General features: G+C 47.8%; 7 protein-coding genes across 9 annotated transcripts in view; 4 read left to right on the top strand and 3 right to left on the bottom strand.

The window, feature by feature from the left end:
- The window catches only part of LOC149364610 (beta-hexosaminidase subunit beta-like), a 24,307-nt gene extending 20,558 nt beyond the window's left edge, over positions 1 to 3,749 (top strand). Inside the window, exons 11-13 of the mRNA XM_089570150.1 lie at positions 609 to 699; positions 1,475 to 1,579; positions 3,539 to 3,749. Of these exons, the coding sequence (XP_089426276.1) occupies positions 609 to 699; positions 1,475 to 1,579; positions 3,539 to 3,623 (281 nt within the window). The 3' untranslated portion in view covers positions 3,624 to 3,749. The remainder of the gene's footprint in view (positions 1 to 608; positions 700 to 1,474; positions 1,580 to 3,538) is intronic.
- A 3,666-nt stretch (positions 3,750 to 7,415) lies between these two features.
- LOC149364611 (beta-hexosaminidase subunit alpha-like) lies at positions 7,416 to 24,451 on the top strand. Its single transcript, XM_089568720.1, has 13 exons — positions 7,416 to 7,523; positions 9,029 to 9,338; positions 11,887 to 11,955; positions 12,063 to 12,112; positions 13,694 to 13,804; positions 15,383 to 15,481; positions 16,388 to 16,526; positions 17,476 to 17,665; positions 18,962 to 19,106; positions 20,382 to 20,559; positions 21,615 to 21,708; positions 22,630 to 22,734; positions 24,364 to 24,451. The coding sequence occupies exons 1-13, from the start codon at positions 7,416 to 7,418 to the stop codon at positions 24,449 to 24,451; spliced, it is 1,686 nt and encodes a 561-aa protein (XP_089424846.1).
- An 11,878-nt stretch (positions 24,452 to 36,329) lies between these two features.
- On the top strand, positions 36,330 to 54,829 carry LOC149364612 (beta-hexosaminidase subunit alpha-like). The gene is made up of 13 exons (XM_089574563.1): positions 36,330 to 36,729; positions 40,064 to 40,388; positions 42,345 to 42,413; positions 42,928 to 42,977; positions 43,617 to 43,727; positions 44,223 to 44,321; positions 44,720 to 44,858; positions 45,805 to 45,997; positions 48,303 to 48,459; positions 48,891 to 49,089; positions 49,523 to 49,613; positions 54,140 to 54,244; positions 54,662 to 54,829. The coding sequence occupies exons 1-13, from the start codon at positions 36,634 to 36,636 to the stop codon at positions 54,744 to 54,746; spliced, it is 1,719 nt and encodes a 572-aa protein (XP_089430689.1). The 5' UTR covers positions 36,330 to 36,633; the 3' UTR covers positions 54,747 to 54,829.
- A 7,920-nt stretch (positions 54,830 to 62,749) lies between these two features.
- LOC149364613 (molybdopterin synthase catalytic subunit-like) lies at positions 62,750 to 63,394 on the bottom strand. Its single transcript, XM_089574567.1, has one exon. It carries the CDS (start codon positions 63,392 to 63,394, stop codon positions 62,954 to 62,956), a length of 441 nt encoding a protein of 146 aa, XP_089430693.1. The 3' UTR covers positions 62,750 to 62,953.
- A 24-nt stretch (positions 63,395 to 63,418) lies between these two features.
- On the bottom strand, positions 63,419 to 63,890 carry Mocs2A (Molybdenum cofactor synthesis 2A). Its single transcript, XM_089574568.1, has one exon. The coding sequence runs from the start codon at positions 63,683 to 63,685 to the stop codon at positions 63,419 to 63,421; it is 267 nt and encodes an 88-aa protein (XP_089430694.1). The 5' UTR covers positions 63,686 to 63,890.
- A 957-nt stretch (positions 63,891 to 64,847) lies between these two features.
- Positions 64,848 to 98,117, top strand: LOC149364615 (guanine nucleotide-binding protein G(I)/G(S)/G(T) subunit beta-1). Its single transcript, XM_089574564.1, has 8 exons — positions 64,848 to 65,164; positions 66,760 to 66,839; positions 78,433 to 78,578; positions 79,940 to 80,233; positions 83,166 to 83,295; positions 85,942 to 86,013; positions 89,355 to 89,571; positions 92,583 to 98,117. Exons 2-8 carry the CDS (start codon positions 66,783 to 66,785, stop codon positions 92,687 to 92,689), a joined length of 1,023 nt encoding a protein of 340 aa, XP_089430690.1. The 5' UTR covers positions 64,848 to 65,164; positions 66,760 to 66,782; the 3' UTR covers positions 92,690 to 98,117.
- Positions 89,661 to 120,653, bottom strand: LOC149364616 (guanine nucleotide-binding protein subunit beta-2-like). 3 transcript variants are annotated; one of them, XR_016289206.1, is made up of 10 exons: positions 120,304 to 120,653; positions 117,438 to 117,491; positions 113,953 to 114,098; positions 109,446 to 109,509; positions 104,913 to 105,136; positions 103,933 to 104,062; positions 102,679 to 102,750; positions 101,296 to 101,512; positions 99,042 to 99,208; positions 89,661 to 90,913 (listed from the first exon to the last, which is right to left on the bottom strand). XR_016289206.1 is itself a non-coding variant. In XM_089574566.1 (10 exons), the coding sequence occupies exons 1-9, from the start codon at positions 120,304 to 120,306 to the stop codon at positions 99,102 to 99,104; spliced, it is 1,017 nt and encodes a 338-aa protein (XP_089430692.1). In that variant the 5' UTR covers positions 120,307 to 120,653; the 3' UTR covers positions 89,661 to 90,913; positions 99,053 to 99,101. The 3 variants fall into 3 exon arrangements, 2 of the variants coding, with proteins under 2 accessions (XP_089430692.1, XP_089430691.1); XM_089574566.1 differs by having other exon boundaries at positions 99,053 to 99,208; XM_089574565.1 differs by lacking the exon at positions 89,661 to 90,913 and having other exon boundaries at positions 96,214 to 99,208.
- Between the last annotated feature and the right edge of the window lie 1,243 nt (positions 120,654 to 121,896).

The raw sequence follows: 121,896 nt of genomic DNA on the forward strand, positions 1-121,896 counted from the left end.
CGTCGATATAGCGACGGGAACGTTGTGACGTCACATCCACCGGAAGTCGTCACAGAATAGTGAAAATTATCACAGAATGGGCGGAGAAACGCCGTATCTGTGTCAAATTAGATTGAAAAACATATAATTAAGTGTAATTAGTGCTTAAGATCACCGAAAGATATATAATATGAGTCGCAAACGGCTTTCGCCTTCCCGCACTTAAGAGATATCTAAGTGCCTCCAACGAATTTTTTTTCTTGTACCGATTTACTCAAGTTTCGTCTTGCAGTGTCCGGAAAAACCTTTGTAACGCGTGACGAGCACCCATTGAAACAAATATTGACCCAGAGTGTTTTCTTCTGGCCATTCTGGCCAGTGCGGAACTTACTGGCGATCACTGCTTGAATAGTTTGTATGCTGTTCCTAAATACTTAAGAGCAGGTACTATCTCAAGAATGCCAAGAGTAAAACTGCAGCTCCGACACTGGCTGAACGACTGTTTCAGCAACGAAAGCAGTGGAGTGGTAACTTTTGAAAAGCCCTGCTCTTGCGTACCGCTTGCATACTAAATCCTACACCTGAATGCAGAGCCAATTTAATGTTCGCAATTTTCCATGCGTTGGCAGGCACCGAGGCCGAGAAGGACCTGGTCGTCGGCGGAGAGGCCTGTATGTGGGGCGAATACGTTGACGGCACCAATCTCATTCCTCGTCTGTGGTAAGCAAGTTCAGAAGATTTGCAAACTCTATGGGCTCCAGTTTATGCTGCAGTTTCGAGATTTGGTCCCTGCGTCATATGCGGAGCTCGTAGCCAATCTGCAATCATGGACAAGCTAACCTGAAATGACAGAGCGACTACTGAAAGCCAAATATAACGTTGACTCTATAGAGCAACGCATCGAGGGGAGCGCAGGCGCGAGAGCGCTGCGTATGTCTCCTTCCGAGCATTGTGACCCTATATACACTGATAGACCTCATGAGGCGCATTTTTTAAAGTAAGGAACAGAATCAAAACTGAATAAAAAAAAACTGCGATAGTGGAAGGCGCGCAGGGACGGATAGGACATACACACAAAGGCGCAACAAAATGACGCCCCGCCCCTCGCCTTGCACCGGCTATGCTAATTAAGGCGCTCTTGTTTGCACTCTCGTGCGTGTGTTTACCTTGCTAATGGAACATGTATCATAGCTGCATGGCGCCACCGGTAGTTTGTGGTAGTCGCTCCACCATTTCAGGTTGACTTGTCTATGGCTGTCATCATCATCAGTCTGACTACGCCCACTGCAGGGCAAAGGCCTCTCCCATGTCTCTCCAATGAACCCTGTCCTTTGCCAGCTGCGGCCACCGTTTTGCAAACTTCTTAATCTGTACCTAAAGTTAAAAGTTAAGTCCGTTATCTTCTCTTCATATGAGGTCTTCACTTTTGTGTGTATCAAACTCATGAGTACTTGTTATCGTCATGAGGTACTTTACACCATCCAACGGTCTGCAGGCCCCGTGCTTCTGCCGTCGCCGAGCGCCTGTGGAGCAGCGCTGACGTCAACGACACGGACGATGCCGCTTTCAGGCTGGACCAGCAACGCTGCCGGATGCTGAGGTCGGTTGGTCTCCAAGACAGCGTCGTTTGACTTGTATCAAAAACATCCGCTGAAAGACATCAGAATGGGATAAGCTGAGTTATGAGGGCTTTGCTGCAGCGTCTACGAAATTGTTGAGGTGCAAACAGGGGGAAGTCGTCTGCTTGCATGAGGACGACCACACGATAGCGTTTATGTCGCACGATGGGGTACATAGCCAGATAATAACCTTTCCTTTATCAAGCGTATAGTTGCCTTCCGCGACCTCTTCGGGGATATTTCTGCCAAGTCTCATGACCTGCACAGCTCCGAGCGAAAACTCCTCATAGACGACATGCGAAGAAGTACCCACTTAAATCTTCACCGCATGTGGAGCGGTGCAGGCTCAGCCTACAAAAGTCAGGCAGTGTTCGGACGTGCCGACTGGGCTGGTATCTTCTTGGAAAAAGAAACCAATGGATTCAGCGCTTTGTTTTCACTTGTTTTCTGCTGTGCTTAACAGCGCGTTATACGCCGTTGTGCACCACAAAGAGCAGTGCTACCGGATTGCATTCCATTCTGAGCCCTTCATGATGCAGGCTTAGATTTGATTTTCACTTCGCTATGGCTTTTCCGTAGTATGATCACGCAAACTGTGCGAAATTATTGTACTTTTATGCAACATCGCCTAGGTCATAATTTAAGACATTGTGTTGCATCCTGAAGGGTAGCGAACGGTAAAAATTGCAGTCTTGCCGTATCTCTGAAGTAGATTGTGCACGGAAACACTGACTACGGGTGGAGCCGAGTTCTTGTTCAGATGCGCAGTGTTTCTTGCATTTCAAGACTGGGCGCAATGGAATTTTAGGAGAGTATATGCTTGGGCTTGTTGGTTCATAACTGCAAGGTGAAAAACGTAGCGCAAAGAGACGAGGACACAGAAAGACGGACAACACACGGCGCTAACTTCCAACAATGGTTTATTTCAGAAAGAAAGGTGGTTTTTTAACGACATCACGACCAACACGCCGTCAAACCATGTGCTAGCAAAGCGTATCAGCCAGATATGCGAGCTCTTTCGCCATCAATGATACAGAGGGGGTACTAACACAATCATCTTTCAAAAGTGATATCCATTCCGCTTCTATGATTTCTCGTGTCAACCGGTTATTGTGCACTTTTAAAACCATGCATTTTTCAAGAAGCGGTATGCAGTGACACGACCGGCAGTGGGCTGACAACCCTTTTCCACGCATATCATCTACGTCACGCCCATGCTCTCGAAGCCTATCATTCAGGCATCTGCCGGTTTGCCCTACATACTGCTTGCCACAGGAAAGAGGAATTTGATAAATGACATTTTCAATACAATTGACAAACTTTTTCCTATGTTTTTTCGTACAACCAACACCCTTACGAAAAAACATAGGGAAAAGTTTGTCAATTGTATTGAAAATGTCATTTATCAAATTCCTCTTTCCTGTGGCAAGCAATATGTAGGGCAAACCGGCAGATGCCTGAATGATAGGATTCGAGAGCATGGGCGTGACGTAGATGATATGCGTGGAAAAGGGTTGTCAGCCCACTGCCGGTCGTGTCACTGCATACCGCTTCTTGAAAAATGCATGGTTTTAAAAGTGCACAATAACCGGTTGACACGAGAAATCATAGAAGCGGAATGGATATCACTTTTGAAAGATGATTGTGTTAGTACCCCCTCTGTATCATTGATGGCGAAAGAGCTCGCATATCTGGCTGATACGCTTTGCTAGCACATGGTTTGACGGCGTGTTGGTCGTGATGTCGTTAAAAAACCACCTTTCTTTCTGAAATAAACCATTGTTGGAAGTTAGCGCCGTGTGTTGTCCGTCTTTCTGTGTCCTCGTCTCTTTGCGCTACGTTTTTCACCTTGCAGGAATTTTAGGCCCGCAGTCTTGGATATACAACGTCCCCTATTTTCCGCTTGAGTCACTGCTTTTGATCTATTTTTTTTTCTGCAGGCGTGGCATACCAACTCAGCCCATCTTGAACGGCTACTGCGGCGACTATGAATGGGACCTGGACACTCCATACCACATCGAATGAACAACAAAAACGGATATTACCAAGTGCCACCCAAGACACAATAAGACTCATTTACGACATATAATGCCAAAACTCATTCAATACTTTAAGACATCGTCACAAATAAACTACCGCGTCTCGAATGCACATCTTGGATATGATTGCACCAAGTGCTAAAAACGCTCGTTTCACTGCGGAGTTATGCGGAATGATAACGGTGCAGAAAATGAAGGCAGTCAGATGCAATCTTACTACGTTACCAGTTTCAGTAGAATCGTTCTTCGCCCATTTTTTTTATTCTCCTGCGCTAGTTAGCACTCCCGTAAAAGATCCAAAGCCTTCTAGTACAAAACCGCTTTGCTAAGCATTTTGACATGGCATATTTATATTTATTTTAGTAGCCCAATTTCTGGCGCGTCGGGGTGGACACCACGAGGAGGATATAGTAGGGGTGTGCGAATTTCGAAAATTTCGAACAGCTAGTCGAATATTTTCCTATTCGATTCGTGGCACGAAGTTCGAATATTATTTCAAAAACTGAGCCCACCACGACGCCGTTCAGCTTGCTGCCGCGATTGCGTTGCGTTGGAAGGAACGTTCAATTTCGCGACACGGTCCATTTCTGTGGCGGCGTTCATATTTCTCATACATGGCCTCCAAGAGTGGAGGCCATGGCCGAAAGGTTTAGCAAACTCTGCCTTGATGCCCGAACTCGGAGGCCATGTTTCATACATAGCTCTCGTCTCGCTCATCTACTCAGATGTGGCACTAGTTTATTTGCTGTCGTCATCAAGAGCACAAAGTTGTTCTGCGCATACGTATACAGAACGGTCATGGAGTGAGCTTTGTCACGTTGGTGGTGCAGTCCGGCAGCGAGGAAAGTATCGTAAGGTCTAAAAAAAAAACATCTTTATTGGGCTGACTTGCGCCCCCAAAGAACTAAACAACTCGGCGGCGGGATTAGCAACAAGCGTGCTTGGCGGTCGTCGAAGAACAGAATTACCACTGCTCTCGGCCGCGCTCAACTTAAAGCTGACGAAGAAGTTTCGAGATAAGACGCCAAGATAAGATAAGATGTAGTAGTAGCTGCACGAGGCTGCGATCGTAAACCCAGTGGTATGTTGTGTAACAAACAATGTGATAAAGCCGCTTGTCGGCCTGCTTTGAACATGAACAAATAAACAGACTTCGTGTCGTGTAACCTTTAGTGGGTATCAGTAAATGATAAGGTGATAAATCCGCTTGCCGGTCGGCATTGAGCATGAAAAAATGAACCGACTTCGTGTTATGCAACCTCCAGTCGATATCAGTAAATGACAAAGCCATGATAAAGCCGCGTGTCGGGTGGTTTTGAGCATAAACAAATAAACATTGCAAGGATTCGCGCCGATATACTGACTTCGTGTTGTGTAAATGTGTTGCGTCTTATGAAGCTTTAGATGTAAATTGCTGTGCCGTACCGCAGGGCTGCCGCTAGCACTTTGCTGTTTCTCACGATTAGTCGCTTAGTACGAATATTCGCTACTTGCGCGAATATCCGCTAAAATATTCGATTCGTATTCAATTCAGCTTCTGGCCACACTTAAGTAGTGTATCGGTTAGGTTTTGGAAAAGTTCTATTCGTACACCTCTACAGGAGAGCGCAATCCGGGGCACTCGAGGGCGAGATAGAGTTTCGTGTTTACAAAATCTGCTGCAATAACGCGGCCGCTCCAAGCACAAATACGGTTAATTGGAGTGAATGGGGGAAACCTTTGTTATGTAGCGGCGGCTGCTGCTGTTAGGATAATTTATTGCTTAAAGAAACCTAATGTAACGCTATAGAGGTATAATTGTACGTGCATTTTGGAAACTTCGCGCCCTCGTATTGGCTCTTAGCTTCGAGGAAGCTGCCATTCCAGTGCATCCAGCCGTTGCTGGCACCTAAATGTCGGCGGGCACATCCATGCGACAAAACCACAATATACGAAATATGCCTGTATGGTGGCGCCACCTTCGGACCCGACTGGCCATGCTTATAAAAATTATCCAGCACTCATCACGCAAACTTCCAAATTTCTGTCGTAAATGAGACACGCTTAGCAATGCCTGCCCTGCGTAGTGCTCTGGTATGCTGTGCGGCGTTCAATGTGTACGCTTAAGACAGTGCAACTTGCTTGATACTGCACTGACACATGTGCGCATAGAGCGTTCTAAAGAGAGAGATCCCTGCTGTTTAGCGCTAGTACTACGTCGTCTCTATCTAAACACCAACTAGCCGAGTTTTCTGCCTTAACTGTGCTTCGAAGCCAACATTTTTTCGTAGAGCAATTGTCTGCTCTGACGGTTGAAGATTTTGTGGACGTACTATGTTCTGCCGAAAACTGAATTGGAAGAAAGAGAATACCTCCCTCCGCCTTCTCCGCTGAGGCATAACAGGCTGAATCCAATCATAATAAAAAATGAAGTTACGTAAGCGAGCGCAAAAAATGGCGTGCCCTAATTCGAACCCGGTTGCTCAAAATGTGGCCAGAGAGCCACGATGGAACACATCTTTAGGGTCTACCCCGCAGGCCCACCACCCGAATAATTCCAGAATTTTGTAGGCCCACGAAAGTGGGAGACCTGGTGACCAGCTCTGATCCGGAAGCACAATTCCGGATCGCAGCAAAAGCCCAACAGGTCGCCTTCAGCACCGACTGAGGGCCATCTGGTAAAGTCGAAAGAACCAATCACTCCTAGTACCGATAACATATTTTTGCGACTGACTGATTGACTGACTGTGCACCTGTAGGTGAAAACCAACTCTCAGCATATGGCATCTTCTGTCAAGCCACGTGAATCTGTATCACAGGTTTGCAACACAGAAAAGGGCGGGACTGCCAGCTAAATGCAAAAAAAAAAAGTTATACATAAGTGTACATCGGTACTGATGTACAGTCTTTGCCAAAAGTAACCAGGCTGCATGGTTCGCTTCTCATTCGTATAGTAGAGCCCTCACGGCTTCCCTAAAGATCAAAAAGTTCTTTGAAAGTGAGGACAGTGGTTCTCCATTCAGAGATTCGGAGATTGAGGGCTGGCATAATAGCTTTAGTATACGACCGAGAAGCAAACCGAGCAGCCTGGTTACTTTTGGCAAAGGCTCATTAAGCCGAGGGGAGACCATACCCCAAGCTGATCCTGACGCTGGTTACGTGGCAGCGTCGAAGATGAAGAAGAGGAACGCAATCATGGCACAAAAGCAGTGAACGAAGAAGAGGTTACAGCGCAAGGCTGTATTCGACGAGCATTGGGCCAGTAGGCTACACATCCCACCTGCTTGCTGAGCGAGAGGAAGAACTCCCCTTGCGTGAGTATATGAAGCGACTGCTTCCGTTTGTGTCTACACCTGAGCATCGCGCGCTTGCTCTAGCTGAACAGCTGCGGGGCCACAGGGTGGTCGTTTCCGCTTAACACATGTGTCGACGTTCCCGCTCTCTCTCCTGCGATGAAACATTGGTGGCTGCTATAGCGGGCAAGCAGGGAACGTGTTTTTCGAGAGCGCTGGCTGTGCTTGCCTTACCTTGTGTTTCTGCGTGAAAAGCTGTTCACCACCTTCGAAATCAGCGAGATGCTTTTACCGCCTTCGCGAGTAGACAGACCTCCCGCGCAATTACCCCCGAAGGGCGGAGAGTAATCGGGTGCCGAATCTTCGACAAACGATGCCCTGCTGATGTGACGACTGCGGGGGTGTAGCTGATCTAGAACGATTTGTGAGGACGCAGCAGTCATGGTCCCAGGGTAGAGAATCGAATGTGCAAACGACGTGCGTCTCTTCCAGGGACTGGTCTCGACATGTGGCAACTGACTACGGGATGCATGGTGCAGTTGGGGCTCCTCCTGGCACAGACGCTGTCCGCTGGCGCTTACATCACCTACCTTGAAGTGCGCGTACCGCTTCCAGTAAGCACGAGTCAGTTTCTTTTTGTCGCGATGGTTATGTGCATTGTAAGGATTATGTTTCCAGTGAGCTATATATTCTGTTTAGAGTAATGTAAGACATTCATTTCCGTTAAGACTGCAGCCTATGGCAAGGTCGAGGCCTCCTGGAAATTAGAAGAGCAAAGCATGGGTAGAACCCAATGCCCTGTCATCCATGGATGGGGAGTCAAAGCACTTACGGAAAGGGGCGTTGAAGTAGTGTGCTTCTTTAGGGACTCACACAGAGGTGAAAAGTATTCGAGAAGGTAAAATTAGTTCACGGCTATGTCCGCAATTATGTAGATTATGTTCTGCTTGTCGCGGCTTGAACGCTCGTGATGTTACTTAAAACAGCGATACAGCCTGTAAAGCTTCGTCATTCAACGCGGGCCTGTGAGAAAGTTTACGCACTTGTCTACGCGGTGTCGAACCTACACTCTAAACAGGAATACGCCTATATGGCAGTATAAAGTGAGAAAGCTGTACTCTAGCTCACTCCCCTTTTGTAAAACTTCCGGTTTGTAAAAAGGACATATTCAATACGCCGATGGAACGAAGAGCGCACGACTCGTATTTTGACATTTTTGTGTACTAGTCCCCGTGACTACTTCTTGGTATGAGAATCACCATCACTGGTGGTCAGCCTAATGTGCCGAAGCTTGTACAACTGCGCCCTTAGCAGCTAAACGTACACAATAAATAATAAATTTCATAGAAGGAAGTTATTAATTGCGATAATTTTAAATGTTTCGTACAGCTCAGTATCGTACGAAAGCACAGGTATGTCCTCGTCAGGCAGGAGACAAAGTTCGACCGGTCAGCGTTAATCCGAATACATATTTCAAGCCTCAGTGGCTCTGTGAATTTACACTCAAAAGTTTGCAGCCGGAGGTCCAACAGTTCCGTGCTGCCTGCTAAGGGCTTCTGGACCTACATAAACATGCAACAAAGTTTTATGGCCTATATTTAAATAAATACACGACACGATAGAATGCGCATTTATGTCAAAATTAAAACAAAAATCTCATAGAAAAGCGCGAGAGCCTTTGGAGCTGTTTGGCCGCTGGGAGCAGAAATCCGGTTTCGACAAATCAGCCAATTGGGAGGCTGCCCAAAGAGCCCCTATAGTTTCACACTTGTTGCTAAGATGACTACGTGGGAGCCCAGTTTGTGCTCTCTGACTTCTAAAGGCACTTAAACTGTAAACCGTTTTTTAAGAGTTCCGTAGAATACAAATGTGCATTATGTACGCGGGGCCTTACGAGGATATTACTGCCTAATCATGGGATGAGGACATCATGAAGTGTGCAGAAAATGTTGCTGCTGGTGAGGTCCCTGAATTCCTTTTGGGCCGGGAGGAGTGGGGCAACTGCCCTGAAGCATTTTAAATTACCTCTTCTTTGGTACAACGTGCAACTCGAACCTAAAGGAGTCAGAAATGTGTTTCCGGGTAACTTGCAATGAAACTCTCACTGCGATGTTTGCAGGGGAAGCAGGCGCCCAGGGGCTCCGTGTGGCCCGAGCCGCAGGTGATGGTGTCCTCAAAGATACAGCGGCACCTTGTGCCAGGATCTTTCCGCATTACCACCAACGACCCTGAATCGCGGGAGTGCGACGTGCTGGCCAAGGGCGTCGCGCGCTACGCCAAGCTGCTCTTCTTCAACGCAATGTCTGCTGACGCCGACGGCGGCGAGTATGACGTCCCCCAGGGCAGGCAGCTGGACAGGCTCGAAGTGAACGTCTCGCTGGTGGCGGAGCAGTACTGCCGCTACCCGCGCTTTGGAGACGACGAGAGCTGTACGTTAACTGTGTGACATGTTAGAGGGATCAAGGGGCATTCAAATAATTTATAGAGGCCAAGGAGCCTCCATTGATGTTGAAGGAAACATCAACACCAATGAAGTCAATGAAGCAAACTTCACTGGTGTTCGTTGTCAACGGGCGCAGAACACCTTGAACCACATACGTTGGAGTTGCCGTTTTAACGTGATAGGGTTAAGGGTCCCGTGTCGCAGAAAATCTGGCGGAATCGTCGGCGTCGTTGGCCGCGCGCGAGAAATCAACGAATAAATGGTGCGGTTCAACTACTGCTGAACGTGGTTAGAGAGCGAAAGCCATGGCGTATCGGGCAACTATGCGCGGTGGCTTGGCGTCTGTAACTTTGAGTGCGTTCCGGACACTGGATAGACAGCGGGCCCACCCTGGCAGGTGGCATTTAATGGTTGATCGCGAGAGTTTTCGCTCCCAATGAACCCTGCGGCCCACTTCAGCAGTGCCGCGTGTCTGCCGTAACGTTGTCAGCGCTAACGCATGCAGCCCACATCTCTCTCTCTCTCATCACTCCACGTACCCGTAAGCGCGATTCAGACGTCCACTGACCCAGTGCGCACTACCTTTCCTTAAAATCATCGCAGTGTAAAACATTTTCAACGCCAATGAACGCAATGAACGCCGACGTCCTATGGCTCCAGTGGTGCGTTTCTGCCACAACGTTGCCAACGCCAACGCATACAGCGCACATCTGTTACTACCGCCACGTAGCTTAAAACGCGATTGAGGTGTCCACTGTACCAACCGGGCGGCCGGCCCCACGGACCCAGACCTTTGCCGAAATCACCAACCTCTACAGAGAGATGAGACGCCAGTTCCCGCCTCCACACCCCGACTTGAATCGAGCGCAAGCCACCTTGCTCCGCAGGTTGCAGACACATCTATCCTTAGCCATTCTAGACTTTCACTCATCACAGACGGGGAATACGACCCCGTCTGCCAAAATTGTTACCAAGGAGAAATCGCCATCCAGGCTCACATCCTCTGGGGTTGCGCGGGAAATCCGCCCCCTCGAACCTTACTGCCAGCTCCCTCCGAAGACGGATGGAACCAACTCCTCAGAAGGCCAGACAAGAGCATCCAACTGGCACTCATTTCCCGCCAATCTATGGCAATAAAGTTGTTTATCTCTCTCTCTCTCTCTCCACTGTTCCAAGAGGGCAGTATGCGCCTTTCCTTTGCTTTCCAAGCTTCCGCTTCATTGGCTTCGTAGGTTAAAGCGCGACTAAGGTGTCCACTCTCCCAGGGGGCCAGTTATGCGCCTTTCCTTTGCTTTCGAAGCTCAAGGTCATTTGAAGGTCAAATTTGCACGGTCTGCGATTGAAGCCCGACGTCCCGTAGTGAAGCTTTCGCTTCAAAAATCCCCAGAGCAACAACCTACGCGGGCCACGTGAGTCATGTAACCGTGTTACATCATGACAACCGGCCCACCGGACTGTGAGCAAAATGACTACAGTGACAGGTGGCAGTTAAATTGATGAGCGCTCGCGAGAGGTTGCTCGGGAAGAGTAACCTGGGTCTCACAAGGTTCAACAATGGCAGCATCAGCCATCGCAGGGCAGTGGCGCATATCGCTTAACCTCTGCACCACTGCGCCAGGAGTGGTATGAGGACTCCCAGGGCTCTATGAATTTAAAGCAGAGATGAACAGTTCCGCCAAACTATATGAGCATTAATCCATTAACGTTATCGTGTCATACCCTTAAGACGAAGCTAAGGTGTCCCCTCCAGTCTTTCCTCTTGAAAGTGAAAGTGCGTTTAACGGTATTACCATGGCAGATTGAAATGAAAACATACATTAAAAAATAAATTTTAAGCCACGATGAGCGCTGTGAGCTAAACGCGCACTTTTTTTTTCTTGTGTTCAATTCACACGCTGCGTTCTAGTGCTGAAAAGAGAGCGTCTCTTTTCCCGGGGATCAACTGATGAGCGCAAGATGAATGATGCTGAGATTCGAGAAAATTGATGATTATTAATGACTTATTACAGTTCAGAACAGACAAGGCGGACAAAATTTCCTGTGATTCATCCTGTTCATAACTTCTGTTTCTCTGCTGTAATAAGTACCACGAGCACAAGAGAAGACATATTTGAGCAGGCAGCCGCTTTACTATATTTACTTCTCAAGGTGTGACTGGACAATTATTTCTCTTTCTTTCTCTTTTTTACTTAGACGCACAGCTTCAATTTTCAGTGTGTTAGCACTAAGGCTCACTCACTGATTTCGCCGATCTTTGTCTGAATCGTACTTGGCATTGAAAACTGAGCATCGAACCGTAACCGAAATCGAAGTGAATACCGAAGTGTCCTAATTCGCATTTGGCCTGACCGCGCTAAATCTTCCATCTTTTTTATTTATTTTTTTAATTCTTAAAATGTTTTAGTGGCAATGTACGCAAATGAAATAAGTTTTGTTCAATCTGCCTTTGATCAAAATATTCATTAACCCAAGGAAATCCTTTTCCACTTAGTTCATGTCGCGTCCAGCAGTTTCACTGTTTTTCTTTTCCACAGATAACCTCACTGTGCCGGCAGACGGGAATGCTTTCCTGAATTCCACGACGGTCTGGGGAGCTTTGCGCGGTACGTGCATTGCAGACCTTCATTTGCGTAACTCTAGGTCAGCCGTGTTTCAGGCGCCATTTTTCCATGCAGTACTCGCTCTGAACTTTTCTCGTGTTTGGTTGCAGGCTTGGAAACGTTCAGTCAGCTGTTCTACCAACATCCAGAAAGCAAGCAGGTAAGACCGAATGCTCCGCTCTGATGTAGAGCGCACACTCTAAACACGAATGTGCCTATATGGGAGTAAAAAGGGAGTAAGCCGTATTCTAGCGCACTCCGTTTTTTGAAAGGAAGTGCGCTAGAGGACAGCTCACTCCTTTTGTAGCGTTAGCTACATTGGCCACAGTCTCGCCGTTTCGCGTGCTCCCTCCGTCGACCATACTGCGCATGCGTGAGGAGCGAGTGACGTCACTGCGCACAGCTGGTGCGCCTCGCCGCGCGCGCTCGCCGCTGCCTCTGCTGCCGCCGGCGCAGAGCCACGTGACGTCACTGCTCACGCTGCGTATATCCTGGCATAGCAGAGCTAAGCCACTGCCAGCTTTTTTGTTTCTTTCTGTTTCGAGCTTAGTTTAATTTAGTTTATGAGGTTTAACGTCCCAAAGCTACTCAGGCTATGAGAGACGCCGTAGTGAAGGGCTCCGGAAATTTCGACCACCGGGTGTTCTTTAACGTGCACTGACATCGCACAGTACACAGGCCTATAGAATTTCTCCTCCAAAGAAATTCAACCGCCGCGGCCGGGATCGAACCCGCGTCTTTCGGGTCAGCAGCCGAGCACCATAACCACTGAGCCACCGCGGCGGCCCTTTTTCTGTTTCGAGCGTAGAATTTCTCAATATTACGTAGAGGGTAAGCAGGCGGCGCTGTACTACGTCAACCGCCATGGCGAGGCGCAGGAATTCCGGGAAGATGAGGTTTCGTATTTGGCTTGGCTATTGTTCGGCATAAAGCGCTGATTCAGCCATTACAGTACGACTCTTCTCGAGGCGAACCTCGGAGAAATGCCGTGAAAAGTTCCCACACCAGCCTAACACTTGTGTTAAATTAATTTACATTCGAGTGAAAAACGCACTATTGAAGAAATTTCATCTGCGCGCAAAGGAGAACAACGCGGCGCAGCTGCCGATTCAAAAGCAGAATCCATATTTTCAGCCAACAGAAGCCAAGCCAAATAAGAAACCTTGACTTCCCACCATTCCCGTGGTGGGTGAAGCCCTCTTGCAAAAACTCGCACAGACGATGGTGCCAGCTTTCCCTCTAGGTAATACTGAGAAACTCTGTGGTGTAGAGTTAATCGAGATCTGAATAATACTGGGAATTTTTGTTGTTGCAGTGTGAACGCAACTAAAATCATTCGATTGTACTGTCATAAGTGAAATGTGATCTCCTACCCATCGTCATCATCATCTTTGTCGCCACTGTGAACATCAGCAGCTTAAGTACTAATTACATCTACTGCGGGACAACGGACTCCCGCTTATGGAGGAAGAAAAACGCTGGAGGAAGCAGCAGGAGATAGTTTTTAATACTTTCATCAAGAGTAAAAGAGGAAAAGTCATTTTATCTTTTTGACCAGCCTACTCCAAGCTTTGCTTGCCACTGCTCTGAACTGTTATGTTTATATCACTGGCCCAATGGTGCCCACGTTTTGATAAATTTAGGAAAAGTTGGTGTGCCACATCCGCAGGTTAGTGACTTCCAGCTACAGAACACTATCACATAAAACTGATGGTGTTGCTTTTTCTCTTTGCAATTGAAGTTCCTGGTGAATGTGACGTCAGTACGCGACCACCCGAGGTTCCTGTACAGAGGTCTCCTCATGGACTGCACCACGCGGTTTCTGCCGGTGAAGACGCTGAAAAGAAATCTGGTGCGTGTCCCCGAGCGCCTTTTTCTTGGCTGTCACTTCTTTATGGCCCTCTAACCTCTAACGGTAGTTAGTACATCCGGGATAGTACGCTACGGTACCTACGTATCGGTTTTAGCTGACGCGCTTTCACTGAGAGTTAAAATCGGAGAAGTAACATGATAAACTCAGGATATATCCATGATCGGTAAAACAGGGCAGCTAGATCTGTCATGGGGCCAATTAGAGCTGCTATGCGAGCACACTCAGAGGCGTTCGCTTCTGATGTCTCGCCCAGGGGCTTTTCGCCTAAGAACACAATCGATGGCCAGTCGCCCAGCTTATCTCCGGATCACTTCGCGATTGGCTTATACCTTGAGCATTGTCTTTTTGGTTGCCGGTAATACTCAGCTTTATCTTCTCGTTGGCTGAAGTTGTGTCTGAAGTACACGGGCGCCAGACAGTCCCTAATAGGTCTTGCTCACAACGACGCGCCAGCACCTGTGTGGATTAGGCGCTTTATCGTGACATTTTGCTGTGCAGCAATGTTCTCGGTCAGTTGCCTAGTGACCTTGTTAATAGCCCTCTCCCTGTTTAAATGACATGAAGCCAAAGGGGCGTGACGTAGTGGGCTAAATAGCCAATTTTCACTTCTGAACCGGTTTTTCATGTGTCGCGCGTTGTTGTTGTTGTTCACCTCGTAGAATGGCGCATATCCACACAGAGGATCGGCCAAGAAGAGGGGTGCATAGAGATTTTGTGATGAATTTTTTTTTCTTGGGAAAATAAATAAATTAAGTAATGCATAGAAATAAAAGAATGCTAGGGAAGAGAAAAGTCAACAGAAATCAGAAATACCAAAAAGGAAACGGGAAATGCATAAAGCACGCAGGAGATGGACTCTGTGAGATTTGTAGCAGAGGGAGTTTAAAAAAAAGTAATAATAGTAATACGAAAAAAAGATAATGATGAGTAAAAAAAATGTTGGCAAGGTAACCGATTAGATTCCAGTACAAAAATTTTGAATGGCGCGCTGCCTCGCCGCCTTTCTTCTGCCTATAAGAGCCGCCCCGGTAGTGTAACAGTTGCTGCAAAAAGTTGTCTGCAGCCTTATGTTTCGCCCACCAGACTAGCCCCACGAGGGCAGATGACGTAGGCCGAGGGAGGTCTAATACCTGGGGATGATGAAGCAAGACGCACAAATAATAATTCAGATATACAGTACGTAGCATTATGTGTTGCATCGACGATCTATGATTATCGTCAACGTAGCGCATGTTTTTTACCTGCGCTCACCAGTGTCGTGCATAACAGCAGTGATGTAATGCACTTTTTTTTTTTCATTAAATTCGGTCCTCTTCTAGCCAGCCGTCTTGTCGTGTGGCCGGCCCCGGTGATAGCGGCGGCCTGGCTGCTCTTCAGCGAATTTTAAAGCCTGGGAAGACTCGGAGTTGTATATATAGAACTAAAATAGGACAATTAAATTATTCTATTCTGAACAAGTTAATCATTTTGCTTCTTCTTCTAAGCATATGTCTTCAAAGAATTAGTTCATTTCTTGTCTTTGTTTCGGGTTGTTCGTTGTCATTTCTCACGTGACAGGACGCCATGGCTTACAACAAGTTCAACGTCTTCCACTGGCTCCTCGGCGACGCCGCTGCATGGCGCCTCAAGATGGCGGCATTCCCCAATCTTACAACGGTGAGGCGGTGTTTGAAACACTGAGGTCTGGTTTTTGGCACGTGTTCAAGAGCATCGTCAGCCCCTCGAACCTAGCATGAACCTTTCGATCTAGCACTTGCCACCTAAACAAAGTTACATATGGTACGTTACCTATTCCTGTATAAAGAGTTACTCTAAGGAAACAGTGTTTATTGTCTACGCTTGGTGCTTAGTACAGCGAATGGCTTAGACTTCGTGGAAACTCAAGGGTCCTATTTTGTAAATATTCAATTTCCAACTTATTATCCCGTTCTTTATTTTAGAAGATGCCGTGTTTGACTTTAGGTTTGATAGCCAGAAATCAAATTCGTTCTTTAGTTCATTTCAGTGGCAGCACACTGGTAGTAAATGGGCCAAAGAATGAAGTTTGCAAAGAATCCTTGTTTTCGAAACTCGGTAATAAATAGGCATAAGAGTGGAGCTTGTAAAGAATCTTGGCTATGGAAACTCAATAGTAAATAGGCATAAGAACGCAGCTGGCAAAGATTCTTTGCTATCGAAACTCGGCCTCAGTTTTATTGTCGGCGATACGTGACCAGAGAATAAATTTTATCTTGGCAACGGTAGTCCACTGAACGTCATCTTTTCGGGCAAAGCCGGCATAATGTGGCTAGCAATGAGTCTTGCTCGACGCTCGAGCGTAGCGCGTAAGTTTAAAATTGGGCTCTCTTGGCCGTCTCTCAGACTACCATGTGGCCACAACATGGCGAAAACGTTTAACAGTCTGTAGTCAGCGCTGCAATCACTGAAGACGTCCGTGTGTTTTCCACGCTTAATGCTAGCTTTCACTCAGTTATTGAAAAAGCAGCGCAGCAGGATGCATACGCTAGAGCGCGCCTGATTGCAACTCTAGCCGCGCAGGATAAATATGACACGACGTCGCAGGTTGCGCGGCTTCCGAGGCACATGTACCGGCCCCGGGACGTGCAAGACATCATCGAACACGCCAGGCTACGCGGGATACGCGTCATCCCGGAGATCGGCATCGCAAGGCCTCCAAAACTGCTACTGGACACCCTGCCAGGTACTGCCCGCTTTGCCCTGATCCGAGAAGAAAAGAAAATGTTTCTCCTTTATTTCGTGCTTCGTGAATACTTCACTTTGACTCACGTCTGAACTATGGTATGTAAGTAAAACAGCGCTAGACACGGGACGAAGGAAGAACAACACAGGACAAGGCGCTACTAGCAACTCGATTTTTATTCCGCCAGAAGGGAAATATATATCCGGGAAGTAAGAACACAAAAACGTAAAGATAAACAGTACAGACACTCAGATACATAAAGTGCAGTCATTGCAGGTGCATGCACAAGTCACAAAGTTAGACAGCGAATTTCTTTGTCAAGTAGCTTAATGGATACCTTGCTGACGCAGTTCTGTCCTCTCTGTTGAATGATTAGTGTCTCGAAGACTTCCCTTGCTTGGCTTGCGTCAGCAAGCCATCCATTAAGCTACTTGACAAAGAAATTCGCTATCTAACTTTGTGATTTGTGCATGCACCTGCAATGACTGCACTTTATGTATCTGAGTGTCTGTACTGTTTATCTTTACGTTTTTGTGTTCTTACTTCCCGGATATATATTTCCCTTCTGGCGGAATAAAAATCGAGTTGCTAGTAGCGCCTTGTCCTGTGTTGTTCTTCCTTCGTCCCGTGTCTAGCGCTGTTTTACTTACATATGATGTACCAACTTGCTTAAGCCTCCGCCTGAACTATGGTGTTGACCCTAGGTGGGCTGATCGAAAAGCTCGGACTCAGTGGTTGGCATGGGACGAAGAACAAGACCAGTTTATTATTAACAGAGAGGGGGGGGGGGGGGGGGAGGTGCTTTAAAGAATACGTGCCCCGCTTTAAATGAGCGAGACGACGCTTGCGAGTCTGCTATGATTACTCCATACTGTGTTTTTGTACTGGATGCTTAGGATGGCTAGGGCAATAAGCCTCCTGATGTGACTGTGGTTTGACGTTTTTGCAGTTTTGATGACTGTGTGTGAGAGCATCGCCGAGCAGCACCCCGAAGCACAAACCGACTGTCGCAATAATTCCGTGTGGAACGTGGCAGACCTGACGCACGGACTTACGCGCGATGTCTACACCACCATCTTTAAGGAGATCGCCGAGCTCTTCAAGGACGAGTACCTGCACCTTGGAACCACGCTAGCCGAGTACGGGAAGAGCATGTTTTTCAGTTTCATATTTTCCCTCCGTTACGGCTTTCACGCGAAAGGATCAGCCCTGCAAGCAATTCCGTGGTGCATCGGGGTTGCCTGGTTGGATCACTGCAGCTTTGCCGAAGACATGCCAGGGGATAGCATGTGTCAAAGCATTGCGGCTGAAGGGTCCCTATGAAGTATTTTCTAAAGTTTTCAGTGGACAATATCGCATTATTTTTTGGACCTGTATGTATTGCAGTCGAATGATCGTTTTTACACATAATGAGGAAAACAATGATAAAACAGCAATTGCCAGAAACCGCAGCGAAACTGGGTTTTGTCTGAAGTATGACATCACGATTAATCAAAAATGACGTCACAGATAATGTCACAAACCTCTTGTATGCGGGTTAAATGGCTAAACTGGCGACTTATGTGACAGAGTCGATCATTTTTTTTTGTCTAAAATGAGAGAAAGCAGCAGGAAAATTTTTTTCCTCGGTAAACGCAAAGCGATTGACGTTTGCGCTGCTAGTAACGTCACGCACCCAGATTTGCCTGCTGTAACTGCCCAGACTGAGACTACTAAACCGTAAACTTTTAAATTCGTTCGCACATAAACAAAACGACACCCGGCAGCGAAATTTGGCGCAAAAATCAGATGACTCTGGAGGACTTAGTGTTAGCTTCAGTGGAATCGTTGACATAAAAAAAAAGAAAAAAAAACGGAGTTCCCCTTTAACGAGTATTTCATGTATCTCGATGAATGGGGGTGCGCAGGGTATCAAATTGCATCCTTCAGCTCTGTAATTAATGCTGGTGAGCTGAGGTAGCTGATGATCTGGTGCTGACTAATGAATCAGCCATCATTGCAACTAAGCAGTGAGTAAACAGGTGTAAGTACGGGAGACTGAGACTAGTACTATGTTTCAACTTTCGGATAAGTTGAAAAAAGAACGTAGCACAAAACGCACTCCACATGAGGATACCGAACCCTGTGATCTACTAAATTTGCTGGTTCTGTCTCTATTAGCGATTTCTTCCATATTCTACCTTTATTCAACTTGCTAAATACAGTGAGAGGTATTCATTTCACTCTTCATATAAACACTGCAGCCGCACTAAGCCTTCCGTGGTTGCCCTACTCAGCTGGTCGATATATTCCTCAGTAGAAGAAAGCACGCACAATGAAGCCAAATGACGATCTCTCGTGGCTGTATAAGGTCTCTGGCCGAGCTGCTCATTTTTCAGCGTACTTGATCTCGAAGAGAACAGCTCACCTGCCTTTTTGCCCTCTGCTCTTGCCAGAAAAATTCCACCGACAAAGGTGAAAGCCACTCGGAAAGAGATCATTGCCAAGCTGCAGTTGTACATGAATGAAGTCATCAACTTCACTCGAGACCAAGGTTTCAAACCAATGGTATGGTACGACATTATGGACGCCGGCATAAAGGTATGACTTCATAAACCAAGTCTATATGGATTTCTATATTCATCTAAATCGTGGGTATCTTGTAATGCCGTAGTTATATTGTCACGTTGTAGTGACGGCAATCTAGCTCTCAGGAAGACAGCAACAAAACTTGCAAACGAAGCTTTTTATTTGGGCTGACTTGCGGCTGCAAAAGAACTGAATCACTCGGCGGCGGCGTAAGCAACAAACGTGCTTGTCAGTCGTCGAATTACGAATACCCGCTGCTCGCGTCATCGTTCAATTTAAAGCCGGCAAGGAAACTTCGAGATAACAGGTCGAGATCATCTGCAGTAATCTAGAAAAACGTAGATGCAGCTTTTCATGGCTGTGATCAGTCGAGATTAGTCCGGTCACTTCTCGCGTCACAAACAAAAATGATGACACCCCTTTCCCGCGGAATTGCGCGAACGAACGGACACTACAATGATACGTGGCAATATAAAGTTAACTTTTCATCCTCATCTTCCAAGCTACTCTGTAGCGCATTTCCTCTTTGAGGCAGGGTACGCTGTCCAAGCCTTGGGGAGATTTTAACCAATGTTTCAACTTCCTCTGTTTGCTAACCACAGAGCCTCTGGTGCCGCATTTAAAAGCCTCCTGCCATTGCTAACTGCATCTGGTTAGCAATGAGTTAAGAGCCCTCCCCTGTGGCCTTTAAGGTAATAAAAATGAAATGAAGTTGTTACATGTTTTGAGGGAGAAATATGGCTCCATTGCCAAGAGTAAGAAGTCTGTGTATTTAGTTATAGAAATCTACCCCGGGAAATTAGGCAGAATACAGTGCCCCTAAAATGGAGTCCTCTAGAGGACAGCTTACCCTCTTTTTAGTCCCATATAGGCTAATTCATGTTTGACTAATCCGTGATGGATGAAGACACCTTTTGTAGAGCGCTGACACAACACAGGTTGAAGCGACTACGGCGAAGGACAATGAACGTAGCACAAGACGTGGCGCTGCTGTGTGTCGCCTCGTAGTGACGTCCCGTGTTGTGTCTGCGTGACAAACGCGCATTTGTGGCATGATAGAAAGGAAACAATTTTTATACATAAATAATAATAATAATAATAATAATAATAATAATTGGTCACAAGTAAACAAAACTAAGATTTATTCGTTAAGCTGATAAGCACCGGCGTCCTGTTCCTTAGCTATTTTGCACCAGCACCGTTGTGTTCGTGGTCATGTCACCAGAGGGCGCTGTCGCCAATTGCGCTTGCGCAGTAGTGGCTCACGTGTCTGCCGCACATGCGCAGGTGCCGCACGACGCCGTCGTCCAGGTGGGGCGCCACAGTTCGTCGACGCGCTCGGTGACCCAGAACCTATCCAAGGCTGGACACCAGATTGTCTTCTCGTCCAACTGGAACCTGAGCGCCTTCAGATACGGCCCTGACTGGAAGGGCTTCTACGACCACGACCCCGTGAGCCTCTACGGTGAGCCTCGTCTCATTGATTTCTCCCCACGCTGTCTTCGTACTCCTTCGTCCACACGCGCACACAGTATGAAAAGCGCTTTTTCTACCACGATGACTTTCTCCTTGCATTGCCAGACATAGCTCCAACAGTCTGCCGCCCTCATATTTTTCGTGTCGCCCTTGTTTTAGACTCCGTAAGCTCCTCAGATCATGAATAGCAGTTTACAAATGTCCCTCAAGAGGAAAGTATAGAACAGCTGTATCTTACCGGTACTCACCTACGAGTCAGAAACGGGAGGACAAATAAATTCAGGACAACGCAGCGAGTTTGCAAAAGAAAACCGAAAAGTATAACGTTAAGAGAAATGAAGAAAGCAGAGTGGGTCAGTGAACAAGCGCGGGCTACAGACATCCTAGTTGAGATCAAGAAGAAGAAATGGGAATGGGCAAGGCATATAATGCGAAGGCAAGATAACCGATGGTCGTTAAGGGTAACGCAGTGGATTCCAAGAGAAGGCAAGCTAGCAGGGGCGGCAGAAAGTCAATTGGATGGATGTGCTTCTGAAGCTTGCAAGGATAAGGTGGCCATAGTCGGAACAGGACAAAGTTAATTGAGGGAATATGGGATAGGTCTGTGTCCTGCAGGGGACGGCTGATTATGATGGTAATGACGCTCCTCACTCGAGTGTATTAAAAAAGTACGTCGGGTAGGCATTCGGAGCTGAGGGACGTCGTATATAGCGGATGGCTTCGGTATAATTTCTACCTCCGAATTCCTTTAACATGCGCTGACATCATCGGTCGCGCTTTTTCTCTTGCATTTTGTTTTCTGTTTTGAGCATCTCTGCAAAAAAAGAAAATGAAAGATCAGCAGAGGCTTGCCTTTGTAAAAGAGCTGCACTATATGCAACCGTGTCGGAAAATGAACTTCATGCACCATGACGCCACGTGATTTTTCTCACAACATTCCTCAAAAAACACGACTGTACAGAGTATCTAGCTCGGAGGCTCGTCGTCTACTTTAGCATCTTGGACATCATTCAGCTAATCGTTACCTTTCGCCTATGTCTCTAGCAGCGAGCGCTGAGGCAAGAGACATGGTGATCGGCGGAGAGGCGACACTATGGAGCCACATAGTCGACGCTACCAACCTTATACCGAGAGTGTGGTAAGCATTCCCTTGCCCTCCCTCCCTCTCCCCCCACTTTTTTTTTTCGTTTCTGACTCATATTCTAATCAGAGTAGTGCATATCAAACGCTTCTGCTCTCAGCGCTCTCACGTTAGGCACAACCAAACGCAAATTCATCGTGCACCAAAAATTAGAGTTTTGGAGGAGGTGCAGTACGTGCAGTTGAATCTAGTTATAAGGAAGTCGAACGGGCCTCCTGATTTCTTCGTTTTAGCCGTTAGTTTGTTACAACGGTACGCAACCTTGGTTGCAAGTGTGCCACGCCGACGGGCTTCCCTGCCACTGTGTATACCGCGTACGCAATTTTCGGGGTACGGTGTCAGTTTTCCGCACAGAAAACTTAGTGCAGGTTAAGTTTTCCGCATATTTAGTGCGTTTCTTAACAAAGCAGGTTATGCGCTGTGATTGCAGTTTGCCACATTGAATTGGTGCGGAAGCGTTGGACACTGATACAAATCGACATACTCGGCGTAAAATGGCCGGTGTGGTTCATACGTTACATCCATCTGTAGGAAAAGTTTACTTCGTAAAATCGAGATATCAAATACATGGCTTTATACGGAAGCTTCCAAGGGAAACGGATTTGCTTTCGTTGTATCCATTGTTTTGTTGTAAACCATTTCGTTATAGCAAAGCTTGACTTATAGCAAGGTTTGAAACGAAGTATTTCACTCAGAGTGACACGAGTCACAAGGACCACTAACGTGACCCTTGGGTCACTTTGATGACTAACGAGTAACAATACCGATGGCTGACCATGACGTACCCCATTCTGATCACGTGGTGCTGACGTCTTCGTGCGAACGGGACGACAGCTGACGCTCTCAGATAAAAGCGTCAGTGCACATGGCATCGTTCCTTCAAAAAGATGTATAGAGCATTCATTACGCGTTGCGCAGGCCGAGGGCGTCGGCCATGGCAGAGCGCCTGTGGAGCAGCGAGTCGGTGACGAACACGGACGACGCAGCTTTTCGACTGGACGAGCAGCGATGCCGGATGCTCAAGTAGGAGACCGGGAATCGCTTATGCGCATTCTACTGGAATTGCGGATGACGGTGACATTTAGGCATATGTATAGCGAAGACCCAGTGGCTGATCCGAGGTGCTCTCAAAACCATAGAGCACTGCCTCACTAGCCCCTGTGTTGCCGCAACAGTTATGACGTAATGGAAGGTTATCAATTTCAGCCTAGCCTACTGGGATAAAGAGCGTTAACGCAGTTCGTTTCTACAGCAAGTCCTTTGCTGTAGAAACTTTGGTTCTTGTATCCCTCACCACCACTCTTATTGACGGGAAAGCGATAGTGACAACAGAAAAAATTTGTTGGTCATTTGTGGCCGATTTGAAAGGGATGAGTCTTAATATTTATTTCGACTGTACCAGCTCTTGCTGCTAAAAAAACGCGAAAAGATGAAGCACGAACTCTCGTCTGCCTTACTGCGGGAGCACATGATCCGGCGCAAAAACGTGACCGTGTTCTCTATCGTGCATTTGTTGTGGGAATCCTTCACGTCGAATCATGAACCAGGCCGTTAGAATGCACATGTGTGTGCCTCAGTGAGCGATACATTGATATATAGTGCTAAAATAAATATGCACATAGCTCCAGAGGTTCACATAAATTATTAGGGTTTCATTGTAGTTCGCAAATAGGAGCACTGCTGCCGACAGCTGCAATAGGCGGGGGACCTCTGAGAACAATAGAGTCTTGACTCGGTATGCAACCAATTTCGAGTAGCTAGCTATTCGCCCCATTCAGGTCGTGTTGTTATCAGCGCCCGCTAGTTTAACTAGAAACGCGTCCTTGAACTTTGTGCCCGGTTTACAAGAATTCAGGAGGGTATTGTTGCAGGCCAGGTGTTTATAATCACGAGAATTGATCGGAAATATAGCTTTCCGGAAGGAAGGGATTTTCGAAAACTAGCGACGTTGAATGAGTCCGCGTTATTCTGTGAAGAGGTGAATTGTTGGAGTCATTGCTCCCTTATCTCTGCCTCAATAATATCAGTGTCGCGATAAATGGGATTACACAGGACCAGGTATAGAAGGTTCTCGAGAGCTCCCACTGCATGGTGGTGGTGATGATGATAAACTTTTTATTATATAGAGAGCTTATTAAATAAACAGCACAGCCTCCCACTGGTCAGTTTCTGGGTTTGAGATTTTCGGGGTGGCCTGCATGCTTTGGCAAGACCACGCAGTGTGATAGTGTCGGGTGCTCCTCGTATAATCCATTATCACTAAGCTCGACTACGATCACAGTCCGACGAACAGGTGAACAGGATTTTGATAATGCATGTTACGCCTGCGGAAAGCTGCGCCGGTAACACGTTCGGTAAATCCCCCCCCCCTCCCCCTCCCCCTCCCATCCCCCCCATCCCCCCCCCCCCACACACACACACATCAAAAAGAGAACGAAAATTAACTCTGCGCACACCTTTCAAAGCAAAGCATACTAACCACAGAGTTTAACGCCAGTTACTTGACGGCGGTTTGCCCTAAAATGTCGAGCTTGGTATGCTCAGAAGACTGATAAAACTTCGAATGAAGCACAGTATGCCGAATTCTTAAGTTGAGGCGCCTGTCTGGCCTTATTTGGGCGCTCATAATTTTAGCCTCTTTTTCCTTTGCAGCCGAGGAATCCGGGCGCAACCCATACTGAACGGCTACTGCGGCGACCAAGACCTCGACTACACTGACAATTATCCTGCTGTTGATTGACTTTTTTGTTTTTATTGTTTGTTTGAAAGTGAAGAAAAACATCATTTGTTCCTTATCAGTGTCGCCCAACTGCACCTTCTAACTCACTCAGCCCAGAGGGTAACACGCAGCGTGCAAGCGTGCGGTGAGTTTTTTGGAAGCCAGTGTCCCGATCACCGGCTAACTGAATCCATCCACGCACGCCCTGCATTCTGCACATGGCATGTATATGAACTTCTCTTACCTCTTTCAACACTTTCGTCCTTTCCCACACTGCGCACGTGCCCACCCAGAGTGAGAGAGTTACCGCATCTTACCTTTCTTCGTAGCCTATCCTAACTGGCGTAAGCATTCGTGCCAGTGAAACTCACACGCTAGACAACTCGCTTCTTGGAGGAACGCTTTATTTATTTATTTTATTTATTCAACATACCCCTAAAGGCCCTCCTTCGAAGGTATTACATGAGGGGGGAGTGGGGGGGGGGGGGTGTAAAAAAAAATACATGTACAAGGAACATCATTAACAAACAAAAAGAACAATAAATAAGGCTTGGTATAACAAAAAAAAATAATTAAGCACAACAGAGTAAATAAAGAAGCAGCCGATAGAAAACAATATAACACAAATTGTAGGTTCAGAGAAGACAATAAGGCATAAATGAAATGAAAAACACTATACTGTACGTATAAGGCACGAAAATAACAAATGAAAAAGTACAGAAAGTGAAAAAAAGTTTCAAATGCCAACATCGCTGCGTATGAGATAAATGTGGAGGCATTAGATTCAATGGCTATGTGCGCTCGTAAATTGTTCCACTCTTTGATAGTGCATGGCATGGATGAATGACTTCGCAAATGCAGATGAACGACACCATGGAAGCAATATCGCCCAGTTTCTTTCAGCTTATAGGACATGCTTATGAAACTCTGGAGGCGTCTCTGTACGAGTGGGGTTATTATTTACATCACTTCAGGTTGGCTGATGAACAAAATGAATACTTTTCCCTCCTATCACGTCATATTCGTTGAAGAGAAAGTCGGGAGTCTTCATCCGGGCTCGAAGAATTTCTTTACGATAATCTCTCCACTTTGAGATCCACATCACTTGTTGACACGTCGCCCTAGGACAGCCACGCATACCTGACAGACGGCATGTGAGAATAGATCCCTCTTTTCTTTTCCTAAGCCTGTGCGTGTTTGCTATCGGGCAGAGGAATCGCCCACAGCAGTTTATGGTGTGTTTGGTTTGGTTTGGTTTGGTTTGGTGTATGGGGTTTAACTTCCCAAAGCAGCTCAGGCTATGAGAGACGCCGGCACTGACATCGCACAGTACACGGAACTCTAGAATTTCGCCTCCATAAAGATTCAACCGCCACGGCCGGGATCGAACCCGCGCCTTTCGGGTCAGCAGCCGAGCACCATAACCACTGAGCCACCGGGTCCTGCGGTTACTGAAGACGACGAAACCGTCGGCGATGTGGTTCCTCACTTTATATCAACAAATAAAGAAACAAAGCACGTAAATGTAGCAAAAGCGCCTGCTGATTCGTAGTACACGAGTACAATACTTTGAGACTGGTTACTTTAAACGAGCTGCTGAACGCGGTTCCTGGGCTCCTGAAGGCACCCTTGACTAAACTTATTCGATCTAATGAAACCATTCATTCATTCATTCATTCATTCATTCATTCATTCATTCATTCATTCATTCATTCATTCATTCATTCATTCATTCATTCATTCATTCATTCATTCATTCATTCATTCATTCGATCGATTCGTTCAATTGATGTCAATCAATAAATCAATCAAAAGTCGTGCTGTCTCCAGTGTTATACGAAGCGAATGTGACTCCAAGCCGGCAGGGTTATTCGCGGCTCCACTTCGAAGCACACACACATACGATAAAGTGACAGCTCGAATGGGGTACTTGCAGACCAATAGCAAATAGAATGCTATCGTATTCGTGATGATTGCTTCCAAGTGGTCGGTGATTGAAGCTAGTTCGTCCACCATGAGAACGCGTTCTGGACGCTCCCAGTGTCGGCGAGAGCATTACCGGTCGCGTCACTGTCGCTTCTCAGCTCGTGCGTCGTTACGTAATGCAACATGGGCGTCACCACCTGTTCTGCCTTGGTGCTTTCATCCTCGATGCCAGCGTCTGTCGCCGAAATTGTGGCAATAAAAAAAAAGAGGAAGAGACGTGGAAATAGGGTGCGTGACACTCATTTCCTTGCTCCAGAGCATTTTCCCAGAGTTAGGCAGGTCTCCGTTATACGTCCGTCATGCACCACAAGGCAGCGTGCAGTACAGGAAACGTCGAGCCGCAGAATTCCATTTGACCTGTCCACGGGGCTCTGACAAATCGGCCGTGCGTCTCGCATATATCAGTCAAGTGTGAGCTGTCGTCCTTGAGCGGCAAGCCTGAAGGAAGAGACGCCGCAGTTTGCGAAACAGACGAAGTCCCATATATCAAGCGACAGGGCGCGGCCATAAGCCGCCGCACTTATTGCAACGCGTGGGCCGCTGAGCTGCCCCTTATGGGAACCGCACAGAGAAAGCCACGTTCGCAGCGTGTCGATCAAAACGATCGATCAAAAGCCATGCATAACCTCTGCGAACGAACTGGAATTTTGTGTGAGCGGTGGGGACCGACAGTGCAGGTGGATACCCAAGGTTACCTTCCCAAGCCACGTCTGCGGTGTGCAGTCGTTCGAAAACTTAACCTGAACGAACGAACGACACCAAACTCAATTACAGCGGTGTTATGCAACAGGCGTAGGTTACAGACAGCAGACAGGTGGTTCGGGGAACCCCAGGCTGTAACTAGGCACGCAGACTTAAAAGAGTACAGATACCATATTTTTTGTTCGTGTTTTCTTTTTGGTGACGCGTAAGCATTGATCACCACGTAGTATTCACCTACGAACGCTGAACAATTTATAATTGAATTTATTCTCTCATGCTTCTTCAGTTTCGGTTTAAGCAGCCGAGCGATGGCTGTGACGTCAAAGGTCAGTTTAGGTCCCGTGGAAAAGAACTGCGATATAATCGCTGCTTCGCGGTTTAATTCATTACAACGCTAACGCCAGCCTGCCTGCCTGAAGAGAAGGAATCGCAACGAATGAAGAAGCAGCGATTATAATGGTATTTTCATGCCTCACATGACCCTTGAAGTCACAGTTGTAATTCGGTAGTTAAAACAGAAACTGAAACAACATGAGAGAATAAATTGAATTATAAGTTATGGTCGTAGGGGAATACGGCATTATTATTCATCTATAGCAATGTCTTGCGCATCAATATAAGACGAAAACACGCAATAAAAATATGATGTCTATTTTCCGTTAACGACGTGTAACTAGTGCGCTCTACTGTCATTGGAAGACTCAGGCACTGTAGCAAGAAAAAGTGAGAGGTGGTTAAAGCATGTTCCGTTTAAGTATGAAAGTTACTGCACAAAGACGTTTTTCACGTTCGTCCATACAAACGTTCTTCATGCGCATACTTGCCGTGAAGACTTTTACCAGCGCTTCTGTGGCGTAGTATGTGGCATCACGTATCGGTCCAGGTACACTTGAATAAGAATTAGTTTATTTCAGTCCATATATTGTGTGTTCCAAAATACGCCTCAGAAAGGAGGATTCGTAAGCTTGGGGACCTGCTTAGGACCTCATTGGGATGCTTTTGATAAAAATCTCGCTGATGCAAGTGAATCTGATATTTCTCGATTGCGTGTTACTAGTGCGAAAGGACGCCATAGGATTTATTTGCGACTAACTACTCGTTTAAAAAGCGCTTGAACATCGCTCGAGTTAAGTGTGCTTGGGGCCTGTGTATGAACTTCGTCGTCTTTCTTAGCCTGAACGAGTTGCGAACAAATGTGTGCGATTTTATGCCAAAGGTTAAGAGTCACGCAGGTGTCAACTTGATAAACTCGTAATGCATTTCGTGGGATCACAGCAGAAAAAAAGACAATACGTAAAACGTGAGGGAGCAGCCACAAGCATAAGCTGCGGCTTTAAACAGTTATCACATCAGTCACAGATGAACTGTCGGTTGACAATACAATGTAGCATTATGTGCGTAGCATGCATGTTCACGCCAAGAGATCCTAAGAGGAAGGGAGGTGCGAAGATAGCTTGCGCCTTTCCTCATGCAAGGGGTTTCTTTCCGTTAAAGGGCATGCTTTATAAACAGATTCAAAGAGGACTCCCTTGAGCTGCTGTTGGGCCCCGCCAGTTAACATTGAAAGACATTCAATAATTTATTCCTCAACAGCACACTTTTTTCTTTGCAGCTACGCCTGCGTGCGACGAACCAAAGAAGCTACGTGAAATCCCGGAACCGGGAGGTGCTTTCGCTATGCGTTGCTTACTCCTGTCACACCCAAAATCTCTGAAAGGCGGTGGGCATAAAGAAAAAAAAAACTTTTTGACGAGCGAGCACTAAGAGCTTCCACTCAGCCGAAAAGCCGTTTTCTTTCTGTGTGTGTGTACGGTCCTTGGTGTGGCCATAATGAGCCGATATGGTACACATTTGGCGACCTGCCCATCGGATTAAGCAAACTGCTCGCCGTGGCTGGTGGCAGTTAATTTAATGGTTGGTCTTGAGGTTGCAAGGGAAGAGCAAACCTTTGTCGCACACAAGCATCACCGATTGCAGCACCTGCCATTGCAGGGCAGTGGACCCCTAAACTTTTGCGGTCTAATGTTAAGTACTCGGGTAACACCGAAACGATACAACAATGTAACTTCTTTGTTTTGAATGCAATATTCTTAATGTCGTTTTTCCTTAATGTTTCTGAAATACTACAAATAAACGTTACAATAACCTTGCCATAGCAATAATTGAAAATTTTAACTATATAACTGGAACTTTCTCTAAAATGGTAAAGAAACCACGCAAGAGCATGCATGCCTGACAGTTGTGAAGGTACCCAGCTTTATTAACTCGTTGCAAGGACAAACAAAGAGGGAGACACTTGAGGTCTACAATACGCCACAACTGATACGTGCAACTCACTTACTTCCGAACGGATACCATGCACACAAGATTATATAGCCACTATTGCAGGGTGTCCAATGAGTGATAGTGGTGAATATGGGCAATAAGCAATGTTTTCTAATAAAATAACGATGTTGTGCATGCACTCTATGGCAGGCACAATTTAAGATATTTATTGTAAAGTACGGCTAGTTGAAGAACGTCTTTACTGTAAGCACATTGTGGATAGTTCCGGGACACAATGCTTTAAATATATTCGAAACATTATTCTATAATCGCGGTATAAACATTACAATGACATTTAGCGCACATTATTATGACAATATTTCGTTTGAACGTTACATTAACGTTAGTAACGCAACTTATAACATTATTTGATCATTTTTAAATTTACAGTAGCGTAATGTTTTAATTAATGTTTTTTGCTACAATTATTTGTTAAAATGTATCGCGATCACTAATATGATTGTACCCTCCCCCCCCCCCCCCCCTCCTATGTAATACCCTCTTCTGGAGGGCCTTTAGAAGTAACTTGAATAAATAAATAAAAATTTAGAACACAGTATTAACACGATGCTTATAGTGGATGTTGATCTGGCATTTATGATACAACATATAGAGTTGTTTCTTCATTTCAAACATTAAAATATCGTTTTGGTGTAGCATGTAACGTTACTGCGACTTACTTAACAATTTTATAACATTATTTTAATCTTCATTGCTACATGGGTAAGCTTGCGTCGAGCATTTGAAACAGTCTCAGCAGTCATTTCAAATACTCTACGTCGTCACCAGCATAGTAGAGGCTTTTTTGGCTCGGATTTGTTCTCAGAGGGGCCAGCCCCATGCGGTGTTTTCGCTGTCGTCTTGAAGAGCTTCGCTTAGCGTTTAAGGCAGTTTCAGGCCTTTCCTTTCTATGTATCTTATCAGAGTGCTCGCCCTACTACATTACAGGGTTCACTGCTGGCCGTGCTGGAATTTATATTACAGCGACGGATGGCTGGAGTTCCCGTCTCTCTCTCGCGCGATGATGCTCCAACGACGCGTGGCTCTGGATATGCGTCAGCAATCGCTATCTCATTGTAAGCTAACGAAGTGCTAAGGACTGCGGTCGCTATCACTTTTTTGCACCGGAGGCAGAAGAAAACTGAGAAAGTTTCCTTTGCCAACCCCGCTGCCATCCTTCTGCTCGCATTTCGGTCGACACCCTTCGGTCTCATCTTATTGCAGTGAAAAGGTTCCGCAAAAAACTTCCCCGTATGAACGCAAGCGTATTATGATTTGCTGCCTAGTGCCAAACATGTTTCCTGGCCGTCTTGAAGCTGACGTGAAATACTTTTTTTTTCTCTGAATAAGTGAAAAGTTCGTGATTTCGTGGCTATATGCTCGTGTTTATGTGCTTATCACACCGGTGACATAAGAAAGGACTGCGTGAATAATTACTGCATCTAACTTGTCACGATACTTTACATGAAAACACTTCTCCTCTCTAATGCAAAATTGTTTGCGGGGATTAGAAATGCACAGTAAAACGTCTTGTTTACTCAGTAACACGCGTTTTTTAAATTTTTAAATTGAATTTTCTCGGCGATAAATTGGTCTTTTGGTACCGGACAAACATTGACATAGCCGGAAAGAGACACAGAATTGATTTTTGTTGAGAAAAAAGTTGGATAGAGCTCTACTCAATGTCCTTCTACATGATACGCGGACAATGGCACCAGCGCCAAAACAAAAGAGCGCTTTGCGATGAGGATGGGCCTTCACACATTACCTGCAGTCCCTAGGGCGTATGGAAGCGTCCAGCATCGCCCACCGGCATGTCGTTACAGTCATAACATGTGAAATCAGAGACTGAAGAAGCTGCTGGCATTGTTCACTTTACTCACGCTGCCCGCCACTGATGGAATTAAAAACTGGCGCAGGCGAAGAAATATTCGCAATGTTTGCTGCAATGTTGTCGCAGACGCGCCAGGATAAGTTCCTTAGTTTTGTCTAGACAGCAGAGTGAAGACCTTGCTACTCATCTCTGGTTGTTACCTCCACTCGTGAAGGCTGTAGATAAGGCTTCATCGGTGGTGAGGTGATAACGTGATTGCAGCAGCGTCTGCGAGGCTGGCAGAGCAATGTTTTTTCTTTGCCATTGTGAAATGTACGTTCTGTAGAAGATTGAAAGAAGTCCCGGTTCTGGAGGCTGGTGCCTCGCATATCTGTAGAATGATGTCGATGGCTTAAAAAAATAGCTTCATGTCCCCTCATCATCATCACAAATACGATTTCATAATTGTTATCCTCTTTCTCGCTCCTCAATATCATCCATTATGACTCTTCTGTTGTCCTGGTGACCGCATAGCTACCGATGGTTACGCTTAACTCGCACGATGTACTGCAAATAAGTGTACTGTCCCAATAGACACTGATGGTTTGAGTACCCAGACACCCTCAGAGCGTGTGGTTGTAGTTGTTCTGGTCTCACAGGAGACGACAAGCTCAGTTGGAACATAAAAACCAACTGGCAATCGGGGTGGTCGTTGGATGCCCAGCTTTCGCCCAGTCGTAAGCCACAGAATGGATAGCAGTCAAAAGTTCACCGAGCAACAAACTTTGTACAGTAGACAGATGATACAAAGGAATTACAAACCATTCATAATGACACTTGCAAAGTGTTCAGCAAACCAGTGCAGCAGATAAAGAACAATTCTTGAAAGAGGCTGCAATACAAAGAGCTTACAACAGTGCACTAATACACACGAAAGGTAAAAAAAAGAAACAAAATTTGTTCACCGGGCACTGCGACAGCCCATAGGATCACGGAAGTGGTCGTACTGAAGGATAGCGCGCGCTCGTTCGTTGATTTGCTGGCTGAGCGCGAGTGGTGTTGGTCTCGGGAGTAATGCACTACCTCTTTCTTGAAAGCAACGGAACAACGGCGCTCATCTGTTAGTTTAGCTCAAGCCCGCTCTCACTCTCCCCCCTAGGCGCGCCTCGCCATTCGCCAGATCCTTCTCCTAAATTTCTCTATGCTTCCGATGGTACAACGGCTCTCCGTGAAACTCTGCGCACTCGACGATCGCGGCAGCACTGCACGGCTGCTTGTCCGCATCGGCATCGGCGGCTGCACGGCGGCCTACAAGCTGGCCAACGCTCCGGTTGCAACATCTGGACCCGCTTGTCACAGCCAGTCCGCCACCCCACCCACTCACGCTCCGACGCTTGGCTCTTGTGGACGCCTGCCTGCTGCTCCTATTCAAGATCAGATGCTTATGGCGTCCGCCAAGGGTGACTAGCCTTTACTGCCTTCACTCTTTGTGAAGAACCTAACGAGACGTTGGAGTACCTTCTCTTGGAGTGCCCGGAAGTTTCCGCCTATACCACCGCGCTGGTTTGGTTTGGTTTGGTTAGGATTTATGGGGTTTAACGTCCCAAAGCGGCTCAGGATATGAGTGACAGTGTAGTGGAGGGCTCCGGATGATTTCGGTTTGGGGTTTTATTGCGAAAGCAATACTACGCCAGGTGTCGCCTCTTCGCGGTACCGCAGCCTACCCTTCACGGTTGGTGGTCGGTCATGTGACTACTGACGTCATACCAGAGCGAGAGATGGGGCACCAAGTCGGCTCTTCAGCGCGCCGCAGCTAGAACTTCGCGGCCGGTCGACCACCTGACGGCGGCAAGCGATTGACGTCATACAATTTGCAAGAGCTTGTAGGCCTTGCTGCGGTGATGGATGTGTGTTGCAGTTTGTGGCATGACGTCATCCACAGACATCCAGGCGCTATCGGGTGTAGAGAAAAGTAGCGCCTGCTCGCCGGTTCTTCGGTATAGCTATGGAAGACTTCGGACGCGAGTCAAGATTCTTGTGTTGTGTTACCGTTTAACCTGATGGAGGCTATGGATATCGAAGATGCTACAAGTTACACCATAGGCTTAACCAAAGGTAAGCCCCAGCAATTTTTTTAACTGACACTGACACGGCAATGTACACGGACCTCAAGCATTTCGCCGCCATCGAAATATGACTGCCGCGGCCGGGAACCAGCGTCTTTCGGGTCACAGGCGAGCACCATAACCACTGAGCCACTGCGGCGGCTTTACTTCAGCAATGCTGCTGTTCTGCCTTATACTTAACGCCGAAGGTGTAGTCTTGAAATATTAATGCACTGCTCTAGACTTTAACAAAATGAGACACAGCTAATTTGGGCCATTTCCTAAAGGGAGATGCTTTACCTGTGAGAGCAGGTCACAATCAAATGCGCCAGGTAACTTTCTTCAAATATTTGCCTCCGATTTACCTGATCAACCTAAATGCGACTTAGGTGCCCTAACACGTTTGCCCTTGTTTAGCTTTGTTGATCGTTAAAAGTTTAACATGAACCAATTAGCCCGAACCAGAACTATAACCGACTTACACAATTCTGCAAGTTGTCATTCTGCATAACTATCATCGTACTGCTGTAGCACATCATAAATGAAACACATGTTAAACCCACCTTCATTGGCTTCTCGTCGGAAATTTTCTCGCACTTGCTTATTCCTTAAAATCTTTCATATTTATCGCAAGATTCGTAGCGCGCTCATCCCTTCGCCTTGATACATCTCATCACGACTCGACCACGTACATAATTTTGGAATCGCACCATTCAGGACAAAACATACAGACTCCTCCATTCCCCGAACATCTAAAGACTGCCAGCATTCAAGACATTCGTCATTCGTCATTCGACGTACAATGTCGCATTAGGCGACATTGTACATGGAGATCACTGACTTGTCTACTTCGCGTTTTTTGGGCCTTAGTGCGGCACGCTACTGATGCAGCGCGACTCAGTGGAGCCCTGGACTAGGGGCCCAACCTTGCTGAAGAGAAGCCTCAGGTCGCCGGCGCCACGAAAGACGACGGAGGCTTCGAATCCGCGAATCTCTTAAAAGATCTAAATAAAAGTTTTCTACTACTACTACTGAAGCGAGAAGCTTCACTAGTCTCGTCAACACCGCGCTTCGCGTGAGCCGGAGGCCAGATTTGCCACTTCTGCGCATGCGCGAAACCGAGCGACGTCACGCGCAGCGCATGTGGCCGCCGACTCCGTAATAAAAAAAATAAAAATAAGCACAGAAACGAGAATAAAAAAGAAATGAAATAAATAAATTATCACAAAGAAAAAGATAAATAAAAACAAACAGTGCGCCAGGAAACACTCATATCTCGGTGGACACCCGAACCGCGCCGTAAGAGAAGGAAAATGAAAAGAAAATTGGTTTTAAGGAAAGGAAACGACGCCTGTCTCTCTCATATATCGGCGGATAGCCGAACCGCGCCGTACGGGCCTTAAGGAAAATGAAATGAAATGAAAATTGGTTTTAAGGAAAGGAAATACCTCTCTCATATCTTGGTGTACACCCGAAACGAATGGACACCCCACTACATATCTCTAAAGCAACCTTTAAAGCCAGCACCGTATTCACTACACGCGCGTCTCCTCCTCCACCTCCTTGCAGGCAGTGTGTGGACGGCCGAACGCCTCCACCGTTATAGTGGTGCTCCCAGTCATCCCAGAGCATTGTGCGCGAACTGCGTCAGCCATGACGTCAAACTAAGCGTAACTGAACCTTTCCGCTTGTATATTCAGGCTTAACCACAGCTAAGCCACTGCCATTTTTTTTATTGCATTTGTTGCAGTAATCCACTCCCCTCTGTAATGCCCCAGGTTTTAACTGAGCCGTTGCCTAGTTTAGTCAGTCCTTTTGTGGTCTTTTACCAGGGCGATCAACTTGAACTTGCGCGAGGGGCCATTGAAAACCTCGGAGAGAGAGAGAAAAAAAAGAGGACAGGCAGCAAGGCTGTGTTAAGAAATTCCTCAGCAGATTCCTGTAATTCCGAGACCATTGGAAGCCGTGTTGCATTGTGGCTCAGAACCATATGTTTGTGAAGCTTATTTAAGGCCAGCCGTACAGCATTCGATAGATTTGGAGACCGTGACGTAATAGAAACCGTTTCGGGTGGGCAAGCTGTCTGTCGGATAGACTGTCCATGCTGGCCATAATGTATTCATTCTTCCTGTTAATTCTCTCTTTCCGCAAAACCCAGCCCTGTTCGTTGTGCCATTAAATGATTCCTGACAAACGTATAGAGCCCCACATTCAATTTTTTTTTGCAATGAGCTGAGTCAATTTGGTGTTTCGCTACAATACCACACTGATGCAGTGCTTTTGCCGATCCAAAGAAGGATAGGAAGAATTGAATTGATAACCTTATGATGCTTCCGCGGTGACAAGAGAGAGAGAGAGAAAAAACTTTATTTACACAGGAATTCGGGGCACGCCCCAGGGTCCCCGCACGACCCCACTGCACTCAAGTGTTTATGTTCCGAAGGTCCATAACACTGGCAGCACGAGCCGCCTATTCTCTGTACACGCTAGACGACCTGGGCTCATTCAAAGGAAGACAACAGTTTACCCCACCTTACGGCTGTTCCGCGAAGCCGGCTCGGAAAATTGACCGTACTCTACGTTCATCAGAGTTCTTCCAAGGAACCTCCAACATTATAACGGCAGACAGGCTTCAACCCTCGTTTGCAGGGTACAGCAAATACATTCGTGTTTTTTTTTTTATTCGTTTTTCCGTCCTTTTGTCCCAGTCGTATTTTCCTCACAGGCCTCATCATCGTAGCTCCCCAAACGGCAGCCCACTAATCGCGTCGTCCTTGTCCGCTAATAGCTCTTTCTCGATGACGCCTTCCCCGCCCTGTGCGAGTTCTACGCGTTGTGTTGCCCAATCAACCACAGGCATAGTTTTGTGCTGGTCCTTATCTGGCGCTGTGCCGCGATACCCCCCGGGCTTGGAAGTCGCTTTCTAGAAACGAACGTTTTTCGCCGTCGGAGATTAGCTGGCCACCGTTACCGCTTTTGCGACGTCGAGTCGGTCGGCGGTCGGCGCGGCACTAGAGGCGGGGCTGGCCGTCAGACTGGTTTACAGTCGTCGCCTCGGAGTTGCAGCAACCGGGCTACCGAACGCAAAGACAGATCACTTTGTTTGGCGCGCAGTTGCGCGACAGGAACGCGAGCACTCGGTCGAAAGGAGTGCTCGCAAGACGAGGAGCAGCGGAGCTGCAAGCATAGTCTGTCATAGCCGCGTATACTTGCATGTTGGTTTGCTGACATCAATCCGTGTTGCACTTCAAACGGAAGAAGCAACTCCAGTCATGCCTTCTCCACTGCTCAAGCTTCTGTTGCTCCTGGCTTCAGTGCTGGTGGCTTGTGCTTTCATAACCTACGTGGAGGTGCGCCTGCCGTTAAAGGTGAGTTCCGGACAAAGGACCCGCCACTGTTCGGAATATGTTATAAAGTCGGCTTTTGTTAGCCGCGCATGTGCCGCTGCGGCGGCAAATGTACTGCAAGGGCGCCTTACGGGAGTGAACTGAGGTAGCTGATAAAAGAACGCGGAAAGCTAAAACGTCCTCCTCAGCCATGTTATGTCTTCAGTATACAGACTTGAGAAATCAGCTTCGCTTTCTCGTCTGCCCTGATAAGCAGTATCTCTGAGAGCCGGTCATAATATATTTTTGTGCTTACGGAAGATTTTTTGTGCTGTCTCTTCTTCGGTCATTGTTCGCGATCCGAAGCTTTGAGTTCTTTGCGGATTTGTACGGCCACCTTGCCGGCGACGTCTGTTATGCATGGGGAAGCCCGCTTGCTGTGTTCCTCTCCCGCAACAAGAAGACTTGACCGCCTAATTTCTCGACTCATTCCTTTTTGTACACTAAACTGCATATATATTTTTTTTCTCAGAATCAATAGGAAAAAGGAAACTCGTTTTGAGAAAATGACAGGGTGCAGGAACTCTCATTTCTCGGTAAGCACCTCAACCGCGCCTTTAGAGAAGGATGAGAAGGGAGTGAAAATTAAAAACAGAGAAAGAGGGGTCGCACAATGAAGGGGTGTGAATTAATTTCTACCACTTGGGAATCTTCAACACGCGCTGACATCGCACTGCACATGGGCGCCTTTCTGAGTTTCTCCAAAAAGACGCCTATGCGCTCTGCGGCATCAGTGCACGTTAAATGTTGCTAGGTTAGGCGATAGTCAATAAAGTGAAAGGCAGAGGAGAAAGAAATTGTGAAGGAAGGAAAACCGCGGTACCTGCTTTTATTGCTGGGCACTCGAACCGCTGTATAAGGAATCACGGTGGGAGCGTACAGGGGTGAAGTGAAAGAAGTGAAAGCTCATGCCACATGTGCGTAGTGAAAGAAGTGAAAGTACTTACGTGTGTGCAGGTCTTGTAAAGCATTTCGTAAAGCATTTCGTTTGAGTAACCTAAACCAATCACGTCCCAACAGTTTCTGATTATGTGACCGTTGTTCATTAGGATGATTAGCAGATGTGAAACAGAGCGCAAATTTTTTCGGTCTCATCTTTCCAAAGCTGCCCATTTGAATTCAGAATTTATCTGCATTAGAAAATACACCTTTCAACTAAAGTGGCTGTTTGGGCTTGTTGGTCAGTGAACACGGTTAAAGAATGCAGAAATTTATTTTGGCTCTTCCTGGTCATTTAGTCATGCAGTTTTTAGGTACCGGGGTGATGTTGCGTCGCCTCGATGTGCTGTTTCTTCGATGTTGTGTGCAATGATGTGTATCAGTGTCAGATAAATTTCCCACGCCTGCTGTTGTATCTGGTCACGTGGGTCTAGGATGGCATTATAAAAGCTGCCCGTTTCTTTGAATAAATGTGTTGGTAGTCAGCGCCAGTCCTGTCCACTTCTTCGTTTGTCCGTGTCTTTTCGCGCTGCATTCTTTAACCATGAACACTTTTAAATAACGCTAATTACGTAAAATATAAAGAAATGAAAAATTTAATATTTAAACATATATGAATACATAAATACATAAATCACAAAACAAACTCGAAGTTTTGCCACCTCACTCAAAAAAAGTTCTGGATTCCCTGATAAGCATCATCTCTGAGATGTCCAGTTTAACAGCCTTTCTTAAGAAGGAAACTGAGAATATACGAGGGGGTACCCAAAAGAAACCTGACTTATTTTTGTTTGAACTTATTTGTTCACATTTTAAGCACAGTACTTTAATATCCTTCAAAGTACTCTCCACTTACAATAATACGTTTGTCGAATCTTTCATTCCATTTTTCAAAACATTGTTTAAATTGATCTTTTGTGATGCTTGACAGTCCCTCCGTCGTTTTTTTCTTCACCTCAGCAACATCAGCGAAATGCTTTCCATTCACCTGTCTTTTCATTCTACGAAACAAAGAAAGTAGCACGTGGCAAGGTCGGGTGAGTATGAGGGTTGAGGAACAGAGGTCATGCCATTTTTGGTCCGAATTTGTCGTAGAGACAGGGCTGTGTGAGTAGGGGCATTGCCATGGTGGAAAAACCAGTCACCCGTCTGCCACAAATCAGGCCGCTTCCACCGAACATTGTTGCCCAATCTTTTCAAAACATCCAAGCAGAAAGCCTGGTTAACTGTCTGACCCTGCGGAACAAATTCTGAATGGACGACTCCTCTCACGTCGAAAAAACAAACCAGCATTGTTTCGAGGTTTCGTTTCACCTGACGAGCTTTCTTGAGGCGAGGTGAATTTGAAGTTTTCCATTGGCATGACTGTTGCTTTGTTCAGGATTTCATTCAGGAACACTTAAGTTGTCCCCATAGCATCGTCCTTGAACGTCTTTCTCAATATTTCAAGAGTTTCCGTTCCACTTTTTCCGAGAAAAAATCAGAATTTCACCGGCGCACGCTGTTCACGAACATCAGCCATTGCAAAAACGACGCTCACACAAAACAGTCGTCACTCTAAAACTCTGCCTAAACTAGTCTGACCTCCTTCAGCAACGGCACTCGGCTTACTGACTCTGAAATGTTCGTTCTATGCGCTCCTAGCGGCAAAACGCGGTACCACAAAAGCTTTGTCGATTCAAAAAATTATTCCGGTTTCTTTTGGGTACCCCCTCGTACTTGTGACGTTGCATCTACAGCTTAGGCCGCCATGGTGGCTGAGTGGTTATGGCGCTCGGGTGCTGACGCGAAAGAGGCTAGTTCGATTCGGCCGCGGCGGCCGAATTTCGATGGAGGCGAAATTCTAGAGGCCCGTGTACTGTGCGATGTCAGTGCACGTTAGAGAACCCCAGGTGGTCGACATTTCCGGAGCCCTTCACTAAAGCCTGTAGAATTTCGCCTCCATCGAAACTTGACCGCCGCGACCGGGATCGAACACTCTGCCACGTGGCGCTGAAGTTTCAATATCACCGCGGAAATTTCGAATGTTTGGTGCATCCCATTGATTTTCTATGGTCATCAGAAATAGTTCGCCTGAGCGCCGGCTGCATTTTATTGGTCAGATTGGATGTGGTTGGACTGCACCTTTCAGAGTAAAGACTGACAGGTGATAAAAATGGGATTGGAAGAAGTTCTATTAGTCAAGGGTCACCTAGCAAAGGCCGAGGTTTTTTTTTTCATATTTGTGTGTGTCCTGCTCATAAATTACAGTCCAGCTAAATATGGGAGGTACCTTAACGGATTATGCTAACCTTCACTGCTGTGGTCGCACTCGTGAGTTCTGAGATGCACAGCACAGCTCTGTTTCAGAGTTTTGACGCATACAGTATGTACATAGGGCAATCGTGCTCCTCCGGGGTCTCCGTGGCCCCAGCCCCGGAGCTGGCAGTCCTGGCCGCTGCAGAGGAGCCTAGACCCGGAGACGTTCGCCCTCAGCTCTGCCGCCGCAGAGTCGTGCGACGTGGTGGCCAAGGCGCTGTCCCGGTACCGCAAGCTCGCCTTCCTCGGGGACTCGACCCGGAGGGGAGGAGGAGGAGGAGAAGGCGAGAGGGGCTTCTCGGCCGTCGTCGACCACGGGCTCCTTCCCGCGCTCAGGGTGGAGGTGGCCCAGTACCAGGGAGAGGAGCACTGCGGTTATCCGCAGCACAAGGAGGACGAGAGCTGTGAGTCAGAAGAGGGGAGTGTAGAGGTGGAGAAAAATTGACAGTACGGTTACCAGTGTGTAACACGAGAATCAGGGACAGATGTCGAGGTATTTATATTTCACGATATGTTGAGGTCGAGGATATGACAGTGATTGCATACCTGTATAGCTCTAGAACACTCTGTTTTAGTTATACGCACGTGCTCGTTTTTCGACTAGCTGCAATTTACGAGTCCGCCGCTCTAGGCGCGTGGCGCCACCTATCACCCTCTCCCTTGGGAGGCGCGTTTCGCCGCAGCTGCCGCAGATGGACTGAGATACATTTCTTTGCTCTCGCCATACTTTCCTCCTCCTCCCACGGTAACCACCCTCCGGTTACGTATTTCCTAGCTTTCTTCATGCTATCCTCCTTCCACTATAACCATGCAAAGTTAAGGGCTGCATAATAATAATAACAATGCTCGTTTTCCGTATCCCGAAGTACACATCCCCTTCTGTCATGGCGTACACAAATGTGTAAGCAACTTGTTTTGTGTCGGCTTCGGTTACGGCGGGGGATGTAAGGTGCTGCGAATGACTGAAGCTTATATTTTGAGCCCTTAGCGATGAGCCTCGTACAGCCATGATAATCCAGACATCAGAAATTAACGTACAAAACCATTATCAAGTTAGACACGTTCGTGCTTCCCGCAAGCGCCAATCTGGCTCCGGCACAGGTACACATCCGTTCGCTTGGTTTGCGCGCCTCACTATCGACAAATGTCAGCCGAAAAAGCTACATTGCTCACATAAAGAAGTTTTAGAGAAATAAGTAAAAAGAAGTAGAGCTGGCATGCTGAAAACAGCGTGATGACGTAGAGATATCAGGACCTGACTGAAATCGCGTAATTAATCACCTGGGAAGGCTTGATATTTTTGTGTGTGTGTTTGCTATCTAGTCGTATTTCTTACAAAAATGTGAAATTTCGAGTCCTTCGAGAGGGTCACAATTCATACAAATTCATAATACTTACCTGCCCAAGCCAACAGAGAGCTTGTGGGGCAGTTCCAGCAGAGAGGGGCACTCAGACTGACATCAGTTTATATCATAAAACCAGAGCAAAAAGATAAATTAAACACAGGAAGAGAGGAATAAAATAAGGAGGAAAAAATGAAAACTGTCAAGAAAATGATTCTAGGATAAGAGACCGTACATGTTTCTGACTTCCCGAAGAAAAAGCGCTTAGTTCAATCTTTACGAACCCATAGTATAATGAAAACTAAATACTGTAAGTCTGTAAAGCCTGTAAAGCCTGTAAAGACTCTAAAGACTGTAAGCATATTTGTGAAATAAAGTGAACCTTACTACTACTAAAACGCGAATGCGTTCTCCGTATCTCGTCCGCACACGAGATAAAATGAAACGCTCATGCGGACATAACGCGCGAACAGCGGCATACGGAAGACGGAATTCTTTAGTTCACAGCCGGCAATGCACTAAAAAAGTGCGGTTTTCTGGTTAGCTACATGACTATTACTGTTTGCATACAAAGAGCGCAGAAAGCTCGCCATCTGGTAAAAATGACTAGCTATTTGCGAATTACAGTATCGCAACGCAGAAGGCGAGGTGCCACCTTTATCAGGCTGCGAGGTCATTCGAGCGAGGTCCGCGAGGGACGCACAGAGGTTTACGGAGCTTCTCCGAAGTGTATACCCCTGAAGAAAGCCGGGCGCCTGGCCGGGGGGCGCTTGTGCCAATTTTTACCAATGCGTGTCCGGCGGTGGGTTTCGAACCAACCACCTTCCGCAGCCGAGACGGGGGCCGAAAAAGATTTATACACCAGTAACACTTGGTGTCCTTCTTTGGGCCGAATTTGATGGCTCAACAGGCGGGCACATGTGTGATGTATAGTTTGCGGAAATTAAAACATTTATTGTTATAGTTATTCTTGAAAAATGCCTCATAATTTGCGTTGCTCTTTCTTTTTCCTCCAAGATTCCCTCAATGTACCTGAAGAAGGCGACGCTGTGCTTAGCTCTCAAACTGTTTGGGGTGCTCTTCGAGGTGAGTTGCTGCATGTGCTTTTTGATATCGTCGTTGAAGCGCTACTGTAGCATTAGTTAATGTGAAAATTAAGTCTTGTTTCTACACTATGAGTGTTTATGTCGAGGAGTCACTTTTCACAGACGGCTAGGCATTGTCGTCTTGGCGAATACATTATCGGAACAGTTTCTTCGGTTGGGTAGAGGTAGCAAGCTTTTGACGGCATGATAGTTTACTAGATATTTCACAGTCTCAGCCAAACGCCTGTGGTTTGTCATGCGGCCAGAAAAAAAAATTAATTAATCAATCAATTTATTTATTTATAAAGGCAGGGCCCGACGACACTGGAAGGGAAAGGGGAAAAGAAATGGGATTACGCGACGCCCTGTTCTTGAGCATCTCGAGATCTTTTTCTTAAGCAAGGAAAGGTACCAATGCACGTTTATAACGCAGTCTTGACGAGCACAACGCGACGTGCTGAAATCTCACAAATGTGGGTCGCATGGTTGGCATTTACGAACGCTATCTGTTGCAGGTCTGGAAACTTTCAGCCAGCTTGTTCACCAGGACCCCGTTAGTAAAGCGGTAAGCGAACAGATAGATACAAGCACTAGCAAGACGCATCATTTTTTTTTTATGGCTGTTTATGTCAAAATACCCTAACAGCTTGCAGACTCTGATAGCACAGCGCACAGTAGCAGCATGATGTCTACGAAATGCAGTATTGAGCATCGCCCCTAAAAGGCTAGGGAATGGCATCAAATTTATTGAGAATCGCATTCAGAGACAACGTTAATAGTTATGAGAAGCAATGCAACTAAGACCATTACGAAGTACGGGGCATTCTAAGACTTAAAAAGTTGTGTCCATGCTTTTTCGCAATCATTCATGTCTGCAATCCTTACACGTGAGATTGTTCTTAAGCGTTGCACAATTTAGTAAACTTTCTTTTTTAATGAAATAGCAATATTCTGTGCGTGGAAACAAATAGGTGTCAATTGTTGTTGCCAAGTTCGTCATTGCAAGCATTATCTTCTTTCTTACTCTCCACTTGATTGATATTTGGCTATCTTACTGCTTGACTTCTAGTCTAGAAGTAAATATTAAAAAAATAAACTTTGCCACATCAGTTGCTCTTTAAAGCAAACCATGAGATCTGTGTAATATTTGTTTTGATTGTGCGTTCTGTTACTGCTCCTTTTTTTTCTTTTTTCCTCCTTCCAGTTTGTAGTCAACGTCACCGTCGTGAATGACTTCCCCAGGTTCTCATACAGGGGCCTGCTGCTCGACTCTTCAAGGCATTTTCAGCCACTCAAGATTCTCAAGCAAAACCTGGTGCGTCCTACAGATGAAACACAGTTAAGAATCACCACCACGGTGTTCCCGAACTCATAACGCACTAATTTCGTGAGAGTTTCAGTGTAACAAAACTATCGCCTGCCCAGTCACTTTGACCGCATGCTGCCATTTGTAAGAGCATCGGAGTAACAGACCATACGAGTCGCAAATCATATAGGAGGATGTGTATTTCATGCGACGAATGGAAATTCTTTACAGCAGAACAGAGCCTTCGCATCTTTTCGCGCTGCCATGAAATTTATTAACAAGAATCAAGCTGTCTAACTTAATTTTTTTTTTTGCTCGCCTGAATCAATTTGCGTGAACAGTTAAGAAAGAAATGCGCTAGTAAAGATCAGAAAATCAAGGTTTGGTTTAGCGCATTCATTAGCAGCTATGTTCTTTCGTTTCTCTCGTCTCGGCGATGTAGGTCAAGCCAGCTAAATATTTAATCTCAGTGCTTTAGCTCTGTTTTTTGTCGTTCGTTGCCAGGACGCCATGGCGTACAACAAATTCAACGTCTTCCACTGGCACCTCGTTGACGACCAGTCTTGGCCACTCGAAATGGCGACGTATCCCAACCTGACGCAGGTACGTAATTCTTATCGCAGCTGTATTCACCCCCCCCCCCCCCCCCCCCCTTCAGTCATTCTCATGACCACAGTCAGGAAAATTGTGACTGTTTATAGAACTATTATGCACTATTATAACACACACTATAATAACACTGTTGCGCTGGTAAAGTGCGCTTAGAGCAAATCAAGAGAAGAACGACTAGGTGATAAGCAGTACTCAATGTGGTGTGAAAGCAACAGAATGCAGTGCATAGTTTCGGATTTCCGCAAGAAGACACATGACACTGCACTGTGTTGTTAAGAGATTAGGAAGGTGTAATACTCTGTACAGTGATGTTTACAAGCGACCTTTGGAAACAAAGATTAGCATATCAGTGAAATATGTACTTTCCCTCTGGTCCTTACTCCTAACAGAGCGCCTACTCCCCGAGACACGTGTACAGCCTGAAGGACGTGCAGGACATCATCGAGTACGCCCGGCTACGCGGAATCCGTGTCATCCCGGAGATCGACACGCCGGGACATACGCAGGCCCTGGGAAAGATCTTTCCCGGTGAGTTCTTTAGTCAAATACGCCATGTCACGTCCATACACGACCTGTATCTCACGTGCGGTGATACATGATTTGACGCGTCGGTGTATCCGCTGGGAGGACCCTTCAGGCCAGCAGACTGCGTACATCATAAGCAATAATGACAAGAGAAGAACATTCACTGTAGAACTTACACCATGATAGCTGGACTTTATATCAAAGTGGTCATCATATAGCGGCTTCCTACTGGCACTCACGCATGGCACCATTTATGGTAGAATAGTAAGCGACACACGAGGACGAGATATAAAGGATCAATGGGGATTTATAGGAAATCTCGAAGCACGGTTGTTTTATTTAGAACTGTAAAACCCCCTGATGAATAATCAGACATTAATGAGGGATTGAGCTTCCCGAATAAAACAACACCGGCCAAAAGCAGATATGCTTATTATGACATCGAGTAATGTCAGTGAACGAGTTAAGCCGTCCCTAAAGCAGACAACGAAGTAGCTGTCACGTAGCAGCGACATTGTCAACCACGTGTTTAGGGGCACAATAACAACGTCATGATCTCTGCTCACGGCTGAAGATGATAACATACCCCGAGCGCGAGCGGTCATGTCTCGTAATCTATTTGTCACGTTCATGTGCCGGTTCGCGGCATAGGTAATCCGAACGTCTCTTCGTGAGCACTAACACGTGAAGGAATGGTTCCAAACACGTCTCTTAGCTTTCTTTGCCAGCATCACCGCAAAATATCCATGATATTTGGCTCTCAAGGTGAACCACTTTGAACGAATTATTACTTTACTTCCGATCCAATCTCAACCCTTTCTGATCAAACCCCTGAGCCATCCTTTTAATTTAGGGTTGTTCTCCTTTATTTGCTTTTGATGCCAGAAACTTTGTACATTCTTCTGTAGCAAATTTCTATCCAAAGTGCAAACTCCTGACCCTCTTCTAGAGATTCTCACAGCGTGTTACTCCAACGGCACACGTGGAAAACCTGACTATCCAAATCATGCGGCATTCGAGATGCTGAACCCGACACAAAACTACACCTATGACGTCATGCGGAGCATCTTTCGAGAAGTCATCGAGACCTTCAGGGACAAGTACATCCACCTGGGCATGGACGAGGTCTACTACTCCTGCTGGTCGGTAGCACAGAGAACTCTCATGCATTTCACTGCACGCCGCATGGAAAGACTAACCAGCACATTGTGTCTGTATTTTTGTTTTTAAACATACGTTTAACGCTTTGTCATTCGCTGCCGTACATGTACGGCGGCGACGGTGCGTTTGAAATTTCTCGCCCTACTGAAAATAGAGCGTTACGGGCAGGTTTCGCCATTTCCTGAGACTTCCAAAAACCATTTGGTTCGTGCTTCAATCTAGTTGAAGAAAAAAAAAATAATTTTTGCCTTTCAGTATTTCGCATGGTTCACGACTCGGCGCTCGCGTAGTTTCGTTTTCTCCGCGCGTGTCGTCTGCTCTTGTGAAGGCGTACAAAACTCGTTTTTTTTATCTTGATTGGTGCTTCGCTTGGTTTATTGCCGCTATTCATGCGGTTTTATCGCTAACTGCTTTGTTTACTGAGTTTACTTCGCAGTGTTCACTTATACGCTGTCGTCTCTTTATCGCCACGCTAGCCGTCTACTCTTCTGGCGATGAGAGTGACGGTTCTTCTGACTCGGACTTACTAAGTGCAGAGGATGAATCAAAGGGCGACAGCTCGTCCCACACGCAACGAAATGTGACTTCGGCGGTCAGTGATAACACTGAGATACCGTCCGTCCAAATTTTCTTAATTTTCTTCCGGAATTGGGTCAGCTTGTTCATTCTGAAACATCGATAAAGGAAACTGATCACGGAGGTACGTTTTCTGAGAAAAATTTCGACCTTCAAACGATTTAAATGCACACAGCAAAATGCAGTATTCCGGTTTTTGCGTTCAAATTAGCACTCGAGAACAGTTAGCAGTCTGATTTTCAGAACGCGCCAAGATCTTAATCTTCAGGCCTTTTGTACTGGGTGTTTACTACTTCCGGTTTGGTTTGGTTTATGGGGTTTAACGTCCCAAAGCGACTGAGGCTATGAGAGACGCCGTAGTGAAGGGCTCCGGAAATTTCGACCACCTGGGATTCTTTAACGTGCACTGACATCGCACAGTACACGGGCCTCTAGAATTTCTCCTCCAAAGAAATTCCAGCCGCCGCGGCCGGGATCGAACCCGCGTCTTTCGGGTCAGCAGCCGAGCACCATAACCGCTGAGCCACCGCGGCGGCTTTTACTACTTCCATTACACCAAAGACGGACGCGTGGCATGGCGTCACAGGCAAATAATGGCATGTCTTGCTTTGACTGCACAATCTAAAAGAAAAAAAAAAATATCTCACTTATTGCGTCCTGCCCTCTGGGCAACAGTTCCTGCGTTCTTGTGCTTGTCACGGTGACTAATTTTGGGTGTCTTGCGCTGATATCTTTGCTTATCTTGAAAATTCACTCTACTGTCGACTGTACTTTTAAGCTTTTCTAGAAACCAATAGAGTGACGCGAAAAAGTACTATTATAAATTGATCGTTGCTCTTTGCTAAATTCTGAGCTGTTTTTCATGATGGATTACAGTGTTTTTGCTAATCTGTGGAAGAAAATGGCAGTTCTTCTGGGAATTCCTTAAAGGCGGGCTGGCGCAGTTTGTGAATAGTATGTCGCGAGGTCATTAAGTTGTTGTTGATTAATGACTAATACTCTAAATACTTTAAGGTCACGCCTTTGTTTCTCGCAACTTTGCAATGGTGATGCACATCTTGTCGAAAGCAAAGCGTCACCTGCGACCGTAACGAGATCTGGCGTCGGGCTGTAATGTATACTGTTTGCAATGGCATTAACTGTTGGAGTTCAGAACCTCCATTTTTTTAGAAAAGGTGTTCTCCATGTGCAGTTTTCAAGCACCGGAATCGCCACACAGCTTTACTCATGATCTCAATGCGCTCACCACTCTTGAGGAGGGTTGTAGCCAAATACTTGTCAGCATATACCAAGATATTACCGTGCGCCTTGTCATTAGATAAAGGCTAGATGAGAGAGAAATGGACAGGTGATCATAAGATGTGATGCAACAAATATGCGTTAGCATTGCTGGTTGTACATTTCGCCTTTACATTGGCCACCTTCCCATTGCGTCTTTCAATTTGATTTCGCCGTCACTTTTTCGATCCGGTGCTACGTGGGCTTCAGGAGGGTGGATGGAGGGGCGTAGGCGGGAGATGTAGGCGGGAGTGGACTATACACTGATAACTGAGTAAAGAAAGAAACTTCCTGCTTGCAACTGTTCTTTTTTTTTTTTTTAGTGAGCACCAGAGGTCACGAACAGTACCGTAAGCGTCATTGAAGGTTCGGAGGTTTTACGCTGACACAGTGAGGAAGCTGCGATGAAGCTCGCTCGCTTCCTTGACGCAGGGAATCGAGTCCCGAGATTGTCGAGTTCATGCGGCAGCAGAACTTCACTACCGTGAACCAAGTGGAGCAGTACTACGTCAAGCGGACGCTAGCCAACGTACAGGAGCTGGGCGCCAAGTACATGATCTGGCAGGACCCCATCGACAATGACGTCGACGTAAGCCGTTGTAACTTTTCTTCATATTGCACTCCTTAAAACGCCTTGCATGTACCTGTGCAAGAGACCCCATGACTGCTAATTAAATTAGAGCTTACGTCTGGAAGGCAAAAAATTTTGCGGGTGACGTATCAGCTGTGAAAAACAGGTATTGCAACCGGACATAGAGAAATGCGGTTTCTATGTGCAACATGTGCAGAGTACACTATGGAATGTGCAGTTCAAAAAAAAAAAAAAACGTTCGATAGTGATGCTTCAGCGTACTGGCCGTACCGGTTGCCGCATAGAAATAGTGCTCACGTCTACCTCCTCTCTGTTAAGCTGGGCCACTGCTCCTGTCCAGTGGCATCAAGCAGTTCTGAAGTAGGGGCCGTGCTTTCATTGGAACTCCATCTGTGACGTGCCTTGGGGTCACTGTCCGGTTCGTGCAGGCTGCGAATGACACCCTGGTGTTCGTCTGGAAAGGCGGTCCGAGACACGCTAAGACGAGGCCTTCGTGGATGGACGACGTCAAGAGGATCGCCCGCAAGGGATACCAGATGGTGCTTGCGGCGTGCTGGTACCTCAACCACATCGGCTACGGCCAGGACTGGAAGAGGCTTTACGAGTGCGATCCTCGTGGATTTGATGGTAGATGCGCGGTTATAATCTTTCGTTCCTTTCCAGAGCCTCTCTATCATCGTATAGCTGTCTGAAAACTGCAGTCGCACACGACACACCTCACTTTGCTGAAAGTTTCTGGAGGCTGATGAGGAAGTCCGATACTGTTCCAGCGAAAGAAAACACTGTCTGGCAGTGTCTGTTGTGCTCTCACCGTTCAGCTGTACAGTTACAAAAATTGTGACATTTGATGTGTGCCATTTTCTGGGAAGCTATCGATATTAAAAGTAACAGGTGCCCGACTACCCCAGTTGGCATTAACATCACGTATGGGACATTGAATAAGCCTTGAGTATACCCACTTAGAAACGTTTGCTAATTATACGTCATTTGCGTGTACTTCGGCGTCAAATGTCGCCCTGCAAAGCTACACTAATCCCCCACGTTTTCGTTGCGTCCACAGGCACCGAAGCAGAGAAGGAACTGGTCGTCGGTGGAGAAGCTTGCATGTGGGGCGAATACGTTGACGGCACCAACCTTATTCCACGGTTGTGGTAAGCACGTTAAAAAGACTCGCCAGCTCGCAGTTAAAACTGCAATTGGGCAATCTAATTTCTGTACCTTATGAATTAACTCTGTGGGCAACTTATTTGAAGTTAGAAGTGAATTAATTTAGCGTAATTTTAGTTTCAACAATAGAGTTTGCTTTCTAAGCGCTGTGGGGTTAAAATGGGGGAGATAAATGCATATTCCCCGTTTAAGCGCGGCTGACTCAGTTCAAAACCGCGCGGACCCCACCCCGTGGTCGCGTACGCTACTGAGCGCACGCCGACCACGGCGGGCCGTGCTCTACGGGAACAAAGGAACGACACACTGGCTGACACAAACAAGGCATTTATTGCTATAACAACAATAACGCCAGCTAGCAACAAAATACACTGAGGAATCTAGGATGTCCGACTCACCAGCACGGCTACGAGCGAACGTCCGCCCACGGTAGGGCAAAGGGAACTCCGAGGTCGAGCGGGACGGGCTCGGCGGGAGTAAGTTCCGACCGAGGGGCGCCCGTCGACGAAGAGCGAAGCTGCGAGCGAAACGTCTGCTCGCTCCCCGATCCCAGAGAGAAGAGAGCTAGCCTTCCCCTGCGCGTGAGCGACCAAACACGCCATCCGTGACGCTGCTGTCGCTGCGTCGCGAGCGCCCTCCCCTGTTAGCTAGAGTAACCAAACTAAAGGGAGTGCTTTTCGGGGGCAGCTAACAACAGTGGGGTGCAGTGCGGGAAAGTGAACGCAGGGGACGAAGGCGTCCCCACATCCCCCCAACCTTAAATAGACCCACGCGCCTGCAAGTTACATGCTATGGAGGAGTCTCCTGGTCTTCATGCACTTGAGGCAGGTCGTGCAGCGGAGGTCACGCCGACAGGGTGCACGCAGTCTTCCGCGGTATTCCGAAGGCGGCGTGAAGGTCTCCGCTGGGACGACTCGCATGGCCCGCGGGCTATGTGCCCGCAGGCCCGCGAAGAGGAGGGCCGGTTGACCACTGCAGGCCAAGATTCCGCAGTAGTCGCCAGGGCAGCAGCAGCCGGAGGTGGCTGCTGTCTGGTCTCGCCACGGCTGCCCCGGATGGATGCGGCGAACAGGATACAGGCCGCTCCGTCGCAGCAGCGAGACGATGTGCACAGGACAGCAAGCCGCAGTGGCTCCGCTGGATCTGAAAGATTGCCAAAACACACTCCGCATGCCTTTAACGTAGGTCACGGGAGGGGAAACGGCGTACACAAAGGCCTGGTGGCTCAATGCTCAACTCGCTAGCAAAACGTGTCGGGCGGCTGTGCAACGCAAAGTTCGAGTGAACAAAGCCCTTTCTTGAGTTGAACGAGAATGCTCGGTTCATGCGAGGTTAAAAAAAAACAGGCGGCCAGCAAAGTGCGCCCCCTCTCAACACCACGGTCCGGTGGTCGTGTCACTTTTGACATGGCGCAGGCAGCTATGAATAGCCTTAGGCCTCACTACCATAGTGGCGGTCGATGACCCCCAACAAAAGAAAGACCCGAAACGGGTTTCGTGCGCGCCGCCGCGAGGAGACATCAGCGTTGTGGGGTGGTCCTCCCCGCTCACTGCACAAAGCAGCTTCTGAGCGATCGGCGCCCACCGTATCGGACGGTGTCGGAACGCCCGGTGCCGAGCTGCAATACCAGCGAGCTCGTTACGGCACCCGTGGCCCCAGGCCACCCGGCTCCCAGAGCCGCGACTCCCAGAGTCGAAAAAGAGACAGCGAGAAAATATATACAGAAAACTCGGACCACCCACGCGGCTTCCGTACTCACTCACTTCGGGCTCGGCAACTCCGCGGGCGCTAGGCCTCGCGCTCCCTCGATGCGGACCAAGTGGTTCTTGAAGAAACTCCAGGAAGAAAACTTCACAAAAAAAACATGCTGAGCATGTCGAAAAGTTCAAACATGCTGCAGCGCAATACACCTCGCACTCAAGAAAGCATGCCGCAGGTCCTAGCGATCAAAATTCACTCTAGGCCTAGCACTTGTCAAGTCCGGACAAAGAGCGTTCCTCGAACCGAACAGACTGTCGTCCAATGTTCCAAGAGCAGGCCCCACGTTGGGCTGCCAGATGTGGGGTTAAAATGGGGGAGATAAATGCGTATTCCCCGTTTAAGCGCGGCTGACTCAGTTCAAAACCGCGCGGACCCCACCCCGTGGTCGCGTACGCTACTGAGCGCACGCCGACCACGGCGGGCCGTGCTCTACGGGAACAAAGGAACGACACACTGGCTGACACAAACAAGGCATTTATTGCTATAACAACAATAACGCCAGCTAGCAACAAAATACACTGAGGAATCTAGGATGTCCGACTCACCAGCACGGCTACGAGCGAACGTCCGCCCACGGTAGGGCAAAGGGAACTCCGAGGTCGAGCGGGACGGGCTCGGCGGGAGTAAGTTCCGACCGAGGGGCGCCCGTCGACGAAGAGCGAAGCTGCGAGCGAAACGTCTGCTCGCTCCCCGATCCCAGAGAGAAGAGAGCTAGCCTTCCCCTGCGCGCGAGCGACCAAACACGCCATCCGTGACGCTGCTGTCGCTGCGACGCGAGCGCCCTCCCCTGTTAGCTAGAGTAACCAAACTAAAGGGAGTGCTTTTCGGGGGCAGCTAACAACAGTGGGGTGCAGTGCGGGAAAGTGAACGCAGGGGACGAAGGCGTCCCCACAGCGCATGAAACACGTGGATCGCCTGTTATTATGCGTTATAAGCCAACATACATTGAAACCAAAGGAAGCAAAATGTTGCTGTTTTTTTCTTGTTAGTGTTGGTTACAGAGGGATATTGGTTACGAAGTCTTTCTATATAAGAAACGATTCATAGAAAGTAGAAGAAAGACAACTACGTGCCTCCAGGGGCATCCGAACCCACGACCTCCTCATTCAGCGTGCTGTGCTCTACCGACTGAGCTACGTCGGCTGCACGTGGTGTCTCTACTTCTACTTTACGCAAAATTTTCAGTTGTATGAAACGGTTTCGCAATTAATTTTCTTCTTTAATGATCATCGCCAAGGCGAAAAAAAAAAACCCAGCAACATCCACCTGTGTTATTATTGGGTTCATTAACCGCTGTCTTCTTTCGAAAGCATATCCTATAACTAGGGCATCTACCCGTGTCTGTTCAATAGCATAGCGATGGTCTTGGCGCCACCGGCAGTCTTGGTGCCACAGGCAACAAAAGGGGATACTCGCATAGCAACTGGTTTCCCTCATTCGACCGTCTCTGCTTGGCGCTTGCTATATAACATAAAGTGCCTCGTCCTCCGCTATGGTTGTAGTGGCGCTGCTGAACATTCCTAAAGTTTGACTACAAGTAACACAAACACCTTTGCAAGTAGAAGGCCTGACAGCCACCGCCATACACTGTAAACACAAATACGCCTATATGGGAGTAAAAATGGAGTAAGCTGACCTCTATCGCACACCCTTATATTGTGACGAAGACGAAGCTGGCAGTGGCGCGGGACGGAGCGCTCGCGCTAGGCCAGCGGCCGTTAAATCATCTCTCGTTCATGGTTCACCACGCCTCATTCTTCGGCTGGCCGCCACGTTACATTTGGTGTGAGATGCTGGGGTCCCTTCATCGCCATCCTGGTCCCAGAGCTGCGGTGTCCTTTGCCTTCCGTGGACGTCGGCCGTGAGTGCGTGGACCGCGCCGCCCGGCCGTGCCCCAGCCCGCCAGACCTGAGCCGACCTCGCCGCTCACCCCAGCCCCGTCCCCCGCCCGGACCACAAGACACGACGACACAAGACCTCACCGACCCGAGACCGCACCGACCCGAGACCCGACCGACCCAAGACCCAAGAGCCACACGTGAAGACACCGCCCCCCTGCCCCTGCCGTCCGGTGCGTCCACGGACCTCGGCCGACAGCTCCTGGCACCCTCCGGCCCGGATGCTTCGTGGACCGGGACTCATTCTCTCATCTTTCTCATCGTGGCGGCCAGCACTGCACCATCTTCTACATATTGTTCGATCCTCCACTCAAGACCATCGCCATTTCGCCGTCTGTTCGTCACCGATCGGGACGATCGCTCGGAGGCCCCGGGTAGTGTGACGAAGACGAAGCTGGCAGTGGCGCGGGACGGAGCGCTCGCGCTAGGCCAGCGGTCATTAAATCATCTCTCGTTCATGGTTCACCACGCCTCATTCTTCGGCTGGCCGCCACGTTACAATATAAAAGGGCGCGCTAGAGGACAGCTTACCCCCTTTTTAATCCTTTCCGTTTAGAGTGTAGTTCAATTGATAAAGTACTGCACATGTCATGCAGAGGTCGTGGTTACTTATCCCGCCGATGACGTGTGTTGGTCTTCAGCCTTTTTTGCGAAATTATAATCTGTCTGAAATGATTACGCAATGATTTTCTGCGGTTGTCAACAGCACCAAGCAAAATATAAAGGAATAACGTTCTCGTATGCTCTCCTTAGTTTCGATGACGGGTGGTTTCGTTCGAGTGTAACGAGCCCCTTATCTCCACATATGCTCGTCTGCCGTTATCGTTATGAGGCACTTAAACCGTCCGCCGCAGGCCTCGCGCTTCTGCCGTCGCCGAGCGCCTGTGGAGCAGCGCTGAAGTCAAGAACACGGATGACGCCGCTTTCAGGCTGGACCAGCAACGCTGCCGGATGCTCAGGTCGGTCAAGTTTACACCGCCTTGACCTATTTCTTTGACCTTTGACCTTTGCGCCCTAGAAAATCTGGACCCTTAACATTGCCGTCGCATGCCGACTCAAGGCTTTTGGTGGAGTAGTCCAATTCCACAAAATCTTCATTGATCAGTACTATGCTGTTCCAGCTGCAGCCACGCTGCTGCATGCGTATTTCCCGATAGTATAATTTTACCGGGTTGAAAAAAGGGTATAATGAAGTTCGCCACATCCTCGAAGGTTGCTTACAAGTTCATTGCCCTTGTGTTTACATTGCCTGAGTCGAAGACAACCTGCTGAGGGTTTGATTTCACGGTAAAAGCGGGCTTTTTGAATAAAGGAAGAAGGAACTGTTCCCTCTTAGTAAGACATCATTCTTCCTATCTTTTTTTTTATATATGCAGGCGTGGAATACCTGCGCAACCCGTACTGAATGGCTACTGTGGAGACTACGAATGGGACCTGGACACTCCGTACCACGTTGACTAAAACAATGTCCTCACTGGCTCGAGGACTAGTGCGGGTTCACTCAAACACTGCTGCCTTCAATTAAATCAACACGTCCATCACTACTTGTTGTACTAGCCGCCTGAAGTGCTTCGTCGGGGTACTTGAATAGCACAAACTATACTATGTCTTTCTGTACCTAAAGGACTACTTCCCGGTGTGCCCACGTTGAACGAATGCGCACTTTTAACCGTTAGAAGAAACCGGCAAGATCGCTTTGGTGCCGCCATTCGAACCCCATGGCACTTGATGATGATGATGATGATGAATTTTTACGGCACAAGGGCACCTTTGGCCAAAAAGCGCCATAGCACAAGGTTGTTTCTTCTACTCAAGGTGGAGTGAAAGACCCATTTCCCAAGCTTTTCACCCTAAAGAAGCCGAGCACCAAGCAGGGGAGTGCTTGTACCCATTGTATCGCCGATGTGTACCCGGCGGCACTGGGGATCGAACCCCGCACCTCCCACACGTGACCCACCTGGCACTCGAATAGAAGTGAAGTGCATCATGCAGAAAGACCATCTCAGTGGCTCAGAAATGGGGCACTCGAGTCAGTCAAGGAAGTTCGAGTCAGTCGACAAGGAAGCGATTAGCTAATCCTTCGATGCCACACCTGACACCTTTGTCAATCGTTTTTCCTTGCGAAGGCTTTCCATAGGCTCTGGGACATTTGCACTTGTCGTAAAAGCGATGGCTTCCGGGTTTTTGAACCCAGTTTTCGAACCCAGTTAGCGACACTCGTATTTGAGGCGGATGCTCTTTTTTTGGCCACCGCGAAACGCATCGCAAGGCACCGCCATCCCAATCACCGAGGCTCCTGATCTTATGAAGATCACCGAGGCTTTTGAGCAATAAAACTACTCGCCGGCATCATCCATGGGCAATACTTACGGGAAACCACGTTGTCATCAAGCAGACGGACATATGCTAAGAATGCTGCGTAAATTACTTGGTTTGATGAAGGTTTAAGATGCGAATGTTATTTATTTGCATATTTAAAGCATCCCACACTTTAGGCTTTTCTGGAGAACTAAGAAAGTTTTTCATCTTTTAAAGCCGTTCTAAAGCACCTTCTTCCGAAGCTGACGTTTCAGTCTTTGAGGCTATTCCTTTCCTCTCCGCATTGCTACAGTGCACTCCGCAAATTACAGGCACATTAATGGTGTGGTACGTATTCCCGATGATGCCGTTGCTATAGGATGACCATGCAATGTCATGCAGTGTCATTTTTAAGCTTTTATTTCACAATGCTCTCACAACGCGTGCTCTCTTGTCGCGTATGAAGCATGCCCCTGGGCGCATTCTGTTTTCGTGATTCATTCCCTTGCAGGCTACGAGATCCCACTGAAAGAAAAAAAAAAACACGTGAGAAGTGAAAAGCACATGAAACACGTGATGACATTCATCATCATCATCTGCCAGGTCGCAGACCGCTCCCATTAAACGATCCTTCTCAAGCTGAGGCAACCTTATCCTAGCAAATTTCTTAACTCCATCTCCGCTCCTAACTCTCGGCTGCCCTCGGCCCAGTTTTAATTCGTTTGGAATCTACTTTGTCACCCGAGACCATCGGTTACCCCAGACCATCGGTTACCCGAGACCATTGGTTACCGCATTACAAGTACCCCCATAGTTGATTTGCTCCTCTTCCGCTAGGATATCATTGACCTCGAGTTTATCCTCTGATTGCTTCTTTGAAATTTGCTCAGGATTCTTCAAGCACAAATCGTTATCTCTTTTCCGCCACCCCATATTCAGTGTACTGCGCATGTGAATGATACACCCTGTATATCCTTCCTTCCATGCCCACCACTGACCGATCGCTGCCTACATGGAGGATGGCTGCCTACGACGCCCATCGCCCCCCTCCCCCTCTTCCTCTCTGTGTCAACAGAGCGACCCCTGGAGAAAGGCTCTGACACACTATAGGCGTGTAGGTCGGCAGACGGAGCCGCGTGACATCTTATCGCAGCACGTTTGAGCAGATACACTACGCTGCTGTCTGCTGGCCCACTTAGCGGCAGATTTCCAACAAAGGATGTCTGAAGATGTACCGTGGTACGACAACACCACAAGCCTCGAAAGATAGCGCGTCTTTTCACATTGTGTGTATGCAGCCGGCGTACACAGATACGCCGCATATGTTACAGCAGCAGCTCTTCTCCACGCCGCACGCATACGTACCGCGTTTGAGTGCGTCTAATCGTGAATACACAGACGCCTATAAACTTCGAACACGGCGCAAGCAGCCGTATCCGGTTCGTCCGACGATCGGCTACACGAAGTTCACTTGTGCCTTGAGCCCGATTTGCAAAAGTAGCCACAGTACTGAAGAAAGAAAAGTGTGCTTATTTCTTGCGGGGAGGGAAGGGGGAGAGGGAGAGAGGTTTGGTCGACCTTTAGGGCGTTGACTTATGCCTTTCTGAATACGGTGCCCACTTTTCTATAGGATTTCGCTGACGATAGTAGCAAAAAAAAAAAATGTTTCCTTCAGGGGAGGCAAATTAGCTCTTCGTCGGAGAACTCATTTAAGAGGTGCTATCGCCATAGTGTTCTGCCGGCAGGTGATGCCGAGCAAGAAATTTGCGAAAGTGCTGGCACCGCGGGCTGTGAGAGTAGTGCACAGTGCTGTCCCGAATCAACGGCAAATAGTTGCCCACTTTGATCGAGACCGCTGTAACGTATCAGCCAATCGTTTCCGCCTCGCTGCTGTTGCAAAGCGCCAAATGCCCCTGTGTGTAGGCCGCGCTGCATCTTCCCGACTGGTTATTCGACCTCGACGTAAAGCCTCCTCGGGCGGAATCGTTAAGCAGTTGCGTGATCTACTTAGAGGCGTTTCCTCCGCGCGCTGGTGGGCTTCGGCACTGGAAGAAATCAGTCAGGTTCTTTGCTTGCGCATTTTCTTTGACTATTCACTCTCGTTTCTCCTCTCCTTGCCCGTGGGCGTTTATTACCTAATGTTTTGCTGCATCCTCTCTACCAATCCAGTACTCCTCGTGAGCGCGCACCATTTCAGTCAAGTTACAAACTCTGCTCCATTTGACCACGCTCATGTACTTTAAAGCTAAACGAAGCCTAAAAAAGTCAAAGGAACCACTTACGCAGTGCTCCACCGCGTCAATCCGGGGCTGCCTGTGCCACCATTGGACGCAGCCAGCATTTGAGACAGCAGCGCGCCTGTTAGGAAGCGCTGAAACAGCGCTCCAGAATCCATTGGTCGTTCCTATGCTTTTCTCTTTGTTGCTATGACGACACCTTTCCACCTCACACGCGTGAGCGCAAGCGACTTTTCTAGCGGTTGTGTTGCAACACAATGCACATGTGTGCAGGACGCCCATGTGTGACTGAGACTAGAACCCCGCCTCGGCGTAACGACCTCTTTATGGGGTCGTTACGCAGCATCTCCTGCAGCATCTGCTTATCGTCTTCTGGGAGGAACATTAACTCCTTTTAAGTAAATGATTTTTCTCTCCCCCCTTTGCTAGTTTTGAGGGAAGTAAAGGCGCATAACTGCCTCAATTTGTAGGCAAACACCACCGCAACCTCACAGCGCGATTGAGGTGTCCACTGAACAAGTACGTCGATTATGCGCCTTTCATTTCCTCAACACCAACGGGGGCCTTAGAGTACGACCCGCCGCGGTGGCTCAGTGTGGTTAGGGCGCTTGGCTACTCAGCCTTCATAGTCTGAAATTTTCGTCATATTACTCATCCAAGTCCAAATGATGAAGCTACGTTTTGTTGTTGCTGGTCATAACCACGAAATCATCAGGCGGCGGGTAGAAAAGCGGGCTTCTGCTGTAAAAACAGACGACAGTGCACATTGCGTTGCCCTGTGGGCCCTTCACTTGCGTTTCGGTGGTGAACCAATGAAGTCATCGCAAGCTCCTTGTCATATGCTTGCAATCGAAACCGAAAAAGTAAGGCAGAAAATAGGTTTCAGTGGGGGGTGCTTCTGGAAGGTGGGGCCTCCACCCCCTTATGGAGTATACATATAGATGCCGGCATTTTCGTACTGTGACACAGGTATTGCGTTCGCAGTAAAAAACTAAATTTCACTGTCGTATGCACTCGCACTCACGTCCACTGACCCACACACCCTTCTGCTCCCTCGCACTTACGTCCATTCACACTCACGTCCAATCACACCCGCATAATTAAATAGATAATGAAATAATAATTATACAAGTACAACAGACCACTCGTATCACTGCATATAACAGCATCTGTATGAACATATTACTTACAATGTATAAAGTTGCACCCTTTTCTGTGAAAAATGCTCTTTCGTTATGTGTTTTATTTTCTGTTATCTGTGTTTTTTTCCCACACTCATCTAATTACTTGCAAATAACAGTGTTTTTAATGTATACCATTCCATTTGTATTCGATTTGTACCTTACTATGTGCCCATCCTGTAAGAATCCCAATGGGATTGACAGTATTTGAAATAAATAAATAAAATAAATAAATCTACTAACTTACACCCGCAACCAATCCCTCACACTCACATTCAGTTCCACTCACCCACACTCAGTGCTAGTTTGAGTGCGGCGAAATGAGAGCACTCATGAGTGAGTGCGCCGATATATGCTCAGCCAACACCAAACCTTCAACGAACTTGCTGTCCTAACAGAGAAAAGCATCTATTTAATTCCACCGTAACATTAGCTCTAAAGGCTGAAAACTGATGTCAGCGGTGGTTCGTTTTTCTTTTTTTTTTCTCTTCGAATGGGTGCCGAGGGTCCGGGGCAGACGGCAATGATATCCCAGGACAGTGAATTTCGCGTTCCTAAATTACCCTTTCACCTTTGGGAATCACCAAAGATGACTGATTTAGATTTGGTAGCCTGCACAGGGAAGTCTGAGTGAAGCATTCGGCCTTTATAGTCTGCAATTTTCGTAATATTACTCATCTAAATCCAAATGATGAAGCTACGTTTTATTGTTGCTGGTCACAGCCATGAAATCGTCAGGCGGCGGTTAGAGACGCATACGTACGAAATGCATTCAGTAAGTTCTGCCTCCTTGTATATAAAGTTTTATTAGCAGATGGAGGTGAATTAGAAACTGCATGTCCCCTTTCCCAGGGACACAATTTTTCAACGTATAGTTACCGCCATCGTCAGGGCAGTGCCATTCCTGGTGCATTACCCCTTGCACGCTGCCAAAGAATAATAAAGGCGGCCGTTTTGCGTCACTCTTTTTACAGTCCGTGCTATGCAGTCTAGAACGGAACAGCAATGGCTCGCAGCTGCTTCACAGGAAGCAACGCAGCTGGCATGGCGCGTGCCTGTCTGGGGCGCTGGCATGGCGCGCGCCCGTCTGGTGTGCATCTCGCGTCGGGGTATACACAAGGCTTTCACGAATCGACAGAGCACGCAGTTAAACACTCCTCTTCGTAATTACACCCTCTATCACACTCTCTATTGCGCAATGATCATAATTTCTTTAAAATTGTCGCATTTATTTATTTATTTGCACCGCTACTGGGCTTGAAAGTGGGCGCGGGAAATTTCGCCCCTCTTCGAAGCATGGTAGTCCATTGAATAGCCGCTTTGCTGACGTAGATGAGGTCGCACGCGTAATATGGTCCCACCCTCTTCAGAATTTGCATCCACTGCTTTTTCGCGGTCATCCTCAGGAGAGGGTCGCAAATAAGCTGTTCAATTGTACTGTTTTCTGGAGGCATGTTGGCGCGCATGGATTGCATGTAGCCTATGTTGGCCTTGAGTTAAAAATAGGGCTTCAAATCCGGCCACAGAGCCACCTTCGTTAGATGTCAGCTGAGACTTATTGTCAGTACGGCGACGTGACAATATACATGGTGTTTCACCTAATCTTTTTCATAATTTTTAAAAATAGGCTTTTTGAGTAAGAACAGCGCTTTTCTCGGCATAGCATTGTCAGCGCTGAAGTGCATCAGAAAACAGCTAAGGCGTGCTGACTAGCAGGCTTGCAACTGAAATTGAATAGTTAACTTTTTAACTATTATTTATTTATTCAGGATACCGTCAAGGGCCCTCAGAGGGTATTACATGACGGGTAAAACACAAATACGTAATACAAAAAACAACCAGCAATGAGCTTAGTTTAGTTTAGTTTACAGCAATGAGTTTAGTCTAGTCTAATGTAGTTTAGTTTAGTTTAGTTTAACGTCCCAAAGCGACTCAGGCTACGAGGGGCGCCGTAGTGGAGGGCTCCGGAAATTTTGGCCACCTGGGGTTATTTAACGTGCACTGACATCGCACAGTACACGGGCGTCTAGAATTTCGCCTCCATCGAAATTCAGCCGCCGCGGCCGGGATCGAACCCGCGTCTTTGGGACAGCAGCCGAGCGCCATAACCACTGAGCCACCGCGGCGGGGCCAACCAGCAATGAGGATATTATTAGGCTCCTTAATTACTGAGAGGCGTGTATAGCCCACCGTAAGTAATATCCACATTAGTCTTTAGAATTTCATAAACGCGGTTACCCTCGGCGCTGTGGCCCAACAAATTCTGCCTACATCACGCCCGAGTGCATGCGCTTTCGAGAAGCTTGCAGGCAAAGCAAACTGTCCAGTGCACGTAACTCGTCGAAAGAGCCAAAATTTGTTGGGCCACCGCACCGAGGGCAACCGCGTTTTCGAAATTCTGAAAACTGATATGGATATTTATTACAGTGGGCTACACGTCCCTCGATAATTAGGGAGCCTAATGTTCACAGGCAAAAAGTTAATTTCTTTGGAGGAGAAATTCTAGAGGCCCGTGTACTGTGCGATGTCAGTGCAGGTTTAAGAACCCCAGGTGGTCTAAATTTCCGGAGCCCTCCACTACAGCGTCTCTCATAGCCTTAGTCGCTTTGGGACGTTAAACCCCATAAACCAACCAACCTAACCTTTCAATATTAGTTAACCAGCCTGCTATAGTTAGCACCTATTCTGATGTACTTCACCGCTGTCAATGCTATGTCCAAAAAAGCGGTCTTCTAACTCAAAAAGCTTATTTTCAAAAATTTTGTAAAGCCTTAGGTAAAGCCTTAAAAATTTTAGTTCAAAGTTCGCGCTTCGTCTGTCGTCCTCGAAGTGTGTCTCGTTTGTTCAAGTACAGCGCGGTTTCCACACGATGAACCACCGACTAGCCCCTATAAATGCTCTCTTACCCTGAGCGCGACAGCACCGCATCTAGGCGGCAGAGATACTAGGGGGTTATACCAGAGAGTACAACGTTCCTTGACTTTTGTGAATAATGCGCATTGGCGCCAGCTGGTTTGAACAGCTCATTCACTCTGCAAACGAGGAGAGTTGTTTAGCAGTGCAGTGACGTATATGCCGTACTCATGCGGGGATCGCTTGTGTCTATCCACACAGAAGCAATCGATCTTATGTAGCCGACGGAGCAATGGGTCATGAAACAGCGGAGCAGAAAAAAGAAATGGAATGCACATGCAGATACGTGGTAATAGCCAGCTCCCAACGCCGACAGCATGCGCCCATGGCGATTATTTTTACCGTTTTCTTTTAGCAACAGTTCGGAATGCCGTCTTGCAGACGTCAATACACACCAAGAGCAGGCAGAAAAGCACGCCGCAGTTCCCTTACTAGGCGAGTTTTGCAATCGTTGGGATTCAGCATTAATTTAAAATCATGCCTCGAAAAGTGCAAATGTAAGAACATGCAGACACACGAGCCGGCATTTAGTTATCAGAGCACCGCGTTCTACTTACATTTTTATAAAGACCTCGCGAACGGCGGCAAACGAAGCTTTCCTTCTACATACCATTCTACATCCCGGCCGCGGCGAACCTATTTAGATGGAGGCGTTTCGGTACTAATGACGCTTCGGGACTTTAGACCCACCCCCAATTCATCTCGCCGCGATCGATCCCTCATGTAGGCGCGATGATATATCCAACCATTGCGAGTGATCCAACGCTCGTGATTCCGGACGACGATTTTCACGCAGCCGGCCAGCTGGAATCCTAAAATAGAGACTATACATACAAACATTTCATAATTTATTGCCAACACATCTGTAAAACGAAACATTACTTTCAGCCGGCAGGCCATGCATGCAGTTCCTGCGAAAATGACTGGATGCTAGAAAAACGTAAAAATTGCACAGGAAAAACGGCACTTCGCGGTTCAACAACTATACAGAAGGGAACAAGTTGCCTGTCATTCGTGGGGCCACCGCACGCACAGTTCATTACCGGCGTTCAATCCAAAAGCACTCCTTGTTCTCCTTCCACTCTTGGCCACCGTCCTCGTAGTACTCCTTCTTCCAGACGGGCACTCGACGCTTGACCTCGTCGATGGAGTACTTGACGGCCTCCTGGGCTTCCTGCCGGTGCTCGGACGAGATGGCGATAAGCACGCTCGCCTCTCCGACGGGGACGTCGCCCAGACGGTGGATCAGTGCTATGTTCTTGACGCGCCACTGGCGCCGAACCGCACCGCAGATGTGGAGCATCTCGCGTTTCGCCATCGGAGCGTAAGCTTCGTAGCTCAGCTTGCTCACTCGCTTGCCTTCGAAATGGTTGCGCGTCGTGCCGAGGAACATGGAAACCGCGCCGCAGTCCGGGGATCCGACCTTGGCCAGCACCGTCTCGACGTCCAGTCTGGCCGCTGTCAGTTCTACGTAATCCATGGCGATGATCTGGGAGACCTCAGATCAACCGCCGCTGATCGGAGGAATGAAGGCGACTTCGTCTCCTAGCTGCAGCGTCACTTCGACCCCCGACTCGAGGTACGACTCGTTCACAGCGATCACAGCGCTGTGCTGCAGCACTGAGAGCTTCGGGTACACGTTGAAAATCACCTGCTTCAGCTCTTCGACGTCTCGGAGCACGACGGGGGCGACGAGAGACGCTTCGGAGGCGCCGACCAACTCGCGGGCCTTGGCGAACAGAAGCAAGCGCACAGGCACCTCTGGGCGCATGATACAGTGAGCGGCAGCTGTCGAATATGGCTGCGGTCGGCTCTCTGCCTAGCCCTTAGGGCATTATCGAATGCATGCGAATCAAATGACGACTTCCGTCGCGACGCCGCGCAGCAAGGCCGAACGTCCAAAACATCGCGGGATAACTCGCCACATGTGGCCGAAAGCCAAAAGCCGGCTGCTATTTACGATCAAGACCGCAATGCGTCGCGACCATGGAGGATGGTCGCGACTGATGCGACTACAGTGGCTTCTAGCGGCGAAATATCAAGCTGTCAACAATTCGTGTGCCCGATTTGCCGCAGATGGCGCTAATTGCCCCGAAAGTGGTACGAAATGGATGCTTCAGTCGCATTGTGTGCTTGCATCGCGGGCCGCAGTTTCAATGCTGGAGTGGTGGCGACACATAACTGAGTGTATTCGCCAGAAACACCAACGTGGCCTGCCATATGAGCCACTTCAAGATATAATCAATTTCCTGTTCAAGCTACAGCGGGAAGAAACAAAACAGAACTCACGAAGAACAATGCAATAATAATGCACACAGCTGCAAAGGACCTACAGTTCAGGAAAAGAGGAAATGGTTTTGCAAATGAACCGAAGGGTTCTAAGCGACCGCATAACATCCTCACTCTAGCAAAGCAAAAGTTATAATTCAGTTCATTTTTTAAAATAGTTGGCTCCACCTCATTGTTTTGTTGCAATGCAGGAAAAGTAGCGCGTGTTGTGCTGCTGTAATGTGCAACCTCTGCAACCACACGTTTACCTGCGTTTAATTGCAATCAAAACTTGCAGCTTTAGGATCATGCTTATATTCAATAAATATATGATATACCTTTCTTTGCTCGGCAACATCCCAGTTTGGCATGAATTAAATGAGTACAGCTTGCAAAACACCTTGCGCAAAGTCATTTCGACGCTATAGTTGCTTTCGAATAGCTGCTTTGGCACTGGGTCTACGTTTACGCTTGCGTTAGCAGCTCATGATTTACCAGCGAACGAAAAAAAAAAAACAGGGGTTCAACAAAACAAACAAAGGCGAAATGCCGTCACCCGCCCCTGGACCAAACCTTTCCCGGAACAAGTAATATCCGTGCGTCATTTCCGGTAGTGCGTGGTCCTCCGCGCAGCCGCTGTGGGATTGTGCTTGGCGCATGCGTCGAGCAGTCCGCTATTAAATTCAGTACGGGGTCTTTGCCGGTTTGTGCACGGGAGCCGCACCCTGCTCAAAGCGGTCGGGAAAAAAATTTACGAACACGCTCGAGGGTTCTCGTGCACTCGCCGGGTACCGAAGTGCGGTGGATGCTGAAGTGTGGTTTGTGAGGTTTGTTGGACATACGTAGTGGACATTCTTCCATGCTGCTCAACGAACTGCTGTGACGGCACGCTGGGACACCATTCGCCCCACGGCAAGCCTGGGACACCCGGCGAATTGTTTCAGCGTTAGGCCTATTATTAGAGGGAAGTTACTCTCGGAAGGTATGGTTCCTCCATGTTTCGCCTGATTCCGTTCCAGTCGTTCGCCGATGCCGCACGGACGGAGCTTTGCGCACGCTTGCTCGGGTGTTCGGAACTGCTTTCGGGTCGCCGATTCGGCGGAAACGGTGACAATTATTCTTGAGTTAGGGCTAGCGCTGCTCCTCCCAGCGCTGTAAAATGGCGGATATTATGTTCCGATCAGCTCAAATTTCGCTCGTTGCTGGCGAAGTTGCGAAAAGTTACTGCCGCACGAACTGTGCTAGTGGCCGCGCTTGACCGTGGAAACGTCATTTGGCCGAAGCATCGTTACTGTGTCATCGTAGCTCGCGGAAGTGCCTGCAAACCTTCACGATGTGCCCGAAGTGGTGTGACATACTTGGCTTGTTTGCAAAAACAACGTGGCGGCCCTTCTTGCTACGGGTTACGCCCGCTCGCGCTCTCCGATGCTCTGCATATCTGTGCACTTGCAAAGCGGTATTAATAGCCGGTGCTAACATCAGCTTGGTCTGTGAGTTGCACTCCCGATTCGGTGACGACGATAACCCTAAACTTGATCGGCGCCCTGCGGTGGTTTATATCTCACTCGCGCGTTTTTTGCGTCCTATCCGGTGGAGGGCGGAGCGGCTATTTAGTCTTCGCTGTCGCGATTTTCGTGTGCTTTTTCTGAGCTTAGTTGATCTCCCTGCTCGTGTAAGCTCGGCTAACGTGTGTTTTAAGCCTAACGATCGTGCTTGTGACAAGTTGCTTGTGAGTTGGCCTGCAAACGGTATGTGCAGCGAAGAACATTTCAACTCGTCGGCCTGGGCGTACGCGCACAACATGCGTCGAGGTGCATTGCAGCCGGAGTGTTTGTGTTGGTTCCGTTATGACCGACCCGCCCTCCCTGTTCCGGCTCGTTGCAACCACGAAGGCGTTGCGTGTGTCGCGAGGAAACTTGTTTCCAGCGTGCATTGCAGTCGGCGTGTGGGTGCGGACGTACTGCGTGGCGTTTTGGCAGGCCGCGCTGCTTCGTTGCAAAATGACGCGCCACGTCTTGCAAAAACTTGTTTTAACAAAAGTGTGAACCAATGTGACATATGCGTGTGTGCATAAATAATTCACTCTGCATGATAAATGCCGTGGAAATGAAACAGGCTTGTGTATATATGGGGTACTCATTCACCCATGCATTATGTTGCAACAAAGGTGCAATCTGTTGTATGGAGTTAGGACAAACCTTTCTTGGGCACAATTCATTGATCTGTACATCATTTCACATAGTGAATTATGCACCTTTGTTAATCCAGTAGTGCTTTGATTAGTTCTCACTGTATGTCTGTGCCTTTCGTAGATCCATCAATTCGTGTTGTTCAGCGTATCAGTGTGAGTGGTGAATGGAATCATCCTGTGCACTACTTTGACAACCCAGGAGCGATCGTCTAGTTTCCTCTTGTGGCTGTACCGTAGTGCAAGATAATGCTAGCCAACGGTTCGCCGTGCATGCTTTGTCTTCTTGGTGTGCACAGAAAATCGTGGCCTACATTGCATCTCTTAAAACTCATACTAAACCATTGTTCTGAGCATGTTTGCCAACTCAGTGAATTTGCGTTTTGCAGGTCGAGGAGCCTAAGCTAACAAAATGAATGAAGTGGAGAGTCTACGTCAAGAAGCAGAGACATTAAAGAACACAATACGAGTAAGTTTCATGAAACAACTTTCTCTGGTCCGCATGTATAGGTGGCCAAATTTGATGTGAAGTTCATGCATGTGGTTACCAGTCACATTTACAAGAAGCTTGTCTTGCAGAGGAAGCCTCTTTCTTCGACACTTCACTCCTGAGAAATAGTGGCATAGCGTGCAAGTTCAATCGTAGCAGCAAATCTAGAGTCAGGCAGTATGCCGAAGTCCCGCTGCCATCTCATTTAAGGGCACAAAGTAGCTATTTCATGCTACAGCTGCTCTCTATGACAAGGTCGGCTGTCAATTTTTTCCTTTATTTTCCTTTATGTGTGCATAGTAAAAGAATGCTGGCACAGTGCTGAGGCACTCATTCACATGATTTGTAATGTGCTACACAGGATGAAAAGACCGGTAAAAAGTACTTCGTTTAACAAAGTTTACAGAAGCAGCTGCATTGGGGTTGTGGTTTATGTGAGCATATCTGCAGCTGCTGTGCCATATTTTCTCTAATTTAGGTTTATGTGTCAGTGGCAGTTATTGTTTAACAGTTATTTGTTTGCCATGGTACTGTTACTGCTGAACTTAAATCCTTTGGTAAACATGCTTTCTTAGCACAAGAAAAAGAAGTGCATGCTTATTGGTAGCTCTAGTAGCTGCGTCAAAGTGCTTTTGATGTGAGGATGTCTACTTCTTAATCTATGCTTGGTCCACACTCGCAGCAAGAGCATAAACTATGTTGAAAAAACTTCGTGATGCCACTACTCATTGCCATGTCTGCTATGACGGGCAGATGTTTGACATGTCGCCGCCTGACGTGAAAAATCCAGCGATATTGTACTGTAGGGCATTTTTGTGGACCTGAGTCTGTGGACACGTGCAAGAATGTCACTGTGGGATCATTAGCTTTCTGCACCAAAAATGCACTGTAGTTTTGGCGTGTAGCTGTCACTGTGTTGCTCTGCTACTGAGCATGAGGTTATCAGTTTCATCCCGTCCACAGTATCTGCATTTTTATATGTTGCAAAAAGAAAAAAAGCTTGTGTACTAAGACTTCGGTACTCGTTAAAAAACCAACTTAAAAAGTTGTTAAAATTTAACCAGCCTCATTTTGGCATCACTCATGCCCATTGCATGAGCTTCGGCATGTTAATAGTAGATTATAGATTTATATCACCTACTTCTAGATTAAGCCGCCGCGGTGGCTCAGTGGTTTTGGCGCTCGGCTGCTGACCCGTAAGACGCGGGTTCGACCTCGGCTGCGGCAACCGAATTTCGATGCAGGCGAAGTTCTAGAGGCCCGTGTGCTGTGCGATGTCAGTGCACATTAAAGAACCCTAGGTGGTCGAAATTTCTGGAGCCCTTCACTACGGCATCCCTCAAGGCCTGAGTTGCTTCGGGACGTTAAACTTCAATAAACCAACCATTATAAAGCACGCTTCGGCATTTGAAGTTTGCACTCATGTTTTGTACTGATGATATATTGGTTTCTTGGATTCGTACGCATGTGCACCAGTGAGATGTGCTAAAATGTGTGTGAACTAATTCTTAATTTTCACTTCGTAACATTTGAGAAGAGTTCTGTCACCAAAGCATGCTCGGTAATATTATCGCCAGGGCTGTATACCTCATCCATCATGTAAACTTGGGTAGGTGATCTGGCCGGTGTGTTTTCAGAACTCTGACAGCCCCCGCTGCAGACGTGCACACATTTTCAGTAAACAGCGTTTAAAATAAAAAATGTAACAATATATATACCCCCCCCCCCCCCCCCCCCATTTATTTAACAACATGCCGTGGTTATCTTTTTAAATGCACTCAGTTTAGCAGCAGGGATTTGTCAGAACTGGCCACAATGCCTTATGGGAAACTGAGAACACCAGGGACAGCACTCGATCATGTGCATGGATGTGAGCCATTTAGGAACAGCGTAAGTGCAAGTGATGGGGTCGGATAATGTGGTAAGCAGGGTGCAATTTACTGCTGCAGTTAAATTTTCTTAGTACCGGTCAGTCTTGCATATTAAACTACATATTAAGTTCGTTTAAAAACAAAACATGCCTCCTCATTCCCATGTTTTTATTGCTGCAAATATGTGTGGAATTGGGAGTAGATAAAATTTAGTAATTGTGGCTGTCCGAACCCAAAGACAAGGTGCGCTGGAAAGCAACATTTGCTGCCCGCATTCCCGAGAAGTTCATGGTCGCGTATCATTTTGTCATTAGTGGACTGGGTGGGTCAAGGTTTTAAAGCGTAAGTGGAAGAATGTTTGTATTTTTGTACTTGCACCAAAGAGTTCTTGAATTTCGTTAATTGCTCTGCTGAGTTAATTCTGTGGCCTTTTCTCTCTGCTTGAAGGTGTGCAACTAACCAGAAATTCGCATATACCGATTGAATACCACATTCATTCCACTTGCAAGGACGCTGCTGCTGTTACTAACAGAGCTGTATTAGAGCTAGAAAAGGCAAGAGTGAATTACAGGTGCCGCTGCCGCTGGCATTTTCTCAAGCAAACTGTAATGGTGTCAGGGGCCTTTTGTTTCTGAATCTCTGAGAATAGACCACTTCATCATATACTTCCAGCCAGTGATCACGGAGTCTGTTGATGCTGTCAGCATCTTCAGTAATGCATTGTTTTCGTGAGCTTGAATTGAATGCCTGAAAAAAATCTTCTGTTTTCACCTCCGGATTTCTAGGGAATGGCTACGTTTTTAGAACAAAAATTAGGCTGAGTTTCCCTCAGTGTTCCTTTAATTTGGCAGATATAATATGCTGGGTCAGTTTATTCAAACTGCGGAATAAATTACGTGACACATATGGGGCTAGGTACATAACTGCTGAGTCCGCCGGAGTGGCTAGGTGGTTATGGTGCTCGGCTGCTGACGCTAAACGTGGGCTGGATCCCGGCTGCGGCGGTCACATTTCTATGGATGTGAAATGCTAGCGGCTTGTGTACTGTGCAATGTTAAACTCCAGGTGGTCGAAATTTCCGGAGCTCTTAACTGCAGCATCCCTCATAGCCTAAGTCGCTTTGGGACGTTAAGCCCCCATAAATCATAAACCAAACATTACACCTGTTTTTGTTTGCTTTGTAGAGGCAGCAGTGGCCAATGACCCCTTTAACCTTACTGTAATGTTTGCTTGTCAACAGGGTTGTAAACTGATTGCAACAGGGGCATCAGATCAAGGTACACAAAAATAAAAGCTCAATTAGGGGTTCTAGATTATCAGGCTTTTGTTCAGGCCGTAGGTACCGTTAATAGAGGCTTGCACACTGCACTTTTGTTCAGTCATGCCAAAGGGGTCGTGGCAATTCCTGCCTTCGTGAAACACTAATATGGTGCTTAATAAGCCGCAATTGTTCTTGATTTTCTGCCTTTAGGAATTTTTACTTTCATGCGCCCATTGCACTCTATTGCAACAGTAATGGTTGCAGTTCTGAGCTTTCTAGGTACATGGTAGGCTTTGTAAACACCCGTAATTGTCTGCTTTCCTGCTACCTAAGTGGGGCCAGCCTGAAACTGTAATACCATGAACATGAATTTCACGTACACACTGCTCATCCTAATTCTGCTCCGTTGGTACTAAAAAAAAAATGAACAAAAAATTGAATTCTGGCCTGTAGATTTCGAATTCAGTGCTTTTGAGCATTCCTCTGGGACAGTCCATTAGGTGGGCTCATTGAATACATCTGACTCAGTTCAGATTGCTTAACTTTCTTGCTATTTTTCTTCTTAAATTCTTGTTATCTCCCAAAATTTCTTACCGAATCAATAGAGAGAAAAGAATGTTGTAACACTCCGACCTAAGTCTCCCGAGAGAAGACTTTTTTTAAGCTGATTTGGTACCTACTTAGGGTCGACTGGATGGGGGCAAAGGACGTGGTTTTGAACCTTTGGCCCACTACCTCAGTTCCAGAAAAAAAATTTCAGTCTTCTCCAACACAGGAACAGTGTCTGTAAGTTTGACCGAGAGCAGAGCGCAATCGTGGAGCATTCTGAGGACTTGGATCATGGCATTGACTTTGAGAATGCCGGGGTCGTTGACACCAAACCCAATCCATTCAAGCAACAGCTTATAGAACTCTTGCAGGAGCACCTTCAGAAACATAAACCAGTCTCAAGGTTGCCTCCCATCAGTATGTGTACACCCCCACCCCACCCCTGCTGTCCCACTAATACAGATTGTTTGCATCATGTGTCTCACATTATGGTGGCCCCCGGAACTGGGGCTGCAAATCAAGAAGGTTTAGAAAGCGTGTCTCTTGCCCCCGTCCAGTCAAACCGGAAGAAAATTCTCAGTCGACCCCAAAAGTTGGTTATCTCGCGAGACTATGATCGGAGTGTCATTCTTTTCTAATTTGCCTCTCGACCAGGCAGATCTGTGCGGAAATGTTCACATTCCAATCTTACTGAATTATTGCACCAAATTCTCACTGCACCAAATTCTCACTCTCAAACTTTGTTGTATGATTGTAATTTGTCGTTTTTAATTTTGTATGAAAAATTTGTGAACAGCCAGTTTAGTGCTGGTAGGTTTAGTGGTGCATTGAGAAGTATTATCTCTTTAATAGCCTAGATGTGGAAAGCTATCTGCCAGCTGTTGTATTTAATGCTGACTAGTGCTGTCCAAGATTGCCTTTGGTTATTCAACGTCCCCATTGGGTAGTTTTGCCAGGTGGTCTCATTCGCTCTCTCTTAAGGCATTGAGTCTTTGGCTGGGGGCTCGCATAATGTTTGAAAAAACATGCGTTACATGTGGGTTCATAGTTTACACTTGCACTGATAAGATTGCTGTGCCAGTTACGCCAATGCTGCTACATTACGACAAATTGCTAGTAATCTGCGCCAAAACTCCGTATTCTCTTACGAACAAAATTCACGGGCGGCATGTGTTATCCTGCCTCTGCGTTAGGCAGGACTAGCAGAAAACACAATTTTTCCGAGGATCCTTCATTCTTTAGTATATATATGCGGGCGGGCACCATGCTGGCCGAGCACATTGTCACCCTGCATAATGAAAGCAGAGAAGCGAAACAGGCCTGCAGCATGCAGGGATTTACTGTGGTCATCCCATGGCATGAAGGCAAGCCGAAAATGCGCTTGACAGAAGCATTCACAAACGGCGCCGGTGTTGACCTCAGCATCTTGTTCAGCTGAAGTGGAGGCACACTACCGCAAACTTCTCAGTGGACGTCGATTTTGGAATTCTCTTTGTTGCCCTATAAAAAAAGAGTCAGATTGTCGTGGATAATTTTTTCACTCACGTCGAACTGTCCCTGCTGCATGGTTCCAGTTCTCCAGCTCATATTCAATGGCACACAACTTCAATCTTGCATCGTAGCTTCACCTCACGGCAGGCAGCATTGTTGAGCAAGAATGCACAACCCGTGGGCATATGGATGCGATGCTGAAATTGAAACTTTAGAGAATATGACAGGACTGGATGCGGCGAGATTATGGTATTCTAGTCATAGGACAACATTTTAAAAGTGTAGTTTTAGCATAGCGTGATCTGTGTTCCACTACCATGAACCGCGTCCGCGGTGAGCTTTCTGCGCATTGTGCAGATGGCCCTGAGGAGCACACTTACCACTGCGCAGGCATAGTTGGGTTCTCGTGGTAGTGGATGGCGCTGTGCTAAGTCTGCAATAACTCTATATATTTTCTCCTTTACTCATTGATTTTTTTTTAAACGTAGTTACTAGGAACGGCAAAAGATTGCAGGTGGCACGTCATTTTTCACCATATAGGAGTCGCACCAACAGAAAAATTTAAAGAAAGAAACGCAGCTTATACTCCTGAAAATGCAATATATATCTAAGCCAAATGCTCACTTTTGGCTGCTCCAAAAGCTGCTGCAAAGTTACTCCGGCCATTCACTTCACTGCACTTACGGACTAGTGTTGTGGCGCACCAAGCTTCATTGTTGCAGTGATTTGCAGTGCTGCTATGGAGGGGCACTTGGGCTGTCAGAAACGGCAGAGTGGAGGGCTTTGAATTAATTTCAAATGCATGGGGCTCTCTCTGACTTGTACTGAGGTCACACATCACATGGATGTTATGTGCGGTGGTTGCCTTAGCCTTGACTCACTTGTGCAACCTCTTGCTCACAGCAACTACAGTTTGTGGTTTGGAGTAGATTTCATCCGTTGGTTAGTGGACCACCATGTGGCTCTGGTCGTCTTGTGGCTTCCAGGATTTCAGAAGAGGGCTTAGTAGGGCTGGCTGGTGCATGTTGACAAAAAATCGATTGAGCGGCGCTGACAGACAGGACGGAAGAGAAGAGCTTGGGTCTACCCATCTTCTTCTCTTCCATCCTGTCTGTTAGGGCTGTTCAATCAGTTTCCAAGGTTCCATCAAAATAAGCGCAGTGCACATTATTGTCAACTAACTCTTAAGTGCACATTCATAACAAGAAGGGAAATTGTGCTGCGAGACATCATTTGAAACATGCCATGGCCTGCCATCTGTCTGTCGAGGTCATCTAATTGAGGTCATTAGTTCTGCAGGGTACGCTAATTGGACTGGGGCATGGGATTGGATTAGCTGATTATTGACTCTCTCTGTCACATATGTAGAGAAATTAGTTAATCATTTGTGCCTGTTGTACATCTGCTATGTTTGCACCACTGTTTTGTTAAATGCTGCTGTGCCTCTTTTTTGCATGCCAACTTTTTATACTGAAAGTACCGTGAACCAGTCTTAATAAGCATTTTGTAGTATGCACAATGTACTCGGTCACAAATTGTTGCTTGACATCTTCACCGTGGCTGCTCACAGCTGTCCAGTCATTAATTTGCTCAACAACAGCTGTTTACGGGCCCTATTGGTGAACCTGAGTGGCATATGCTTCTATGTGAAAGTTACTTGCAGTGGCTTTGTTTTGGCAGTGCCTCCTTTGTGCTATACTCTGCATCTCTAGTGAAGCCTATCTGGGCCCCAGCTCCCTCTACCCCTCCCCTCTTGCTCATTTACATAGGTACGTGGCATTGCTATGGGTTTCTGTGCTTAGGAAGATTGAAAGTCATTCAGGGTGCATTTAGACTTCTGGGGCTGGAACATGGGGCTGTTAATTCAGGTAATTATTAATTAGGACCCTTTTGGCACTATACGTATATCGGGCCTACTTGCTAGACCTCATTAATCATCCTTTTGCAAACACTGGCTGGGCAGGAAAAGTAGTTTCCAAATTTTGATGAGAATGCACCAGCGTGACTCGTTTTCATTGTTGCATGGGTTCACCAGATAAAATTCGGGGAACTGTAATGTGGACCACGTGAACTGGCCGTATTTTCAGTGCCAAATTGTAACTCAAAGCTTCGTTTTTTTTTTCCCTTACATTACTCTTGTAGGACTCCATCATATGTTGCAAGTAGTTGTCATTGCCCCTTTTAATATTAGCTGCGTTGTCGTCTGTGTGGTTTCCTTTCATACATTCGTTCAGTTTCGTTGCTCCAGTTTCCGAGGCTATGACATGTTGAGTATGGCTGAGCTCTGCATTCAGGATAGGCTTTCTCCAAGCTTTAGTTAGGTGCTGCAGTCATGCATATGAGATGTGTACAAGTTTGTCTATAGGGCACTGGTGTGGAAGCATGCAAGGTAGCGTGGGTTTTCTTGGAATCATGGTGCCGCATCACATCCACTGCTCTTGATGCCAGGTGTATTTGCAGATGCATACAAGTAGTATCCATCTCCTTGCATCCACGAGTCTCTGTAGTGCCATAGCTTCGAATTTCATTTCGTGCGCTGTGTTCAGTTGCTATAACCTCACCTATCTTGCAAAAGGTTTGGCAAGTTTCGGAGGGGCGAACGTTGCTCCTAAAATGGGTGCCTGGCGTGCAGCTGCCTGCACCGTGTTGGGCAGAAGTGGCAGCTGCGGGAAGTAACCGGCGCGTCCGTGCCTTTTCTCTGGTTGCCGCCCGGCTTCTCCTGCGACCGGCCTCAGTTCGTTTCCCCTGCACGGCTCGCTGCTTTTCGAGCATTTCTGGTGCTCTCGATTTGCCCCGTTCCCCCCCCCCCCCCCCCCCCCTCGAGCGACCCGCGTGACGTGAGCGGCGGCCCTTCCCTCCTCCTCTTCCCCCACCCGGCCGAAAGCCGTCGGCGCTCGGCCGGCTTTTCTGCCCGGCGCGGGCCGCGGCTCAAGTTGATCGATTTTCGAAAACGGCGGTGCTGGCGCGAAAGTAGGGGGGGGGGGGGTATTGTGCGCCTCCTCGCCTAATGACGTCACTGGGAGCGGCGTTCGTTCTGCTCGTCGCCGCTGCCCCGGGAGTGACGTGCCCGCTGGCGTGTGTGGTGCGGGGGTCCGCCGTCTTTCTCCTTTGATCTTTTCTGTGCGCGGCGCGTGCGGGCTCGCGATCTACTACCTCCGTGCGCAAGCCCGACCCCCCCTAGACTTCCCAACCACGTGCCTAGCAGCGCTGGGCGTTGTTTTGCGTTGCTTTGTTTTTCGTCGGCTGGCGGGTCTGTTTGCGTTAACATCGGCGCCAGCCGGAAGCGAATCCTGCGGCTGTTGTAGCGGGACGATATGATCGCAGGGACCTCGGGCCACGAGCTTTTACCGCGGAAAAAAAGAAGGAATTGCGCTTGCCACGCGCGTGTGGCATTTCCACTGCATCCCGCGTGCAGCTTTCACCTCATTCATGGCCGATCTCTCCGCTGGCGACGAACGGGAGACCACAAAGCGGGTGGCTCGCACGGGAAATAAACGCCTCCGATCTTGCTCTCCAGCGGCGCCGCATGCGCTGGCAGCGACCAGCGTGCAACCTCATCTCTTTGTTTGTTTTTCCTTGGGTGCTTTCTCTCTTCCCCCTCTGGATTGGCAGCGGAGAGCTAGCTGTCCGTATCCGAGGCGGGATCTCTGTCGCACGCAGCTGCGGCATTATTTTCCGGACGGGCTTTGCGGCGCGCAAAGCTGTTTCGCTTTTCCGCTGCGTTGTGTGGCTACGTGCCCGGCGCAACGTCCGCTGCCGGGTTTCTGCGCGACGTGCTGTCGGAACTGGCCACCGCCCATGCGACGTCCCGCGTCGTCACGGGACAGTGGGACGGGCAAGCAAGGTGGAGGTAGCGCTCCCTGCGACGTCCCGAACGGCTGCACGCCTGTGCGCTTGAGATTACTTCCCTACGACTGCTCCGAGGTGGCGCCCCGCGCAAATGCACTCGCGGCTCGCTAATGTTGGTGATGGGGCTTGGACGGACGACGTTCTGCACTGCTGCGAAGCCAGTGTCCGAAACGTCTCTCCCGCGCCGTTGGTTGGAGCCGTTGCGTGCTGTAGGGCTAGCGGATTCAAAACGGATGCACCCATCAGGGCTCGGCGGTTGTGTCTTTGCACGGCGGCATTATTTGCGTTCTCAGAATGAAGAGGCGCGGAAAAACGCGATGTGTAGCTTCTTGAAACCATTCAAAGCTGCTGGCATAAGACGACCGCTACGCTGGGGCTCTTGGTGATCAAGCGTTTCCGAGAGCCTCGACACCTTCGTGGCCAGACGCTAACCTCGCGCTGTCATTCCTGGCCACGGGGCACTCTGGCGGACGTGCCTCAGTGCACGCGGCTTAGTGCACCTGCTAGCCGCATGGAGTGGACAAACTCGGCGAGCGGACCGTGGCTCCGCGAGCGGTGTAGGAGGAGGAGGGGAGGGAGCGCTGTGCGGAGCGGGAGGGGTGGCGCTCGTCGCCGCTTTCTCTTCCCCCACTCTCCGTCCCCTCTAGCCGGCGCCTCCTCGCCCGCGAGCCCTGGATTTCGGGCTTGACGTCACTCTGACGTCATTCGCCCAGCGCGGGCCTTGAAGGTCACGGGTGTCACTCGTGTGCCGTTGATCACTGTGTAGGGGAGTGGGGGGAAGGGTTCACGCTGTTAGCACTGCCCCTCGTGCCTCCAATCACTCCGGTAAACTGGGAATCATGCCGGCTCGGGCGCCAACCCCTGCGCGAGTGTGGCTTCCGGGTCGGGTCGGAATGCAGTCCCGAGTCCCCCTGTGCGGCTGTTTGGCTCGTTTCCCTTGCCATTGCCGGGAGCAACAACCCCTTGCAGGGGCAGCGGGTAGGGTTGGACTCCAAGTGTTTCAGTTAATAAATTTCACCTTTGTGACAAACAGACTTCAGCTTGCTCAGAGAGCAAGTAAGCCAGGTAAAAGTGCAGTTTTGCGCTTAATGCATTCTGGGGCTTTGCTACATTCTGGAACTGCTGGGACTTGAACGCTAGTGTGAAAGAACCCTCTGCTGATCTCTTGCCTTCTTGGGCTGAAATGCACCTTTTGTTAGGTTGTCCTTGCAGAATTGCATGTCTCCCTTCAGTTTTGTTTGCTTACACCATTTTCTTATTTCTCCCCATTTGTGGCCACACATCCCGGTAAACCGAGCTACACAGAAACTCCACTTTTGAAAGTGGGAATATGAATGCTGTGACCAGCTCACTGATGGAACGCTCACATTTTTCGTGGCTAACAAAGTTGCATAAAAACTTCGTCTGTATTCAAGAGAGCAGATTTGTGCAAAGACATTCACAGTAGGAATTTTGCAAGAGCTTGAGTGTGTTTTGAAGTTCTATTGGATTGACATAACATATTGATTCGTTTTCTATTCCACTTTGTTTTTGTTTGGCCGTCGCGGTGGCTCAGTGGTTATGGTGCTTAGCTGCTGACCCAAACGTCGTGGGTTCGATCCCGGCCGCGGTGGTTGAATTTCTATGGAGGCGAAATTCTGGAGGCCCGTGTACTGTGCGATGTTAGTGCACGTTAAAGAACCCCAGGTGGTCGAAATTACCAGAGCCCTCCACTACGGCGTCCCTCATAGCCTGAGTCGCTTTGGGACGTTAAACCCCATAAACCAACCTAAACCAAACTTTGTTTTTGTTTGTACTCTTCTGTTTTCTTTTTTTTTCTTTTTGCTCTTCTGAATGGCATAAGCAGTGCCTTGCTCTGCTATCTCTGGGCTTGAGCGAATCGTAAAAAGCAAATATAAAAAAAACTTAGGGTCTTATTAACTATATTCGTAAAGAAGAAAATGCAATTGCATTTGGGAGTTGGGCCACCCTTGAAAATGAGTGAATAGCTGGGATTAGTGGGTATATTAAAGTGGATTCCTGGGGATTAGTGGTTGGATTAAGGTGGATTAGGGGGGTGTTTGTTGGATTTATTCTTGAACTGCGGAATGAATTCCCAAAATGCCTGTTGTAGTCACTAAATTTTTTTAAATGATCATAATTTGTGTAGTTCTGATTCTGAAAATATATTACTTTCTTTCTGTCTGGTCAGAATTGACACAAAAAATGAAATAAAAAAAAAGCAAGCTTCTTTGGGGGGGCGGCTTGCCCTCAGTGCATGCCAAGGTAATGAGTTGCAATGTATTGAAATGTTCTGTGAAAGGGTGCGTCACTTCTAATCGCAACTGCGTTAAATCTAACATCATTAATTTGTTTGCTCTGTGCAATTTAGGGGAAAACACAGCACTGCTGCATTTTGAAACCAAAGGCTATGCGTATGGCAGCCAAACTTTGAACCTGCTTTCTGGGTTATGCACTGCACCGTGCTGTTCTGTTACCATAGCGCGTAATGTTGGGGCAACCATGAGTGAAGTGCTGACGAATGTGGCGCCATGTTTCTTTCCTGCTGCAGGATGCACGGAAAGCGGCATGTGATACCACACTGGTGCAAGCAACAGCCAACATGGAACCGGTGGGCCGAATCCAGATGCGGACGCGGCGCACGCTACGGGGACACCTGGCCAAGATATACGCGATGCACTGGGGTTCAGATTCCCGGTAAGGGCACTTTATATCCATCCCTTCTTGCATCAGAACAACGTAATTCTGTGACATCATACCTGGTCATGTACAGGTGCTGTCAAAAGTAAATGGAAGGCAATATTAACGAAAAAATTTAATCATTGCCCACTCAATTCATTCATGCATCCTTGAACACATATGTGCCGACTAATTGTGATTGTTCGACTTGCACTGTGCACAAACATGGACCATTATGCTTTAGATTTAAAGAAATTGAATTTTTTTTTACAAAGTTGCCTTCCATTTACTTTTGACGGCGACTGTATAGTTAACAGGTGTGTAAGATTTAATTGTGCTGAAAAGAAAAGACCAGTTGCTGTGTTTGTGGTGCAGTGCTTGTAGCTGCAGCTGTGTGGCTATAGCTCTGCCCAAGTTTTGTCTGTAAAGCACATCACTCAAGCCCTCTAAGCAAGCCACAGCACATTCTGTACAGTCTCAAGCAGTTTAAAAGTGATCGCTCTAAGCTTGACCTAACTGGAGCTCTCCATGCCAGATCGCTTTCCCAAGGATGTGGCAGGAACAGTGCATTGGTATAGCTCACCCGTCAGTTGTCCCATTGTGCGCCATCAAATTTACTGGGAAATGAACAGCCATTGTCCCAGGAAGTCGAGTTTCATAAACGCACAGCCAGACACCATTATTTTACTTCGGACAGTTCATTAACTAGCTGTTCCCATTTTGGGAGGTAAGTATAAAATCTTGTTGCACCCTCACTGTAATGGCCAGAGAGCTGCTGACTTGTTGGCTCATGTGAGACCTACTGCACTAAAAGAAATTTGCTCAGAGTTGTGTAAGATTTCACAAACTCTGTCTAAGAAATCTGATACTCGAATATACACTGATAGCGGAACCAAAATTTTTTTCGTCCTGGCAGTTGTCCTGACCATTTCACTCAATTGCAAAAGAGAAATGCGGCACAAACGCAATTTATTACATTGTTGGACATCTGTATATCATCACTCGTGCATTGCCTCATGCTGGGTTTTACAATGTCTCCCAAACCATCTTTATTTTGCCCATTCTTTATGTTCATCTTTCAGCCCTTTTTGGGTAGCAGGAGGAGCATTCCATCAGTGGCTAGTTTTCTCTTCTCATATTCTCCACGTGTCACTCCATTGTCGGTAGTTTCAGCTTGAATCTTGTTTTCTAGTGAAAACTGATTGTACTTTATCATTGCTTTGCAGCACATATTCAGAATGCGAAACACTTTTTTCTGGCATTTTGTGGAAGTTCTGTGGTGCATTATCTGGTAAGGCTGTCGCTGTATTGGTAACGGTGTTGGCCGCTGTCCGTGCAGTTCTCTTGTGGCTCATTGCTGTCGGTTCTCTTTCCTGCAGCTACCTGGTGTCAGCATCTCAGGACGGCAAGCTGATAGTGTGGGATGCATACACCACCAACAAGGTGCATGCGATCCCGCTCAGGTCAAGCTGGGTGATGACGTGCGCCTATGCCCCGTCGGGGAGCTACGTGGCCTGTGGTGGCCTCGACAACATCTGCTCCATCTACAGCTTAAAGACACGCGAGGGCAATGTGCGCGTCAGCCGAGAGTTGCCGGGTCACACCGGCTACCTGTCCTGCTGCCGCTTCGTGGACGACTCACAAATTGTCACTAGCTCTGGGGACATGACCTGGTAGGTAGTGCTTCTAGTTTGCCCCCTCCTGAAGGGGGGTTCCCTTCGGCCTGTTCCATTGTCGGAAAATTGTGCACATGCTCTTGAAGGGGGTGTGCCCAGAATTAGGCGTAACCAGCACGCTTGCTTCTGTTAGTAGGTACCACAGTAGAACCCCCCGCTGTTACATTTTTCACGGGACTGCAGGGGGAAAAAAACGTGCCCACCGGGGAACGTAGTAGCTGGGGAGAGCATGTGAAAAAAACGTACTGCACTGTGTGTCGTTGTTGTGTGATTTTGATTTATAAAAAAAAAAACTTCTTGGGAGCGCAGCATGCTTCTCTGGAATTTGCAAAGCTCTTTGGCTGTCGCAATCGTTTGTACGCACAGAATGTCCTTAGCGCCCTGTGATGGCTATCTGTCTGCCTGAGTAGCAGGGCAGTGGGTGGGTGTGCATAGCAAGCGAAGTTAGGGCACACGTGCGTCTTCTGTGCTATTTTTGTGGCAGCTGCTTGAATCCTACACAAACGTTTATTGGAAACTAGGAATTGCAGTTTTAAGCTACAGGCGACAAGGAAGAGACAAATGGCAAACTCTCCCCGAAGTCAACCCGCACAACTACATCTCATAAAGTAGTTCCCACGCGGCGTAGTTTCATCTTTAATGCGTTCAGTCGTTCGCACTCGTGCTGAGGTCGCGGTGGAATTGCGCCAACAGCCACAGCGAGGTTCTCGCCGCCCATTGGTGTGCTTGGCATTGGCGTAGGTGTGACGTGCCAGAAGCCACCGAACATGATGGCGGCGAGGCGTTGTGGAGCGAAGCAACATTTGCAACCTACAGCAGAATTTCGATGATACGATCATAGTTGATACGAATTTTGAGATGACATGAATTCGCACAGCTCCCTGGCTGGAGTGCTCGTGTACAATGTGCAGATATTCGGGGTTTTCCGAACACTCTTCCACGCCACTAGGAATAATACGAACGCACCCTCAGGCATGTTCACTTGTGAATTCAGCATCAAGCAAGAGCGAAATTCACAGCTGCCAAAATCGCACAGTAGTCGCACATGATCTAACGACGCCACTGGAGTGACCACCACAGGGCCATCCATACCTTGGAGACATCAGGTTTCACTAATGAGTGTTGCACTCATTGCTCTGAAGGTTTGTCAACCGCAGTAGTTGGTCCTTGTCACTGACATGTGCAGCCTTCATATGCAGTGGGGTTTTCACTCATTGTAAGCCAATGCCATGATCCTCTGTGGACTGGTTAGTTTGTGATCGATAGAGTACAGTTTGTAGTTTATGAATGTGACTTGAGCATAAGTCGCATCCATTTCCTAATGTAGCTTTGTGTTTTCACCACTGGTGCTTCCATAGAGGTGGTACAAACTGGTCTGTGGGCTCCACAAGTCTCTCTTCATAGTCTTGTGGGGTGTGTGTTCCCTAGTGAGGGCCAGACATAACTGCAGGCACATAGTGCCCCAGTGCTCCCTGTATTGACACTGGTGGTCTCCTCGCTTGCTACACGGAATTGCAGTAGACTCCCGTTGAGACGAATTCTCGGGTAAGGTGAACAGTTCAGACCATTTGGTTGGTTTCCCTTAGGATTTGACTTAGGATTTGATGTAAAAAAACATCCACGTGCTTTGGTTAAGACTGACTTTCGCAGCGACCGCAAACCATGGCGACCTTGCTCATTGTCACCTGTGGTGTGTCCGCATGGCTCTGCTGAGGAAAAAAAAACTAAAAACACTTCCACTGAAAAAAGCACACCACTACAAGATAGCTTCCACGCACCTTTTCGGCAAAAGTGCATGCTTGCTGGAGCGCCCTTTCTTGGGGGTGTGGAAAAAGGCAGGGCACCTTGGCGTCTTGACAGTGCACATTAGCATACCTATTCCCGAGTGCAGTTGCCAGCATCAGTGAGCCATCCTAGATCTGCTCTGCCTTTCCTGCAAATCATTTCATGCTTGCGTCTAGTCATAATGACGAGATAGGATACGGCTAGCTTTCTTTTTGTTTTTGAGTTGTTCTGCGTTCTGCTTATCGTAAACATACCCAAGAAGTTCATGCAATGAGTGAGCTCCTTGTTAAATCAAAACTGCAGGGATTATTTACTTAGCGTTATAGCAGCAGAGCATGGCTCTGTACGATAGCAACATGGGCAAAGCCAAGAACTTTTGCTGCGTATGTTTTGTTGGATAGAGTTTTCGCTAATTGTATTGTCAGCTGTGCTACAAGCCCAGTAACCTAGTTGTAAAAGCTCGTCATGATTAACAAGAAGGCGTGCTTCTCAGATGAGGTATAGCGGCTGTGTTACAATGTTGGCCGTGTCTGTGAACATGTCGCCTAGCTGTTGTGAATTGGCACTTATCTTACGCAATACTGAAAGCGTTTCAGTATTGCACTTCTAGCTCTATTTCTTTTTGCATTCGTCATGGTGCATTTTATTGAACCGCACAGTGCGACCCGCAACACATCTCATACGATGGCAGCCGAGTTGTGAGGTAATGCTCTTCTTTCAATGTAGAGAAGTGATGTGTTGACTTTTATTCAGCACAAAAAATGTTGCCTACAGTATCCCTGCAAAAATGGCTGTGCGCTGCGCGGTGCCAATGCTAGTTAAGGAACACCATGGGGTTAAATCCAGAGCCCTTCACTGCAGTCTTTTACCCCTCCTCTTTTCATTTCTTACCTCGTGGCATCCTGTTTCAGGTGTCCACCCTGTGTGAGGTGGTTACTGCACCTTTTTTTTTCGTAACCAAATTATATTTATTTTATTCAGCTTTCTTCTTCACATTGCGACACATTATGATGCTGCAAAGTGCAAACATTTAAAATGGCAGCTACCATCACATTGCAGATCACATTGAGTGCAGTGGTAAATGTTCTACATTCAAAAGTGTGTGTGCTCACGTGTGTTTCCCTTCTTTGTGTGTGTTGTGCAGTGCACTGTGGGACATAGAAACTGGACAGCAGTGCACGTCATTCACAGGACACACCGGGGACGTCATGTCCCTCTCCTTGTCCCCAGACATGCGGACATTTGTGTCGGGAGCCTGTGATGCCTCTGCCAAGGTGTGAAGCGTGGGCCTCTGCCCCCCCCTCTCTTTCTCTCTCTCTCCTCCCAATAATTTATACACAGATAAAGCTTTGTAGGGAGGGGACCTTCTTTCAGTGTAAATGGTGTACATGCTTTCTCGGTGGAGACAGTTGTTTGTTGCTGAAAGTCAAGCTCTTTAATATTAGTTTTATTTGAGGAAGGTGCAGTAGAACTAGCCAAAATTTCTTCAAGCCACTGTTGAATTAATTACACGGCCACAACACAGTCATGAATCGGGACTCCCAACCTCTACACACGTGTGTACTCGTGATTTGGTGGATAGCGACAAGGGGGTGTGATGTACAGCCACATTTAGTCTTCTGTTCAAGGTCCTTTATTGTTGGAATGTTCAACGGCTTTGCATTGACCATTGGTCAAGTTCTTAGTATTGTTCTTAGTAACTTCTTAGTACTGTAAAAATATTTCCCTAATCAGTGAGGTTGTCCTGTGCTTGTGACCCAATACAGCCTAGCTAGCAAGCTCTCCCTCTCCAGCATGCAAAATTGTGGTATAGTTTAAATTGGGAAACTTTCACCCTAGACTTTCTTTTGGGGAAGGCTACAATCAATGTGTGTGAGTAGCGGTGGTGTACTCTTTCACGAAGCAATTGTTGATCCCTGTTGAGCAAAGACAGGCCCTTACAAAATGGAAGTGCTGCAGGCACAGAAATACCCGCATTTGCTCAGGGGAAAATCGTGGCGACCTGACATTTTCAGCACGGTTAAAAGCAACCTTCAGCCACTTCACTTCTCCTTGGTGTAAACAGCACGTGATAGTCAAAGACGCGCATAGCTTAGGGCACTGATCGCACTGTCTGTGATCTCGATGACAGTGTTATTTAGGTGAGGCAGAATTGCACGGCAGTGTGGAAGTGCATGCCAAACACATTGAGTTAATTATTGTAGAGCGTTCCTTGGAGTTTCCTGTTACCAGCACAAGACTCCGTTTGTCTAAATACCAAGTAGAACTGTTTTAAAATTGGCAAAAGCAGCAAACCTGGCCTGGGATGGTGCTCTGGTTGACGGATGATGATGTGAGACATTATTGGAAAAAGCACTCATACTCTCATTGAATGGCGGAAATAACGACTGAAAATGATGACTCTGTTCATTAAATGCCCAAGACCTAATACAAGCCTCAAAATTTAATTTTCACATGGGGAGTAGGCAGTAACATGTGATTCGTGCTTGTGTCATAGAAATCCTCCACTACGACACCTCTTTCTTCCTGTCTTCTTCCCTCTCTCCTTTGTCCCTTCCCTTTTGGTATGGTCTGGGTGTCCACTGAGATATGTGAGACAGTTCCTGTGTTATTTACTTTCCTCAAAAACCAGTTATTTTTTTTAAATGGCAGACAGAACAGGTACTTTAACACCAATTTGTTTTGGACGCAACTGAAAGGTGCTCGATTCCGCTACGGTTTTGTAATTAAAAGCTGTAGACAGTTTTTACCGTCAACTTTTTTTATCAGTGCATGTGCCCATTTTTATGTAGACCAATGCTGTAAACCATGATCAACGAAAGCGGTGGCGATTTCAGGTTAGCAGAAGCGATGTACCGATGACTAATATAAATCTCACCCTCCGGGACTAGTAATTATGCAATTTAATATAGAGTAGCATCCATTTCAGTTTCCACTTTATTTGGTGTAAACCATGGTGGTGGTCATGTGCTTCTGAGATGAAAACTGTGCGGCAGTGTTTTTCTTTAACGAAGTCAGATGCATTACTGCGCATTCACACTCTCGGTATGATGAACGCATAACTTCTCCAGAATGGTAAAGGCCTCTGTGGCCTCCAGCTTGGTTCAGCACAGTAGCAGTGGAGCCTCCTCGCAAGAGGCGTCACCGGGTTTAAAGAGGCTCTACCGCACAAACTGCAAACAGCGGGCAGTTTCGTCCCAGTGAAAAAATGGAAGCATCATGCAATGGCGAGGAAATGAAATAACCGGTGACACGCCTGTTAATATTTGAAACTGCTCGGAGCTGTATTCAGCTGGCTAGCCTATTTGCAGACGGGCCGCCATCGCCATGATCTGGAGCGAAATTCCGAAAAAAGAAACCAATGCTTAAATATAGCTGCACAGTTCTTTGGCACTGGGGCCATCCGAATGTCAACATGCGTGCCGTTGTCTGACGTAGTGCATGGGCACCTCTCGAGCATGATGTTTGACATGACACGGGATAGTGGCACCACAGCGTGGTCTATGGTCTAGAGCAGTTATGAATTAACCGATGTGAGCCCAGCAGCGTCCGAATTGACTTTGCATGGGGTTGGAACCTTGTTGGCAGTCTGAATTATTCGGATTTTCGAATTATTGAGGCTTTACTGTATTGTGCAACTCTGAAAAATCAGCCTGCGACAAACTGCAAAGATCGGGTAATAACAAATGCGTGTCTTGAACATTTCGTCTATCCTTACGAACTAGGAGTTGATCTGTGCTCACTTTTTCTTTTACCCTCGTATGGCACAGTCTGTATATATATTTGTGGTTGACATATATTCAGATGAATGGAGAACCTGCTTGCAGAGGCAGCTGGTGTCATTGAAATCAAAATAGCGCTCGTTTTTGTCCTCTGTGTGTTTTCAACGTGCCATGACCTCATTGCTTTTTTTTTTACAGTTATGGGATGTCCGTGATGGCATGTGCAAGCAGACGTTTCCCGGACACGAGTCTGACATCAATGCTGTGACGGTGAGCACAAACCACATCTCGCAGGGATCTGTGGAGACAGTTTTTGCCTTGTGCTTGCTCTACTAGACTAGACCTTTGGTTGAAAGCGGTGAAGTTTCTGCGTTATTTTTTGTCAAGTTGACATGGAAATACAGTCGAACCCCGCAATAACGAAACCGCCGGGGAAGGAAAACCTTTTTGTTGTCGTGAGAATTTCGCTCTCGCGAAAATGGACAAATAAGCACACCCATTACCTTGCAGAACGACAATTTAATGAAAAAAGTCACTTATTTTGCTCTGCTTGACATTGCTGTGCAGGAGCTTGACGACTCTGGCTTCGCAGCTTGATAAGCTATGCATAGCTTCGTCGTCGTCGTGGTCGCCGATAAAAGTCCGTATAACGTCAAAAGCATCAAGCACATCACGCGAGCTTACTTGCTTACCTTGTGCTTGGTTTTCGCAATCTTCGTCGTCACTCGCCTCATTTCCTTTGCGCACACTGTCGATAATAGCGTCGTCGCTGAATTCCTCATGATGCCATTCTTTGATTTCAGAATCGTAGAAAGCAAGCTGCACGGGATACTGAACTCTTCCGCAATGTCCGTCTTCTTTCTGCCTTTTTCAGCTTTGGCGATGATCGCAGCCTTTTCCTGCAGCGTCAAAAACTTGTGCTTCTTTACAGGAGGCGGCATGTTTCCGACAGTCAAAAAACAACAAAAAACACTGTACACAAGCAAGTCGCGGGCGAATTTGGCTTGCACAAGGCGGACGGCGAGATAGCATGGTCGGCGCACTAGCGAAAAGAAAAAAAAAAGGGGGTTCCTTGCTCTTCCCCGGTTGGCCGGCGGTGTCGTCACGTGAAACGTCGCGTGCGTGCATAGTCGCCAACAGACGGGCTAGCAAAAATCCGCTTTCAGCGGGCAAAAAAAAAAAAAATACTTTGCTATCATCATCATTACCGAACCAACCGAAAGTAAACAAAAATGTCTGCGCCAGTGCTTGTTGGCAGGTGAAATGAACGGGCCCGACTTGTCGGATGAGTGTGCTGCTGCAGTTTTGCCCATTCTATGTTCCCAACTGGCTGATGTGCCGAAAAAAGGTTGCAGATCACTACCTCAAACTTTCGTTAATGCGGGACTGCTTTTTAAAAACCCTTCGCTGTTGAGAGGGGACAAATGCATTGAACCCTATGGGAGTTCGCCGGGGGTGCCAGAATTTTTCGTTGCCGCGAGAATTTCGTTCTTGAGGGCTTTCGTTATTGAGAGGTTCAACTGTATTCCTGTTCTGCCCAAAGGGTCTGAAATGTGCACTCTGGGCGGTACAAAGTCCTGTATTGCATGATAACATCCATGGCTATGAGCAGTGCTGTGATGCTGTAAGAGCTGCTGAATCGCAGTGCCTTGAAAATAGTGAAATCTTATAGTAATTCATCCTGAAATCTGGGAGTGTAGTCTATACTTATGAGTAGGGCTGCTTCAGTGCACCTATTGATTTTTAGCTTCAAGAAGACTTTTTTTTCTTCAACAGCACACATGCTCCAAATTTAGGGTCCACACTTCATGGTCCAAGAAGTTCTGCAGCTTTTAAAGCTTCCTAAATACATTTGGGTTGCCGATACTAGTTTTGAGTTGCTTGAAGGCTTGATTGAAGGGGCCCTGCGATACAATTCTACAATTCGTGCACGTGGTTTTCATTATTTGCATGTAGAATATGGTACATGGTGATGCTTTAGTGCAGAGTGGTAGTGTCGAAATTGTAACATTTAAAGGGCCTTTGAAACACCTTCCGAGGATAGCGCATAAACTCGCTCAATTACTGCATTGTGTTGTCGTGAGCACCCGAGCCAAATAATACAGTTTTACACTCAGCAGAGAACCCGCAATCACGCGCGAAGGTTGGCAAGCCCTTCCCGGCGACTTATGTGTATGCGCTCCTCCTTCGCTCGCACCTCCGTATACAAGTTGAGAGGTGGCTATTGGCTAGACTCATTCAGACTCCAGGCAGCTACCATGGCCGCGACCAATAAGCTGCGTAGCTCCAATGGGTCTGGAAGCTCGGCCCCCGGAGGTGGGCCCGGCAGAGCAGTGCTGACCTTCCAGTGTGCAAAAATTGACGAGAGGAGAGGGAAAGACAGGCAGGCGCTGAAATTCAAATGTTGACAACAGATAACACGGCTTTTACAGAGCGCATTAAAAAATTCTTCCCGGACAATATTCGTAAAGCAGCATGCTTTAACATCCCAGGCATACCGCAACTTTATTAGAGCCCCTTTCAGAAACAAGTGAAATAGCAGTCCCATTTTGTCTTCAATAGATCACTGTGCTTTTTTTTTTTCGTTTATAGTAAAGACATCTTCAATAAACACAGTTATTGTAAAGTGCATCTGGCCATGGAGACGTACTTTGTGCAGAATGATGTCATCGCGGAACGTGCGCAGCGTAGTACATCTGAGAGCCGTAGATATGTAATGGTGTAGTTGCGAGGCAAACATTCAGAGGCAAAAGAATACCGCAGGCAATGAAATGGAGCTCTTTGACGTAGCTTTACCACCAAACTCATGAGCTGCGAGGAGAAGCCAGGCCTCACGGCGACTAGCCAGCGGTGTGCTGCCATTAGGCCGCCGGGCAGTTTGTCACTGCTGGTAGCATACGAAATAAATTGCGGGGCTAGTTGGTACTTCGTGCTTACATTCACATAGCACGACAACGGACACTGACAGCGGGGGACTCGGAGTCGCCGCAAAGCGCTGGATCGTAGAGAAGGATAGAGCTCAGAGGACTAGAATGCTGTATTTACTTGCGCGATTTGCGCAGCCCCAAATTTTCGCATAATTTGCACACCTGCTTTTTAAGATCCTAATTTAATGGAAAAAAGTGCACAAATTTTGTGAGTAAATGAGCTAGCTTGCTGAAAACGAATTACTGGGCTGGTTGGTTCTGCAGGCTTACATTCACACAGCTTGACAATGATTGCAAACAACAGGGAGACAACACAAAAGCACTGTGATGTCTCCCTCTGCTTTGTGATGTCTCCCCGTTCCCATTGTTCATTGTCACGCTGTGTAAATGCACGATAGCGTGCACTGGGTTACAGATAAGCTTATCTGTTGCCTTGTTTTGTGATATATTCACCTATTTCGGGATCCTCTTTGAGTTCGATATATCTGGGATCGATTGTATTTGTACCTTTGTTCTGAATATAACTTCAAGCACATGCTGAAGCAGATGAGAAGCGCATTGTATTGATTCAAATATGGCACTTGTAACCAGTAGCACAACGTCAGATTTGTGCTGGAGTGTTGCTGTGCATGTCCATAGTGATGCAAACAAGTTTGAGTGGCTCCTCTGCTTTGCGCTTTCCAGTTCTTCCCCAATGGCTATGCGTTTGCAACGGGGTCGGACGATGCCACCTGCCGCCTGTTCGACATCCGGGCGGACCAGGAGCTGGCCATGTACTCGCACGACAACATCATCTGCGGCATCACCTCGGTGGCCTTCTCCAAGTCGGGCCGCTTGCTGTTGGCCGGCTACGACGATTTCAACTGCAACGTCTGGGACTCCATGAAGGCCGAGCGTGCAGGTGAGCCTCTTTTTTTTTTTCTTGCATCCACGGCAGATGGCGAGCCCACAGATCGAACAGGAACACCATGGCATTTCAGCCAGAGCTTTTATTCGGACAAGAACGAAGTGCTGGTAGATGAGGTGAGATGTGGGCACACACTTATCATAACAGTGGGCATCCTTGTTGTGACATGAATGCATACAGTGGAACCTCGATTATACGTCCCCCGGTCATTATACGTCCCCCGGTCACGGGGGGTCAGTTTAGATTTTTCGAATCTAAGCACCCCCTCTCACTTTGGGCATCGCGGTCGTGAACAAAAGGGGGTGCTTAGAATCGAGTAAATACGGTAGGCACACTTTAGCCAGTCGATAACCGGTGCGCCTTAATCTTTCCACCTATCAAGAAAACCGTGCGAGCCGCTGCTCACGGCAGCCTCAACGGCCATTTTATCTTGCTGGCAAAAATGTGCTGCATTTGTGTTCCGGAAAAAAAAAAAAAAAAAAGATGACGATGAAGTTCAGACGTTAAAAAATGTCACGCTTGATTTTCGATTATACGACGGTGTCGCGCGGTCCCCTGAACGTCGTATAATCGAGGTTCCACTGTACTGGCCTCCCTTACAGGGGGACCCTGCTCTTCAAACTTGTTTGTTTCGAGTTTGATTTGCACCAGATGTTCATGGTTTGTGTAAGCCAATTCAAAAGATGGAAATATCTTTCTCTTAGATCGAATAGTGCTTGCTAAGACATTTCTATTATCTGTTAGTATGTTTGGAGGAAGCTTGGCGATAGAACGTTGGATCACATGGAGATTTGCCATATAAAAACGACATAGTGTTCAGTAGGCGAACATTGTAGGTCTTCGAAAACTGGGGTTGCACCTTGTCAGACTTTTCAGAGAGAAAGCCCATCTTAATTCTTGGGGCGAATGATTTGTTTTCAAAATTTACATGAATGTTGAATTAAAGTGATTCTTATGTTTCATTTTTCAAGCAAATAACTGGGATAGCGCATTTAGAGCTGAATACACTGCCTCCTGCACGGTTTCACGTATGCCAGAATCGAGAAAACAATGTGTTGGCTCGCATTTATGACAAGGCCAGTAAAATTCTTGCCAATGAATTCCTGCTGGTTTCTGATGTCGGCACGCAGTTTCCTGTTGGCGCAGTTGTGCATGCAACAATGAGGCTTCTGTTGAACTGGTTGCACGTTCCGGAGGCAGGAACCCCCTGGGCAAGCTCCACTACTCTGTGGTCCACTGTAGTAGTTGTCAGTTGTCTCGCATGAGTATCAGCTTTGTGGTAGCGCTGTAATTGCAGCCTGCCACTTGTTGCCGTGTGTTCGTTGCTCGTCTTGCACTGCAAAATGTTAAAAAGTGAGTTAATTGTTTTGAGGTTACGTATGGCGCATGTAGCGAATTCATGACTGCCACTTCTGACCACACCTCTTTGTCTAAAGGCGCATTTTTCACTCAACTGTTGGTTGTCAGCCAGAGCTGCTAAGTTGTCATTCCTTGGGTCCACCATCATGATTTCAGCGTCTGTGTTTTGTGGAAGTCACTTCTTGTCATGAAATCTCCATCAACTAGTTGCATGCTTGAATCTGTGAAGCACAGTGTGCATGGATGATAGGTGGTTGAAATATGGAGCTTATTCTCCTACAGATATGTGCAGCTTCACTGCTTTAAGCCAGTGTAATGCACAATTTGGTGGTACTTCTCTTTCTTTTTCTTACTAAAACTCGCTAATAGATGTGGAAATGTAGCAGGATTCTCCCCCACCCCATCCCTTCTTCTTTTTTACTTTTTTTTTATTGGTTTTGTTCCATAAAGCCCTGCTGATCCTTAACTGGCATTGGGTGAAAGACTGGCACACTGTTAACTTGTTCTCAGGGTGTTCCTTGGAACATAGTGAAGGTTGCGATGTCGTCAGTGCTTTTGCTGGTTTGCGGATCTCTGAGGCTGGACCACACCGCCATCCACTTCCCTTCAGTGATCACGGAGTCCTTTTCATCATCAAGTTTGAATTGAGGGGGGGGGGGGGGAAACGGTCCCGTGTTTCAACTCGGGGAATTTTTTTCAGCACTATATCCATCTTTGATGCAGGAATGCTTTGACTTAGTCGTTATATTTCTTGTTTTGACTTTATTACCTTACTATTTTACTGTAAGCTTTTCGCAGCCTCCATTCAGTCAGCTTTGGTCATTGTTGTTTCGCTGTAGGGCTGAATGTGTGCTGAAAGCGTGAAGGCTGACAGTATTACTGAGAATTGTCAATTAAAGGTTGCAAGAACTCGCACTTTTTTTGTTCTTTCCTCTCTGAAGTTGTAGCCTCAGTGCTGTGCTGCTTCAGTACCAGGAAAGGAATGATAAATTTACTGTTATCTTGTTCTTTGGTGCAAGGGGAAACCAGTGATATGCGTTGTATATATAGCCTGTTCCTTGCAGTGCATTCTTCAAATAACATGTCAGAGAAAGTCTTGCTGCACGTGAACAATGGAAGAACTTGTTTGACAAAAATGTGAACAGCGTATTAACAGTTGGCACACGATAGCACAATTTCTGTGATTTCAGTCTAAGATTGATCCCAAGCAGCACATATAATCGGCCCAACAATGGAAATGGATGGTGTGCCCCGGTCCTTTATAGGACACGCGGTGGCTCAGTGGTTACGGTGCTCGGCTGCTGGCCCGAAAGACGAAGGTTCGATCCCGGCTGTGGCGGCTGAATTTCGATGAAGGTGAAATTCTAGAGTCCCGTGCACTGTGCGATGTCAGTGCACGTTAAAAGAACCCCAGGTGGTGGAAATTTCCAGAGCCCTTCACTACGGCGTCCCTCATAGCCTGAGTTGCTTTGGGAAGTTAAACCCTAATAAACCAAACCAAACCTTTATAGGACAGGCCTTAGCCAATATATTTCCAATGTTGGGCCGATCAGCTGTGCTGCTCGGAGAGCCTCTTTCCCGCATAGTTTAGGAGCACCCTGTGGCCTTGAGCGCCTGCTCTGACGTGCCCCTCCTTGGTGACGCAGGTGTGTTGGCTGGTCACGACAACCGTGTGAGTTGCCTGGGTGTCACTGAGGATGGCATGGCAGTGGCCACCGGGTCCTGGGACAGTTTCCTCAAGATATGGAACTAGGGTGAAGACAGCAGCAGCACCAAGGAATGGGAGACAACAGTGAAAGGAAGAGAAAGAAGACTGGATTGCCCCCCGGCCCTGCTTGTGTTTTTTTTTTATTGTTATTATTATTATTATTCCCCGTGCTACGTTTTTACGGACACTCCTCAGCTGCCATTCCTGCTCTACGAGTGTGCTTCTCTTCTGTTTGGTTTTCTCTCTCTCCCTCTCGGCCAGCCCAGTCCTTGCTGCAGACGTCCCTCTTGGGCTCCCCTCTCTCTCTCTCTCTCACAACCTTCAGTCGGTCGGCCTGCCCCCTTCTGGAAACTGCTGCCTGGGGCACCTTCGCTGCCATTGTGTCGACTCAGCGCAAGAGTTTCCCAGACACCACTGCTTTTTCCCACACACAAACAGAGCGGTAGGCATGGAGGGGAGGGGGCACGTATGCTCTTTTTTTTTTTTTTCCTGTATCAGTTTTATCTTTGTGGTGGGGAGAAAGGGGTGAGAAAAGTCGTGTGCTGCTTCACATTGCACTGGACCAAGAAGCTCTCGTACTTTGTTTTAATGTACAACTGCACTTTGTGCGTAATTTCTTAACTTTTCTTTTCCCCCTCCTCTCCTTGCGGCCGTCAGAGCCTTGTTTCCACTTTGACACTGAGAGGGTTGTCCTTGCCATTCGCTCGGCATTTCAACGTGAGCATTGGACACGGTTCCCATCGTTTAGCCTGCAAGGCTGCCCCCCCTCCCCCCTTTTTCACATAGACTGAGAAAGCCTCTTTCCCCCTCTTGCCCCCCCTCCCACCCATTTGGCAAAGAGTAGTCACTCGTACTCTGGCCATCTTGGTTTCTCTCTCTCTCCGCATCGGTCCTTGTGAGGACACCCTTGGCGGACTGGCGTCGTGGAGCGTCCAAAACCCCCTTTTGAATTGTGTGCATGTGGGCGTGTGTGTATGTGTGTGTGTGTGAACAGCGTCAATGGAACAAATATGCTGCTGCATGAGTGGATGTGTCTGCGTGGGGTCTAGGGCTCCAGGCTACGAGTCGACTGAGCGAATCGCAAGTCTGATCAGCCTCCCCCTGCTGCGGTTGTTTTCTTACACCCAGTAGTGCCGCTAATGTGGGGAATTTTTTTTCATCTCCCCTCCCTTTTATTGAGAATGTGGAAGCAGAGAGCAAGTATTTTCGTTGGGCACGCCAGTTTTTCAATTCTCTAGTCACAGGTGTTTGTGAGCACCTGTCTTGTGCGTGCTCAAGCACAGAGAAACGCAGGGTTTCGTGTGGAACCCCTGTTCGTGTTTTTTTTTTAACCCACCCTCTTGACTTTGCTGTAAGTTACAAGTTCTGTGTACGATTCCTTGTTCATTTTATCTTAGATTGTTTGTGCACAATTAACTACTCAGTTTAAATCTGTTCTTTCTCGTTTAGTGCCCTCCACTTTGTGAGCCCTTTGGGGCTGGCAGAAGTTCAAATGCAGCCAGTTTTTCTTTGCAAAGAGCTGCCGTTGTGACAAGTCTGGTAGGAAGATTTGGAAGAGGAAAAAAAAAGTATTTGACTTTGCGTTATCCATTGTGAAGTCTTCCCTTTTTTCTTTTTTTTTAGCCTCCAAAGTGATCGTTCTTGAAGGCGTTCGTTTCCTTCCACGTTGTACATAGCTTTGTATAAATGTTTGATTGGGTGCTGAGCCTCCTCTTCTGTTGGGCACGGCATGTCCTGCACCCTGTAAAAGGCTTGGATCTGCGTCGTTTGTTCTGTTGTCTTGTTTGCTGGTCAGATTGGACAGATTTGAAAAGTTGTTGGCCATCCTTCGCAAGGCGCGTGTTTCCCATGAGGCATGCACTTATGGTGGAAACATGGCATAGTTGGCAGGTGTGTCCCTTCTTTCCTTCTTTTTTTTTTCCTTTTTTTCCTTTCTGCTGTTCCATCTGCTAAGCAGGTTGTTGCTCCATTCTCTGCCGGCCCTTTTTCTTTGTGTTGCTGTTGCTTGCGTTGTTCCTGTGCGCTCATCTGTACAGAGTGCGTGACTGGTGTGCGAGGCAAGGCCCACACAGGTGGACCCGTGCGTTAGATACTGTTAACAAGCCGTGTACTCTCTCGGTCTTTTTCAAGCCTGCGTGCCAGGGTGCTGTCTTCTGCCTTTTCTAGGTCATCACTTTCTCTCGCAGCACCTGGGCATGATGCGCTGCCTTCTCCCTTGGCACCCATTTTTCTCGGACTTTTTCTGGCTCCTCCTTCCCTGACATATGCACATAACACACACACACACACACACATACCCTTGCTCCAAGCTTCCATCTGCCCCTCCAACTCTCCTGTAAGCCAAGCTTTCTACTTGCCGCAGCCTGCACCCTCCTTTCCTGTGGCTCCCTCCCCGAGCACTTCTCTTCTCTGAACCTTCAGTTTTTACTTCTCTGCGCCCATCACGGCGAGAAACAACTGGACAAAAATTGTGTGGTGATGCCGTGAACGTGTGCGCGCGCGCGTGTGTGTGTGTGTGCAGACTTGTGCGATGACCGCTGCCGTTTGCATCTGAAAACTGTCGTGCAGTTTTTACATCGTGCTTCTGCTCTGTTCATCTTCTTTTCCTCTCTCTCTCTCTCGCCCACCGTTTGTTTTCTTATTTCGACCCGTTTGGTTCCTCTCGCGGAGGGGACATCTGTGTGCGCGGCGTTGTTCTCTGCGCTTAGGGTAGTCTTGCACGCATTGCCGCCCAGCCCCTCCCCGGCTTTTGGCGACGAGGGCGCGTGTGTGTGTAGCAGCACCCTGCCCATTGCCACGGGTGTGCGCGCGTGCACAGCCCGAACAACCAGACCAGCTTTTACTTAGGCACCCTCCGTGCTGCACGGCAGGCGACAGAGGGCGTGCCGTGGCCAAGCAAGCGGGCTTTCTCATTGTGTACACGCGCCTGCCCCGTGCATACGAAACTGCCTCATGACGCGTCTCTCTCTCTCTTGCTTGTGTTCTTTTCAATCCCATCGATGATGGCTGTCTTTATTTTTTTTCGTCTCTTTCGGTCGTTGCACAGAGCCGGACTTTAGAATTGAATGTGTGCACTGCCTCTCAAGCGTCCCTTCTCGGGCGTCCAGGCTCATCTGCACTCTGTCATGTTGCTCTGGAAGGTTTTGGGAAACTGTGGCGAAAAACAATGATGCAATGTGGCGCTGAAGCATTCTTCTGTCATGCAGGGTTTTGCAGGAGGGGTGCCGTTTGGGCGTGAGCCCCAGCCCATTCGCCTCACCCCAGCCTGCACCTTGTCAAATTTTGTCCTTAATGGGGGCATTGCACAAACTGCCAGCTGTTCTGTGCAAGGAATGTTTGTGCTGTGTGCCCCCCAGACCACCTCCACCCATCAGAGCGTGTGCTTTGTGACAGAGTGCAGAGGTTGCCTGTCTGTGGCTGCCTGCCTGCCCCGCTGTTTGCCACTGGCGCCCGGGAGACTGGCACTGTGAGAGGTGTAGGCAGCACTCATGTTGGTGGCATTGCAAGCCGCACTTTAGTTCTCTCGTTTTGTTTTTTTTTCTCTCTTAACACTATTTAACATTCTCTGCTTTTTATTTTTGTCTGCTGCCATTTTTGTTGTTTGTGTTGTGCTATCGAAGGAGTATTATACATGCTGTGAGGGGGGGAAAACAAGTCATGGGGGAGGAGGAGGAAGGTTTTTAGACCCCTTCTTCCCCCCTGTGGGAGCTACTGTTTCAAAGCGCAGCGGCAGTCTTCTCTGGACAAGGATTTTGAGAAAACGAGAACCTATACATATATTATAAATATGTATACTTCCAGACACGTCTGCGTCGTCGCTCGTATATATATAAATATAAATACACTCTATATATATTATATATATATACAAATACATGCCACATACACACATACGCAGACACACATATACCTATAGGACATTGCTCGGGCGGCGGTGTCGCGGGCGCAGCGGACGCGTCCGCTCCGTCATTCTCGCCCCCCGGGCGCCACAACTGCCATACTTTGAGAGACGACGACAGTGCTGACACACCGGTTGTTGACTTTCGTCGTGCGGTTTAGGGGTGGAGAGGTCCTGCAAGGGAAAATTGGCACCGCGCCCCTCCTCTCTCCCCTTGGGGGACTTTCCCTCTTTCCAGAGTTTTCTAGCAAACGTGCGCGTTGTGACGGAGGGTATAGGGAAGATTTCTGGAAACTGTGCTCGCCAGTTATTCGCCCAGCAGATGGGAGATTGGGGATTGCCCGCTGCCTCCCTGTTTTTGGACTAGTTCTCTGACCCGCAGCAACGGTTGATTGGCTCTATGATCTCCTGATCTTAGGCTGTTGCGGGATTGTTTCTGTGTGTTAAAATTTTGTGCAACCACGCCAGCAGCAAAATCGTGAAGGGATTTTGAGGGCACGGATTTGGTTATTCTAGCACATGCAGTTTCACTCCTTGTTTATCGATGCTTCATTGCGGTATGCGCTAGCCGGAAGCTTTAGCAAAAAAAAGGAGAGAACAAATTATCCCAAACTTTTTACATATATGCGCGATGAGCAAGCATCTTCGCACGCTCGTGCCCGCGTACTGTGAAACCGGTAACTTAAGCGACCAAAATATTAAAACGCATTACTGTGTGAGACGGTCTCGCGCCCCCTTCCTCCCCGCAGAGAGGTTCCTTTGCGCTTCTGGAGCGCTGTGTCGTGCTGGTACGGGAGGGGCGGTCCGCCCCGTGGTCTCGTACGCGAGTGTTCCGTTCGTTTTTTTTTTCGTTCATTTCAGACGACTTCGTCGGCTTACACTGTAGCCCAGCGCGCGTGTGTAGTGGTGTGAACGCGGTCGCCTCCTGGCCTTCGAAGAAGTACACAAAGGGGCGCCCAGCGTGAAGTGGGCGAGCGTGGTGGTAGTCGAGACTTCTCGACCTTCCCTATACCGATGACTTATCTTCCCGCCGTCGCGACCTGTGCACAGCTGCACTGGCGAATGAGTATGCGTGACGAGTGAAAAAGAATGGCCAAGCTCTGAAACAGTTTTGGCGGTAGTTGTCAAGGTTTTGCTTGGCCGTCGTATTCTCCGAGCTGCTGCCCCGTTCGGTTCAATATTTTGTTCCCCTCCGCTTGTCCCGCGAGCAAGATGGGAGAAAAGCTCCCTGCGCCTGCTTTTATTTTCTCTTAAGTTTGTCTCCGCCAGGGACTCAAAACGAGGGGGTTTTTTCAGCAGCCACACAAATGGGACGAGGGTTTTTTTGGAGCGGCCTTTGCAAGCCGTCGCCAGAAGAAAAACCATCACACACATGTGGGCGCAAAGGGGAGGGGATCTTGAGAAAAAAAAATGAGGGGGTGGGTTGGACAGACGTTCCCGGGTGTTTTATTGGGACACCTGGTCAGCCTGTGTGTCTTATTTCAGTATGTAGCTTTCAGTCTTGTTTGTGAAACCAGTTTCCTTGTGTATGTTATTTAACTTGTCCAATAAAGCTGTTTGTCTTTACGTACAAAACCAGACGCCGTGTTGCACCCCAGTTGGAGCGCGAGCTTCCGTGATGGTGGCGCTGTGTAGGAACTGATGACTGTCGACACCTCTCTTCAAGGCTGCTAAGTGGTCGTATGCGGGGGTACTGCGGTAGTTGCTCTGCTCGCATATGACTTCGGGTACTACTGTAGAGTTCAGAAGTGTTTGCAGCCTGCGACTTGCATGGACTGCAAGGTCGGCTCCCGCGTGAGAAAGATCTTCAGCCTGACTACGCCCACTGCAGGACAAAGGCCTCTCCTATATCCAATCTGTCCTGTGCCAGCTGCGGCCACCCTATCCCTGCAAACATTGATCTCATCCGCCCATATAACTTTCTGCCGCTCCATGTTACGCTTCTATTCCCTTGGGATCCAGTCTGTTACTCTTAAGTAGTGTCGATTATCTTGCATTACATGCTCTACCCAAGCCCATTTCTTGCTCGTAGTTTTGACTAGGATGTCCTTAACCAGTGTTTGATCCCTGACCCACTCTGCCCTCTTCCTGTCTCTTAAGTTGCACCTATCATTTTTCTTTCCATAGCTCGCTGAGCTGTCCTTATGTTGGACCCTTTGAGAAACATTGGTTGCCAATATCTCTAGTCGCACACAAGAAAGAGGGAACATTGGACGCTGGTTTTGGGGTAGGTGTTTCACGCCTCCGTAGCTGCTGCTGCTATTGTAAGGCAATGTGCTAAGCATATCTGTTCTGGCTGCCTAAAGCATGAGTTGTTTTTCTATTGATCTCTGAGCCTCAAGTTAGCTGGTATTGGTGGTATTGTTTGATATCTAGTAATGGACCACTCCGTCTCTGGCCGGTTGAAGACGCGAGCCTGAAATGATTGCCGATGAACTCTGTGACGAAACCTTTCCATAGTCCCGGTAGTGCAACCGAGCGCGACTCTGAAGAACATACACGGTGCCGACCCTTTCGACGATTTCCTGTTGATTGCATTGGAGTGGAGACCGTTGCCGTTCAGCCCCAGACGCGGACGCTGGAGTCCCAGGAGCCTGTGACCACGACCACGCCGTCTGGGCTGACGGACAGCGATGTCACCTTGTTCTCGTGGCCGGTCAGGTTGCCTGGAATGCACGGAGGAATTAGGCCCCGGCGTTGTTTGACAACATCAGTGAGCTTTTAAGTCTCCACGTCGTTAGAACAAAGTGGACACAAATCAGCTTCCGCAAATATAGGACACCAGCCTGTAGCCACCACTAGAAGGTAATGTCCGATGGCATTTCATAGTCCGATGAGACATGCAGCTTCAAAAGGGGGCAACTTCAAATGCTTGGTTCGCAGTTGGGGATCAAGGTGAAAGAATAGAACTGCACATGACCACTGTAAAATTGACGGCCAGCTGTGTGCTACTACTCGTATTCTGTGTACATAGCAAATTCTCGGGGACATTGCCCAGGGCAATAGACGTCGGACTTCGCAAGATTGGACCCTCTATCTTGCTCGTTAACATGGCCTTCGCACGCCTTGATTTTATCTGCCCTTTGCTGTGCAGGCGGGCTAAAATAGTGAACCTTCAGACACTTGTTGAGCTTCTTCGCGGCTTTCTGTCGCGACTAACGATGGCACAATGTCGGCGCGAATTCGGTCCATCCGCTTATTCTAGTTCACTATACATCCACGTGCTGCTACTACCCTTGATATGCCAATCGCTCTGGCTGTTCAGCAGTGGTGTTAACCGATCAAGTTCCTCTGGCAAAATAAGCTTAGTGAAACCACGTGACAGTCATTTTCGTGTCATTTTGCTCTTGACGAAAACTGATTTGCATAATTCAGCGATACACCTTCTTCGACTAAATTATGCGGGACTAGCTAAATTAACGGGCGAAAACTCCAGCCAGCTTCTTTGAGTGTCCTAATGGAGCTTTGGCTGCGAGATTTCTTTTTAATTGCGCATAAGACGTGGATCACCACGTGGTATTCGCCTAGAAGCGCAGGATACTTAGTAACTGAATTTCTTCTCTCATGCCGCTTCGGTTTGAGCAGTCGAACGATGGATATGGCATGAAGTTCAACATAGGTCACGTGAGACGTGAAAAAAAAAAATTGTGCCAGGGCACTGTTTTATTTATTTCCTTTTTATTTTTCTCTCTGGATTCACCTACTCGTTCGCATACTGCTGTAAGGCAACGCATATACTAGGTTAACCTTTGTTCGCCAAGAAGCACCGCGGTTTTGTGACCATGGGTTGCGTGCTCGCGCCTGAGAATCTGAAAGTCCTGGTTGCATTTTCCCGGTACCTTCTTTCGGAAGCAATTTTTCTTTTCGACTGATCACGTGAGTATTGAGACGACATTTGTTCTGGACGACGGGTTTCGTTGATGATGAGGCATATTATGGTAGATATCAGCAACCGTTGGGCTGCTGAAATCTGAACAGCCTGGGAATGAATTCTGTTACAAAGTATTTAACGATCACTGGCAAATCGTTGTGATCTGTGTATGCCGAAGTCTTATGCATCATTAGACAACACGCACGAAAAATTTGGTGAGTGTTCTTACCGTATTTTTATTCGTTTGTGTTGCAAATGACTTGTTTATGGTCGAAAAAATTCAGGGGGTACCTTGAAGATGTAAAGTACGCGAGGCGAAAGCCTTTCCACGCAACCTTGACTAATTATAGTGGGATACAACTTAAAAAAAAAAAAAAACAGCAGTTGCTAACACTGGGCCGCGATCCGAAGCGTCTTGTATTACTCCGCTGGGCAATCGCAACAGTAAACGAAGTCAGCTTTTGAATATTTGACTAGATCAAACAACCCACGTATCGGAATTCTAGAGCTCAAAATTTTCTTCTTGTGACAAGCTTCTTGTTTGGGTAACAAGAAACGTTTAAGCATCGGACTACTTTTTTTTGTCGTGGAGGAATTCTGTACTGAATGTGGGCGGAGCTTCACTGCAGACTTAAGTTGTATCCGACTATAGTCATGATTGGTTAATGACTACCTAGTCATGACTGGTTAGGGACTAGTTATGACTCACTTCAGATGTAACGGACGGACAGAGTCATGGCCGCGAGTATAAGCCATTAAAGGCTTTCGCCTTAAAAATTGCCTTACGTAATGCTGTCCTTTAGGGTGAAGAAGCGATATCTGTATGCGTACTCGATAGAACTGCCGGTCTTCGAGCCGTTCTCCGAGCAAAGCGATACTCACCGACTCTGCGCGTGGAGAGGGTGTCCCAGACGTGGACATCGTTGTCGTCGGCGCCAGCGAAGAGGAGCCTGCCAGAGAGCGACAGCCCGCAGCTGGTGAAGGCGGTGGACTCCCGCGGATTCTGGTAGCGGCACACCTGCTGGTCGCTGCGCACGTCGAACAGCCGACACGACTTGTCCTCGGACGCCGTCGCGAATACACTGCCGCCGTTGTGGAACTGTGAGAGGCCATAGCACGGTGAACTTCGCAGTTATGTGGACGGACACCAGCTGAACATGACGCATTGTTATTTGCAGAATTAGTTGCCTTGAGACGGAATGCCAGTGCCTAGTTCCCACATGTCCATTAGACGAAGGACGCAATGAAGTGGCCAAAGGTATATCCAATCTACATTCGTGAAGGTTACATTCGGAAAAATGACTGTAGTTAAGGTTCCACTGAGAGCAGTCATAGGGCCGCAGAGGAAACCTGCACAGCTTCCTCAAACCATTGTAGCTCAACTTGACTGGGCCGGGATTCGAACGCACGACCGTCGCCAGGCTAGGGCAGGACGCGGCTGGTGCCATCTGCTGACTAGCACTGAAGTGAACCTCCACTGATTGGAAGCAGCAGAACTGATGACCTCTCGAGACGCCAAATACGTAGTAAGCGACTGCAAAGCCGCAATTAGAAATTACAGTAAGGGACGCATCCACGAAATGGCGGCTAAATATCTAAAAGACTTCATCCCAGCCCACAGTATTCTAATCATCTGGACCCAGCCCACTCGGGTCTGGTTGGAAACGAGGCCGCCCACAGGCACGCCCGCTCCTCTTTACCCCGGGGAGCCGTGGACACCTCATACGAATTCAGCACTAAAGAGGAAACCAACAACTTTAATAGCATCACAGACAATCAGAAAAAGAGCAAAAGGATCTATCCTCCTCCGGATAGATCGCTTAGCTCGGCTGTGGCCTATGACTGGAGAAGACTCCAAGCTAGAAACTTCGCGTCCCCGCTCTGGAGGAGCTGGACAGGAGGTGACACGAGGGAGGATGCGGAGGTGTGCGAGTTCTGCGGGCATACCGCTACACTCGAACACATACTATAGAGATGCCCCAGTGCCCCAGGATATGGCAGAATTAATAATGCAGAGGAATGGGAGACCATACTCAGAAATGCCGACCTTAGCATACAACGATACGCTACCCGCCTGGCAGCAGAAGCTGCGCGACTATATCGTTGCTAGTCTTCCAGCTGCGACGCTGCCCCTCCCCGGACGCCTGCGTGCGGACCCGGAGGGGCACGGGTCTTCTTCTGGCGGAAATAAAGTTTCTTCATCATCATCATCTCGAGACGCTGTTAGTCGAAGGAGCCAGCGCGCGCCGTGCGCTGTATACTTACGCAGACTGAGCTCACGTCCCCTTCATGTTCGCGAAACGTCTGGCGGCAGTTCTTCTCGCGGATGTCCCAGAGCTGCATAAGCACGAGAGCAACTCGTTATCGTCAGGACACCCGGACAAACACAGAAGAGAAATAACGTAATTATATACGCACATAGTCTGTAACCAAACTTTTGAAAAAAAATTGTACTAGCCCAGTGAAACGAAATGACGGTTGTTCAGAGTCGCGTGGCTTAGACTACAGTATTTTTTGTTCTTTAATTAGCTAAGCCTAAATTGCAGTAGCAGAACAACTTTATTCATCGGAAAGTGAGAGGAAGGCAATCACGGGGTATTTGGGTTAAGTTCATGGTGGGCTCTCTTCCACACTGGACTAATTGGCACAGCTTTGCAGCGACCTCTTCGGCCCTGCCCATCGCACAGAGCTGTACCTCCGCGTCCGAGCTACACAACGCAGTCTGCCACTGCTCTAGGCTGGAGAGTCACAAATGCTCCGGGCCCTGAATGTGTGGAGCTTCACTGGAGACGTGTTGTATTCAAGTATAATCTTCGGCACAGGCTGTTCAAACGGACAAGGCGTCTTCTAGGAACATTTATTGAGTCTGATCCACGGATATGTTCGTACGTAAGTTCGGTTCTTTACCTACCTACGCTAATTTGCCGGTTAATAATGGAACCAAAGCGGCGGTAATCGAGGTGTCAGCCATTTTAAAACGAACTTTTCCTTGCCGTAGGACGTTTATTGGATCTGGCCGCAGAAATGGTACGCGACCCACAGTTCCTTAGTTGTACTGAGCACATTTGCTGGAAAGGCCGCTGCATTACGTACACTGTTGAGCGATATCACACTTGATCAGAGCCTGGAATTTTTCTGGGCGCTTGTTAGAGGCCGCCTTTGTTCTTTCAGTGCAGTTTCAAGCAGTTCAATGCAGCGATCGATACTGAAATCTAAGGGCACATAGTTTGTACCCGTGAGTAGATCCGGGCGTCATTCCATTGCGTATGGATGAAGCCTACACCATGTTTTTCATAGTCTTTCTTCCGCGTGAGGGTGAATATCTTGCAATCAGTAGACTAATCGGTTTATTGATTGAGTAACCGTAATCATTTATTAAAACGGGTGCAGTGAATATTGCGTAAAAAGCAGAGCACATCCATAAGCTTCGACTAGAGAAAAAATATGGGGCGGCATTTTCGCGAACAGTGTGCTTTGTCAACAACAACGAATGTAAATACGCAGGTATGTGCGTTATACCCGAGCGGTGTTGTCCACGGATCCGGTCACGAAGGTTGTGTGATCAGGGTGCAGCGACAGGCTTATGACGTCTCCCTCGTGACCATCGAACGTCATCACCTTCTGGCCTCTTTCCAAGTCCCACAGGACACTGCACGCGTGAGCAAGGTAGGGAAAAGCAATTGAGAAACAAGTATCACACTGCGAGCACTGGCAGGTGACAGTCAGAGACCACCTGTGCAATGAAAGTCCTTTTTTTCGGTGCAGCCATGTGAACAAAAATGCGTGTCTTCGTGGATGTGAGATAACTATGTCACTTACACGAGAAGTTCTACGCTGTGTCACTGGCTGGATGAGCATAGGCCATATACTTCACTAGGCTGCCACTTATTAAGACAAAGCAGAAGCAAATTAAGTGAGCCCGATTGAACCGTTTAAGAGATGGTAATGTGTTTAGATACTATGGATCAGCCAGCGTTTCTGCGTTAATTCTCTCCCCCCCCCCCCCCCCCTTTTTGTTTTCACGCTGATTTTCCCATTTCTGCAACAGGCTTCATGACCGTTGCTTTTTGGTCCTTGCCTAATTAAGACGAGGTTTTAATCAGTATCTTTTAGCACTTTGGTCATGCTGTTCGACGCGTTGCGTATAATGTTCTAATAGTCGGATACAACTCAAGAACGAAGTGGTTTTTCCCCCGATAAAGGACCCTCAATGGTGTCAGCCGGTTCTCGTCACTCTGCTAGCGTGACAATGCAGGGAGTGGCGGATGAAATGGGATAGTCCCCTCCTTGCTTTGTCAACGTAGTAGGGTCATGAGAACCGGCCGACGCCACTGGCTGGAAGGAGGCCCTTGTCGGGGAAAAGCCGCTTCGTTCTTGAGTTGTGTACATCTACTGCAAAAGATCAAATTCAACCGGTCCCCTCAACGCCCTTCGGTCGAGCTATCTCCTGTTGCCTCGGCGTGGCTTGCACCCTGTTTATCTTCTCGGGGAGTACTCACATGCGCGTGTCCCCAGAACCGGTGATGACCTGCGAGTCACCGAGGAAGCGCACACTGGACAGGTAGCCGTCCATGCCGGCCAGCTCGCGTCGCACCTTGGCGCTGGTGCCGCGCAGGTCGTACACGGTGCACATGTTGTCCATGCCGCCCACGGCCACGTAGTTGCCTTGCACGTCGAAAGCGCACGCCATCACCCAGCTGGACCGCAGCGGGATCACGCGCATCTGCGACCAGGAGCAATTCTCTCTAGTCCAAACACCGGCATGCGGCTAATGCCTTGCGAAGAACTCGCTTCAGTTGATTCCCTGTCAGTGTTATATCCCTGTACCTAACACCGTCTGAAATTGAAAAGTCATTGAACGAATGAGGGCTTAGAGACCGTCACCGCGGCGTTTGGCAAGGTGAACCTAAAGATGCAGACTAAAATTCCGGCCACGTCCAGTGTACAGGTATTTTGATGGCGGCGAAATAGAACTCCTATATATATATATATATATATATATATATATATATATATATATATATATATATATATATATATATATATATATATATATATATATATATATATATATATATATATATTGTAGCGTGCAACGCCAAAAAGAACACCCGCGCAGAGACGAAAAACCTGCGGCGGTCCCCTAGTGGTTCGAGCGCGCGCGAGAGAGCCAACTAACTTCTTCCTCTTCTAGCGCATGCGCTACTTCTGTCTCTTCTTCGAATGCATGTATCACTGCCCCCCTCTTCTGCAGCATCGACACGATGCGGCTGGGAGTGAAAAGTCAGCGAAAGGGTAGAACACAGCTGCAGTGGACCGCAGTTCAGTCAGGTAGCCGGTCGTGGTAAGGCTTCATGCGAACAACGTGTACGACTTCAGTTCGGTGCGACCGGCGCGATGAACAAGCTGTCGGGGCGGGAGCAACTGCATAAGTCACATCACTGATGCGGCGCACTACTTCGTAAGGGCCGAAGTATCGGCGCAGCAGCTTTTCAGAGAGCCCGCGGCGACGAACAGGTATCCAAATGCACACAAGGTCGCCCGGAGCATAACTGACGAAACGGCGTCCACAGTTGTACTTAGTGGCGTCAGCCTCCTGTTGACGGTGGATGCGCAGGCGGGCCAGTTGACGCGCTTCCTCAGCACGCTGAACGAAGGTATCTACGTCGAGGTCAGCGTCAGAGTCGCAGTAAGGGTCGACGGGCAACATAGCATCCAACGGAGTGGTCACCTGGCGACCGAAGACAAGCTGAAAGGGGGTCAGTCGGGTTGTTTCCTGCAGGGCGGTGTTGTATGCAAACGTTACGTACGGCAGAATGGCGTCCCAAGTTCGATGCTCGACGTCAACGTACATTGATAGCATGTCGGCCAGTGTGCGGTTGAGTCGCTCTACCAACCCGTTTGTCTGCGGGTGATACGCCGTAGCACGTCGGTGGCTCGTGTGCGTCAGAGTCATCACGGACTGGGTTAAGCGGGCCGTGAAAGCAGTTCCCCGGTCAGTAACAACAACGGCGGGTGCTCCATGACGCAAGACAATGTTGTGGACGAAGAACTGCGCCACTTCAGCAGCAGTGCCTTTGGCAAGAGACGTGGTCTCAGCGTACCGTGTTAGGTAGTCAGTCGCAACGACTATCCAACGCTTTCCAGACGAAGACTTCGGAAATGGGCCAAGGAGGTCCATGCCCACTTGATGGAAAGGGGTCTTCGGTGGATCGACGGGGTGAAGAAATCCGGCCGGTTTCAATGGAGGAGTCTTCCGACGTTGGCATTCACGGCATGTTTTGACGTAGGCCCGCACCGATGGGAGTAACCTGGGCCAATAATACTTTTGTCTAATCCGCGCGAGTGTACGGCTGACTCCAAGGTGGCCGGCGGATGGTGCATCTTGACAGGCACTCAAGATCTCAGACCGCAGCTGTGATGGTACGACGAGTAGGAACACTTCTTCGCTGTTGGCAAAGTTGCGCTTGTAGAGAACACCAGACCGTAAAGTGAAGGTGTGAAGCCCTCGAAGAAAAACACGCGGAATGGGAGCTTCACTGCCTTCGAGGTAATCGATGAGCGGCGCCAACTCCGTGTCCGCCCTCTGAAGCTGCGCCAGTTGGGTGGCAAAGGATCGGCGCCAGGGGCCTGGTGTCAGCGGCCATGGCAGTTGGACTCGACGGTAGAGGCTGGATCGGCGGCTGGGTCCTGGTGTCAGTGGCCATGTCAGTTGGACTCGGCGGTCGAGGCTGCGTCGTCCTTGTTGGCGGGGGAAGGGGCCCAAATTCAGGCGACTCTCCGCGGAGACGGCGGCTGGGTCGCTGGTGAACCGGTGTGAGGTCCGTAGTGACGCTGTACGGAGTTTGCAGGTCGGGAAGCGTACCCAGCACCTCCACCAAACTGTAGCGTGCAACGCCAAAAAGAACACCCGCGCAGAGACGAAAAACCTGCGGCGGTCCCCTAGTGGTTAGAGCGCGCGCGAGAGAGCCAACTAACTTCTTCCTCTTCTAGCGCATGCGCTACTTCTGTCTCTTCTTCGAATGCATGTATCAATATATATATATATATATATATATATATATATATATATATATATATATATATATATATATATATAAATATATATATATATATATATATATATATATATATTTTTTTTTTTTTTTTTCAGCAAAGACCTTCAATATCCTTTAAAGTACTCTCCACTTACAATGATACGTTTGTCGAATCTTTCATTCCATTTTTCAAAACACTTTTTAACTTCATCTTTTGTGATGCTTGACAGTCCCTCCGTCGTGTTTTTTCTTCACCTCAGCAACATCACCGAAACACTTTCCATTCACCTGTCTTTTCATTATACGAAACAAAGAAAGTAGCACGTGGCAAGGTCGGGTGAGTATGAAGGTTGAGGAACAGAGGTCATGCCATTTTTGGTCCGAATTTGTCGTAGAGACAGGGCTGTGTGAGCAGGGGCATTGCCGTGGTGGAAAAACCAGTCACCCGTATGCCAGAAATCAGGCCGCTTCCACCAAACACTGTTGTCCAATCTTTTCAAAACATCCAAACAGAAAGCCTGGTTAATATCCTGATCCTGCGGAACAAATTCTGAATGGACGACTCCTCTCAAGTCGAAAAAACAAATCAGCATTTTGTTGAGGTTTGGTTTCACGTACCTCACGAGCTTTCTTGAGGCGAGGTGAATTTGAAGTTTTCCATTGGCATGACTGTTGCTTTGATTCAGGATTTAATTCAGGAACACTTGAGTTGTCCCCATAGTATCGTCCTTGAACGTCTTTCTGAATATTTCAAGAGTTTCCGTCCCACTTTTTCCGAGAAAAAATCAGAATTTCCCCGGCGCACGCTGTTCACGAAAATCAGCCATTGCAAAAACGACACTCACACAAAACAGTCGTCACTCTAAAACTCTGCCTAAACTTGTCTGACCTCCTTCAGCGACGGCGCTCGGCTTACTGACTCTGAAATGTTCGTTCTATGCGCTCCTAGTGGAAAAACGCGGTACCAGAGAAGCTGTGCCGATTCAAAAAATTAGTCCGGTTTCTTTTGGGTACCCCCTCGTATATATATGTGCCGTGCGATTTCAGCCTACGTTAAAGCATACCTATGCATTTGAAATCAATTCAGAGCCCGCCGCTGGGGTGTTATCCATAATCCCTCGAATGCAGTTCATGCACACAATACTGTACAAGTGAAACCCCTGTTGTTTAGTCAGAGCTTGAGCCAGACGTAACCTTCGCTTAGTCAAGGGTTCGACAGAATCTTGTCTGGCGAGGGAAAAGCATAGTGGTAAAATAAAACATACACTCGCCAAAGGTGGTTTTTAAAACATGACATTTTGGGACCCCTACGGGTCCCTTGTTCACAATGAAAGATGGACGGAATGGGCCGCTTCTTATATGCGCATATAAGAAGCGGCCCATTCCGTCCGTCTTTCATTGTGAACAAGGGACCCGTAGGGGTCCCGGAACGTCATGTTTTAAAAACCACATTTGGCGAGTGTATGTTTTATTTTACCACTAACCTTCGCTTGCTGCATTGCTTTAGCTTCCCCTATTTGGACAATATATTTCTCAAACTCCCACCCCGTCTGAAAAAGGGGCAAATGTGATGTTCCATTAGAAAACGCATAGGGGTGCGATCGCACCTATACTCCCTTCTCCCTCCTGCGGTGCTGCCCACGGCGTGTGCGGCAGGAACTTAATCGCTAACGTGCATCTTCAACTGCACCCTCATATCGGATAGTGCGATTGCGAACACATTTGTACGGCCATTTCTCGTGCATGCATTGTTATCTACAGCGAGGTCCTACACTGTGAACACAAATACACCCAAATGGGAGTAAAAAGAGAGTAAACTGACATTTAGAGCACTGATAAAAGGGAGTTCCCTAAAGATTAGTCCCTTTTTACTCCATTCTGTTTATAGTGTATAGCTGGGAATTGTTGCAAACGTGAAACGCGCGCCACCCTCTTCTGCGTCGCGCTTGGAAATTTCACTGCTCCATCATCAGGGGGCGACGAAGCTCCACTTACCTTGTTGCCGGTGAAGACGTCCCATATGATGAGCTTCCCGTCCAGTGATCCGGATACGGCTTTCCTGGAAATCCCACCGAGGGTATAGATACTGGCGACGCCAGTTTCTGTCGAAATGCTGTATCTATTCAACAATGCACAGTGTAATGTGGGACTGACACCAAAGCCGATCTTACATATGTCGTTTTGATCAGGAACCATCGTTTCAACGTTGCTGAAATCGAAATCGAGTGGTGAACTTGAGAAAGTGTGCTTGAAAAACAGGGAAAATAAAGCGACAAAGCATCATATATGAACACCTGCACAGCGTTTTTCGAGCTTGTCCTGCATTTTCACGTCCCTCTTCACTTACAAAACCGACATATGTTTTCGGAACAGCATGACTAGGAATATTCGGGCTGAATTATCTGATAGAGGCGCCTCCAGGTATTGAGCGGTGCACTGAGCAGGTCGCCCAGGGAAGTGAAAACCGTACTTTTCAGTTCATGGCAGCATGCATATACTGGAAACAAAATTGTTTTTTTTTTTTTCGTTCGCTCCGCCTGAAAGCATATCCTCGAGGTTGCTCCGAAGCCCTCCACTACGGCGTGCCTCACAGACCTCTGAGCTGCTTCGGCACGTATACACCCGCAGTCAAAAGTTTATGTGAGGCCATATTTGCAAAAAAAATTTACTTTTATCATCATCTCATTTTCATTCGTACTCGAATAAATGTACAGATTTTAATCGTGAGTGCGAAGTACACAGTACAGCATAAGACAACAAGCAATACGTCTCGGATACACAAAAATTAAATTTCTCTAGCAGAGTCGCGTTCCGTAAACTTTTGACGGACGAGTGGAAATCCGTTATCTCGGCCACCGGCAGGGGGCAGGTGGTTTCCTCACCACTTCTTCCCTTCAATCTTTTCGCTCTTTCCACAGAACCCGCCGCAGTGACTCAGTGGAGGCGTTCGGCTTCTGAGACGGAGTAATATTCGGGTTCCATCCGTTCCGTGGCGGCCGCGTGTTGATGGAAGCGAGACGCAAAAGGTGCCCGTGTGCTGTGCGATGCCAGTGCACGTTAAATATCCACAGGATGTCGAAATTATTCCGGAGCTCTCCTCTACGGCACCTCTTTCTCTCTTCGTTCCCAACGGCGCGGTTGAGGTGTCCACCGATATGCGGGACAGATCAGTGTGCCCTTTCCATTCCTCAAAAAAAACATATTTTCTTTCCGCATGACTTAGTTTTGCTTCGCGGTCGACACTTCCTTCTGGATGGGCCAGTCTCTTAGCAGGAAATATGCCAAGCGTGCCCTCAGTTTGGCTTCGCAGGCTGGAACTCAAAAGAATATGTACGCGACTCGCGAAACGTGCGGAGCGGCACAACTTCCACACGCGATGCCCACCCCTGTCCTGTCCGCCTTTCAGGACGTCTGCGCTGTAAAACGTTCTACGCGTTACCGATGAACAGCGGAAAACTTAGCGCTAGTGTTCCGGTTTGGCCGTACTGTCAGACGAGCCTATACTGGCGCTACATTTCAACAAGAAACAGCGCAGTGATCTCACACGGCCATTCTAACCCTTATTATTTTGCTTAGGACATGCATACTGTGTGCAGCCATTGCAAAAGGCAATACCACGTAGCAATAACTGCCAATGCCCTCCTTCTCCACATCCTGGCGTCCTCTCTGTCACCTAACCCAAGAATGGCCCGATCCTCCGGTGCAATGACCTCTGGCATTAACGACGGCAACAGGCACATGCGACTCATCGCAATCCCCCTTTTGCCGCATACGGACATCTCCCACACCTCCTGAACTGGCACTGCCGCATATCGCATCCATTCTCCCAGTTCTCAACCCCTACACGCCCACTTGTGGCCCGTACAGAGCTTCCCCTAGCGTCATCGCCCTTGAGATCATTCCCATCTTGCACGCTATAAAAAATCTTTACACAACTCCCTCGTACGAAGAACTACACTTACAGCTAACATTCCCAAGGCGGCCCGACTTTTCCTACAGAACCTCACCATCCGTCTTGACTTGACGGAAGGCCACGCTACGCTCTGCCTTAGTCGTTTTAAGACGATCCCTGGCCATTCAAGGATTGCCGGAAATGAGCTGGCTCATCAGCTTGCCTGCGAACTTCACATCGGGCTGCAGTTAACCCCTAGATCAGCCCACCTGAGCGTCGAGGTTTGGCTCTCTAAACGAACCAACACTGCACACTCACAGCTCCGACACGACAGTCCCGTCACACTTACTCCGAAAATTTCGTATCAACACTCTTCTTAACCCCGCAAAGCTGTACTGGTTGCATCTCTACGGCATCCGCACCGACCTGTCCTGCTCCACCTCCCCCTCCCTGTTGGCCAACCTACAGAGCGTTGCCTCTATCACTATCCCGTCGCCATCAGATCCCCTCCATCCTATAGCGTGCCTGGCTGGCGTCAGACCGACGGGACAACCAACTAACTTTGGTGCGGCTGTCTATGAGAGTCCTGGTGCTTAGTATGCGTCCTAAATAAAGTGATTCCTCCTCCCCTGCTCGTCAACGCTTCTGTCCTACTGGTGAGAGAAGCCCATATTTGAACCGCGCGTAGCGGCGTTTCCTTATCGAAACGCTACTGGTGCCTGACAGCTGCGAAGTCCCAGTAAAACGCTCCCACCGCTGTGCCTTCGTTTTGAAGTCCCATTTGTTCGTTATAGGAAAGAGCTAATGTTGAAGGCTACTTTCCAGCACGCCAAATCACAGCGGTCGCCCGCAAGGTACCGCAGGAAGCGTCTGGGGCCTTTACGCGTGAAACGCGAGACTGCTGCAACCTTCTTTCCCGCGTATCACAAGTTCCTAGTGGATGCAGAATGCTAATGCAAAACGACTCCGCCGACGGCCGCCGCTGAAAGCCACTGTCGGGCTGAAGCCCACCACAACACCCTTTCTCTATGAAGCCCAATGATGATGCCTGTAGTTGCCATCCCAGCTTTGGGTCCATATGCATTCCGCAAAAGTAGTTAGTAGTGCCACCGCTGTTCACCCCCCCCCCCCCCCCCTCCCCTACCCCGCCATTTTTTTGTAGCCGCTCTTTCAGTTTCCGGCTGAATCTCGCAATGTTGACAGTTCGTAGCGCAGCCCGGGAGCGACGCACATGACTCGGCGTGCGCGCGTAGTCATGCGTCACGGGTCCTCGCTTGGTGGTCGCGCTGTCGGCGGGCAAAACAGGCCGCCCGCGGACACCCCGCTGTCGTTCGACAGGCACGAGCTGTTGTGCTTGTCGGCACTTGGCTCGCATGGCTGAAGGGTTGTACAGATGCCAACGTGAGAAGGAAAACGTGCACACAGTTGTTGCGCACGTGTGCTTCCTTCTTCCTGTGTGTACGACAACGCGGTGTTTGTTGCCATGTGGCGAATAAGTGTGCAGTATGGAAAACGAAGAACCTGCTGCTCTGGTTTGTCGGATGGGATCCTTATTTCGTCCTTCACATTCCTCGTGAAGAGTCGCGAACACACATAAAAAAGCTTCCGCGTCGTCTTTGCAGTCAGTTTATAGGCATATTTAGTGCTTGACTGGGTACAATGTAGTTTGCCTAATGTGCGTGTCAGCATGGACAGTGCTGATAAGGCATATGTATTACAGTGACTTTCTAAAGGACAATACGGTTTGTTTTGGTGTGTGGGGCTTAACGTCCCAAAGCGGCTCAGGCTATGAGGACGCCGTAGTGGAGGGCTCCGGATAATTTCGAACACCTGGGGATCTTTAACATATACTTACAACGCACAGTACACGAGCCTTTAGCATTTCGCCTCCATCTAAATGCGACTGCCGCGGCCGGGATCGAACCCGCGCCTTTCGGACCGAACACCATAACCACTGAGCCACCGCGACGGCTCCAAAAGAAAATATGCTACTCGTCTCGCTTCCTTCTTCATGCTCATATGAGTTATTCTGTACACACTTTTCAGCACATTCATTTATTGTGCTTGAAGAGGATAACTTAACTTAGAAAAATGTATTGGCTGGAGAAAATTGTTTGACGATCAAGAAAGAAAATAAACCTCCTGAATTCATCACTTTTTGAGTTAGTAGAATGATAAATACGGGTCCAACGGCGAGTGGTGCCAAATTTTCAGGACTGTTCCGCATTGATCTGGGTTTACCGAAAGCTGTCGTTTATTAACGTCGACCTGTTTCTGGTCCTTCGAGTTTCATGCCGATCGCTTACAAGGATTTACTTTTCGCTACATATCAGATGTGTTGCCTCTTGAATTCCTGTGTCGCTTTTCTGACATGATGAATATAGATCAAGACGCAACAGCATCAACTAGACCATTATACCGCTTTTGTTATACTGGCTAATGTTATTGCATGATTTACATATTCGGGATATCATGCATCGTCCTGATGAACACTAATTCTATTAACGCCCCCTGTCATTCGTCTACAGTCCGCGTTCGGTCGACGTTAGCTCCCGGACAGAGCACAAAGATGGCTGCCCGGTGCCATCGCGGCATCGGTGGTGCACGTACTTGCTGTCTCCGCAGAAATGGCACGATGTCACCTTGGAGATGTGTCCCTTGAGGATGCGGCGTAGCTTGACCCGGAACTTGGCCTCTTTCTCGATGTCCTTGAGCACCTCCTGGAAGGTCTTGTCCGCAGCCGCCTGCTGCCCTTCCTGCGTGACACTCGGCAAGCTCAACGACTTGTCTCTGACCCGAGAGAGGTTCACGTCTACGGTGCCTAACTTGTGATGTCCGGATTTATGCTGCCTATCAACCACGATATTTTCCATGTAAGGACGAATTTTTCGGCTAAGATCGCAGCTTGACGCACGACCCTTACAAATTTTTTATAGACAGTCAATTGACTGTCCATAGACATCTGTCTATAAAGTATTAGACTCTCTATAGACAAATCGTAGAGAATATTTTATAGGCAATACAAGTGCTATAGAGAGTTTATAGACTATTTATAGATTTATGGCCATACACTTTTAGTAGACTATTGTCTATAGACAGTCTATAGACAGAAAGAAATATCTACAGGAAGGCAATAGAGTTTAGAAAAAGTCTATAGACTTCTACAGTCTATAGACAGAGAGAAATATCTACAGGAAGGCAATAGAGTTTAGAAGAAGTCTATAGACTTCTACAGTCTATAGACAGAAAGAAATATCTACAGGAAGGCAATAGAGTTTAGAAGAAGTCTATAGACTGTCTATAGACCACTTTTATAAGGGGAAACACAAGAAGGAAGTAGTGGACGCCGTCTACTTCTTCCATTTATCACTTATGAATGCTGCCCTTTAATTTTCTATTCAGCATGTCGCGCTTGAGCGTCAGAAGATGACGCAGCCTTTGTCAAAAGTTCAGAGCCCAGGAGGTTTGCTTCTAATTAAGCCGTGTAGTAAGGCACCTGTCGCATTCATGCAAGGCCTATCAATTGGAGGAGGCGGGGCCGGAAATCTTACCTTCAGGTTATTTTCATTACTAAGGATGCGTTAAAATCTGCACGGTTTGGCTTAGAAGCAAACCCCCTGGTTTCCAAACTTTTTACGAAGGCTGTACATCAGCTTGGCATTAAGTTTAGTCGCACAATTCCGTAAGCAGAATTATGCTTAAAAAAGAATTTTCTTGTTCAAAACTATCCTGCCCAAAATTTCCGCTCAAATAGTGCCAGCAGCGCTGCTTTAGCTTAAGCATCGCACATTGAATTAGCCTGTGCAAACTTAAATTCACCCCTTCTCTAAAACGTGGCTTAAAGCGTGGCCCAGCCGAAGGTTGACGCCGCTTGAAGAAAGCTATGTTCTCGCTCCTCTCGTGCGGTTATTTTCTGCCCATCCCATGCCGCGTACTTTTTCGTCCACGGCCAGCTTTTGTTTTCCATGTGGTTACTTCTGGCCAAGTCTCTCGTTATACGCTTCCTCGCCAAGCGCAGTGCCGGAAAAGGACGTCCGTAGTGTAAACGGTCGGCCAAATGTGGCTCTGGCTCCAGTCGCTGAGCCGTGGTTGTTTTTTTTTCTCCTTCCTTCCGACTTCCTCCACTGTCCCCTCCCTCACACACACCCTGGTCCTCTTCCCCTGCCCCTGCATCCCCCTTACATACACTCCGGGTATTCGCTATGCCGGCGCCAGTGAGCGCGCGCTCTCCTTTAGCTCAGACTTCCAGTTTGGTGTTCGCCCGTTATTTCCCATTTGCAGCAATTTGACCACACTCGCTCTTGAAGCACACAGGCTGTCTGGTGTACACAAAGATATATATATATATATATATATATATATATCTTTGTGTACACCAGACAGCCTGTGTGCTTCAAGAGAAAATCCCCTGTGTTACTTGGTTTCTGTGGCTGTTGGCTGCTCTCAAATGTACAACGAGCCCCTCACTCACCCTCCCTATATATATATATATATATAGGGAGGGTGAGTGAGGGGCTCGTTGTACATTTGAGAGCAGCCAACAGCCACAGAAACCAAGGAACACAGGGGATTTTTAAAAATTTATTTTGTGCTGTTGATCAATGGAGAATAGTACTAAATATGTTATCGCTTAAAGATATTTGATTAGAAAAGCACATAGCATTCGAAGCTGTTGATGGCTTTGCCGGAAGTAATTGGTGGGGTTCAGTGGCGTAGCCAGAAATATTTTTCAGGAGGTGTTATACGCCACCGCAAAAAAAAAAATTAAAATAAAGAGAGCTTAGTGACGCCATCTGGTTTTTAGAACATGCACCATTTTTGTCAATAAAACGACCCTCTTCTTATTTTTGCTTTTACATTTTACTATATCGATGCGGTGTGTAAATAGCATGGGCGAAAAAAAGGCCTAAAGGAGAGGGGAAAGGGGGGGGGGGTATGCAGCGCTCATACGATTTCGGGAGGATATGACACCGAAAAACACCTCCTGGCTACTCCCCTGGTTGGGTTTGTAAGACCGAGGTTATTTTCCCCGAGTTCTTCCCTTACAGCATCTGCCGGCTGCCACGTTTGGCACGTGTAGGCTTCGGGCAGACGAACCTGGTCTGGTGACGTCTCGTCCCTCCAGTCAATGGACTTCTCTGCTCTGGTGGCCTCACTTATGACTTTAACTGTCCGCCAGCCAATGAATATATTTCTGGACGACACCGAACGGTCGCCACAGGCCTTTTTTTTTCTCCAGTCAGGCTTCTATACTACAGTATAAAATAATCCCACGGGGAAGCGCAGAAACTTTGCAGTTATTTGACAGCTGGAAGGGGGCAAGAAGCTGATTTAGAAAAAGCGAAAAACTTGCGAGGCTGCTCAGAGCTTGCTACGCGCTTGTTAAAAAGACTGCATTGGTGTACAAAACGCACTTTGACTTTCAATGAGGCTCACGCTAAACGGGCAACGGAAGAGGTTTTAGAATTTTAGAATTCAACGAGCTTAAAGGTGTAGGATCTGCGGAACTTGTATGTAAAGCGTGCGAAATCTCTTTGGGATGGCATTAGAAATGGTGACGTATTCGCCAATTAAACCGCGGCGCCGTTTAGGCTTCTCCACAGAGCATAGAGCCGGGTGGGGTGCACTTGATGACGTCATCTACAGTGCTGGTACATTTACAGCTGAGAAACGTTTTCTTTGGAGAAAAAAAAAAAAACACGCCATCGAAGGCAGCGCCTGCGTAGCGTTATTCGGCGGCATCCGACATCGCACGTTTAGAATGTGAGATCTCCCTGTCCATGCCGTTACTACCGGTCATCTCCACACCCTTCCGATGCTGTGAGGAGAAGCCTGAGATTTAATTGTCGATTACGTCAGCGTTCTAAGTGCTAGCCCAAAATGACTTCGCTCGCTTTACCTCAAGTCTGTAGACTTGTATCCTTGAACGTCGAGGAATTCTCAAAAAGCGATGCATCTGCCCTTTGAGCACTGATGCGTGTTTTAAAAACGCCGTGAAATACGGATACACATTATAACGTACGCAAGGCCTGACCAGGATACAGATGTAGTAACACAATCCTCAGAAGCTGCGACTGGGCTCTGACGCTACTTACCTTTATCTTGATGTTGAGTAGCTGTAGCTCGCTCTTGAGCTCTTCGATTTCGTCCTGTAATCGGAAGGGCGCGGTCAGACATCGAATACATGAGGAATTGTGCGTGAGAAGTGCCATAATCAATCCAGTCAACCCTGGCCTCTATGTAGCTGCAAGCTTCCATATTTTTTGCGGCCTTTCAAGTGTTATTATTATTATTATTATTATTATTATTTTTTTGCAAAATTCAAAATGTGGAAGGGCCTTGAACCTTGCGTTACTAAAGCTTACCCACCCATCTCGGAGATGGCGTCATTGGTGTTGCTCCTGACGTTTCACAATTTGCACACGTTTGCAAGCTGTATTGTTAAGGACAACACAGCGAGCAATGGAAAGAAAAATGGTAGGTGTAACGTTAAGAGACAGGAAGCGGGCGGAGCGGATGAGGGAACAAACGCGGGGTAATGACATCCTAGTCGAAATCGAGCGGAAGAAATTGGCTTGGGCAGGGCATGTAATGCGAAGGCAAGATAACCACTGGTCCTTAAGGGTAACGGAGTGGATTCTAAGAGACGGCAAGAGTAGCAGGGGACGGCAGAAAGTTGGGTGGGTGGATGAGATAAATAATTTTGCGAGGATACAGTGGCGGCAACTGACAAAGGACAGGGTTAATTGGAGAGACATGGGAGAGGCCTTTGCCCTGAGTGGGCGTGGTCAGGTCGATCATGATGATGATGAAATCCGTACACCTGCAACTACGCGATCGTCAATGTCGCGAAGTGAACTATAGCGAATCGTGTTTTCTCGTGTGTGTGTGTGTATGTGTCCGCGCATGTGTATGAGTGTGTGTTGAGTGCATAAACTGTTGATTCACAATTCATGAAAACGACGACAAGACTCAAAAATAATTCATACTAGTTCACTTCGCGAGAACTTCCGGCAATATACTGCTGGTTCTCACTCAGTATTAATGAGCGAATTAGCTGGTTCTTTAGGACTGATGAATTCGCTTTTCACTTGCCCTAAATATACGCGAAAAGCGTGAGAAGCGTCGAGAGCAGCACGGAATGACGCCATTTTCGAGGCGAGTTTACTGAGTAAGTAGCGCAAGGTTAGCACCAATGCCCTTCCGCGCTTTGAACACAGCGCGCGAAACCCTGAAAGCGCGCTACGACAGCGGCCCATGAACGGGCGCTAAATGAAGCGGGAATTTCAACGCAGCTGGCGCTCATACCGCAGCTATTAGTAATTTTTTTAATTTTTTTCTTGTGCGCACACGCGCTCCGCTCAGAAGGTGAAAGTAAAAAATAAGGCTGCTGTTATAGGAATAACATTATTTAGTCGCAGCCTATTATAAAAGTTTGTACATATCAGAAAGGTTATACACTTAGAAGGATGACAGTGGATCCTAGAGTGGCAAGGCCGAACTTAATTAAATATAAGGGAAGCAAAGAAACACCGAATAAAGCGAAAGTAACTCATGAGAACTCGCAAATATTCCGCTTGTCCTTATCTGCAGGGAGTTAACGCGCTAGTTGCTATCGGAGCTGCTGTGACAGTCAGGTTACCGCTGCTGTTGAACACTCGAAAAATGAATAATGCTGATGCACATCAGACAACACACTACTTTTTCGTCTTCTCACAGGTCACAAAGCCAAAAAAATAAAACATGCTTGAGTATGGACTAGACGGTAATCCATAGAATTCACAACAGCGCTACGGAACGAGGACAGAAGGAACACGAAAAACACAGGACGGGCGCTGTCCTGTGTTTTTCGTGTTCCTTCTGTCCTCATTCCGTAGCGCTGTTGTGAATTCTGTTTATTAAGCAGGAACCAACTAGCCCACACCAGAATCCTCTTAGATAATCCATAGCCGGCGAAAGGTACTGTACTGAACTGAAGACCACGGCTAGACGCTTCAGCGGAGCAGTAGAAAAGAAGAAGACACACTGATATATGCTTTCACCAAAATGAAAGAAATTACATTGTTCACTTAAATATACCTTGCTTTGGCGTAATGGAAACCGTAGCCCAGCTTGTACTACCGGCAATAGCCTATACCAAGACCGGCCCGAATTGTCTCTGCTAATTTGCGTTCATGGTTGCAGGTATATTTGCAAGGAAATGTATGTGCATTTGAGCGAGGGGAAAAAAACTTAATGTAACAAGTGATCCGCCGCTAAGTTTTATCTGCATTGGCTGACACGGCATACAGCGGAAACACTAGTAAAATACAATCAAGGTTAGACAGAACAGATGGCGGTATCTTGACTATGAGTATATAGGATAGGCCAGCTCGATTCAGAGTTGCCCGAGAGGCTACCTATTGTGCAACCTACTATCATAGTACCATAGCCTGGGAAAAATGAACATCCAGAAATCAAATTTATGTCGAATATAGATCGGACACTTGGGCTTCTAAGATTTTCGTAAGATGCATAGGGTGTCTCATTTAGAAAGCATTAGCGTTAGCATTAGCTGCTACCATCTGTCTAGGTCCTATGCACCTCCTGCCATTGCTCATTCTTTTATCTTCCGTTTCTCAGTGATGCACAACTACTCAAAAAGACGATTGCTTTGATACATGTAGACTTCAAAGAGCCTTGGAAACAACTGGTGCCAACACAATCCTTCTCTTTTTTTACTCCTTTCTTTGTTTTCGTTTTGTCGTCACTACCACGTGGTTAGTTAACACACGCAGATCCCACGTTGGCTTCAAAAGACTGCAGTACTGACTCCATACGATGCCATCAAGGCTCTGAAGCCCAGTCGCCATGTCCCACGCAACCAACGGGTCTTTCGCCGCGATAACCAGCTCCGCTCGTTCCTCCTCTTCTTTTCCCCGTCACCCAGAAACAATCGACAATAGCAGGAGACACACTCACCATGATCGACGGTCGCCGCTTCTTTCAGACACCCGCGTACACTCACTCACGGACGTACTTGTCGTCGTCGTTTAGTTCCTGGTCGCCAGACGCACTTCGACGCTGAGAACGGCTCGCTTTCGGCACGCACTTGCCAAGAAACAAGAGCGGCGGCACGCTGGAGACGCAGGGTCGGCTACACCACACCGGCGCAGGTGCAGTGGTAGTAGTAAGCAGAGCTGCCCAGTCAGGTGCGACGCACGGTCACCAGGAGCACACACTGCGGGGTGCCCCCGCGGCGCGCCCCTCTTTTGGCCGCGCGCACCTCGGGCGGCGAAGCCGTTGAGCTGTGCTCAGCGTTGCGTGGTCTGGGCGCGACGCGCCTCACTGGGCCCCGGCGACACGCGCATCCTTCGTGTAATGCAATTAAGGACAAAGCCGTGCCTCGGCCGGGCTTCCCCACCCCTTCCTGCCGAGGCCTTGGGAAGGAATCGGCTTCGACACGTACACGCACACACACCTCGCGGGCGCAAACAGGCTTAAAGAAGGACCAAGGCTGCGGCCACTGGGCTGCCCGGGTCAGTGTTATAGTTCTGGTGTAAGGTTAGTGCCGTTTTTGCCGAAAGTAACCAAACAGCATGGTTTGCTTGTGGTGGAGCCCTTACGGCTTCCCTAAAGATCAAAAGGTCTGGAAAAGTGAGGACAAGGCTTCTGCTTACCTTACAAAGATTTGGAGCTTGAAGGGCGGCATAAGTGCTCCACTCTAATTCTGAGAAGCAAACCATGCTGCCTGATTACTTTTGACGATTACGGAACAATAGAGGACGCTGCTGAGAGGCCTTGTAAGCTGCACACAAACATGTGATTATCTGTTTAAACTTGTTACACGGAGCGGGTTGGCTTGTCTGTTTTGTTAGTATATAGCATATGGGTTGGTCTTGCATCTTGTGAAATCAGGGCAGCGCATGCAGATCGGGACAAACAATACAAAGTCAAAGATCCATATGTCCCTCCTCTGCCTTTGTTCTTGCTTATTCATTGTTTGTTTCTATTCACAGTTGCAGTTTTATACAATGAGCCTAGCCCTACTGCTAAGACAGACGTGTCCTAATAATGCCACCTTTTGCACGGTGTTCTGGACCCGCTTCTAGAGGCAGCTAAAGGTGGCTCAAAGACATATCGATTCGCACGAACATATTACGTTACCGCTGCCAACTGCAGTCTTTAAATGTATTACCAGGCCATCGCTTTCAATATCTGCTGAGTCCAAGGGCGCTGCATCGAATACAGGCGACGGCGGCCGGATTTTGAAACAGACGAAATGCAAACACGCCCGTGTGCTGTGCGATGTCAATGCACGTTGAAGATCCCCAAGTGGTAGAAATGAATCTGAAGCTTTCCACTGTGTCGCCTCTCGTAGCCCATGCGCGAACTCCACGTACCATACCATACCATACCATACCATACCATACCATACCGTCTATGCCATAAGTACCATACCATACTATACCGTGCCATGCCATAAGTGCCATACCATACTGCACCGTGCCATGCCATAAGTACCATACCATACTACACCGTGTCATGTCATAAGTACCATGCCATACCATACTA

This window comes from Amblyomma mixtum, chromosome 2 (genome assembly GCF_055824585.1).
Source record: "Amblyomma mixtum isolate Tamu chromosome 2, ASM5582458v1, whole genome shotgun sequence".
Classification (NCBI taxonomy): domain Eukaryota; kingdom Metazoa; phylum Arthropoda; class Arachnida; order Ixodida; family Ixodidae; genus Amblyomma; species Amblyomma mixtum.

Excerpts from the sequence above, each read along its gene's own strand:
- LOC149364611 (XM_089568720.1), top strand. The coding sequence starts at position 7,416 with ATGTGGCAACTGACTACGGGATGCATGGTGCAGTTGGGGCTCCTCCTG. Across the intron at positions 13,805-15,382 it reads AGACGCTGAAAAGAAATCTG|GACGCCATGGCTTACAACAA; the intron begins GTGCGTGTCCCC and ends CTCACGTGACAG. Across the intron at positions 20,560-21,614 it reads CGACCCCGTGAGCCTCTACG|CAGCGAGCGCTGAGGCAAGA; the intron begins GTGAGCCTCGTC and ends CTATGTCTCTAG.
- LOC149364612 (XM_089574563.1), top strand. The coding sequence starts at position 36,634 with ATGCCTTCTCCACTGCTCAAGCTTCTGTTGCTCCTGGCTTCAGTGCTG. Across the intron at positions 42,978-43,616 it reads AGGACCCCGTTAGTAAAGCG|TTTGTAGTCAACGTCACCGT; the intron begins GTAAGCGAACAG and ends TCCTCCTTCCAG. Across the intron at positions 44,859-45,804 it reads CCTGGGAAAGATCTTTCCCG|AGATTCTCACAGCGTGTTAC; the intron begins GTGAGTTCTTTA and ends ACCCTCTTCTAG.
- LOC149364616 (XM_089574566.1), bottom strand. Across the intron at positions 109,510-113,952 it reads CATTTCTGCGGAGACAGCAA|GAAAGCCGTATCCGGATCAC; the intron begins GTACGTGCACCA and ends TGGGATTTCCAG. Across the intron at positions 105,137-109,445 it reads ACGTCTTCACCGGCAACAAG|ATGCGCGTGATCCCGCTGCG; the intron begins GTAAGTGGAGCT and ends TCCTGGTCGCAG.
- Mocs2A (XM_089574568.1), bottom strand. The coding sequence starts at position 63,685 with ATGCGCCCAGAGGTGCCTGTGCGCTTGCTTCTGTTCGCCAAGGCCCGC.
- LOC149364613 (XM_089574567.1), bottom strand. The coding sequence starts at position 63,394 with ATGGATTACGTAGAACTGACAGCGGCCAGACTGGACGTCGAGACGGTG.
- LOC149364615 (XM_089574564.1), top strand. The coding sequence starts at position 66,783 with ATGAATGAAGTGGAGAGTCTACGTCAAGAAGCAGAGACATTAAAGAAC. Across the intron at positions 80,234-83,165 it reads AGCTCTGGGGACATGACCTG|TGCACTGTGGGACATAGAAA; the intron begins GTAGGTAGTGCT and ends TGTGTTGTGCAG. Across the intron at positions 83,296-85,941 it reads CCTGTGATGCCTCTGCCAAG|TTATGGGATGTCCGTGATGG; the intron begins GTGTGAAGCGTG and ends TTTTTTTTACAG.